The 144,179-nt window shown below is 38.7% G+C and overlaps 2 long non-coding RNA genes across 2 annotated transcripts; both read left to right on the top strand.

Annotated features, from left to right (window-relative positions):
* The first annotated feature begins 90,554 nt into the window (after positions 1-90,554).
* LOC132338888 (uncharacterized) lies at positions 90,555-127,301 on the top strand. The gene is made up of 3 exons (XR_009489605.1): positions 90,555-90,688; positions 126,489-126,586; positions 127,072-127,301. It is a non-coding gene; the product is annotated as an uncharacterized LOC132338888 (long non-coding RNA).
* A 3,471-nt stretch (positions 127,302-130,772) lies between these two features.
* On the top strand, positions 130,773-139,792 carry LOC132338459 (uncharacterized). Its single transcript, XR_009489504.1, has 3 exons — positions 130,773-131,355; positions 136,646-136,745; positions 137,185-139,792. It is a non-coding gene; the product is annotated as an uncharacterized LOC132338459 (long non-coding RNA).
* The last annotated feature ends 4,387 nt before the right edge of the window (positions 139,793-144,179 follow it).

The raw sequence follows: 144,179 nt of genomic DNA, 5'->3' as shown, positions 1-144,179 counted from the left end.
ACTTTTTGAATAGTATGTGTCATATATTTCATACTGAACTTAGCACATAAGTTTGAATTATCTCTGAGGAACTTTCCCTTTGGTTGTTTTGTTATTTTCTCTTTGTGGATTTTGGGGTTGGTTGGTTTTTTTTGAGCTTATTTATTCCATGGGAAATTAACAGTGAGGATGACAAAGGTTTGTCTCTAGCTGCTCCCACATTACAACCACATTGGCAGAATCCTCCTTGCAGTGCTACCACCCAGACAAAGGGAAGCAGACTGTACTAGCACAACTGTATGCCATTTATGACTGATGTAGTTTTACTAAATACTAACATTTTGCAGGTATTGCTTTACTGGTGGACATGTAGGGGTTGGTTTCGGTTTTTGTTTCTTCCTTTTTTCCCCCTGCAGGCTTGTAGCTCATAAACCTACCCAGCAAAAGTTTATAAAAAGGACCTGATAGAAATCTCCCCATATTGACTACAAAATTATTTTGAAGTTATTGCATCTTCTCTGTTTTTCTGGTTTGGGTTGGGTTTTTTTGGTGTTTTTTTGGTTTTGTTTTGGAAGAGAAGCAAAGTGTGACAGTGGAGAAATGGAGGGAGCTGCTTGTTCCTTTACCTATTTTGGTAGCAGTAAAACTACATAGGCATTACAATCTTGTCAAACTGCACCCTAAAATATGCTGATTTACATGTTACTTTTTCCAGTTGCTGGAAATAAGGATCTTCCAGGGAGTATTAAGCCACAGTGAACTTTAACCCAATTTATTTCTGAGTGAGAGCATTCCCATAGGTATGTATCAGGCTTTGGTTTCTCCATGCTAATTGCATGCCTTTAGCCTCCTTAACTTCTCAGTGGTCCCCCTCACAGAACTATACCAACTGCATTATTGTTTTCATTATTTTGAAATTTAAAGTAAAAGGAAATGTGAAAAAAAGCAAATAAGGCTAGAAAAAGTGCTTCAAATGTTTTCAGTTCTTACACATCTCATCTTCCTCAGTATCTAGGCACTGTGACTAAGCCAAATTCTTAACAGAGCAGTGGCAGATCTCTGCCATCACCCTTTTTCTAGACAATTGCAGGTTTCTGTTCAGCGCAGATGCACATTAAAGGAACTGCTTGGGCTATTTTGACTTGATGCCATGCACCCTCTTTTACATTGGCATTCCAAGGCAAGTTAATCCCAGCACAACATGACAAGAGCACTCCAAAGGCGGGGCACTCTAGAGGTCGGTGTTGGGCTCCTGCTCTGCTCCTCTTGCGCTGCACCGGAATGGAAAGGGGTGGGGGCGGTGGCAGCGGGTAGCGAACCATGGTGACAGATCTGACAGCTGCAGAAGCAAGAAGCTTAGGCTTTGAGGTAAAGCTCTGCATCCCAGCCATCTGGGAGGCAGCTCTTTTTCCTTGGCTTTGCTGGTGCGTGTTGCCACTCCAACTGCTGGGGCATGGTCTGCTGCCTGCGAGAGTGTGCGGGCTCTTCATCTGCAATTAGGTTGCGAGTGTCTGCTTGCTACCATATGGCTGCATTGAAAACATGCAGAGAGGAGAATAAGCTGTAAAGCAACAGTAAAAATTCTGTTCAATGGTCTTCCACCGTGAGAGAGCTACTGGCTCAGCCTCCTCTTCCCCCAAGTCCTTACAGCTACTGCTTTAAATAGTTACTCCTGCACCAATTAAGCCCCTGTTACTTCCCCACTGAACTGCTCCCAGCAAAGATATGCTTCCCTGCTTGACACTCTGAATCCTGTGTAATTCAGGGTGCTCTCATCCTCTGCTACTGGAAACAGGAGGTTAAAGGAGGAATTGGGAGAGGTGGGGTTTGCTTTGATGGAGGTATTTTGGAGAAGTTGCCAGGCTTGCTGGATTGATCTGGTGAAGAAGTGGAGGCTCTTCTGTCCTCTGAAAGAGGCTAATTCTCTCACACCACAATAGGAGAGTGTTGTGTTGGGTTGTTCTGTTCCCCTCTCAGTTTGTAGGTTGGATTGTTCTGTTTCCCCCCCCTTAGTTGCAATGGTTCAAGCCTGGTTCACTCTGCCCTCCTCTCCACTGCCTGTCATCCCTGCTCCCCCCCCACCCCAGCCCTATGTATCCTTCCTTTGATCCCTCCCTGGTGCCCTGTCTGTCACTTGGCAGTCCCTCCCTTCCCTCTAGAAACTTCTAGCTGGAGCGTCGAGTGATTGGATCAGGGACCAGGACCCCTCCCTCGATGTATTCCCGTTGGTCTGTCCCTAATGTCAATCCCCTGCATCCCGCTCCCCTATGGTTTCACATTCGTCCAGAGGTGGTTTGCTCCCTTGTTTCCCCTGCCCCCTTAAAAGCTCCTGCATTTCTGGGCTCTGGGCTTCAACCAGGAAATTTTATTAGAGCAATTAAAGCGTGATTGTACCCTCGGCTGGAGTCAGCTCTCTTTTTTCTGTTGGCTGTTGCTGCGAGCCCCGTCCGATGCAGGGAGCTGCCTTCACAATAGCATGGGGCTGTATCCCTAGGCGCTGTCTCGGGTGAGACCCGAGAGAGAGAGTGCCTCCCTGCTGCGAGCAGTGTGCTGGTCGCTTGCCGGGCGAAAGGGGAAGAACAAGCCTCCCCTCGACAGCTTGCTGCTTCAGGAGAGAATCATGTAGCAGAATCACCAACAACAGAAAGAGGTTATTTTGCAGTATAGTTGTCTGTATGGCTGAAGAAGAACAAGTGCTTTCCTTGTTCCCCATGGAGCTAATAAAGGCAAATTGAGGAGTCTAGGATAATTATTTAGTAATCTTAAATATTTATGAGCTACAGAATGTGTTACATGCAATTTAACAGGGACTTGACAGTTGCAACATGCATCATCTTGTTTCACAGGGGCTAAAAATACTTCATCTTACTACTTTAAAATAAAAGCATTAATCCTAAATATGTCTTAAGCCAAGAATGAAGCCGTAAACTGCACACATGCCGGTTGAGGAAAACACTACAGGAATAAAAGTTTTGTTGAGAAGATTTTATGTGAGCTTTCTGAGAATGGTAATGGTGGTAGGGGGTGTATAATGCTTGATATTAAACAGTTTGCCATTGGCTTCACCACAATCTGGGTAATTTTGTTGTGTTCAGTAGGCTGGAAAAGGGATAGACTTTCCAGCTTTGTTTTGGTGACAGTAAAATCATTATTGCAAATTCAAAGATTCAATTACAATGGGATAACTCTCCCAGTGCTATCTCTTTACAGGCCTCCTGAGCCCCAAATCCATAGCACAAAGACTCTTTCACTTTTTCTGGCTTTCACATGGTTTTCTGTTCCATGTGTGACTTGTTGATGCACAGCTCGGAGTGGAGAAGTTCACACTGAAGAACAGCTTCCACTGGCCATAGAATCAGACATAGTAATTTTACTAGAACAGGTTGCTTTATTTTGGGCATTAAAAATTCTAGAACAGACTTCCTGAATTTTGGATTTCATAATTTCTGTCTGCATCATAATCTCCAAATTAGCAGCAGTAGTAATAATAAAGCCTTGGTTACTTGGGCTTATAGTAGGTAGTTGTTAGTTTATTTTGATGAGAGCAGCACTGATGTGGAAGAGACCTAAAATGTCTCTGTTTCTTATTTCCTCACAAGTTACACAGTAGACAACTTTGTAAGCATGAACAGATTTGGTCTTATGTATTTTTCTCCATTTGCAACTCTGTGCAATCATTGTACTTGAAAATGTTTCAGTACTGCTGAATTTGGTAGCCTATTTAAATTTTGGCTCTTAAAATTGGCAATTGTCTTCATCCATTGTGATAGCTCAAGAGTGGCCAGGATTAGAGCTACCAGGCATTTGGGTTTCCCCAGACGTATCTTACTTTTCTGCCAGGAAATTTTGTCTAGAAGTAATTTGAATGCCTTGGTTTTAGGATAGAATGCATCTCTATGTGTGGACCTAGAGTAAATTTGCTTGCTTTGTGATACCTGGGATTCAGTGTGCACACACGTGATTAATGCACAGAGGCATGTCCAAAAAACCAGGTGTTCTGAGAGCATTTTTGCTGAGCAGATGTACCTTTGTTGCTCAGTGTCACAGGACACACGTGAGCTGTGTGTGTAGCATGAGTGCTGAGAAGCTGCCCGGTACTAGAATTCCCTGTCTGACTGCACACAGTTAGCACATGCACTCATTTATGCTCAGAAATCCATGGTCATGCTCTGAAGACAGTCGGTGCTTTGCACCAGTTATAACTTAGGCATATTGAACAATCTGCATTGGAAATTATCAAGGAGAAGAAATGTTCTCCACCCTGGCATCTTAAATACTTGATCTCTTTTGTGCCAAATGCAAAGTGTTATATGCTTTCACAGAAATGTGAGAGTTTTAATTTGTTGGAATGAAAATGTAGACAGTGTAAAGGGAATGACATTGTTTTTGATCCAGGGTAAATTGTGTAGGTCGGCTGAATGTACTGTATATTGAACATCTCAGAGCAGGGAACCCAGGAGGTTGCTTATCTTGCAGCTCACTTTCCATTGCTGAAAAGTGGAGGGTTTTAAACAGAACCTTTGCTTGAACTAATGCCTGCTGCATACCATGATACATGCTTGCATCTTTCTGGCTCAGCGACAGCAGCAATAGTGGAATCTAGAGCTTGCTGCAAAAAAAGAAAGACAGAAAAGATGAGGGAAAGCTCAAAATGTGCTTTCCAATTAGATAATGGCAAATATCATACTTGTACTTGTGGAGGGTCAGAAAGGTAACAGATGAAGGAGTCAAATGATAGACAAGTTGATGATGGTAACTAAGAAAATACAAAAGAGACTCAATCTCTCTCTCACTGATAAAGCTGTTTGAGGTGCAGTAGATCAATTTACCCATGGCTGTTGTTAGGAAATTGCTCTTGTTTGATGTTCCACAAGCAGATCATGCAGTTTCCTAGGAAACATCTTTTTCCACTTAAAATCTAATTTTCTTACATTGCTAGAACTGATGAGTCACCCTGCCTGGCTTTTACTTACTTCCCCTTACCTATTAAAATGTATTCACCAGATGGAAATCCAGGGATTTATTAGTCTTTATCACTCGGCTGTTCAATTAACTCTTCTGGTTCCTCTGTGTTATCAGACAGTGTACTTGATGTGGCAAGTTAAAAGTCATCATAGGTTTGAAGACAACCAAAGTCTGAAATAAATCATGGATCTCTTAATGGGACATGCCTCCTAAACTGTGAATAATTCCCATACTGACTAATGTTTCCATTATGACCCACAATGAAATTCTCCATGTTCCTTTGCCAATAACATACCATCATATTTTCATTACTTTTTTGTTACTTATTCCCTTTTTTAGCTGATTTATAAGTGGACTTCAACTTAGCAATGACAATTGCAGCCAGTTACTGCCAGAAAATGGATAGTTGGCAAAATTTAATGGAACTTATGGTTAAAGTCTAAAAGCCTTACTTGTTGGTTGAGATGCTGAATTTTAGTTGTAATGAATGGCACTTAGGTTGAATGGAAAGTTGCCAGAGAAAGAGGCAGGGCTTATTCATGGCTGTGGTCAAAGGAACAGAGGTCAAACAGCTGGTTGGCAGTCTGCGTTTTCTGAGACTTGTGGAATTAGTTCCAGTTTCCCAATATAAAGGTATATGCTACAATTTACCTGTTGTTTGGGCTATATATAAAATCCTTGTATTTTGCAGATTGCTAATGAACCCCTCTGGCTGCATCATTAATTAAAGGTTGGTCCAGCAGAATACAACTTCCATAAAATTCATCACGGGCTAGAACTCTTACCCTTTTTCCATGTGCGGGTGTGCCATAATCAGTATTCCTTCTGTTTCCCGGTGCCTCTGATGCCTCAGTTTTCAGTATCCTACTGATGTGCCAAACACTAGATAGTAATGCTGTGAAGCTTCAGCTGCTGATAAATGGCTTTCTATTCAAAGGGTGATCTCTCTGCAAAAGTAAGACTCAATGTGACTCTACATCCCAAGAAGAGGACGGCTAAAATAATTCTCCACCCTTTAAAACTTTGTTTTAAAGCTTATGAAACTTCTTGGCTTAAGATTTTTGGTGTAGTTGTATATTACTGGATGACATACTTGTATCTTATTGTGTATCTCTTTGTCTCTGCTAGCACATGGTTTGTTCAGCTGCAGCTGGTGAGTGGGTGGCCTTATCATATAAAGCTGTGCATAATGCTTAAAAAATTTGGTAGGCTTATCACTTGCATTGGCTCACACTGGGTTTTACTTGTATTTCCTAAATATTAAAAATTAGAAGGAATGACCATGGCTTTCCAGCAGCCTTGTCAAAGTATAGTTTCAAAGCAGTTTCTCTAAACTAACACTACATTATGAAGTCTGTGGAAATGGTTGTTACACACTTGTGATCTTACATACTTTTAAAATCTATTTGTCCTTTTCTTAATTAAAAGCTTTGACTTCTTCTGATGAATTCAATTAAAATAGGCCTTTCAAGCTAAATTTCAAGTTACTGATTATGGTTTTGAGGATTTTAGGGACTAGAAGACTGAATTTCAGCAGGACATATGCTAAAAATGTTCACCTGGCTCAAAGAGCAGCAAGGTTCAAGTTTCCATACACTTCTAGTTTGATGGCTGTGTTTGTACTCAAAGGGCACATATAATATTGACAGAAAGATGCTGTGTGACTTAAATTTCAGTGAGTGTAAGTTTTTCTGGTATAAAAGAACTGTATAGTTTGAACATTTGCTTTGAAACCTTGCAAATCAAATGTGAAAGATGACCTTCGTTCAGAGTCTGGACTCCTGGAAAATTTTGTGTGGAAATGTGTTGGTGGCTTTGTTTTTTTTTTTTTTTTTTTTTTTAATGTGTTACAGGAAAGGAGAGACCGTAGAGGCAAGGGAATAGTAAAAAGGACATTTAATGTTGTCATTGCTAAATGAAGTATTTTCCAAATATAAGTATTCACCTGGGCTCTGGGCCTCACCCTTGATGGAGGAAAATACATTGAGCCATACTCAAGCCATTGATTGCAGGCACTTGCTGAGGCCATTTGCCATAAATTAACTTTCTGTGCTATGCCACAATAAACTCAGTATAACTTTCCCACTCTTTTAAACAAGAAAACAGGTTGGATCAAAACTCTGGCAGCAGAATCCACTCCTTCCAAGTAAAATGATGAAATTACTGGTAATTTAGAAGTGGCTGCTGCACTCCCCTTTTATTCTGCTGGTGATGTATAAGTGCAGTTAGGTCTTTTCATTCCTGTCTTTAGCTCTCTGTCTCCTCCTTGATTAACAGTTGTGGTATACCACTATGTGCTGCTTATGTGGCATCTGGTTCAGGTGTCTGTAACTTCAGGGGCTGCTTGCATGCCAACCTGATGTCTTTTATCCTGGTCAGTGGCTCTTCATGGTCTAAGGTGAAGGCAGTTGAATTATAGCTTTATTTACTTGTTTCTTGGAAATGTGCTGAATGTCTCAGTAGAACATTCCTAATAGAGAACAAAGGTTTTTTTGCTGGCCTGTGGGTCAGCAGAGTAGTTCACAGTCCAAACCACTGAGCCACTGCAGAAGCTGTCCCTAGACCGTAATTTGTTATCAAGGAGCACGAAAGGGAGGCTAATTTATAAAATTTATGCAAAATATCAGCACTTCTTGGTTCTCCAGTTCATGTAAACTTTTTCCCTAGCTTTGATTCACATGGGTCATGCTTTTGTGTTAAGATCGAAATGAAACAAAACTTTGTCTTGGCCCCCAAGAGAGAAATAATTGTATGTTTATTTCATTTCTTATGCAGCCATTTAATAAACTGCACATTTATCATAGCAAGACATGCAGAAGGCCCCAGCTCTGCTGAGAATAGTCATGCAATTGTTGACTGGTAACATATCATGAATAAGTGGGTATAATTTATATGTATAGAGTATCTAAATTCTGTTAAGCCAACAAAGTCTATTGCTGAAAATTCTCAGCATTTGTTCCTGTTTCTTTGTCTGCCCTCCTGGCAGGAAATCATCTAGCCTAACCTTGGTGTAGCTCACGCCATCTCTGTATAATCTTTACCTGACTTGCATTTGTGTAGTGAGGAGTCATTCTTGTCCAGAGACACTCTTGAGAGTCTGAAAGTAAAGCCAGACTTTTCTTTTATGGATGCAGTTTTTCTCTTGGAGAAAAATGGAACTATGCTCACTGTACTAATGGTATAATTATCGTGTCTCTCTTCCAAGAGTAGAAAGAAGATATTAGTTGTCATAATGTGCATGAACTTGGGCTTCAATGCAAAATTTATAAAGAAGACAAAAACAAATAATTTCTACTAAATAAGCTAGGTCTTGGTGAATAATAGCATGCAAAAATTTGCCCAATAAATGTAATCTTTACACTTACAGAAGTGCTTTTTTTGTTTTTTTTTTTGTTTGAGGCTGTGTGTTCAAAGTCTTTTGCTCTAATGCTGATTGCAAGTATTTGAAATGTAGTTATTGAAATATGATTTATCATTTAGGGGTAGCAACAAATCACATACTGTTGTTCCCATTTCCTGACTATATTATCAGAATACTTGTAATCAGTGCAATGTCTTAAGAATGCTATTGGGAATTTCAATCTGTCCTTCTGGATAACAGAAAAAAATAGAGGATTTGAAAAAATTGTCAACCACTCTGTCAGTCCTGAGTGTCCAGCCCTTTCCTGAAGCATTGCACATAGAACATTTTATTTCTTTCCCAATATATTGGTTTCACACAGAGTTTAAAATTTACCTTGTCACCATATTTGCACAAAAACATTACATAAGCAAGTATGCTGCTAATTGAGATAGATATTTTTCTACCTTTTAAATTAGTTCTAGAAAGGTCTTTGAAGGGGTTTAAAAACTTAGATTATGCAGTGTCCCAATTGCATAAAATCTATTGCTTGTCTTTTATTCATGTGCATGCTTAAGATTACTTGTCTTTTTGTGCATATGAGAATAGGTATTGATTCCTTGACAGTCTATGTTAAGCAAACAAAAACCCAAAGGAAGTAAGTTTTCAAGTCTTTGTGACGGGTTTTGCTGTGTTTGCTGTGTTTAGAGATGAATAGATGAATGATTTGAGATTAAACGGAGTAACCTCAAAGAATTAGTGAGATATAAGTTTTAGCCAAGGTTGAAAAGTTTCAGTATCTTTCTAGGTTTGTCCTGGAAGTAAACATTCTGAGCCTATACAACTGAATGAACAGTTTTCTAATTTACAGTGGGTATGTTCAAAACTTCCTATTTTCGGGGTACATAGACATCAGCATTATTCTTCAAAATTTTGCTGGTTTTTTTGTTCCCCACCATGTTTCTTCCTACTCTAGGGGGTGAAAACTAGTATGCAATATAAAATATGGTTGCACAGGAGCAACATGCACAGCTACCATACTCAGATAGTACTACCATAATGATACATCAAAACAAGAATTCAGGATTGAACATTTCACAATTGGAAATTACTAAATTTAGGATTTTCTAAGTTATGAGAAGTGAATTTTTTAACCTCAATAATGTTATTTTAGTGGAGTCCTTGTTATTTAAGAGGTGTTTTTAAGCTGCTTAGAACAGCAATCTCTTCTCTTCCCTCATTTTGTTTTTGTACTATATCATCATACAGACAGCTGTAAAAGCCATTAAGAGAAATAGGCTCTTCATGCTGATGACTCCAAAGCCTGGTACCAGAACATAGATGGTGCAGTGTCAGATCTTTTCTACGTTGTGGAGGTTTGTGGATGACTTGGAGTGGTGATCTTCAAGACTCTTTTTCTCTGATCCAGGCTGGGGAGGAATGTGTCACCTGCCCTTTTGCTCATTTCCTCTAGACAATACCTCCACAATCCCTTATGCTTCTGGGTTGTCTGAGTCCTTTTTATTCTTTATTATAGACTGATTTGCATGGGAAGGAACCTTCAAGATCACCTAGTTCCAAACCCTTGTTCTGGGCAGGAGCAACTTCTTACTCCCTAGCAGAGTAGAAGGTGCTCAATACTCCATCCAATCTGGCCTTGAATGCTTCCAGGGATAGGGCATGCACAACTACTCTAGGCAGCCTCTACCAATGCTTTACCACCCTTTCAGGAAAGAATTTATTCCTAATGTTTTATCTAAACCCACCCTCTTTCAATTTAAAGATATTCCCCTTTTCACAGTATGCCCTTGTTAAAAGTGTCTCTCCAGCCTTCTTCTAGACCCCTGTTTGGTACTGGAATATGCTCCCTGAAGCCTTTTCTTCTCCGTGCTGAGCAATCCCAGCTCTCTTAGCCTGTTTTCACAGAAAAGGTATTCCATCCTTCTGACCGTCTTTGTGGGTTGCTTCAATGAGTCAATGCTTGGTGTTACCTCGGGGTCCCAGAGCTGGATGCAGCACTCCAGGTGGGGTCTCATGAGAGGGAAGTAGAAGGTGAAAATCTCCTTTGACCTGCTGTCCCACACTTCCTCTGGTGCATCCTTTTGGCCTAGCTATATACAAGGGACCCATTTTCAACTCTTCAGTGGGTGGTTTTCACTGCTAAATACCTTTCTTTTTAATCTTTTGCTCCTATGAGCCTGGAGGTTTCACTTCTGATAATCCATTTGTTGCTCCTCTTGCCCTTCACCAAGTTCCTGCTCCCACTGGTCTCCCCTCCTTCCTCTTGTGAGATGTGTCCCTTCCTTGCCACTTCCACGTATCACACTAACCATGTTTCTGATTCCCAGTTCTCTTGTCAGCCTCCTTCTCTGCTCCTATTCTATTACTTCCACTAGGGAGATCTCCTACATATGATCACGAGCTCTGTGTGTGATAAATATTTATTCATCTACCACCTTACATAGCTGGGTCTGATTTTAGTGAACTTGAAGGTGATCAAAATAAGAGGCAAAACTTGAATGAATTATACAAAGCTATTTGATGCTTCTCAGAAGCTGGTTGCTTGGTTGTTTTGTGGGGTGTTTTTTGGGGTTTTTTGATACTGTTTTCATTTTTTCAATTTGGTTGGTTGCTATTGGTTTCTTTTTCCCCCAGAGTATTTCTCTATTTGTATCATTTTCTGATATAAATATTATGTGGAGGCTGCTCTTGGTGCCCCCATTTTTCTTGCAAATAGTTTTGTTTTCCAGCCCAAGATGGGATGTCTGGCAAATGACCTTCCCCTAAGGGTCTTTTCATTTCTGCTGAAAAAGGCAGAGCTGGAATTAGAGTCAATGTAACTGTCAAGGCAATGCTGCACCCAAGTTAACAATGAACCTACTAAGTAATGTGGCTATAATGTTATTTTTTTCCTCCATATAGCATTGGAGTGAGGGGATAGTCTCAGCTATAATGTGTTGCAAAGTGTGGACCATGGAAATTTGCTTCACCATAACTATTCAGCAGCTTTAGGGTGAGTGCAGTAGCTGTGTACTATGTCCACTGTTAACAAATAATTTATAGCCCAGATGAATCTCCAACAAAACATCACCAGTCTTGTGCTAACTGTGTGACAGAGACAAATATAGTCAAAATCTCCAGAGCTTTCTTACTTCCTGCCTGCCAACTTCATAATGTGGAGACCTTATCACATATAGTCTGACAATGTGTGTCTTTCCCCTGAGCTTCCTTCCAGCCATTGGGACTTTGGTCATCCTTTTGTCCAGGAGACTTTATAAGCTTGACACCTTTGTTGAAGGCAGAGCATATGGAAATGAACTGCAATGCAGCATGTGGTATGAAAATTATTTTAAATTCTGTCATTATCACAGCTTAGCACTCTGGCCAGAGCTTTCCCTTAATTACTCCCTAGAGGGAAAAACTGCTGATACTATAACTAGACTGAGGCCATCTACTAAACCCAAAGCCCTTTTTAAATTCTGAAAATTAAATATTGTTCACAGGAGCATTTTGTTAAAAAGAGAGACAGAGGAAGAAACAAGTTCGTGGGGTTTAGTTCATGGCCTCATGGGTGTGGGTTGGCAGATATGTATGTGCAGTGCTTCAAGAGGTCAGACTCCCTGTTGGGAAAAGCAATCGGATATCTGACTCCAGACAGGTTGAAAAGGTGAATTTTAGTTATGTATATTACAAGACTGCATGGCTTTGAAAGTTGAATTTCAGGAGCCCAGCAGCAGTCATTTGATCTATACCCTCTCACTTTAAAGAGATTGTGATTTTTTAAACCTCATCTATAGAGGACATTTCATGTGAGCTCCATAGACTTCAGAGCATTAAATTTGCTCTGAATGTCTTTGTGATAACTTAGGCCAGCATATTCTAGCCTTGATTTTGTGTATCATCCTATATGATGATGAAACTTTTTCCTGACTTTCCTATGCTGCTCTATTCATAACTTCCATTTCTCCATATTTCCATGTACTCTCTTTCTCCACCTTCTTTAAATAGTTTTGCAATGAATACCTGTCTTAACAAGGTGCATGTACTTTCCAAGTGAAAGCTGTCCTGCAGTCATTAGCTCTTAGTCTAGCAGATGACATTCTAGCAGTTGTAAGATCTTGGTATTACTCTTAATCTTGCTTCTAATTGGGGAGATTATAATTGGCAGTGGTAACTTGACTAAGGAACTATCTGGCACACAGGGCAAGAAGGCCTAACTACAAGAAGGGGTTAAATTGGCTGAAAGCAGGATTGCCAGAGGCAGAACAGATTCCTTGCAAGGGTGGAAAATTTCCCCTGATGGTGAGAGAAAAAACAGCATCAGCATTGTATTGTGGCCATTGTGGATTGCAAGTGCTCAGGGGCCACCTTTGGGCAGTAGAGCCAGGGCTGGGATGAGGTGCCCAGTGCAAAAGCTCTCAGGATGGTGCTGGTCCAAGAGTGTATAAGGAATCTGCTTGTGACATAGTGTGGTAGGACTCTGCCCAATGCATCATTTATCACATTTTTCTTTGATGTTCAAGTACAAATGTTTCCTTAATTCATCTCGAGGGATACCATAAAAATTTCCTAACACTTTCTTAGTGTTTGTCTCCTCCATGTATGGTTTTGCTTTTTCAGTATGAGGGAGTCTCTTACCATGTGATTTTGATGTGGTTTTACCCAGGAAAACACAAACTTTTCTGAGGCTTAGTGCTGATGGTAAAGGACAACTGAGCAGAACACACTGAAATAAGATTCACAAGATGAACTCAGCTTTTCACAAATTAAAATAAATTCTCAGTTCAGCTGGCAACATTTTTCTGGAATTCAAATGTTCCTGCAGATCTTTTTAAGCAATGTATATACTTAGCAGGCCCTTGCATGGGGAACAGACTTGTCTCTTCTCTCTGTAGACTTTGCCTATTCATCCTTTTTTGGTTTTAGCTTTGCTGCCTGAATAACAAGTCCTGTGTAGACAAACCAGTTTTATTCAAGTTTGGAAAGATTAGAGTTTGGGGATTAACCATAAGGGTAGGAAGGGTCAGGGAAAGTGAAATTCTAAGAGACTTTGAAGAAGTAGTGCAAAAGGGAATGAGTGCAATGAAAGTAGGGATATCAGCCTTGCCTCAACAAGAGCCTGTAATTTTTGTAGCTGTAGTTGCCTATTGCAAGATGCAATCCTAAGGAAGATGAAAGTATAAAGAATTTTTTTTTTATGTTAAGCTGTTTCTCTAAGGCCTTCCTTCAGGGTTTACCTTGATCTAAGAGGTATACAAAGCACCTTGTCCATATCAAGGCCTTTCTATAAAAAAGCTTTGTTTTAACTAACCCTAGACTGTCTGATCCTGACACTTACAACAACCAGAGCTTGTGTGCTGGACTTAATAGGCCTTTCTATATGAATAGATAGGAAAGCTAAGCTAAATTGCTTCATTTAATTTTCATAAAGCTTGGTAATTTTCAGTGAGTGTCTTTATGCCAGCTCTCAAGCCAATTTTTAATTATTTAGCAAAACATTTAAGCACATACTTTGATCCATGCTATTCATCAAAGCACTTTAGAACCTGCTTATGTGCCACTTGAACAGCTAGAAAGAGATGCTTAAGTGTCTGCTGAATGGGGAAAGTTTATAAAGTCAGGACCTTAAGAGGGAGCTGCTTGAATACAATGATCAGAGATACCAATAAGTGTCCACCTCTGTCAGCATTGCAAAGATTTGAGACCAGAGTTGAGTACATAGCAGTGTAAATGCCCCCCTCCACTTCCCCCCATATGCTTTGGGCATATTTCACACACAGTCTTCAGCTGGTTTTGCTCACAAATTGATTTTTGTGTGTGTGTCTGTGTAATTTCAGTGTCACCAGCCCAGCATGCCTGACACTGCAGTCTTTTTCAGAAGCAATAAGCCATGCAGTCTGATGTGGAAACAAGTCTCCATGGAGCTAATCGGCTTTGGTTTTTTGCTCTGAGCACTTGCTCGTTTTTTCCCCTTGCAGTGGTATTGGAGCACTGTGTTAACTCTAACAGAACTACCGATTGACAAATGAATGCCATGGAGTTGGCTCATAAGCTAAACTATGAGAGTAACTTAAATCTTACTGCGTCAGATGGGCAAAAGACAAACAAGCTCACTTGAGGTTACAGTAATTTTTAGATTAATCATGCTTTCACTTTTCACTGTTTTAAACAGTAAATTGTTTTAGGAGTTCTGGACCAAGGACTTGGCTGAGGGCACATCTCTGCTTTCATGTTATGCTGTTTATTGTCAGCTCAGGCCTAATTTTTTAGGCTGCTCTGGAATATAACATGTTTTTTTATCAAGCCATTGACATGGTCATAGCAAGTCAAAATAAGCCAGGCTAAGGTACTGATCTTACCTATGCAGGTTTTCTGTCTGCAATCCCTGTAGCTAAAGCATATCTCCAGTGAGGAGCACGAAACAAAACCATATATGCTTTTTACTCTTTTAGTATTTTCTTTTGTTCTTGTGATTTCCTTTGGAGAACCAGAGTGTTGTCCCTTAATAATGTCTTTAAAATTCCAGAGAAATGAAGAACCTTTATTGACCAAAACTGCAATGACAAAATTCATTTCACAATGAAAGTCAAGATGTCCTTGAGGTTTTGAACATGTGTAGAGCATCATGTATGTTCAGGCAGGAGATGTGGGGTATTTTATGAGGAGGCACAGATATTTTAAAGCACACTGGACTGCCCATACAGAGTTGCTGAAGAATTAATAATGAAACTTGAATTTCAACAGTTTTGCTTACAATAGGAGTACAATCCCTCAAAAAAAAAAAAAAAAAAAAGGAAAATAAAAAGATAGGTTTCCAGGATAACAAAGGAGACCTGGCAGTCTATTAGTGGGATGACTACAGCTGCTTACAGGCTGATAGACTGCTCTACAGTCCCAGCACACCTGTGTGGTGCCTCCTGTCGTAGGAGTGAAAAATGTATTTTGAGTTACAGAACTGCAAATTCAGCAAAAATTCAGCAAGGGATCAGAGGAGTGAAATGAAATGGCCCTCATGCTAAGGTTTTGTTGCCAGAAGATTTCTCACCTAAGGAAAATAAAAAACCAAAACCATGAACAACTCACTCAGAAAGTAGTTTTGTCATTTTTACAGTATTAAGACTACTAGAAAATATATTACCATAGTAATGAAAAATGTCCACATCTAAATTATCATGTATAGTCTATGTAAGTTGATTTAATTTGGTAAAAATACTCTATATACTGCTTTGCCTTAAAAAAAAAAAAAAGCCTCAGGAAAATGGTGATCTGGAGAGTGGAGAGAACACAGGACAGGTAAATCAAGGCTTGCAGAGGGTCTAAGGAGGAATCACCCTGTACTCACTGGACAGTAAATGTTCCTAGCTCTCAAACTAACACCACAAATGGGATATGCTGCAGAAGAGATCAAGCCTATGGTTACGGGCTATAATTACATAAAAAACCTACTGGGTAAAATTCTCAGATGATTTTAGGAAACTGAGGGTACACCAATGGACAGGAAAAAAGTCCTTATGTATAGAATCATGGAATGGTTTGAGTTGTAAGAGATATTTAAGTCCAACCCCCTCCACTATGGGTGTTTAATTGATCCAAATAATCTGACTGTAGGGAAAATTCTTACATAAACTGATTTCTTCCTCTTTCTTACACTTATGAATGCCACTCTTTGTCTTAAAGAACTTTGTGGCTTTGGCAAACAAGTTTACATAGCCCAGTGTTTTCTGTCTAGCCGTGGCATGCTCCACTGGTACAGTGGAAAGTGAAATAAAAACAGCAGAAACTAGTTGTCGAAGGGTTTTTTTCCTGGTAATTGGTAGAAGGTCCAAGCATAATTGCTTGTAAAAATGATACAAACAAAAGATGATTGAATCTCCTCTGAGGCACTTAAGTTATCAGCACATCAGGTACCAAGGACTCAAATTATAAATTTAATTTCTCATTGCTGGGATTTTGTTAACAGTCCCTTTCATAAATTTAGAAAACTCACATCTTCAAATGGCATTGATCCCTTCTCCTGACAACTCTTCTTAATAATTTCATCACTCTTCATATGATTAGAAGTTTCCTGTATTCATTTACCTCCAGCATAGTCTAGTTATTGTCTTTTGGTTTACACTTTGCTGCTGTTTTCATATTTACCCCTACAGCACGTTATTAAGGAATTAGCAAATAACATGTCCGCCTTTGGATAAATTTGACAATCAGCTCCTGTAACTCCATGTTAGATTTTTTTTGTATCGTGACTATTCCCATAACCAGGCATTATACATTTTCTTTACCTGCTGTAGCGTAAATTTACTTTTGTAACCATAACTATCCCAAGCAAGTGTTCCCAAAGAGGGCAACATCTTATTTCAGACACTGTTACTGTATGAAACAGCTTTGATTCTTATAAATATTTTGCTTTATGAAAACATCCTAAACCCTTGTTAATATTCTCACAGCTGTAGTAAATGATGGGCATTTCCTTAAAGCCTCCTGCTGATGAGCCCAGTCCCAGATTTATGTCTTGAAGTATTCACATTCAAAGTACATTTACATTTATTCATTTTTGAATGGATAAATTTGTACTTTTGGCTGTTCAGTACTACTGCTTCATTCTTTTGGTTGTATTGTAAGCCAGAAAGGAAAGGTTCTGGACCCTGTTCCCTTTCTACTGGTGGTTCACAGAAGGGACTTCTCCCATAACTCTGTATGCAAGGCATGGAGGCAAAATATTGGAATGAAAAAGACACAGGAATGGGGCACATTTTATTGTTAAATGTTTTATTTGTTGAAAAGTACAGATCAGGGTTAACTTCATCTATTTATAAAACCAAATAAACTTTGATTCCCTGTCCAACATTCCCCCAGAAAAAAAAGAAGAAAAAAAGAATTTGAATGTTTCATTGAAATAAAAAAAATCCTTAAATCTATACTTTGATTTTACATACAATTGGTTTTGTTTTGAAAAGAGCAGTGCTTCTCTAATTCAGAAACATAATGGGGTGGTTTGAGAATATTGACATAACTGCAGATGTTTGTTTAACAGTGCTTTCATTTTCACAAGAATCCACACATTTTTTCCTTTTGATTATCCTGAAATCAAACTCAGGAAGCAAGTGAAAAACAATCATATTTGTACAGCTTTACTTGATATTAAACTGCTCCTGTTTCTTGTGGTGATAGCTGTGCAGAGGGTTCATAGAACTCTCACCCCTTGTGCCATATGTTTCTTTTTGTAACTCATTCTTTGCTAAGCAGAAATAAATTTCATTCTTTCTAAGAAATGTCCTGATTAGTAGTTTTCCATGGAAATCCAAACATTTGTCAGAAACTGTGGAGCTGCTGAATATAAAATGTCTCCTTCAACTTCTCTTCATTTTTAATCAGCTCCAGCCACAGCTAAGGCTGCTTTCTGCAGGAGCAGCCCTTGTGTTGCTGCAGTTGCTAAATATTCTAGGACATCATTCCTAATCAGAAAGTCTCGCTCAGGGCTGAGATGAAAGCCGTGACCAGCTGCAAGCTTTTTTTCCTCATTATTTATTTATTACCTTGCCCTTAAGAGAAAAATGGAGAATATTCCCATATTTATAAATTCAAAACCTAGGTATCTTGATAGTTATAAAAAATAAAAAGTGTGCGGTAAACATTTTTGTCTGGAAAAAAGCAAAACTGTTTTCAGTTCTTGTCTGTAACACTACTTTCCAGTGTGGCTTTGGTCAGCTCAGTAAATCATTCTGAGCTTAGTTCCAGCCAGCTGTAATGCCAAGAGAATAGTGTTTCTTTTCTTCCACCTGTTCTGTAATTTATTACAGACTCTTTGAGGCAGCAACTGATTTTTCTTGTTTGGCACTTTCTGTGGACACTTAGCTCAGCTTTCTGGAAGTAATTAATTTTTCAGTTCACAATCATTCTAAGTACTATAAAAAACTGTATGTGGGCGAAATGAACTACTTTCCTATTTACTGCATTAACAAGGTAAAAAGTAAATTTTGATTGAGTGCATTACAAACCATTATTTTTGAAATTTAAAATAAATGTTCAAATAAACTGTAAGGAAATAAAAATGTAAATAATAGCTTAAAATATGTAGTATTATATGCTTGAAAACTGAGTTTGAATTAAAATTAGGAGAAAATTTTATGACTAGAGGGATATTTTCAGGTTTTTTATATTTTTCAATGAATGAATGTCTGAAACATTAGCACTTAATTTCTTCTAGAAGAACATTTTTTTCAGGGTAAGATCCAAAATTTGATCCAGCTGTGTCCATCATGGTAAAAAATCTTTTTTTTTTTTTTTTTTTTTAGGGGAACTGGTGGGGTTCTGTAGCAGTATTGACCTCACCACATTTTAAACTCCGCCCTTCCCTGTAGGATTGTAATGAGGACTCAGAATCTGACCTGCTGATCAGGTAAGGGAGTTCACAAGCCATTTCTTCAGCCTTTTGGAAAATTGCCCTTAAATTTGCTAGTGATTTCCTGTGTGTATTCACGTGCATGTCCTGACATGACTCAAACACTGAAATAATGAGGAAGTATTGCCTTCCACCCAGATGTCTGTTTCACTGAGCAAGTGTTGGTCAATGGATTGATGCACTATTTGCAAGTATCTGATTCCCTGCTAGGGGAGAATTTCCTGCAAGCAAGCAGGCATTTCTCTGCAGAAATGTCTTTGGAGTAAAGTAAGGGAGCATATGTGATTACTGCATATCAGAAAGATTTCTGTTCAGCTATCTGAAAGACATTTTTAAAAATACATCAGTTTTAGCATTTTAATTAACTCTGGACAATTTCATGCATGCTCAGATTAGGATGTGGGGACTTTTAACCCATTAATGTATCCCTTAAAGTCAGAAATATGACAAACTAGTTGCAGTATTAACACCAAAACTATTCAAGGGATACAAAAGCTGATACTGCAGTAGTAATGTTATCTCCACAGGGCTACACTAGTCAGTGTGGACTACATTCAGCCAAAGGCATGACCAAGACACTCAAAGAGTAATTATAAGCTCCAATTAAAGTCAAGGGACCCCAGCTCCATCTGCTCTGAATCAGTGAAATTCCACAAAAAAAAAAAAAAAAAAAAAGAGGAAAAAAAGGTTGGCATAATGTCAGTTTGTACATGTTGATCCCACAGGCTTGGCTCAGTTTAAATCTCCTTTAAATATGGATGTGGATGCTTTCAGAGAATGGCCTGCAGCATACTTGGCAAGTGGGTAGATAGGTAATACCCTAATACAGAAATACTTCTTGGACATGTGCTTAAATGCTGTTGCTAATGAAGCTAATGGAATGTTTCCATCCACAGGAGGCAATCGCTGTCTGAGCCCCTACATTCACTCCTGAGCATGGATCATGGCTTTATTTGACTTAGATTTTGGTGCTCTTTTGTGGGAAGTGCAATTCAAAATGTGGATTTTCTCTGTGCATGTGGTGTAGTCCTTGCTCTGAGATGGAATTTCATGGGCTTTGTGACTCCTCCAGTGACTCCTTGTGTGACTCCTCCAGTGCATCTGTTAATGGTTGCTGATGTACCACAGCCTTGCACTCTTAACTGCTGACAAAATTGCTCAGGGTTTATGTGCAGACATGTTAGAAAGCAGTGGCTGGCTTCCTATGTGTCAAAAAAAAATTTTTTTCAGATACAGTTCAGTGGTAAGTCAGAAGTTAGAATTGTTTAACATCATCTACAGGCTGAACTAATTGCATTTGTCATGAGAAACATTGAGATTAAATAGGAGTGTAGGGGAGGAAAAGCTTTTATCTTTGGGAGTACTTGTATGCATAGTGTGTTAAATAGCATATCTTTTTACATGGTATGACACCCAGGTATGAGGAATACCTAAAGGACTTGCTAACATCACTGGTCAGCAGTCTGCAGGAGTTAGTACAGTTGGAAAGGAACACAGACCTTGCTAAAACACAGCATGATCTAAACTTCTTCAGGTTGTTTTAAAAGCAGGGCTCTGATGACAGGAATCAGTAAAAATTTCAGTTCACCTCCTGTAGAAAGAGAGTGTGTTAGATCATCAGTTGTGGAGAAATCTCAACTGGGTCATTGCATTTCTCAAGCTTTTCAAAATTCTTCCTACTTTTTCATGGGGAAAATCTTGTTTCAGTTGTATATGGGATTTTTCAGGATAATTTTTAGTCTGTCACATTATGTGCCAGTGTTCAGTGTTTTCTTTTGCCATGGACAAGGTTATATAGCTGTGACACATGTAAATTGTTTATTATGCGGGTGCGACATGAGAGAAAAAGTGTACCTGAGAAGAAATAGATCTATTGTAATCCTGTGACTGCATCATTTATCTTTTGCTATTGACTCTAGACTCTACCTTTTCCTGGATTTATTTCAATATTTTCTGTTCAACTTTCAGGACCAGCCAGTAATACACTTCATTAAATTTACCTTCTAGGAGTTATATGTGTGTGTGTGTATGCATATAAAAAAATATATATGTGCATGGATATATATGTACATATGTATGTATGCAAGCATATGTATACATCCTTTGTTTAAAATCTTCCGAAGTACATTTTTGCTGCTAAGCATGTGCTCCACAGAGTTTGCAAGGTGACAGAGCACAGGGCCTGTGGTCAGACCAACTCCACTGTTTGACAACAGTGTGGCAAACTACAGCACACACAAATTAATAAGCTGCTCAGGAGGTAACAGCCTGGATTCTTTCACTTTGTTTTTTCCTCTGTGCTGGGGTGGGGCTCAAGCATGCCTACACTGTGTCTCCAGCAGAAGTTTAACAGTGTGCTGTGGGATCCAGTTTGGCTTCTCTCAGTGAGGGGAGAGGTCTGAGGGAAGTCTAGGAGAAGTGACTGGGTTTTTTCATCTTCAGCTAAAATATCCCATGATTTTGCTATGATGTATGGGCAGTCAGGAGGAACTCAACTCCTGTCAGTGCCCTGAGGAAAATCTTGCTGGAGTATCTTTTTCTTTTTCAAAGTGATCATGTACTTTTTGTCGCTTTGTTGATGGTTAGAGTTTTTAAAAGGCCTTATTTGTAGGGGGGGTAGAATATAAGAAAATAAAGATAGTGTAGAAAGTAATCTTGCCCCTAAGGAGTTGCAGCTGGGCCAGTTATCAAAGATTAGGCAGGCCTGACTTTAACAGGCCACAGCTGTAACCAATGAGAAGAAGAGTGTTATAAAAGAGTGGGTTGGCTGGTTGAGAGGGCAACTTGAGTCAGCTGGCTACTTTGTGAAGAAGAAGGAGTTAGTGCTCTGAGGAGCTGCCCATGAGAAAAGACCAAGAAGGTATGAAACTTTTGTGATAAGGAGACAGCAGTATGGAATCCCTGCAATAAGATGACAACACTTACTGTTTTTTGTTTATACTTGAGCCTCTTACCAGTAAAAGAGATGGGTCTGTGGACAAAAGCCAAGTGTATTTTCAACCTGAAGGAGGAGGGAAGACTAGTGGTGCTTAAACAGTGATTATTCTAGATTCAGAAACATAAATTTGTGACGTTGAACTGCTGCTGACACTTCCTTCTAGTGGTGGTTGTCAGATCAAGAGGAACTCTATTAATACTTTGTGTCCTAGTAGACTATGAGGTTTTTTCCCCCTCTCTAGAACAGACAGTTGTCAATGTTACGTTGAGTCCTACATAGATGAATTTGCTTCTGGAAGACAATGAAATGTTTTGCTTTGAGGCCTCTCTCCTCTTTCTGCCTTACTCCCCCCACGCTGGCATCCTTCAGAAACTTGTATAGCCTCTGATACAACCTGTAGTGCAACTTCAATGGTTACAATGGTGTGGACTCATTTGGGAGCATATAAGCAGGTTCCAAAGTCACACTGGCTTCAGACCAAAAATGTTATTACTGGATGCAGGTTCTTATTATCTTCATGAATATAAGGAATAACTAATGGGTTCAAAAATTTGATATGCCAGCTGAAACTACTAGAAACCAGGATAAAAACATTCCTGCACGTATCATGACATAGTAAGTTTGATATGGTTTTGAAAAAAAAAAAAACCCAGCACAGTTGCATCTTGTAGCAGAACATTTATGCTGTTACTATTTTTTCCATGGGATCCTATTGTAATTACTTTTTTTCCTTCCACCTGAGGAAAGCCAAAAGAATGTCTTTGTTGGAAATCCTGTTCATTACTGCCAGCCAAATTGTCCCTCCAGACTTTTGTTCATAGAGCAATTACGATTCTTTCCATAAGCAGAGAAAAATTCTGAGTTTATCTTGTTGTGAAACAATTGAAAGAGAAGCTGGGCCCTGTGGTGGGACCTTGATACTTAGCACAGCCCCCATCCAACTGTGCTCAATGCATCCTTTGGCCAAGTACACACGGATGTTCCAACTTTACATGCCCATAAATATTTATGCTTTCAGGCATAAATATCAAAAGCAAAGTGAACAAACAGAGTGAATTTTAAATATGAAGTAATATTGTTGCTACATCTTTTTAGAGACTAAGGCATATTCAGCACAGTTAATGAGAATAAAGTGATTCTGCCAGATTATTTAAGTCCAAATTGGATTTACTCAAAGGCTATGTAAAGGATGACTGTGGATTTTGTATTTAGCTATGTTTGTTTCATTGAAGCTTTGTCACTGAAATCACAGGTACTCCGTATTTTGATGCTAGATCAGGACAGAATAGCCGGCAGAGGGAGCAAAGGCTTATTTAACAGTGAGCTGAGCAATAACTATGTGACCCTATAGGGGGATCAGGAAGGAAGCAGACTTTCTCTGTGCTACTTTCTTTTCATAAGCAATGGAAGAAGAGGTGAAAGAGAAAGATTTGCAGGCTTAGAAAAGAAATAGTGTTTTGTGTTACTTTCAAACTTGAATTTAAAGCAGACCATGTTAATAAAAATTGGAAATTCAGCCCCATAAATAAAATGCTACCTTACTGTGGGGGGAGGAGGAGGGAGGAACTAAAACCAAAAACAACCAACCAAAACGTACAAAAATATTAAGAATCAATTGCTATTTTTTTTCTTTCTATTTGTTCATGTTTTCAATGCCAAAACCATTTTCATCGAATGGGCACGATCATTATGAAATGTATCCTGTGGTTTTGGTCACTTTACACAAAGTTCTGTCACAGAGGGCTCTGTAATAACAATTTGCTGTTAATTGCTATCTAAAAGGGCCAACCATTGTCATTTCAGCACTGTCTTATTCATAGATCACCATCAGTTACTGTGGCCAATCCCAAACACTTTGGGAAAAACATCAAATGAAAAAATGAAGGAGAAAACACTGGGGTTTTTAATGCCACTTCTTCCCTGCTTTTTAAATTTTTTAACTCTTCCACCTGTAGTTCTTTGGGATTGCATGTAGATGATTAAGGCCCTGTATATTAAGATGACAACAATTTCAGATCTGGCTAGTCGCTGCCCTAAGCCTGCCTTATCATCTCTGGAACAGCTGCAGATTTTTGTGCTGAGAGGCTGGACCAAACACATTGAAGAGTGCATTTGGTATGCTTTCAAATGGGTAGGCACACTCATCCCCAGCCCAGAGAGCTGTAGAAGAGGGAAGGGGCAGAAACATCTCAAAGAAGGAGAGGGTCTGCTGATGTGAATAATGATTTAATGAGCTGACCACCTGCTCTTGAAATCCTCATCTGTAAGACATTTGAGCCTATGAACTCAGACATGATACCTACAGCCTTTTCAGCTAATCTTGTTGTCTGACAGCACAGTCAAAAAGAATGTGACCTCAGGAATAGAGAAGATACCTGCTTGATATCCTGGCAGAGCACGTTAATAAACATTTTAGTATCAGCAGTGCCTGCTCAGCAGTCTGTAGGTTAGGGGGCACGTAAGGTTATTTCTTCGCTCTAACATTCGTTCTGTTTTGTAAACTCCTAAATTTCAGGTTTTGGACTCATTTGAGTCAGTCTTAGCTGGTAATACGCAGTGTAAGGCAGAGAGGGAGGTGTGTACCACAACAACATCTGCAGACTTGTGCATGCAAGTACAAGACTAACTTTTGGAAACAAAGAGGAAAGACCCGCAAAGGTTGTTTCCCACTGCTCTGCTTTAACCTTTCTGTATCTGTCTTCCTCTGAATGTGCCAAAAATGAAAACTGTGTGGCACAGGCCCCCCTCTGCTCTGTTATCAGCAGAGCTTGTGATGTTGTCATCCTTATGTAACATTCAAATATCTGAAGGGAAGCTCCAGCTTAAAATGAATGGCTGTTGTACTTTTGTAGCAACACACCAATTAAACCATGCTATAGAATAGCCCTGGGCCTTAAGCCATGCTATAGAACGTTCCAGGGCTTCCTTGTCCCAGCAGGAGAGGTGTTGCTTCGTGCTTGCAGAGGGATTCCCCTGAGGGCCTTCTGCCCAATGTTTTCTTGGTAAAACCCATTGCTGTGGAAAGCCTGACTCCATCTGCTCCTTTCTTCTGAGGAAAATGTTTCTTTTAAGGTCAGGAGAAATGTGAAGTCTTTATAAAGATGGCTGGAATGCAGCATTCAGAGCAAGGCTTGTGGTTTTTTTCTCCACAGTGTGCCTCTGCAGAGAAGTTTAGGCATAATTTCCCTTGTTCAGGAACATTAGTCCTTGTTATTTTTCTTCTTACTCAAACTTAACAAATTGAGCTAGAAATATATCCATTGTCTGATTGAATTGGAACAATAGCAGTATGATTTCCTTCCAGAGGCTGATGGCTTTGATCCATTCTTGAATTCTCAGTGTTGCAGTGTCAGCAAGCTTTCTTTGTCTATGATTTCTGACTATCTTTTGCATTTCCATCTTCACCTGTTCTTGTGTTGTTCTTGATTCAAGAGCACACAAATACAGGTGTGCTACTAATATGTAACTTTGTCTATTTCTTGCAAGTTAGGGACAAAAAGCAATCTGAGAAAAAAAAGAGGAAGAGATCTCCAAGGTGAGTGAGGAAAAGAAGTTGAATTTTCAGCTACCTCCAGACACCTGTGACTGTGAGCAATCCCATTTAGGTGCCAGAGTAGTGATTTTCAGAGCCCCACAGTCTGCTCTGTAGCCTAACATTACACAGAAACCTCTCAAGCTCCAATTTATAAAATAGGTAATTATTCTGCCTTTGTTACTATTTAAAAATCTCATAGCTCAGGAGGCTGGACAAATTATTATATTCTTCAGTCTAAACCTATTTTGGCAATTTTATACCTATTAGTTCTTGTACAAATATACTTATTTTGATTAATTCTTTAATTCCTTACTATTCCTTCTCACCCCCTGATTTATTTATAGGTAGCAATCATATGCCCCTTAGCCTTTCTCTGACTAGGTTAGCCAAATTTTTTAGTTTTCTTATGGAAAGAAAGGGTTCCTTGTTTCTCTGATTGTACTAGAAGACTTTCACTGCACCTCTTCTGGTAACAAGCTCATCTTTGAGTTTCGGTGATTAAGGAAATGTGCAATTTTTAAGGTTTCATTGGTTCTCTGTGCAATCATGTTCACCATTTCTGTTGGAAAGCTCTCTCATGATCACATTTCATCAGTTTCCTTATAACAATGTACATAGTTTTTGTATTAGAAATGATCATTAGAGCTGTTCCTCCTGCATATGATCATTTGGTGCAGAACAGTTGCCCTAGGCATATCCAGCTTCTGAATAAAACAAGTTAGGGACCCTATTAGTCATGTGTGTTTTCCCTTAATGATTTCTCTACCATGCTTTCTGAGTGAAGAGTTTCAGGGGAGGGGAATCAGGCAAATAAAAGCTATGTCACAGCACATGCACACTAGGGAGCTCAGTTAAATCCTGCATATTTGATTGCTGTGTTTTGCAGACACAACATATTTCTTTTGGCATCATGTAAAGTACTGTAGGCTGAGGCGGTGCTGTGCAAATGCAGGCATGCAGTTGGAACATTTGCTTTGCTTGTGAGAGATGAGCCTATTTGCAAAATTAGGCAGATCACCCCAGTGGATATCAATGGGATCTTTCATACTCACTGCCATACCTTTAAACACCCCTCTCTGATGGATGCCACTCATTTTGTCAGTCTCACTGAAACACTTTAGTACTGAAATCTCAGTTTTACCATGATGGGTTTGTGGAAGACTAAACTCTGACTTGTTGATGGTAGAAAAGGGAAGAAATTCCGCATGGAGGGAAGAACAAACTTTCACTTGGCTCAAAAGGAAAGGTGTTTTGGCTTTTTTATATAATTTGTCTTGGTTTATTTATTACAGTCGTTTTAAAAGGAAGGTCATTCATACTGCTGAAGGGCACCCAGTGGTTAAAGCAGTCTTGAAACTGTCGAGAAGGACTTGGAGGTGCTGGTGGATGAGAGCCTGGACAGGAGCTGGCACTGATAGCACAGAAAGCCAAATTTATCCTTGGCTGCATCAAAAGCAGCATGGCCAGCTTTGCCACCTGCATCCAGCTCTGGGGTCTCCAGCCTAGAAGGAACTTTGGCCTGTTGGAATGAGTCTGGAGTTGAGCTACCAAGACTATTACAGGGGTGGAGAGCTCTCTCCTATGAGGAAAGGCTGAGGGGATTTGGTTTGTTCTGCCTGGAAAAAAATAAAAAGTCTAAGGGGTGACCTAATTGCAGCCTTTCAGCACCTGAAGGGAGCCTGCAGGAAAGATGAAGAGGGACTTTTTGCAATGGTAGGTAGGGACAGGACAAGGGAGAATGGATTCAAACTGAGAGTAGGTTTAGATCACATATTAGAAAATAGACTGGGGGGGATGAGAAGTAGACCTTTAAGGTCCTTTTCAATTCAAGCTATGTTATGATTCTAATAAAATCTGCTCATTAAGAAGGTAAGGCCTTTCAAACTCCTTTTCAACTTTGAGACAAATATGCAGAAGACTGAAGTAAAGCCCTCCTATTCTTATTTTGCATTGCTAGTATGCACCCTAATTAATAGCGTGCTTTTTTTTTTTTTTTTGGCATTGCTAGTATGCACCCTAATTGATAGTTCATTTCAGCAGTCCCTGAGGTGAACGTCTCCCCTTCTGCATGTTTGTTAAGCTCAGCTGGTGTCAGTGAAACAGTGGTCCACATGAGCTGAGGATGTGGCCTCTGGAGTTCAGAGGAGCTACTGTAGAGTATCAGGCTGAAAAGTGATTTCTGAAGGATTTTAGTTAAGCTAATGCCTAAAGCAAATAAAGAGGAGGTTTCCTTATGTGTTTAAGTGCTTTTCTTTGAGGTACTCAATAAGCAGTGTGTGTCTTGACATAAACAGAAATGTACAAATATGATAGGTCAGTGTTTACCGATTCATTTACTGTTTATAGCAGAGTAGACATATTGCCTTTGCTAATCTATGAGTTTGGCTGATGTGATCCAGAGAGGAGAAAAATGTTTTAATAGAAGTAAAGTATTATTTATTTACTACTAAATACTAGAAGTATTTATTACAGATCTCAAGTTTATTGAAGTGTGATGCAAAGTTTGGGATGTTAACCATATATCCACAAAGCATGAAATAAAGCCAGGAACAAAATAAGGGTGTTTTCAGCCTTCTTTCTTTGTCAGATCAGCTAAAACACCAGATTTTATTTCCAAGAAGAAAGGATACAGAAAGAATAATGGCTTCTTTCATCAAGCATGGTTAAATTTAGGACATCTATTTGGATAAAATACATTTGAAATGGTGGCTGGTTATTTCTTTTCTTTGTTGTTGTGTTTGGGTGTCTTTTTTTTCTGTTCATAAGCAAAACATTTTAGTTTTTTTTGCATATTTGATTTTGTTGCGATACAGAAAACCTACTGACTTTTGAAGCAAGGGATGACATTTCTAGTTTAACCCACAGTTTTAACTGCAGCTAGCCACTTAGGTTTGGATTTGGATCCCAAACTCCATGATTACTTCCAGAGCTTTTTTTCCAATTAATATTTACAAGTGTTCTATAGTTTAGCAAATGCAGTAAGTATAATGTAAAGAATGGGTTAGGGGTAATATTTTTGCAGAGTCTCTTAGCATGTTAGGATGTCTGTCCTGCTTGTTATCCTTGGAACAATTAAGAAGGATATTTTGGCAATGAGTTAATTTATCTGGAATGTAAAATGATTTTTTTTTTTCAATTTCAGAGGAAGAAGCTAGGCTTTATACTGGTAATCTCAAAAAATGTCTGAGCTGCCGATCCCAAGGTGTGCTGTGATTGTATGGGGTGGTTTAATTGGATATGTGGATCTGAGTTCACTGTATACATGCACACAGCTATTTGAAAAGGGAGCTTGTTAATGAAAGTAGAAGAAAATCTTGAAGGAAAAAGCACGTTTGGCATTTAACTAGCAAAAGATTTGCTTTCTTCATTGAAGTCATTATAACTGAGCTCAAAAATTGCACATGCACAAGGGAATTACTTGAACTAAGTTAATGAAGTTGTACTTTATTAGGTGTGAGGGGCCTGATTATTCCATTAGTAGTGCGACGCAGCCTGAGTTTAGATCTGTGGATTGGAGCAAGCAGGTTATGAGGGTGAAGCTCCTGTCCTGTGCACCTCTTCACCTGGGTAAGAGGAAGGCTTTTGTTTCCTATTTTATGAAACGGGATAAAGTAAATTGGTGCTGTGATGGCTAAGCCAGTAATCAATAGAGTTTGTTCTTTGGAAATTTTGAGGAAAGCCATTCAATTACTTGTTAGAAATTCTACGTGTCTTTCAGCTGTCTCTGAACATGTCAGGCCTGGGGAGTATACAGCAGGGTTTGAGAGTTATAGCATGTTCTTTTCAGTGCAATTGGCTTTTATTTTTTTTTTTCTTATACAGTTCTTGAAACAAGATTAAAAAAATAGTATTATCTATGTCGTTGCAGAGCACAATGGGTGCTGGTAATAAGCTGCTTTCAAGCATAGAGTGTTATCTGTAAGGTGAAATGCTAAAGAGTACTTGTTATCTAAATATTTTGCTAAAAGGTCAGGTGAATGCTCTTTTTGGTCTGGGAAATGCTCTTAAAATTTTGCCACTTTGGGCTAAAGTAGATTTGATCAGTTTGAAGCCTGGTAAACTTTAGTGTCATAAAACAGTGAAGAAATTACCTGAAGTGTTGTTGAGTCTGAATGATGAAACTGGAGTTCTCCAAACCCTCTTCACGAAAAATATTGAGAACAGACATATAAGTGGTGCTTCCCAGCTCAGTGGCAATAGCAAAGACATGCAAAGTAGAATTATTAATAATTAATTAATAACAAAGTGAACAGTTTTTTGGGTGTTTTTTAAATCACAGATAATATGAGAATGTTATGGGTAGTAATGTACTTTGCATAATGGGCCCTACTTCTGACCGTACCTTAGTATCATCCTGATCTTAAGTGCCTCCCCTGTCATTTGTCACTAAGCATGGAACCCACCCTGAGTTGAGTGGATGAGTGTGGGCAGAGCACTGCTTTTGTCTGCTGAGGGCTGAGTTGTGCTATCAAACATTCTGTTGGCTTTCCATCAGATTCATGCTTCCTGAACCACTTTTTGAAGCACGTGAGTTGGAGAGGGTCTTTCCAGCTGTGTTCACATGATCAATAAAATGGAAGAAAATGTAATTTTATTACTACCAATATATTTTAATTTAGCAATTAGTTTTCCTAGTGAAGACAAAATCCACTTGCAACAAAATCCGCTTTCACTGCAAAATCATCACATTATAAAACATATTGCTCATGGTAAATGTGATGGGCATTTTGCCACAGCTTTGACCCTTTGTTCACTACTGAATGCACAAAAATGGTTTAGCCTGATGAGTTAAGGAGTCAGCTAAGAAGTTAGCTTATTAAGCAGACTGTCTATTCTATAATACACCATTCTTTACCAAATACTCACATCTCTAGGCCAGCAAAGGGTTAATAATCAATTGCTACTTAGTGAACCTATAACCACCTTATTAAATCTGCATTGAATGTGTAGTTAAGTGTACTCAGAGTATTTTAATTTAAATATTACCATAAAATCTGCAAGTGGAATTAGTGTTGTGCTTTTGAGATTACATTAGTAGCAAAACAGGGTGGATGGTTATTGTTAATTAAGCCATACAGGCAACATCCAGTAGAGTCCTAACGGAGTGTAGGATGCATCTATTTGTTTAACATATTACAGTTTCAAGACTTTGTCTTCAACTTCTTCCCTCCCCCCCCCTTGCCCCCCCGCCACCATCCTTTTAAAATAACCAGTGGAAGTTTTTGAACTGATTTTGTTATTCTGAAAGACTCATGAAATGTTGAAGTGAACCTTTCTGTTGCCCCTGGAATGGGCTTGACATTAATACACTCCATAGAGGAATGGAACAATATAATTTCATTATGAGTTTGTTTATTAAAGTATTTTATGACAATTTTTTTCTTCCATCTAAGCAGTCTCTGAGGAAAACTCTAGATTTGATTTCCTCTAATGAAAGTGTCCCCCTTATAACATTCATGGCCATGTGAGTCATGATGTCCTATATTTTTTTGCACTTCTGTGCTTAGGTCAGATACTGCAAAAAAGCTACCTTACTCCCCAGTCATTGTCCTTTCTTTTCTTTATTTTTACATATGTATGTGTGCAGGACATAAGACTAAGAATACAAAATTCCTGTGGTATTTCTTTGTTTGAGGGGATTTTCTGTCAGACTCAGTGTTTACTCTGTGCCATAGTTCCTCTGCCTTTTGAAGGAACAAAATTTCTCTTCTCTGTGATTACCCTCAGTGTAACACTCCCTTCTTAATCTTTTTTTCAATACCAGTTGGGCACTCAGAAAAGGAATAGTGCTGCATACCTGTCCTCTTTTAGCTGATATATTCCCTTATTATGTTAAGTCTTTGGGAGTTTTCCAGACCTGCCTCCCTGGTTGTTGCCTCTGCTGACTGTCACGGGATAGCACAGTCCCTGTGCTGTGTAAGCCTTTTTTTGTCTAAAAGGAAGAGTCTTGTGCAACAAACCTTTAGTTAAATCATGAACTCTGGTAGAGATAAGGTTTCTGCAAGTTTTACATCTTGTTCCCCTGGTCTTTCAGAGCTGTTAGCTGGTCTTTAGTATCTCCCCTTTCCCTCCAGCCCTGACACTTTTGTAATACCTTGCTAAAACTCCCTTGTTGGTAGTTCCTACTTTGACCTTTCTCCTAGTTGAGGAATACACTGAGTGCAGGCAGCCAGGTGTACAAGCTGCAGATTGAGCTGCTGTCTCTTTGCACAGCAAAGGGAGACCTGTGTCACCAGCCAGGAGACATGACAGCAGCTCCAGAGACATGGCAGGAGCTGCTGACTCAGCAGGAAGACCCTAGACTTTGCATGGATGAACAACTTGAGCTGTTATTGTGTTATTACGCCATGAATAAATTGCTTTATAGATCCAGAGGTTTTAGGCTCTGCTGTGGGAAGCCTGGGGTCAAATCAGTAAGGAAGCCTGGTCTGACTGTGAGAGTGGGGTGTGTAGGGAGTCAGGTGGGACACCCATCAGCTCACTGGAGCCACCCACTGCAAAGAAGCTTCAGTCTTTGCATGGAAAGTATCCAGTTGTGGGAGTGTGAGTTTCAGAGTGCTACCTAAATGGTCAGACAGGGAAGTTTCATTAACATTCCTTACATGCGAATGCTTCATCAAAAGACTTACTATAGAGTCATAGAATGGTTTGGGTTGAAAGTGACCTTGAAGGTCATGAAGTTTCAACCCCACTACTGTGGGCAAGGACACTCCTATGCTGCTACTATATATTATCTGTCATGAATTGCTCCTTTTCCCCCAGGTCTTTTTTGCACAGACAGTTCCTTGCCTATTTCTTGTACAGACATCCCTGGCAAGCAGGTCAGGACAGTGCTCATTCCCTTTATTGCTTTTGGAATAAGCACACAAACCTGCCTAAATAACAGTATTTGCAATAGGAGTTTTTGTGCTGCTATCCACTGTGGAAGTTTAATTTAGACCCTCTGCATCTTTCAAAATTGTTTTCACTTTTCTGTGAAGGGCCAAACACCTTCTAGGCACCAGAAGAATATGATACAATAATAATGAACATGAGACTACGCTTCGGCTGTCGAATGGGTCTTTTTACCCCTGTACAAGCTGTACAAACCACGTGGTTGCTCTTCATTTTCAAAAAAAACAGTGAGTCAACTCTTCTAAGGAAATCCATTGTACAGTGTGAAGTGTTCTTTCCTAAACACTCTTAAGACCGCATTACAATTTGACTCATCGGTTGCTTTATTTTGGTTATAAAGATCCAATTCTAGGTGTTTTCCTTCTGCTTGCTGAAGATCATAGCCTGGAAACCTGAAAGTTAAGTCAAGTGCTTGACCCCTGTGAAGTCAGCAGGACCGCATGCATTATTTGGTAATTCTTTCCATTCATCCTCCTTGTGCAGTAGTGCATGCGTGTACAGACCACAAACAAGGATTTGCAAAATGGAGCCCTTTTTTTGTAATTGAAAACCATTGTTGAAGAAACAATGGTTCAATAACCTTTTCTGAGCTGGCCTAATGTCTCTCTCCAGAGACCATGGTGAGCACAGTGGTAAATTGATTTTAAAAAGAGTACAGCATTTCTAACTCTTTATGCAAGACTGACTACAATTTCAGGCTTCTACTTAATAGCTTTGGATAATGCAGGATGTCAGGCATTGATGTGAAGAGTATGTGTGCAGGAGCACATGGTATTATCATCTTATTTCTTCAGATTTTTCCTACTAAAAAAAAATCAATAGTAAGATGAATGAACATATCATTTAAATGAAGAAATAAGTGGTAGTTGTTTGGTTCCCTGTTGTACACAGGGGTGATGTATGTTTGGAAGCAGCCACCCTTTTTACATTTCTTGAGGGAGTTTTTCTTTCCATTTTCACCTTTCTACTGAACTGGTCAAAAAGGAAGCTGAACAAGCACAGAGAAAATCAAGGAGGTCTAATAGGAGTGGGCAGGTGGAAGAGCTTTCCTTAACGACGTATGAAAAATAAAGAAAACCTTTCCTTTCTTGAACTAATAGAACTTAATCATTGATTCAAAGATACATGCATGCTCATGTGTCATCTCAAAATAAAAACCCACCCGAATGTACTCTGATGGAATAAGATTTGCTGGAGATTAAACTAGCAAGTATTGTGAAGGCTGACAAAAAATTCCCCAGTACTTCTGTACCAAAATGAAAACTAAGGAAGGTGTGAACCTGCTATGCCATGGACCAGGACACATAATGACAACAGACAGGGAAATGATGCTCAGTCCTTGACTTGATTTTTTTTTTTTCATTTGCATGTTCTGCCACTGGCCATGAAGTTCCTGGTTTTATTAGCAGGGCTGAAGTGAAGCCTTATCCACACTATGAGAAGGTAATGTAAGGAGTGCTTCAGCTTATTGACTGTAAGCAAGTCTGTGGGACCAGATAAAATGCATTTCGAGAGTTCATCAATATAATTTTAAGACCACTCTCTAACACATTTAAAAGATGATGGCAACTAAGAAGGGTCCAATAAAAAAAAAAAGGCATCGCGCTCATCTTCAATAAGGGCAAGAGGCAAGAAACTAAAGGCAAGCCAAGTCAGCTTTACCTTAGTCCTGTGGTGATCATGGAGCAAATCCTTATTGGAAGCCAATTCCAGCTGTATGAAAGGGAGAAATCTGACTAAGGTTGGGAAGAATGGATTTATAAGTACAAATTATGCAGGAGCAAACTGACAGCCTTCTGTGATGAAGGAATGCTCTGCAGATAAGATGAGATCCATGGATGCTGTGCATACCTTGATTTTAGAAGGTCTTTTAATATGGTCTGCTAATCTCCAAACAGCCAAACTGATGATATGTAGAGTAGATAAACAGATAATGAGGTGGCTGGAAAATTGGCTGAACTATCAGCAACACAAAGCCCCAGCTGCCAGCTCATTGCCAGTGCTGTCCCTCAAAGATCAGTATTGGGTCCAATGTTATTGAGTGTTTTTATTAATTTAGCTGGATGATGGGGGAGAGCGGGCTCCCATCAGGTTTGGGGAGAATTCTAGTTTGGTGAGAGCAGTCAGTATTTTGGCAGGGAGAGTTGCTCTTCAGGGGGAAATGGACAGGTTGGAGAAATGAGATGATAGAAGCCCTGTGAATTTCAAAGCAACAAAATCCAGACCTGAGACAAAATAATCTCATGCTACAGCAGAGGCCATGAGCCAGCTGCAACAGCAAGAAGGTTTGAAGGAAAATGTGTTTCTGGTGGGAAAGTTGAACAAGAGCCAGCAGTGCATCCCTTGCAGACAACAAGGGATATGGCACATAACAAGCTGCACTGGCAAGGGTGCAGCCAGCAGCTCTGGGGGAAGAGATTCTGCTCAGTACAGGTGCAAGTTAGGTACCCTAATAGAAGTGGTGTAAACCTCATCCACAAGGACTAGCTGAGTCAATTTGGCTATCAACATAGACCAGTGTAGTTCAAAATCACAAGCTGTATAAACAAACATACAATACAAACAAATATAGACAAATTTTTGGGTGCTTAGGTTTTTTGTCCAATTTATCCAACAGCTGGTACAGCAAAATAGTTTACTGCTCTTTGCAAATCTGACTGCTTTGAATAATTACAGAGAAGATGGGTCAGTTATCAGCTTGCATTGAAAATGTTTTAGTTCCATTAACTTTGTGAGGTTAAAGCAGCTCATTCCAGCTGTAGATCTTTTGACCACCACGTATGTTAAAAGTGCCAGTCATGAGGCTGGGCTTGCTCCTCCCATGTGGCAAACTTCAGTTCAGGCAGAGGATGAGTGACAGAGTGAGGAGGGTGAGGACATCTGTCATGTTTAGTGCTTGCTATTAAAAGAAAAACACAACCTGTCAGGGAAGTAGGAAGAAGTATGAATGAGTTCAACCCTACAGGAATTGGTGGGCAGGTGATGGCATCTCTTTGCATTATGTGACTAACAGGGGTCATTTTTAATAGCTTGCAAATCAGCCCATGGCAGTTTTCTCTGATATGCACTTTTCTCTTCCTTAGAGTTATTTGGAAAGTAAGTTGATACACTCTTTTTTCTCTCTTTTCTTATGTAGATATACATGGCCTGTTATACTTAAACTTTTGTAACTATTTGAATCATACTCACTACTGCATTTTCAACTCCTGGACTAAATTGTGATGTGGAAGATGTAAATTACAAAGGATTATCCTGTATTTTTTTCCTATAGCCTGCATTCTGTAACAGTTTTGTTTGTGTTTGAAAAAAGTCTTCTGCAACAGATATAGTCTGGTTCAATGAGTCCATTCAGAAGTGCTTTCCACTCTGCAAGGGTGATGATCTTTATTAGCTTTGTACCTTGATAGTGTTTCAACAGAGCATTTAGGAGTGTCAAATTCTATTAAACATAGACTAGCTCACAAAGGAAATAAATTGGGACTGTGTGTCAATGGTGATACCTTAAGAGGTTTAAGTGAGTGTTCTGCTAGGTGGTTTTGTCATTTGATAGCAAAAAAAAAAAAAAAACCTCTAATTTTTGTTTATTTGAGGGGAGGGAGCTTTGTATCTTTTGGAATGACTACCTCCATCTCATGAATAAATGTGGAAAATTTAAAGCTTCTACATGCAAGCAATCGATCGCTAAGACTCCTGAAATTTTTCATCATCTTTATTCAAAAGTGTAATTTTGTTGGTATACTAAAGTTTGAGTCACAAAGGAATGCTACATAAACCACAATGCTTTTCTGAAGTTTCTCCTTTTCCCAAGAGCTGAACTGCAGAGGTCAGGCAGGACTAAACTACAGCCCATATTTCCATGGCTTAGCAAGACACTAAAAGATGCTTCTAACTTCTCTTCTATCATGTAATGTTTGTGAAAATTGAAGTAACTGTGGTTTCTGTGGAGCTACACCCATATTCAGTAAGCAGGTTCCTGGATTTGTCTCACCTAAGCTGCAGGACTGTGAGAAAACCAAAGGAAAGTGCTGAGACCTGAGAAGGGATTTTGTTAGTGATAAACATGAAAATTGAACTCTAGAGGAAGGCTGTGGTGTTGCAAATTGTGCCCTGCTTGATTTCCCTAGACAGCTCAATTTCATTGCATGCCTTTAGTGCTTGCATTCAAGACCATGCATGTATTAATCATGTTGGAACTGCTGTTCTCAGCTTTCAGGAGTTTGTCTTTCCTCCCTCCACAGACTCTTTAGCATCTTCAGCTTGATCTTTCTCTCATTTTGTCATTGGTTCATATTTGCCTTGTGGTTGAAGGGGACTGATATGGAAAAGACAAATCCTTTGTACTAGCAGAAACCTGTCAAGTATTACAAGCTGGAAGGATGTTTCCCTTTGCTTAAAGTGCTGCCCTTCTCACTGCTTATCTTATTCTGAAGTTGCTGTTATGTGGAAAAACCCAGAAAGAACTGACTTTAGCTAGTACTGGTGCTATTTGCCTTAGAGTCAGGCCAAGTGAAATGGTGAGGGGACAAAAAGGCAGGTGTTTTTTGGCCACCAGAGAAACAGATAGCAGAAGCTCTTGCCCACACTGTGGGGAACAAAAAGGGCAAAAGGAGAGAAGCAATTGGAAGCAGCAGGTCTGTCTGTCTAGGTTCACTAAAACGTACATCTTTCTGCACTATATCTTTCTAAATAGGCTTTATGTTACATGTTTGTTCAAAATCAGGTAGTTTCTGTGCTTGTTTCTTGGAGAAACCAGAAACACTTGTGCAACCCTTTGTCTGATTTTTATGTCAATTTCTGGCTTACCCTTGCTTGGCTAGGCTGTGGTCTGGCATCCTGTTTCACTGGCACTGGCCAAGTGAAGACATTATTCCTTCCAGACTCTACTGATTAACCACCAGTTACTGCTGAGTTCTCTTGGTGTAATTTGATTCAGTCAGGACGACCTGGACTGGAAAAGGCTATTATGCCATAGACTGGTAGGTCTGGCAAAATTTTCTGTTCTCTGAGAAGGTCAGTGATAAGGAAGTCCAATAGTGGGAGGGAGCTGTGATCTTTCTGAGCACAGCCAGGATGAGACACATCAAAATAATGTCAGCATCTTTCTTGACTTGCTACTTCTTGCCCTTTATGATCCACTGTTTCAGGAGCCTCCATTCTGGTTTTCATTCCATACACTTGAGTAGCCCTGTCTGTGTGGTTTTCTGGGTCCCATGGGGATTGTAGAAAAGTTTCTGCCCAAACATTCTTTTATCTCTTCCCTAGTAGATTTGTGGAAATGTGCCCTAATCTGCTTTTGGACAAAATGACTTGCACTAGCTGTGTGATTTAAGTGTTTCAGGTAGAGGCCAAATCTGCCTCAAGCAAACTATGCACTGTTAAAGCAGACACCCCTCAATTTCTGTCAGATGTCCCATGCTCCCTGGGAGAAGGTCACCTCCAACTGGCACAAGTACTTCTCTGACCACCCAGCTTGGGTGTGAAAGGGAACATCTGCACATGAGTTGACAGATGATGCAGATTGAAGCAATGTGGATCAGTTTGAAAAGGGCGTATAAGTTCCACTGGTTTGACTGTTTCTATTTAAACAGTGTAATGTTATGAAAACCTATTCATATGTTAATGGAACAGATCCATCTTACCATAAAGAAACACTTTACAAAGCAATATTGATATTTTATTTGTCTGATGGCAATTCTATTTTATGCTCCTTTAAGACTACCCATTTTGAAAATCCTTTTTTTAATCCCCTCGTGCTTTTGCTTTATTGTAAGCACTTAAAACTTCTGTCTTTCTTCAGGTATGGGAACAGTCATAATGAATGTTACTGGGTTTACTATCATAGTCTAAATGCTTAAAATCAACTACTTTTATTGTGCTAATACAAATGCTGATTCAGTGAAATCTGAATTTTGTTCTTGTCTTCTCTGGGAAATTAATCCAGGCTAGTTGATGTAAATTGGATTAGTTAAACCACATTTAAGTAATGCAATGCCTTTCTCATTTTGAGGAAAATAAAAAAAGAAGAAAACCACCCTAATTTACTTTTGTTTGATTCTCTTCCAAATCAGAGAAACCATTCTGATCTAATATCACTTTATATTCATGTTCAGTATGGTCTCTGTGTAGACAACCCACAGTCTTTATGTGAGAGAAGGAGGGAGAGGGTATGCTACTGTTGAGGAATATCAGTTTGTCTAGAATTACATGAGGATCAGGTTTTTTTTTGATTTTTGCAGTTGAGGTACTACCTCATTTAACCTCCCTTTCATTGGAAGTTAACTTAGCTTTCATTCCCTTTCCTTCAACCCATATGGCTGAAGCTTTCTTGTTGGTACCAGCTTTGGAAGTGGAAAGCAAGGCAGATTACTGTTCAGGAAATTAGCCCTGAGTCAAAGTCAAACATTTTACTGGTCTGGCAGTTGCTGAGTGTTCTTTAGTCTGGATCCACCAAACACAATAGAGTCCTCATGTTCTCACAATCCTTTCCATTGCACAAGATCACAAAGAAAAACCCAGCTGTCCCAAACAGGGCTGAATGCAGAAGGTAGTAGTGAAATGGGTAGTTTGATGCAAATCTAATTTGATGTGTAAGTACTGCTGAATGGGAAGGACACTTTAAATATGTAGGGGATCGTGTGGTGATTTGGTTCTTCAGAGTTTCTAAAATACTCAGCACTGAAGTGCTCTGAAAATGCTAGAAAATTGTTTAGGGGAATTGCACAGGTATTGTTTGACCCTACCATGGTATAATCCCACCTTTCTGTGATTCATCAGCATTATTTTATTAAAAGTAAATTTTTCAGTTAAAATGAGAAAAATATTTTAAATTTTTCAAGTGACTCAGTTTATTTACTCACACTACTTTTGCCCTGGTAACAGCAGGAATTGATGGAGAAAAAGTGGTTCACTTACAGTTTTTGTAACAGAATAAATTCTAAATATTGAAGGAAACTTTAGGAGATGTAAAAGTCTATCCTAAATTCTTTATGAACTTTTTGTGTTGAGAAGGTTCAAAATAGTTTGAGTAAGATGGCAATAAATATCCAGAAGTACAAAAATTCAGAGGTTAAGTGCAAAATTTTCTCTGGTGTCTGCTGTCCTGATTCAGCCAGTGCAGTTGGAAAGCTATACTACTGTAAGTGATTGAAAAAAAATATGATTTGACAATGGTTTCCATCTCATAGGGACTGGAATAATACACAATCTGCAGACAAGTAAGAGGACTATCTTCTGACTTAAGCCAGCCTCAAAGTATATGCTCAAATCTTCAGAAGTTGAGAGGCATGAAATTTTATTAAGTGAAAAGGTGGGTATATATAAGAATTTTTGATCTGTGAGTGAGTTTCATTGGTGGTTTTTTATTTTTTAGAGTTTGTTAACATTCTTAATAAGTTTTTAAGAAACTCAGTACTGAAATAAATGTTGCACAGAATGTTTAGAAATGTTTCATTTAACACATTAACATTCAACACTGAATTCAGCCTGGAAACTTGTGTGGTGAGTTATCATCCTGCCTCCTGCAAATGCTGTTTCCCATCTCAGGATAAGGTTCCATTGCTAGATTACATCTCTCTTATCTGTGCTTGGAGACTTTTTGTGGAACACCTCATTATCTTAGCTGGAGCAAAGAGATCTGACCAGTGAGTCTGGACTATAGATAAGGAGAGAACCTTGAGACTCTTGCTGCCTCATGTTAATATGCTTTGATATTTAAATATTTGATTCATAAATCAAAATATTTGTCAAAGAAAATATTTCCTGGAGAAAATAGAAATAAAAAATTGCAAAAATATTTTTCCTTTTTTTTTTTTAATTGAAAGTTTGTCTAGTTAAGCTTATCTTAAGCATCTGCTTCAGGTGCTTAACTGAATCAGTCTGCATCAGATTTTAAACTGTGGGCAAATGTTGTGATTTCCAAGAGAGGTACCATGAACAGGATAGATCTCTTTAAATGTCTCTGCTACATTAGATGTTAGACAATTTTCTTGTCACCTGAGAGAGGTAGAAACTTTAGCTGTTGCACATTTCCCCTTTTCAGTGCTGCCCTATTGGAGTGCCAGCCTATTATCCCTCTTATCCACCCTCTTTTGCTTTGGCTCCTGCCTTGAGGAGTCTTGCAAGTATAATGTGCCTAGCCTGAATAAGTGTTATAAAGCAGCCCTACTCGCCTCCTGATGTTACACTGGTGGGGTCCAGTTACTGAAGCAAGGAGATACATTGCCTAAAATAATTGAAAGCAAATTTCTGTAGATTTTCTTTCAACTGATTTTGAATGCAGAGTTTGGTGAGGGGATTGAGGGGTGGAATTTTGTTCTTTCTATTTTTGTCAGCTTCATAGAAAAATAAATATTAATGTCTTGTCATGAAGAGCCTTGACAAATTCTCTCTGGAAAAAAAAAAAGGCACAGAGCTTTGGGTATCAGAGCTCTCTGAAATGGCAGAGGGGAATAGAGCATTAAGATGAGACAAATGCATAACTACCATATATGTAAATAGTAGGAAACACCCTTTTCCTTGAGTGCTTTGTCATCAAATACCAGCCTAAAAGCAGAAAAAGGAAAGATTACTAACCCCATTTCACAGATGCAGACCCTGGTCTATTATCAGCCATCACTGTACTAGAAGATGCATCACAAAAAAGTGAAAAGCTTGAGTGAATTAGATAAAAACTGTTAGAGAAGTAGCAAAGGCTAGAACTCAGAAAAGGCACTGATGAAACAAGTGATTTGTTTCTTCTTCTTTTTTTTTTATTTCCTGAGAAGTTTCTACTATGTGCTTATTAATGCAGTTTGCAAAAAAATTAATAGAAATGTGAGCTATTGAAGCACGTGTATTTGAACATGAAAGCTGAGTGATAAAGAGCAAATTATCCCGGTTTTTTGGAGAGCCCCCTCTCAGGCTTTACATGCCTGTAGGTGATGAGAAGGTGCTTTTCCCCCACAGCTACAGCAAGGCATTCAGAACATTTCTCAGATGCCTTTTGTTTTACTTGTCTTCTCTGATACCATTCAACCTGCTTTCCCAATAATAAAGTTAGCTGTGTTTTAACATTAAAAATAAAAAAGCCATAATAGGGATAATTTATAACATCTGAGAGGAAAAAGACTGATCTTTTCACAGAATTTAGGAAATGATTGCTTTCAAAAGTGGATTATAAAACTTCTTTGAGTGACAGTGGTGCATTGTACAGATGAATCTTTCTGAGCCTCATAGATGGAAAAGCTGTTCAGCAGTTAGAATAATCAGTCTCTATCAGAATTTTAAGCAGTTTTTTTCAGCTCAACATACAAGCAATTTACTTTTAAAAATTTTAGTGTATTGCTCTATACAAAGCCATTTATAAAGAATAAGGAAAGAATTGAAGGTGGAGTTCTCTCTCTATACTCTTTGCCCTCTACCCAAATGCAGTTGTCAGGTCATTTCTGTGAAAAATTATTCTGGAGATTTTTTAAAATTTTTTTCAACATGTTGGTTATATTAAGGGCAAAATTGACTTAACTTATGAAGGTTATGGAAGATACAATGAGTAAAGGACCTCTGTATTTCTATTTTATTCTTTCAAAATGCATTTTTAGATTAAGCTGACAACCAAGAATGGTGAATAATTAATGGACAGATCTTTCTTATGGACAGATCTTTCTTATGATGACACAAAATGACCTTTCTGAACAGGAGGGTTACTGCTACATTCCTTTTTAACCTTTACCATCCAACTCAGTTGTCTAGTTCAGGACGTCCCCTGGTCTGTCCTAAAATAGAAAGGGAACAGTCCCTTCAAAGTAGGAGCCAAACTGAAACAGGCTCCTGTAAATAGAAAAATGTCCCACTGGTGCTTGTAGCTGTCTTTCTTATCTGCAGTGTTGCTGTGCATAGGTGCTTCTCTTGCAATTTCTTTTAAACAGCCAATTATGCCGAAGAGTCTGAAATGAAGGCTCCAGCATCCCTGGTACATCCCTGATACTAATTCCCTGATGATGCACCTTGCCAATCCTCTGTGGCTTTAGCTTAATAAATGAAGGGTTGTCTCAGAGCTGCAGATCTCTCACAAGAAAAAAAAATCACTTTGGGCCAGGGCTTCTGAGAATTTTGTAAATAATCACTATCTCCTAAATCAAGTATCTCCTGGAGCAATTATTTGCCCTAGAATTGGTCCTGCTGAGCTGTTATTGTTGCTCAGTGTGGAATGGTCTCATGATAAACTGTCTCAGTTGCTCCTTTTAGAAATCTACATTGCTTTGAAATGGGGGGAGGAAGAGAATGAGAATTTTGAGGGATTTAGAGAAACTGCACCATTTCATGGCTTCCTCCTCAGAATTTCTTTGTTGTTATACAGAGCTCCTAATAATGTGTTACTGATCTCCTTTTTGGGCAAAGAAAACAGCTGCATGTACTTTCACCTTAAAGACTAATAAAGAAATGTGTATGCTTATCCAATGCCTTTTCACTGCCTTTTTTGGATTACTCTTATATTCTACTGTGGCAAGCATAATGCAGATATAATAAAAAGCCTAACCCAAACAGACAGAGAAATGAAAAATCAGGATTTCAGACAATATCTGTCTTTCAAATGCCATAATAATAAAAGCGTGTTCCAATAGAATAAACCTCCAAAGAGTTACCAGTGCATTACCTCCCTATCACTTATGAGAAAGAGATTCAACTGGCTCATGAGTTATCTGTGTTTTATGCTCATGACAGAAAGATAATCATCCTCAGGGGTGAAATAAGCTAAATACTGCATAACTATGCTGAACTGGAAGCAGCTGCTCCATTCTATATGGGAATGCCATTTGCTCCCACCCACACCGTACAGTCTCTGGACAACTATTGCTTTCCCTTCTGAAACCTATTTCACTGTATTTAAAACTGTTGTTAAAAGTTCAGCTCCCTGAAGAACTCTGTAAACTGGGCCACTGTTTGTAAACATGGTGATTTAAAATTAGTTCCTTAATTTCCCTGAAGTCTGCTGGAATGTGGGCCGACGTTATTTTATTCGCCCATCGATGTGCTGAGTGGATTGCGCTACAAAAGCAGCAGCAAAGGGTCAAGTGAGCGGGTCACCAAACTGGGTCAAATATGCCAAAGTCCCTCTGATTCCTGCCACTGTCATTCCTGAAGTGCAATTTTGGATCTCAGCCTAGAGCCTTAAGGGTGTGCTAGAAAGGTCCCTGAGGGTCTGTGCTTTCCTTTATTTGTGTTGTTGGGCTGTATTCAGTTTCTGGAGATAAGTGTCATTTTATTTCTGTTTTGGTGTTTATTTCCTGGTTGTCTGGGTTGGAGAATGACACTCTGTCATCTTCCTGATTGTCTAATTAGCAATTATATGGTTTTTAAAGCATGTTCTAGTGGAATTTAACCGGAAGTAATCCCACACAGAGATGAGTATTTGCTTTTACTTGCCTATTGTGAACGGGCATATGATTGTTTAGGTTTCTTTTTGACAGCTGCCATTTGAGAGGCTGTTAGATTATAAATAGTAAAGCAAAGGTACAACATGAATGAGGTATATTGCTGAGGCTGATTCCTCTCGGGCCATTCTTTGGGTTAACCGGGTTCTTAAACTATATTGAACATATTCACTTATTTCAGCACAAAATCCAACAAGATCTACCAGTGTCAGAAAACACAGAAGTTTTTTAGTTTTGTGTCTTTGTCAACCTTAAAGATTAAGTAAAACCTTAAGCATTAAAATTTGATTTTCTGATCTTGATACCTTTTTAATAATCCTGACTAGATTTACAAGTAGCAGCTGGAGGTAATGGACAGGAGGGGGAATAGCTGGAGAGAGAATAGATTTCTGAATAGAAACCTCATAATGAAGCAGCTGCAGAGGTGGTTTAGTGCTTAGGTGGACTCTTGTAGGAGAGTAGAAAATTGTCTGTCACTCCAAAAGCATGATATTCTTTCTCACTTTGAGAGAAGCTTCTCCTTCCTTACAAACACCTGATAATCTGTGCTGGGAATCCAAAGGTAATCAAACAGATGACAGACCCTGTGCTGTCTGATAACAGAGACTGTATTAATCATGCCAGCCTTACCAGCTACCCATCTGTGCCTGTGACAACTTTATGCAACTTGCATTTTTCCTCATTTCCTGTACTTGCCCCACCACAGTGTAAGATATGTTACACTGAATGAGCCAAATTGTTTCCCTTTCTTTTCAGAAGTGAAAGTTTTCATTCTAATGATGACCTTTCTAGTCACTCTTCCTCATGCACGTTCCAGTTTGAATTGACTTTGTATGTGTGTGTGGCCAGAGATGTGTTTCATGTGATGTTTCAGCCCAACTGTTATTATTTCCTTAACTCCCAAGGAAGTGCCTTGTGTCAGGCATCTTACTTAAGATTGCATTTCTCCCAACAACAGTACATTGGTGGCTTGTAGTTGATCCTGAAATAAATGGCTAGTTTTCTTTTTCTTTTCATCTTATAGGATGAAGTCCTAATCCTTAGCTGAAATTACTGATATTTGTCCTGAAAGCTGTGACTTTGCACTTAAAAGTAGTTATCTTCAACCCTTAGTTACATCTATATCTCAGTCTTCCAGCTCTTCCAAGACAATGCTAGAGTCCTTGCCACTTTGATTTTCTTCTCAGCATTACATAATTCTGAGATTTCACCAGCATGCTCCTACCTATTATGGCTGAGTTGTTAATGAGAATGTGAAATATGGTTGCCAAAGATCCATTCTCCCCTACTGGTATTCTTGTCTTGTCTATAAACTATTTTTATAGGCATTATAATATTTTTACTAATACAAATTTTCTCTAGTTTAATAATTTTCCCTTAGTCCCTGCAAGATTTTTTAATTAAGTCCAGATAAATGAGACCTATAGCATTTCCTTCATTTAAAAAATCAGATTCATTAGCAAAAGTGATAATAGTTGGATGCAGCCTACACCATATACTGCTACATTTTCTTTTTCATTTAGCTTATATTTTAATACTTTTTTACCTTACCAATTTGTTTCAGTCTTTTCTATCTTTGCAGGCAGACTGGAGGGCCAAAACAACTTTTCACTTATTCACTTAAAAAGTCTAAATATGTTGGTTTTCATCTACTGTCACGAACTCAAAAGACACAAAATATTTGCTGCTAGATCTACAATTTAGGTTATTAATTTCTAGGCAATTATCTGGCCTGTCCAATTTTAACTGCACTTTCTAAAATGCTGTCTGAATAATTTCCATGCCTAGAGAGATTTCATGTCCCTTAATTTTCCTCTTTTTCCTGTCTGCTGGTCTTGTGTTTCTGTAGCCTTGTTTATCTTACTCCTTTTCCATACACTTAGACTAGCCACAAAGATTATAAATCAAATGTCTATTGTTCTTGTCACCTTTCCTCTAAGCCTCACGTCTTATCAGTCACACCAGGCTTGAGTCCTAAAGGTCAGATATGCCACATACTCATGGAATTATCCATCTGTCAAGAAGGGTCCTGTGCCTTTGGATACTTTCTGGGGATTGGATATCTGAAATCTTTCTCTTAGTTCCAGTTCTTGAGCCTCATGTTGATCTTCAGTGTCTTGTCCTATTTCATCCTCTTTCTCTAGGGAGGAGTTGTAACTACTCTTGTTAGAAGCTGTTTACCATGAGTGTGATTCTTGTAATACAAATGTGCCACTAAGTGGAAGGGATTGTGGCTTCACATTTTTTATTTCCTTTGAAATAGGTAGTCTGGGAATATAGGAGTACTTTCTTGAGAGATGGCCCTTTTTTACTCAGAAAAGAAGATTGCTACTGAATGGATTTCTTCAACATGCTTCTCTAAGTATGCCTGAGCATATGAAGTAACAGCAGCTGTAATAGTCAAGAGATAGCTTTCTAATTTGAGTCTGACAGACACACAGGAATTGAAAATTTTCATTTTCCTTATATAATAATTGATAGATATAACCTTGCCTCAGTAGTAGAAAAAACCCACAGTAGTTTGTAAAGTTCCCCAAAAGTTATTTATTTACAATAAATGCATAATTTAGTAGGGAAATAGTTGAAAGCAGTGCTTTTCTTGGCTTTTAGAACTGCATGGTCTGTGATGTATTAAAAACCTGGAGGGCAACTTGCCTTACAACAGCAGGATCTTGTGGCAGCTAGATAAATTAGAACAACTTACTCAACAAAGTGAGGAGAACCTTGAAATTAGTAGTCTTGCATACTAAAAACTCAGCATTGCTTATTTTCTCTGGACAGAAAAATAAAGTCCAGAGTCCTTTTGATAGGAAAGTTATCTTCAGCCCAGTTATGTTTTATGTTGTCTTAAGGAGGAAAGAATGGTCTTATTTACCTGTTTCTTTCTTATGATAGTAGGAAGAGCCTGTCTGACTAAACTTGAGTAGCTCCCTAACCCTTGGATGGTCAAAGGACATAATTTGCAGCATGTGAATACCAGGGTGTTTTTTGTGGTTTATTTTTTTTCATTTCTGGTAGTCCAGAAAGAAGGGCAGAGTCAAGTGAATTACAATATTTTATTGTAAAAGTGCCAAAAACGAGATGTGGCATTTCTTGAGCTGCAGAACTCAGTTTGGTTACGAGTAAAAGCCTACACAGGTGCAAGAGACAATTGGTATTTACATGAAACAGAGGGATAAACATCACCTGTGGCCAAAAATTGTCACTTTGAAAATGTCTACAAAACCATGAGCTGCTCTAGCTTAGCATATAATCTCCGACAGCTAGGCTTTCATTTTGGAAGAAACCTTCTTAATATTTCCTGGGAAAAGTGTTCTAGATTTACTGATAGGATGAACATGTGTGGCTCAGGTACGCATTCTAGCAAATACAGCCTGACCCCAAATCTTGGTATTTACTGATCTTGTGTCATGCCACTCAGTTCCTCAACCTGTTGTCTCTTAGAGCAACTGTTCCTCTGTGTTTACTGGAATTTAATGTAGGTCATCCTCTACTACCCAATAGAAAAAATTCACCCTGAATTGCTATTATGAGAATCCTTGCTTGCTTCAATGGCATTTAGAAAATAAAAGATGCTTTAAATAATGGCTACTTGAGATTCCGTCTCATGAGATATTTCTGAGGCCTCTTGAGTATGGTTACAGAGTTAGAATTCACAATTGCCTGTCATATACTATTTCTTTTGCTGTACAATTTGTCAGCAAAGTTATCTAATTTCCAGTTCTTGAAGCCACTAGATTATAACTTTGAAACTGGGAGGAGAATGAGGTGATATTTTTTGGTGGTTAATAATTTCAGATAATGGCCCGTTAAATGCTTCACCTCTAGAAAAAGCTTTCCTTGTTTGGAGGAACCAAGGCATTCTCAGCTTGGAAACATTGAACTGAGCACCTGTCTTTTTCTGAGTGTTACTTACACTACAGTTACCAACCCAGACAAGTAAAATGACAAATTTAACTGCCAGAAATAATGGATCTTAAAAAAAAAAACCAAACCAAAAAACCCCCTAAAATCCTTATGAACAAAAGATGCCCCCAAAACAGGAGAAAGATGTTTGGAAAGATTAAATTGCTAAAACTGAAGCAGATATGAAAAGACAGTAGGATGGAGACCTTGAGATTAATTTTTAAGTGGAGAGACTGTGTGTGCTGCAGCTGAAAATGGGACTGTGATTCTTGGCTCAGACAGCTTTAAATAAGTATAATAATATCAAAATACCAAATTCTTTTAAATACCAAAAGAGTTGATGTCAGTGTAGCTGCAGCAGTGCAGAGTAGGATGCAGACATAACCATTTCAGTATTTTCCAAGCTTTTGAGTGGTTTCTATAGTCCGTGGTGGACTTGCTTATGTTGCAGCATGGGTACAGCTGAGTTTGTTGTATCAGCTTCTTACCCACAGTATAATTCTCTGAGGAGTTGTGGCTGTGGCCAGGGCTTTTCAGTTCTTATTTCTTGGTGACAGTTTAGCAACTGTTGCTGTTCATTGGCAAGATGGAAAGGTTACTGTGAAGGGATTCTTGAAAACTTGGGTTTCGCTTCCTTCTTCTCCCCAAGACAAAATGACAGGGGTACTCAGGTGGAGAACCTTCAGAAGTCTATTCATTAAAAATTTACATTTTAATGGAATTTGAGCTACTGGGATAAACAGGTGCCACCAGTTGTGGGGGTCCATCACCTCGACACCCCTTATGACTTTCAAATGGCAAAATGCTTTCGTGTCATCTCTTAGTTTGAAATGTTGTCCTTAATGGGCTTTTTGGGTGTTTTAGACTTCTAAGAATTGTTAAAAATATGGTTAATATTTCAGACCTTTCCATCAGTGAAGCTTATGGAAAGGTCTGAAAGGGATTTTATAAATGATCCTTTCTCTCTTGGGTCTTGTTTGGTTATTGATTTCCTTTTCCTAGATGGACAGAGAGCAGCAGCGACTGACAGGGTGGTGGACTGCTTCAGGTGCTGGGCCTGTGGCCTCCTTCACCAGCTCCTTACTCTTTTACATGCCAAACAAGATGCCAAGGCGGGCATGTGACATCTTCCCTTCATGAAGAAAGTCAGAGCAGTCAAGGAAGCACTATTCCATATGGTGCTGGCAACACACAGCCTAGCACTGACCGCTGTATCTCTCATCAATTGCATAAAGCGCTTCTACCCAAGCAGGGACTCCTGGCTCCTGCAGTGTCTTAGCTGTGATGAAATTACCACTGGGCAAATGGCTTTCTTCACTGCCCTGTCAGGATTTCAGCCAGTGCTGAGAGCAGCTGTCCTGCATGAGGTACTGCCCTGCTTGCCAGTGCATCAACATGATAGGGAGGGCAGGTTGATCTTAGATTAAGGCAGCAAAAGAAATAATCCTTTGTGTTTTGCCTTCTCAACATAACTGGAACCACTTAATCCATTACTCAAGAATTGCTCTAGACCAGAGCTTTAGCTGTTTCAACTTAATCCAGCGACATCTATAAAAAAACCACAGCTTTCCTACTGAATAAAACAGCTCTGACATGTTGCATTATTAAATTATTATTTTCCCCTCCCAGTTCCTATCAAATACATCAAACAAACTGTTAAGAACAGTTTGTTGGAGGCAAATGACTTGTAGCAGGTTGGCGTCAATCACAAGCAGCTCACGCAGATCGCTCTGTCAGATGCTTGGCGGGAAGTGTGCCGACGTCCATCAGAGATGATTCAAGTCCTCCATGACACATTGCAGAGGTGGTGGGGTGGCAATGTGTAGCACATGCAGGTACTATTGATAGGATTCAGAGATGCAGAAAGATAAATAAACTTTCTGAGGTTTTCTTCCTTTTTTTTTTGAGGGTATGTGTGCCTGTCAGTTGTTTGTCTCTGCTTACTATTAGTTGTTTGAGAAGATCCAGAGTCCACATTTCTCAGAAGTCAGGGCTGGGCAGAGCTGAGATTTTGGCTGATGCTGATGATTCTCTCCTGGGAGAATTGTAACTAGTCATCTGGGGACCATTTTTATAGATGGTAAAGATTTTTCTGACAACATGGGCTTCTTGTGGAAAACCAGATCATTAAATTGATTTTTTTTTTTTTAATGGGAATGTCCTTACAATTGCTTCTAAGGAGCTTCTTCCAGATAAAAGCGAGGAGATGGGAAAGTTTTGACTGAAGGAGGGTAGATAGGAAAGAAAGGAGAGGTCATAAGCAAATGTAAAATAGTCTGCAAACTTTTCTACTTCATGCAAAGAACTATAGTGTCACTGGGACAGGAAATTAGAAACACTTTACTATGTCCCAGGCCAGAACCATCACCACTGGACTGTGGAATAATCTGTTCCACTGGGTCTAAATATTCAATGTTTTCTACATAGCCAAGACTGACAGATCAATCACAGAACTGTCAACAGCGTGGTGTTTGGTTTTGTGATGGATTTTGAAGTCCAGACTTCCAGCTGATGACTAGAAAAGCAGAGCTCAGGTGTATGCCTACATTTGTCTCTGGTTTTCAAGACAAACTGTGTAAGATTTTTAGTATTTCTCTGAGGCACTGTGAGAACATTTTTTTAAATTATTATTTTGAAAATGTCAGTTGTACTTTTTATTTTAATAAAATTCATGGTAACTTTGTCTAAAAAGAGGAGTTTAGAGTTGGTCCTGACATCAAAAAGGAAGGTCACAGAGTAGGAAAAGAACATTTTATTGGTCTGCCTATAGAGAAAACTGTTCTTACATTCCAGTGCTTCTGAATTGAAAATACACATGGAAATACTATACAATACTTTATTATTGTTTTTATGTCTTTAAAAGATCATACAGCTGGCGTCGATTACAACTGTGCACAATAACATTAAGATCTTGGTTTTCTGATCAGATTGCACACGATGTAGTTCCTGTGGAAGAAATGCTTCACGTAAGTTCATCTTACCTCTTTAGCACAACTTACAGGTTTGAGATTTTTTTTTTCATATGACTGAGAAGTAAGAATAGCTTTCCTCTGATGGAAGCCTAATTTATAAATAATTATAATATATATTTGATTATGTGTTATTCAATAATTTGAATTTAGAGCAAGCTGAATGAATAGCTGTCAGAGGGGTCAGTGCAGACCTTGTAAGGCTTCTGAAGCCTATTTCTCACTCTTCTACGCTATATTCTCTGGTTGTCTGCATCTCCAAGTGATATTGTTACCTTCTGTGCTCATTTTGAATTATTAGTACCTTCTAGATAGATACTGATGGCTTATAGACACCTGCCTGGGATTGTTCTCAGACTGCTCTTAATATAGCCAACATGTTTTTCAGATTGTCAGAACTAATCTTATTATGGAGTGACTTTTCACTTACAGAGGCATTTCTAATTATTATGAACCAAATTTTGCTTCCAGATATGTCCCTGAGTTTGCATCCTTGAGGGCTGTTCTGCCTAGGCTTTCATTTTTCAGGGTCATTCCCAATCTTCCTTCCAACCCCGCGTTTGCATTGGTGAGTCAGCAATATTTACTTCCCTCTCCCAGGAAGATCAGTACTTGATTAACACAGTGAGTTCCCAGGCAAAACCAGCCATTTGTGTCATTATGGATTAACCTCAGAAACAGATTCAATTGTGTTGTGCCATAAGTAATTTATTTCCAAGGATAGCTTTCTGTGCAAGCATGGTGCTGTCTCCAGCTCCTGGCCAGAAGCAGGCTGTGGGCAGATTTCTGAGCGGCAGAAGTGACAGTGCTGGCTGTGGGATATTGGAAAACCATCTCTTCCATGGAGACATTCAGAGTCCAGTGTATGTTCCTTAACACATACACATACAAAAATGGGAGCAGGTCAGAACTGGGCAATAAACTCGGGGGTTTCTCATATATCCTGGAAAATGCTTTGAGTAAAGCCCAGGTTTTCTGATACTTGCATGACTGTGAATATTGATCCTGTAGTGTTTTGTATTCAAGAATCACTACAGTTTGATTTGGCTCTAGCAAACAATACAAGAGCCCTCTTCAGAGTGGAACTGTTATTACTCTGATGATTAAATAACCTTTATTTTTTTGGCATTTCAGTCCAGCTGGGTAAGTCTCATGATCTAATTATAATTTGGTATTTTATAACTGAAGAGGCAATCAAGAACCTCTAAATTAAATATTTCAGAAACAAAATGTCTTGTCTGAGAGTTAAATAAAAATGGTAAAAACAAAACAGTCTTTCTTTTATTCATCACTGTTTATATTCTAGTTTATTCGTTAATGTTTAATACGCAGAGTGAAAACTTAATGACCCCAGCATGCAGAATTTCACTTTGTCCTGTGTCTTTTTTTCTCTTTCATTTCTTGGGCAAAAAATGTCCCCCATTTGCCATTGTCTAAAAGTATTGGGAATAGCTGAGCAGTAATCCCTGGCAGCAAATCATTTTCTGTCTTAATGAATGTCACCACAGAGATGATGACCATTGCTCACATATTAGTGGATTGCCAGAATAAGTTGCTATCTCATGCAATTGTTTTCTATTAGTGTAGGTTAATCAATAGGATTCATGTATGTGAATAAAGCTGATCACCCCCTTTATAGTGTCATTTGAAAATTTGGCCTTCATCTGACTAATAAGTCAAAGTGGATGGCTACTTGAAGATGTTTTACCTGTCATTTCATAGCAATCATTATTTTTTTTAACAATTTAACACTGGGCCTCAGTCAGCAGATGAAAAACTATAGTGAGCTCTGGTTATACAAGTCTGAGGTTATAATTTAAAACCATTCTATGTTTTACTTTTCACATGTAGTGAGAAAAAAATTGGTAATACTCCAGGTAACAAGAAGCATCTTTTGCGTTAGCTTTAGGAGAACAGAAAGGAACCAAAAAAATTAGTTATTCTTATATCTCTACTTCTCTCTTCCTTTTTGGTGGTAGGGCTTAATTCTCTGTACTCAGGTTGAGGGACTTTTGTCCTATGGCTGGTTACTTGAGTGAAAGTGGTTTGTCAATCTATGATAAAGAGAATGTATTCTGCGCAGCTAAGCAGAAGAATCTGAATTATATACTAGAAAGGGAAGGATGGCTGGTGTTTATAAATTCATACATAAGAACAAATTCTTCACCCTCCTGGTGCCTCAGTGGTGACTAGGGAGATGGTGCAAGAAGTATATTGTGTATGAAGAAAGGAATATGAAGGCACTTTTTGAGGAGTAGCTATTGCTGAGAGGTCACATTGCTAACAGAATTTTACTTTGAGGCTCTCAAGACTGCTAGATAAAATGTGTCTTTTAGCTGTTTTGAATGCATCTCTTCTCTTCAATACAGTAGATCGTGCAGTATTCCACCGAGTAACATCTGGTAATTCCCTTTGTCCCTGTTCTTCTCTGAAGAGGCTAGACATTCTTCTATTCTAGCAAATCTGGCTGGTTTTGACCTTCTTTTGCCTAGGATAACTTTTGAAGACATTGTTGTACACCTTGTTTAGGGATTTCAGTTTGCAAGTAGCATGTTGATTTATGTTTACTTTCCTGCAAAAACAAAGGGCATAATTTTCCTGTTGAGACAGTATAGGAGTAATAAGCTTTTGATAAGGCAGAAATGGAAATGGATATTAGAGGGACAGAACTCAATCTTATTGGTGTTTAAACTCAGCATCCATCACTGTTGTGTCTGACTGCCCCTCAAAATAAGTGCAGTATCATCTCTTCCGTCAGGAGGGAATTTGAAGTTGTTTGATGATTTTTATTTTTCAGAGAGAGTATAATGAAAAGGTTAGGTGAGGAATTGGACTCACACTTTTCTGGGGGTACCTATGTGATCTTTTCTAGTGATAAATTCCACTTTTATCACGTAGCTTTTTTTTTTCCTCATCAACATTTCTTTCTTGAGCTTGACATTCAATTCTATCACTTAAGTCAGTGCAACTGACTCCAAATGAGACTCAGCCACACATATAAAATAAAAAGGAGCTATTTTTACCTCCCCTTACTTTAGATAACATTAAAAATAATTTTTCATTCTCTTATGTTTCCAGCATCCACTCTCAAGAAAATATATGGAAATGATGCCTCTGATGTTTCCTTGGCTTGAGTGGAAAGGAGAAGCTTGAAAAAGGCTTTTCATATGACTGTTTTTATAGACAGCTATGTGCCCACACAGAATTGTTCATTGCTGGCTTTTACTGCTATGGGTCCCAGCCTTCTAAGATAATTTTTTAACGTTGTGCAAATTATCTGCCCATTTTTCTAGGGTGCCATGCAAACTAAGTAGTGTGCTTTTCTATTTCCCTGCAGACACATGCACACATATTCCATCAATAGCATTGGGGTGTTTTTTTTCAGCTTGGTGAATACAGATAATTTGAACTTAATTCCAAGAAAATAGTAGAGAAGTTTGGTGAACAATAGTACCTGGAAGTGCAGCTGAAACAATGCCTGAATTTTTCTAGGTCACAGATATTTTTTTGCATCCACACCACTGTCTGAGAAGCAAAAACATAAACCACAGAAAGAAAGGTTGGTACACAGGTGCAGTAGTTGCTACTGAACTGAAAACACAGTGTGGTTTTTCTGGCAGTTGCTATAGAAACAAGATCATTTACAGAACATAATCCCATTAGGAGAAAACATTTTTAAACTGAGCTAATTGTACATGAGTTTATATTGCTTCACAACCTGTTTTTGGAAGATTTCATTTTTAGGATACTAATAAAAGACTGATTAAAAGCATTACACATTGTCCTAAATTGCCTGCAGAAAGAGAGGAGATGGGAATTATGTAAATTATTGCAGGTTTCCTTAGATTGAAACAGTATGATCAAGGAAATTAATTCATGTTCTCATTTCTGTATTAAAAGTCACCAGCTAGCAGCTGTACCTATATTATATTATCAGCTTGGTCACATTCTGGTCCTTCTAAAAGCATTCCTCAAATGGCTCTTTTCCTTAGAGAATCTGTTAATTCCTTTAGATGTCTCCCTGTTGTAGAAATTTTGGTGACATTTCCTCTGCACCGATTTGTGCACTAAGAGATGTAAAAAGCCTGTTGATAATTGACAGAAAGCAAGCTAACGTATTGTAAAAATGCAGAATGAATAAAACTAAGATGAAATGTTTCACCTGTGCGAAGACAAAGTTGGATTTAGGAAAAAATCTGAAAGTAAAAAGGAATGCTGAGATCTGCAGGTGCCATAAGGAACGAGGGATTTCCTGCTAAATACCCTAAGAAGTCAAATGTTCAAAAGCCTGTCCTTTGTATTTGAGCCTTGCTCCAGAGAAATGTTGCTGCCAAATGCCTGTATAAAAGAAATAGAGATGTTAATGGTTAAGCAGCAGGACTGTACCTATTGAATTATAACTGATGGGAGTGTTCTACTTAGTAATGTTTCTGGCCACCAGTCACATTTTCATTCAAAATCAAGATGTGATCTGAAGAATTCATTGGCACTGCAAGTCAAGGAGGTCAAGAGCTCAGAAAGTTTCAAAAGGTATTTTGACATCTATGTAGCAGCTAAAAATACCTGGAGTTACGCAATATTGGTGATTATGTCTCTTTGTTTTCTCTCCCTTTGTATGTCTCTCTGCTCCATTTTGATCGTGTTACACCTGGAGCAGATGGGGTCGTTGCTGTGGGAGTCATGGTGTGATCTATATGGACACAAATTCTCATGCAATACAGCAACCCTATATAGCATGGGAGCAGCAAACACCACAGCTCTAGAGGCCAAACTGGATCTTGGTGTGTGGGTTTACAGCTTTATGTAAGCTTTCCCTGATTTCAATGGGATCTTTTCCAGCTTGCATAGATCCCTGGGAAACGATATATTAAAGACATAAGCAGGCTAAAACCATGCATTCACCTCCAGCATGAGGGGAGGCAGAGAGCTCAGAGCCCAAATAATTTTGGTCAGGGACACATCAGAGACTGTTTTATGGAATTGAAATGTCTATAAGAAGAGGTTATGGAACAAATAGTTGGAGTTGGTGGTGACCTAACACTGTAATTGAAGCCAGGGATAAACAGTGGAATTGAGAGAATTGTGAGCTGTGGTATGTTGGCTCTTATCGAAGACTGCTGTAAGCCTGGGAGATGGCAAATGTGATACCAGGCTTTTAAAAGTTTTTAAAGACTTTTAAAGGGCTCCAGAAGAGATCATGAGAACTATAGGATGTTAATCATGAGAGATAAATGCAAATCTGTCTGTAGTCAACAGAAAAGGAAATAGAATAGGAAACTTATAGAGGTAAGAGATGGGAGCCATGGAGCCATGAACTTGGCTTTAGTTTAGAATACAAATAATTAAAAAAAGGTCCGCCTCACAAACTCACATCAACAGCCATGGGGAAAAGCAGTTCCAGTTTATAAGCTCCACTACTCCACTTGTAACATAATGCTTATAATACTTGCATTTCTAAAGGGCAGTTTGTGAGGTTCATCATAAAAAAAAAAAAGGAAAAGGAAATTAATAAACTATAACAATGAATGTCTTTCTATAAATTGCCAGAAGGTAGAAAAGACAGTAGGTGTCAATCACTGCTTCCTGTCATAGAGAAGTTACTGATGATGTTCTGCAGGGGAATGGGCTACTGAGCACATATATTAATGACCCAGAAAAGGTACTGAACTAATTTTTCTAGTTAAACTTAAGTAAACAAGGCAACAACAACAAAAAAAAAAAAAAAAAAGAAAGCAAGCTTGTTGAGAAAATTGCAGGAGAGCCTTATGAGGCTGCGTGACTGGGTTAAAATGGCAGGTGAAATTCAATGTAAGTGTAAAGCAATGCATGGGGGAAACAGGATCCAAACTTTATATATAAATTACTTGTTCTGAGATGACCTTTAGAGATCAGAGTGAAATTTTAGGATGAGGGCTGTAAGGGTTAAAAAACTAAACAGAGAAAAACACGAAATTACAATCTTTAAGTGACTCAAATCTTAAAGAGTATTCAGGGAGTGTTTCATCTACAGATATGGACCTGTTGGAGCAATTTCAGAGGAGGGCTAGCAAGATGATTAGAGGAATGGAATACCTCTCGTATGAGGAAGGGTTGAGAGAGTTGGGATTGTTCAGTATGAAAAAGAGACAGCTCCAGGGTAACCTAATTGTGGCCTTTCCTTACCTGAAGGGAGCCCACAAGAAAGGTGATGAGAGACTTTTTACAAGGGCATGTAGTGACAGGACAAGGGGGAATGGATTCACGCTGGAAGAGAGAAGGTTCAGATCAGATACTAGGAAGAAATTTTTTACTGTGGAGGTGGTGAAACTGGAACAGATTGTCCAGAGAAGCTGTGAATGCCACATTCCTGGCAGTGTTCAAGGCCTGGCTGGAAGGGGCTCTGAGCAACCTGATCTAGTGCAAGGGGGAGGGTCTGTCACAGGGGTTTTGGAACTAGATGATCTTTAAGGTCCCCTCCAACCCAAACCATTCTAAGATTCTAGGTGTTCTCTGCTTTCTTGGGCATCTGCTTTTCAGCAGAACATGACTGAAGAGGCATCCTTGACCTGTTGCCTACAGCCATTGTTAATTTAGACACCCTTTTATCTTGAACTGGAAGTGCATACAAAGATATTTACAAAGTTCTTATTAGTCTTAAGTTCCTATTCAGAATGAAAATCCTCTTATGAATGGTTTTCAAATTAATGAAGTAACTTTACAAAGTTTGTTGTTCTTTTTTCCTCAAAAAATAACTGCTTTACTAATAGGTGGCAGTACACCCACAAATAACAAAGAGAATATTTGATGTACAGACAAGATTTAAATATTTTTCCTCTCTGAGTAGAAAGCATGGAATATATAAATTCCATCAGAAAAGCTTTCTTTCTGTTCTTCGCAAGAACTTTAGGGGAGAGGGAGAATAGGTAAAAAATAGTGTCGTGCATCTGGATTTGCAAAAGACTTCAATGAATCCAAATAATAAGTGGAAATATTTTTTTTAAATCAGCCGTTAAATGATACATTGAGGCACTAATAATGCTGTATTATTTAGAATGTTTTTATGTAGTCAATGTGATATTGGGATGGCATGTGCCTTGTTTTTGTCGTGATCTACTAAAAAGTTCCTCGAAAACTCTTCAGCTATAGTTTTTCCACTTAAATTATTTTCATGCAGCTCAACTTTAAAAAAGAGTAACTCTTCTGCAAAAATCTCTTGTCATTTTAAGAAAAAAACAAGTTGTCTTTAGATAGATGAAGTGTCTCACCTTATATTTTAAAAATTGAAATTGAAGTGACAGGTCTATGAAAAGGAAGTAGGAATCTCTAAAACCTTTTATTTTTAAAATTTCTATGCAATAAACCAAGCAGATTCTTATGTAAACATGTGAAAATAGCAAAATAAAATGGCTTAGTTAATCCAAAACAAAGGGGAAAAAAACCCATTGAAAATATTGGGTATTTTCACTCTCCATCCTGTTTGAAATGTTAAAAATTATCACACCTTTGCCTAACTCTGCTAGTTAGTAAGTAACTGCTTGGCCCAAACAGAATGTTTTCATTTCATTGTTCACTGCACTTCATTAATCTTGTTCTTTAAGGTCAAAGCATAAGTGATTCTCTCTTTCTGTCTTTATTCTTTTTGTTTTTCCTTTTCTAAATCATCTAAAATATTCAAACCCTAAGGATAGCTATTATGCCTTCAGTAAGAAAAATGCACTGCTTGCAAAACAACTTTGATTCTTGTTTCCATGGGATTTTTTTAGTCACATTTAACATTAATACTAAATCATGTAATGCTGACCTAAATGGTACCCAGTTGATTTTACTAGGTCATTAAAAAGAAATTTTAGACCAAAGCGTTTTAGTTTGCAGCCTTTTCAGATCATGATGCTCTGTCTTATTCTGGATAACAATAACATTTTATACAGAAATAAATCAACAGTTATGATGGCAGAGTAGCATTAACCCCTGCACTCTACATTGTTCAACTCTTAAGATGACATGTCAGTGACAAGACATGTTAGTGTCAGAACAATTTTTAAAGTGAGGTTAGGTCTGCTGCGTCACTACTTAAATCAGACACACAGAGACTTCTGCCCATCTTTCTCAGAAAGCTATGAATCCTGAGAAAGCTTTGTATGCCTGAGTCATCTAACACCTGGATGATTTTAGATTGCTTAGGGTGTTAGGCTATCCAGAGACAATGGCTCTCAAGAGGCAGTGTGGCCTCAAATGAATTTATTAAAACACTCCAATTTTAACCCTGAAAGCTATTTAGGTTACTGCTTTGGTTCCCCATCATGCTTAAAGTGGTAAACTTTCACCACTTCAAAATGTTAATGCTGTGAGCATGTAAGCTGATTATCTCGTCATGTAAATTGTTATTAAGCATGAGGGATCTTCATCTGTGCATTAAAGACTAGTCTAGACCACTAAATGCTAAACCAAAGGTAAGGTCTTTCTTCAAGGTTGTGGTAATTTGTGCCATTCACCCAGCCACTGCTCTATTGAGGTCTCATTCAAATGATAAAATAGAAAAAAAGAGGATATTTTCTGAATCTTAGATTTTTGTAATCCATGTCTTTCAGTTGAAGGATTTTTCAGATGGAGAATTACCTTGAATTCTCACCTTGAATATTGTGTGCAGTTTTGGTCACTGCCATATAAAAAAGATACTAAGTTACTGGAGAATGTCCAAAAGAGGGCAACTAAGATGGTGAAGGGCCTTGAGGGGAAGCCATATGAGGAGTGGCTGAGGTCACTTGGTCTGTTCAGCCTGGAGAAGAGGAGGCTGAGGCTGAGGAGATCTCATTGTGATCTTGAGCATCCTAAAGAGGAGAAGAAGAGGGGCAAACACTGATCTCTTCACTCTTGGGACCAGTGACAGAACCTGAATGAATGGCATGAAGCTGAGTCAGGGGAGGTTAAGTTGGGTTTGAGGAAAAGGTTTTTCACCCAGTGGGTGGCTGGGCACTGGAACAGACTCCCCCAGTCAGACATCACAGCACCAGCCTGACAGAGATCAAGAGCATTTGAACAATGCTCTTGAGCTCATGGTGCAGCTCTTGGGGATGTCCTGTGCAGGGATGAGGGTTCAACTCAATGATCCTTGGGGGTACCTTCCAACTCAGCATATTCTGTGATTCTGTAGTTAGTGCTGAGGTTCTCTCTCACTTACTTTTCACTTTTTCCTGCTCCATCCACAACTGAGTAAAGCACACTGATACCTTCAGATGCAGACCTCCATTGGCCCGAGTCAGAGTGTTGGTGAAAGAAGATACTGATTGGCAGGGTACCAGTCCTTTTCAGTGACTTCAGGGGTCACTTTCTAGGCTTCTGGTGTTGCTTTCCTTACTTCCAGAAGACTGCTTTAACTTCAGCATTGATGTGGGCATGAGCAGCCCATGTTATTTTACATGAACATGGTAACATGAGGTCCAGGGGACAGAGTCATAGATTGAAAAGAAACTGTGATGAACAACTGCATATATTATATATATATCGGGCAACAGTTAGTAAACACAGTTTTGTTACTTTAGGAAAACTGGTGACATCTTTTCTTTATTGCCTTGCAACTGGGCTGGAGCATCTACTCCTTCTTCAAGCAGATTCTAGTAGTTCTTCAATAATTTTCATATCATAGCTGTGGAATTTTTCTGTGTTAAAGCACTATGTATTGATTCTGATGCTCACTTATCAAAACATTATTGTTTTTGTTATTTGCAGGCAGTTTATGAATCTACAAATGGTCTGATTTTTTTTCCCATCAGGATTTTGTGTGGCTCAATAGTATCCTTTTGAAGGAATGTGTTGTCATTTTAAATTGTATTGCCCATGACTCATTCCTGTAGCTTGTTTATTTAAATAAAATATGATCTCTTCCTAAGTTGTCTCTCTTTAGTGCTAGAGCTGGGGAAAAAAATAGTTTACCTGTATGATGCCTGATTTATTTTATTTTTTCCTAAAGAAGCTTAGACCATATATTTTGCAGAGAGTGAAATGTTCTTTTTTGCATGTTTTCTCTTTGAGTATTTTTCCCTCAGCTTTCTTTTCCTTGTTTCAGTTGAGACTGCCAGTAGAAGCCTCATAAAGTCAAAAGCATCCCTTATAAGAATCCTAGTCCCTTCTCCATTTTGAAGCAAAAAGAGTAAGTCTTAAATCTGATCTTAAGAGTAAATCTTAAATCTGTCCAAACCAAACACCAAGACTTGTAAGTTTTCCACATCAGGCTGCTGTAATACATTCTACATTTGGGCAGGAAATTGTAAGCACGGAGCACCTTCAACTAGGAAGTAGAAATAGTTTTCATGTGTGTATCTGACATTTCTCTTTGCTGCCTCTAAAAGTCTGTCTTATGTCTGGTTTTTTTTTTTTAGTGTGGATTCTTCTCTATGCTGGATTATTTCAGAACGGTGTACTATGCGAAGTACTAGATGTGGGTTCTGAGAATACATTAAATTTCATCCTGTTGCCTTCCATTTTGGCACACTAGCAGTGAGCTAAGCAATCCAGAGAAAGGCAGCACTTGCATAAAGGCTGCACATGGAGCAATTGCTTGTGTGCAGTTTGGTTCTGGGCAATGCAGCAAAGGATCCAAACATCATCCTAGTTCTGGGTGTTTGTATATAGCCTGACCTAAAGACCATGGAGAAGAAGGATACTTAAACTCTAGCAAGAGTTTGAATACAGGGATCTTATGTTTTTCCTTTTCTCATGAGAAGAGACATCTCGATATCTTATATTTAGTTTTCAAAACAAGCAAACAAATGAAGAAAGACCCTTTTGTTTCACCAATTTTGATTAACTTTCATATAAGAGTATTTACTTTGTGTTGGTTCTGCTGGATTCTATTGTAGTATCTACCATATAAATTGATTTCCAGGGAAGGGTAGCCCACTAGGTAGGTACTATAGTATTCCAATTAAATAAAGCTTGTGGAATTAATTGTTTAATACCTTTAGGGAGAGAAAAAATGCTAAATTTTGAGGCTACACTTAATATACTCCACTTTTACAGGAAATGGCAAGTCTCCCTTTCCGTGCCAGAAATTAAATTTTCTCATTTATCCAAAAGAAGTCTACAAGACTTTAGTTATCCCTTGTTCTTTCAGGGGCAGAAGTTTCAAAGAAAATATAACTACTGAGTTCTAATATGACCTGTGTTACTCCTGCCAAATGCTGTTAGGACGCCTACCCCTCCCCCACCAGCATAAATGTATAGGATCTGATGAGACATAATTATCTAATCTCTCTATTGTAAATATGAAGCCTCAGCTTCTTTCGTTCTTTTTCCTAAATTATTAAAGTGATACAATTGACGGGAAAAAATCTTCTTGTTGCTTGAAGTTTTAGAATCACCATTCTGAGCCCCCAGAGCTCCCCTTAATGAGTCTTTTGAAAAATATATCAGGAAATAAATTTATCCCTTGAAAGAGATAAAAAGACTAGAAACTGTAACCTTTATTTTATAGAACAAATATCTTTCTAGAGAACCCACTCTATACAATAATAAGCTGTGCTATGGAAATCCCTAAAAAACAAAATTCCGCTATGTTTTCATCAAGGTCAAATCTTTCTGACTTTCTCCTAGTATTTTAAAAAGGTTCTTGTGGGAGGAATTGGTAATGATTTTGAAAATGCTTCAGGAAGTGAATGTAACAACTGAGAATATCTAGTCTAAAGGTAAATGTGGTATACTTTGACATTTGTATGTAGTTCAATGAGTAAACTATTATTGTAACAGGTCAAAGGTGTTCAGATTGAATAGGTCTTTTCCAAAAATCCAGCAACAGCCCTTCGTAACAACAATCTCTGGCCTTTTCTGTGTTGGAAAGGATGATGTTTTGGAAATCTCCATCCAAGTAAATATCTTCCTCTTTTTAGTGGTAACTGAGTATGTATTTTTACAATTGCCTTTATGAGTCTCAGGCACAGATCAGTTATACTGGAGTTGGTGAACTCTCTTAATTGTGATGGTCTCAGTCCAAAGAGGGAAAAAAGGAATCAAGTAACTTCTGTATCTAACTGCGTAACCCAAACACTGGAAATGGTAAAGATGGTGGTTAACCAGGAACCCAAATGTACTTGCTTATAGCAAACTAAATGAGAGGTTATGTGTCAAATAGTAATGCATTGGGACTCACAGGATTATCAGAGAGGATGAAAAATGCTGGGCCAAGGTATTCCTGGAAAAGAAATGACAGTGGCATTTGAGTGCAGTGTTGAAATAGTCCCCTCTTAGAATAATGAAAAGGAGTAGTGCTATGTGAGAGCTCAGTTAATCAAACTGTCCATCACTAAATATAAGGCTTACCTGCCTTTGATCTTTGCAATGTCTCCTCTGGGAATTTTCACTAAAGCTCTGGTTCAATAACTGCTGTGGTGATTATATCTTTTTTCTTTTTTTTTTTTTCTTTTTTTCTTTTCTTTTTTTTTTTTTTTTTTTTGAGAAAGAGAGAACTAAACCTTGCTTCTAAGTAAGTAGTCTTACTGGTAGCTGCTAACAAAAAAATCTGCGCATGTCTGGAGGGAAAACAGAGTGGCAAAGGAGAGATCTTTTTTGTCTTGCCAAGGGAAGGGAGCTTTTCGCATATTTTGGAATATGCCTGCGATCTTTGCAGTCTCTGAATTTTCCAGATTTAAAAAACTCACAAAGTCAACTGGCTTATTAAATTTTCTACTAATATTGCTGTGTTAGGGTATGTTGCTTTCAGATCCCTTCTCCAGAGGTTAAGATACTGAAGACAATTATTGTTTTCTGATTTTGCTAGAAAAATATCATTCCATAATTGTATTACTTTCTATATTTTCACTTGCTCGTGCCCTACTGTCCAATGTCAGAGAATGATTAAGATAGAATCTGACTGAGTATGGCTAGTCTCATGCTATAGTTTTGGTTGAAATCAAAACATGCTTCTGAGTTTTTATTTTTATTTTAACACGGACACCTCTATCATAACAAAAAGGAACAAAACAAGATGTTTTTAACATCCCACTGATAGAAAGTGTAAGAATAGAAAAAAGGAATAGGCAACTATATGTCCTTGGATCCTCCAATTTTCAGGTGGCTCTGACGATCTTTTACACTTAATTGGCATTTCTGTGGGTTTCTACTAGAGCACATAGCTTTGTAGATGCCATTTTTGTTTCACTTCTTTGGTAGTTGTTACAAAAATTTAAAAAGACTGAAAAAGAAGAGACTGACTCCATACATTTACCATAGTATAAAATAATAAAATCTAATTATTTCCTTTTCTCTCTTTCTTTTTTAAGTGGTAAGCAATATAAAAAGAATACTTACAAAATCACGTAAGTGATCCTGACTATCTTGCAGCACTTGCTGGGCATTTCTAATACAAAATAAATTTGTTAGCCGCTCCAGAATATTTCTTGAAAACAACTTAGGGGTTATGCTCTGAAAGTTTGATTCCATTCTGAAAAGTGACAATACTAAAGTGTCACCTTTTAGCTTATCAGGTCTGTTCCATATGTGTTCAGAGCTTTATCTGTTGACTTCTGTGGTGAATATGTTTCTAGTGCTTGTTTTACTCATGTTCATCCTCCAGATGCGGCACAGCTCCATGAAGAGATCTTGATTCTCCTCCTTTCTGTGTATATTTATCATTAGAAGTGCTTTCTGAGTTTTAATTAAAGGATACATCACATAGCCTCAAGAGACTGTATCCGACTCAGAGATGTTGTGCTAGTTCAATATGTACATAGATGGAAGTGGAATTACTGAGATGTGATTGCAGATCTAATTAGTTCTGCACATACATTATTTGCTGATGGTCATATAGCAGAGAGGGAAGATCCAGCCTGACTTCAAATGCACAGAAATTTTTTTAGAATTGCTACTGGGAGAGGAACTGGGAAGAAAATTGCCAACCTCTAAAACAGATTTGATCAGAAATTTCAGAGAGACATTAACTTCTGAACTCCATCCTGCCATTTTTACAGGACTGCTTTTCTTAGAATAATTCTTTGGATTCCCAAGCAGTGGAGTGTGTCCAAAGAAGGACAACAAAGAGGGTGGAGGGTCCAGAGGACAAGTCAGCTGAGGAGTGGCTGCAGCAGCTGACATTGTGCACTCAGGAGAAAAGGAGGCCCAGCTCCCTGCAATTTCCTGGAAGGAGGCTGTAGCCAGGCGAGAGTTGGTCTCTCCTCCCTAGTAACAAGTCACAGGACAAGAGGAAACAGCCTCTTGGCCAGTGGAAAATTGCACCAGGGGAAGTTTAGAAGTTTAGATTGAATGTTAGAAAAAATTTCTTTGTGTTGTCAAACTTTGGAACAGGCTGCTCAGGAAGTGACGGAGTCACAATCCCTGGAGGTATTTAAAAGTTATGTAGATTTGGCACTTGTGGACATGGTTTAGGGCTGGCAGTGCTGGGTTAATGATTGGACTAAATGACCTTAAAGTTCTTTTCCAACCTAAATGATTCTAGGATTCCATGACAGTGAGGTCATTTTAAAGTTTCTTGATTTGTGGTTTTTTGGCCTTGTGTACCTGAGAAATTTGAACAAAACTATCCTTTCATCAATTTCTGTTCAGAATTGTTGCAGAATGTTATTTTTAGCTTGCTAGTGAGACTTCTTTGTGTATATGACTCATGTATGCCATGCTGCTGAGCTTATATTTATTATTTATACAACCATGCATAGTCCATGAAATGAACATGTCTCTGTCACCTTCATTGATGTCTGACGTTTAATGGAGAAAAAAAACAGCTCTAAAAACCAGCTTTTTATTTAAGATGGACAGGAAGTGTTCAAAACACAAGCTTTATTTCCCTTTAGATCCAAGTTACATCAAAGCCCTCAAGTTTTCTCATGGGGATTAACTAAAATTCTGTAATTTACCATGGGCTAATATTTGGATGCTTGCTCTCTAATCAAATTTCCCAGATTCAACAGAGCATAAGTTCTTCACTAGGAAAAAAAAGAAAAACATTTAATCATAAAGACATTATTGTGATGCTCACAAGCTTGGAAACCATGGTAATTAATATTTTATAGAAGGGAAAACCTATAATGGGATTAAAATACGGGAAAAAAGAAAAAAATATTTCACCTCTTCTCCAAAGCTCTTCAACCTCCCAATGCAGTACATTTGGAATCTTTAGTAGATTAAACAAATAGCAATTACAATGGAAGGTTCATAGGACTAGACTTATGCCATATTATTCAGTTGAATGTAGTTTTAGAAATGAGTTATTACAGTATTTTCCTATTTTCTGCTTGCTTTGCCTTTATGCACCATTTAATTTACAAGTGTTATCTAACTGCTGTTAGTAAAGTTTTCACCTAGGAGAGATCTATAGGCTTTTGTGGGTAGCTCTTGTTCACTCCCTGGATGATCACTTATTTTAATGAGAGAAATAAACGTGGTGGGAAAGGCTCTTAGGTGAATTGTTTCTATCTCAAAATACTTTTCTACATTTGTATCATCCTCGATGCAGCAAAACAAAAAAAACCCTTTCATAATTGCTGTGATATGCTACTTTTAATAGCCTGGTAAAAGAGAAAGAATAAAACTGAAATGCTAGCTCTTGTGACTGAACAGGGAACAGAGCAACAAAGATGGGTGGAGGTGGAGAATCAGGTTAAGCCAGCTCAGTGACTTCTAAAGCCAGCACAATGTTGGGGCACAACACGTGTGTGACACCCACAAAAGAAGCTGTCCTGTAAGTCTTTTACTCTCAATGCATTCATCTCTCAGAGGACTGAATGCAATTGATGTGATGTTGGAATAAATAAATGAACTCTGTGTTATTCTTTGCTTAGTAGGCTATTATAGGGCTCATTGCTTCAGGCTGTTGACGACATTTTTGTCCATACATTAGGGAAAGGTGAATCAATATTGGTTATTAACACTCCTTTTGTTGCTGTGAGCCTCCCTTGCATATGGGATATGATCACAGGATCAGCTATGATGCTCCCAGCTCTAATATTGATTCTAGGCATGAAACAGAAATATAAACAGCAGAAGCCAGCTTCTGCCTTGCCCAAACAGTTTGCTGTCCCTTGCTATAAATTATGATGGATCATTTTTAAGGGTCTCTTTTCAGTTCATTGGGAAGAATTTTATTTTTCAGATTAAAAAAAATCAGCCATGGACATTGCCATTGATCTCAGTCAGTGGAAATGCTCCGTCATGAGCACCTTAAGACTTCTCTGTATTCTGCTTGGATGCTATCTCATCCATGAAGTATCCCTCTCTTGTCTCCTCAAGGTTGCATTCTGGATAACCTGGTCATTTTCTTTTCCCAGGAGCATGGGATTCATTTTGCCTAACTTTAGCATTGAAACCTTAAGTGTTCAGTCAAAAAATCTGGGCCTACTTTAGTCCGTGGAGGAGACCTCTCAATGGGCATTTGTAGATGTTTGTCTGAGATACAGAAGATAAATATTCCTCTTGAACATCACTTCCCACTGCCAACATAAGCAGTCTGCTCTGTGTAGGGGCTTACTTTTTAAACTAAAGAAAGATTAAACTCATCCTATTCAACACTGTCTTCTGAGATAGTACACAGGCCTAGGCAACATGCAAGGTGTAATAAATGGTAAATCAAAACAAAAAGGCTCAAAATTAAACCATGCACTTTAAAAAATGGTATGCCAAAACACACAGATTGTATTGACTCTGGCATGTAAAGAGAAACATATAAATAAAATATCTAACAGTCAGTCTGTCTGTCTATCTATCTATCTATCTATCTATCTAATCTATCTCTGGACTTAATATCTAGAAGAAAATTAATTCAAAGGAAATCTGAATTATTTGTTCTATTATTTCTCTCTACTTTCTAGAGTTTAACAAGTATTTTTTCTCTCTACTCCAAAAGCAATGTTGTCTCCTCTACTATGTTACTTAAGATGACACATATAATTAATATATATGATTTTAGTCTGAAGGAAGTAAAGGAATATGATTCCCATTTTGCAGGTGACGAAGTGTGACAGGCCAGCTAATGCCTGAATTTAGGCTCCTTTCTGATTCAATTTCACTATTTTTAGATGATGACAAATTGAATTAACTTAGAAGGACTTGAAGTAGAAACTTCAGATGATTTCCCACAATACAGCTTCACACACCAGATCCCTTTTTTTTTTCCCCTTCTATTTATTGTCTGTGAAAATCTGCTGGCTCATCAGCCTTAGTTTAGAAAAAGAGCATTTTTTCCTTGGGAAAATTGCACTATCCTATTGGACACAGCAGCAGCATTTATGTATCTCTTGAATGTAGCCTGAATAATCAGCCACTTCTGAGAAGAAAAGTGGATAGAAATTACTTCCTTACTTTTAAGAGATGAGACATACGGATGTTTTAAAAAATGTGTTGTTCTTTCCTCCTGGCTTCTTTTGGGTGAGAAGTTTCCTTCTCTTCTTATTTCTGTCCAAAATTTTCTTCTTTATGTCTTCTCTTTTCCCCTGAACATAGTATTTCAAGGATTTGGGCAGTGTATTTTTCCTTTGATTTTTTTCTTCCTGTTTTGGCACTGCCAAGTATTTGCATCACTAGTTTTTCAGTAAGAAACTTAGTGTGCTGAGTATTCTGGTTGTGATTTTTCTACCTGTTCATTCAGTAGTTCCAAGAAAAACTTTCTCATTTGCAGCATCCCATATTGATTTGTCTTTCTTTGCAGACCTGACATTATCACAATGACACACTTAACTAGTTTTAGGTGGTAGAGAATCATCTAAAGCTCTGGTAGTCAGTGGAGAGCAGAATACAGAGCTGTTAGAGGATCAGCCATGCTCTAAAGACTCTGCTCTCCTTCTCCCTCCCCATGGGAAGGAGACACGGCTTTGCTAACATGCCAGCAGCGAGATGTGATGAGTCTGGGCCAGTGAGTCTCTAGCCAATTAATTAGATACTAACAAAGAGTTAACTGCTGCAAAAGTAGAGTTTAACAAGTATTTCAGGTAAGGATTACTTTTTTTGAATAACTTGGGAGCGGGCAGCAGCAGGGAAGTGCCATGCAGAAAAACACTGGGAACACTCTGATTTCATTCAGAGACCAAGTAGGCACAGCTCTTCCTAAGTTTATGCTGCTGACATAAATGCCTGTATCCATTGTGCATGGAATTAATCATACTTCTAACAACATGATCAGAACTTTCCCATTAATTTCAGTGAAGCTTGGGTCAAGCCTGAGTCAATTTCTCCGTTCTCCTTTCTATGAAGTTGAATTTGTTAAGGATTTCATCTGGTTTAGCTTCTTCTTCTCTGCTACTGCAAGAATGATACGGTAAAAATGAGACTGTTTAGATAGTACAGCCCAAATTGCATAATACCCATGGCTGTATAGAAGCAACTTTGGGACTTCTTAATATTTTCTGCCATTTTCTGTTAATATTTTGGATTTAACGCAGTCATGGCTTGGGACTGACTGACAAGATTCATTCTGCAGTGCTGGCTGGGAAAGAGAAAAGAATCCCCTTTTCCTCTTCATTTTTTAACATTCAGCCTTTGGTAGGCTCCAACGAGGGACTTCCAGGTTCCCCTAAAAGGTTTGAAATGTGTCAGCTCCAGAGACTTCCAGCAAGACCTGCAATCCCCTAAGACATTGCTAAAAATCTCTCTTGGGTGTCTGTTTCTTTTCTGCCAGTGACGGCAGCAGGATGCTGATCTCTTCAAAGCAGGTCCTGTGGTCAGAAAGGTGCTTGCCTCCCCCTCCAAGGATGAATGTCTGTCAACAAGGTGGTTCTTTGGCATTCTGCTGTGAAGATGGAAGAAATCTGCCTGTAGCACCACTGGCAAGGTCGGTGAGACAGAGAGAGAAAGAAAAGAGTTTGCAAGGCTTTTGCTCTCAGTCGGGGAAATTAAAGGTGGCTTGTGTTATAAAATATTAAATAGTGATTTAATCAGCAGTGAGATATGTAAGTGAGCTTAATTAGAAATACATATTATTCTTTGACTTTAAAGCACAAAATGAAAAATTAAAGCAATCTTAGAGGATATGTAATCAGCGAGGAATAATATGTTGGAAAATGAGCCTGATGTTGTAATTGGTGTATGCAATTAAAATTAATTAATTTTAGTTAGCATACATGCATGCAAATATGAAATCAACGAATTTCAGATATTAAACTCATAATTATAGTGATACTATAGCCAGTGCTAGTGACAGAGGAATTGACTTTTCAACGGTAAATACTTGTTTTTTCCATTTTCTCTTTGCTATCATGTCAGGCTGAAACATAATGATTAAAGCTATTTGATCAGGCATGATTTTAAAAAAAAAAATGTTTTGATTCCCCCTCATTTTGACTTGTGCTTCCTAACTTCTCAGCTGTATCAGTTATACTCACCTCTGGGGTAACTGCAAGATATTTTTTGATCAAGTGCAATTTGAATTTAAGAAGTTCCCACCCACTCACTCACTGGTTGATAGACTCCCCCCCCCAGCCCCTGCCAGATTGCTCTCCCTATCTCTTTGCTAATATAGTGTTAAGGAGATGAGCTGTAAGCCAACTCATGGAATGATCTAACTTTGTGGAAAAAAAATCTTCTCTCTGCTTTCTCTGCAGATTCTCTAATAGCTGTTCACCAAAAAAAGTGATTTTCTTCATTTCACCTACAAATAAAACCTTCAATTCTTGCCACAAAATTATTCCAGTGTATTAAATCCAGTGTAAGGAAATTGTACAGAGTAGCAGCCCTCTCAGCTCTGGTCAAAATTTGCTTTAAGTCTTTTTATTTCCTCACTCTGGAGACTGAAACTTATTGTTATAAAAGCTCCTGCTTTTTCAAAAGTCACCCAAGGTAACATAGGAGGAATTGTAACACTGAATGATTATATTGCTACCAAAATTAATAAAGAGTCTAAAATGACAGGAGTACCAACGACTACAGCTATTATTAAGCATTAGAGAGGGTACATTATGCTTTAACATTTTTTGTTCCAGTTTAGCCTAGTAATCAGCACCACATAATTCCCCTTCAGATTATACATGCAACCAAAGCAGAAAGCAGACCGCTGTTGGTTCAAAGTGTCATTAAAATAAAAGCTTTTAAAACAGCTTTAAACTTCCTTGTTTTCCCATGGTACAAACGTACCTGTAAGAAGAATTCAAGGACATTTGCTAAGAGAGATGGAAAGGAAAGATGTGCTGATGAGTGAAAAGGAGGGCAGAGCTCCCCTGCTTCTGTCTCTGCATACCTGCATAACCAGCATGTTGTATTCCACCAGGCCTTTGTTTATCATTTTCTCCAATATTCTTTCCTGTTCTGGCAGCAGTCTTTTCACTGAAAATATCTTTCCTTACTAAAGTCTCCAGGTATTTAAAAGCAGCCATTTCTCATATGGGGTGTCTTGCTCGGGTTACAGGAGCAAGGTGCATGGAGAGGATGCAGTAATTCCTGAGGGGCAATTAGGCAGGTACCGCTGCCAGTACAGCTTTGTGCTCAGCCTGTCGATTTGGTGAGGAGAGATGAAGCTGCATTTACTCTGGCTTCCTTTGCCTATTTCAGGTACCTGTAGATTTTTCTTTTGACATCCCTTCCCTCTCATTTGCACTGTAGCCTGTTAATGTGCACACTGTATGCTAAATGCAAATTAATGTATTGACAGAATGATTATTAGGTGATGGTAGGTAGTCTGTGCAGAAAGATCATGTTTGTGTAAAAATGGAACCTGAGCAGAGTTATACAATCACCAGGAAAATGCCTGATTTGTCTAAGCATTGTCACTTTTATCCGCTGCATGCAATAGCAACAGGGATCAAAGCAGCTAACTTTCCATCGTCTCAGGACAAAGATGCCTGTTTGATTCAGCTTCAAGGGCTGCATGCACAATCAGACCCCTGGAGATACTGAAAGGCAAGAACCAGAGAGATGCTTCAACAAAGTTCATAGGGAGGAAGCTGCCTGCATGGAAAGAAAAAGATTGAGAAAAGAAATAAAAAATTGAATGGGACATGAATACATTCTGAGGTCACAGAAAGGTCTAAAAGGTGAAGAAGGTATTCAGAAAGACACTTAGAATGGAAATATAGTTGCTGTTAAAACTAAACAGAGACTTTACTTAGGTTTAATGAAGTTAAATTTAATCAAGAAGGAATTGAACAAACTGTTTGATGGTTGTGCATTGTAATGTAACAACACGGTGTGACAGCTTTGCTAAATGGTACAAATGCTGTCCCTGCCCCCACAGGGATGGAGGTGGAGCAGGCAGCCTGCACAGTGGCCCAGCTCCTTCCCGTGTGAGGAGGGATCAAGTCTCTAGGGCCCCCTTTTCCTGGCAAGTGTGGATCTCAGGTGCTGGAACGGCAGGGGAGAGGACTGCCTTGGGGCGCTGTGTAGCAGCCAGCTAAAAGTGAGAAAAGTCAAACTAGGAGCAGCTGGATGATTAAATCTCCTTTATTCACTGGGCCACTGCTTTCTCAAAGCATCTTCTGCATAATTTCTCCAAGATGTATGCCTCAGCTCTGCCAGCCACATGGCAAATGTCAAGCATGGTCGGCCCAAATTCTCTGTAGAGAACTGTGCTGCTGTGCATGCACTTGCACCGCACAGTCCCTGCTTCCAGAGATTTGGAGGAGCAGACATGCAGCAGGCTGTGTAACACCCTGGCCACCCTGCTGTCACCTCTCCCACCACAGAGTTGCTCTGAGTGAGTGCTCAAAAAGTAGGGTAATGCAAAAGTAAATACACAGCTACAGTTTTCTGGGGTCAGACCTCTGACTTTGGGGGCTGCTTTGTTTCCCAGTAGTGATTTTGCAGTTTACTTTATTTATACTTGCTTTAGCTGCTCCACTTCTAACAGTGTGGCTCCTGGCATGCTGATTATAAGGTGCTGGAAAAAAGTATGCATCTATGTGTTCCACACATCCTACTTGCTGCAAGGCTGCAGTGCAAAGAGAGCGATTTAAGGGCAGGGACAACAATTCAATCATGCTGGCCCTGTGGATCTGCTGCTCTGCTCTCTGAGGCTGGCTATCTGTCCAGTGCTCCATGCCAGCTGTGCTCAGGGCTGGCTTGCATGAAACCATTGTTTGCATTTGCCTTTTGGCAGAATAGTGAGTCTCAGAGAAAAAAGGGAGTGTCTGAGGAGATGTCTGCTTGCAGCATAATTGTGTGGCAGTAGCTTTTGCTGATGCAAACACAAAGAGAGACTGGTGAGACTCCACAGTGTGTGGCCACACAGTGGCCATGAAATAAGAAAGAAGAAAGAAAGAAAGAAAAAGAAAGAAAGGAAGGAAGGAAGAAAAAGAAAGAAAGAAAGAGAAAGAAAGAAGAGATAAAAGTTTAATTTACTGTCTTGCTATTTGGGCAACAGATATGAAGATGTTAGTGTTTTTGCTGCCCATGTGGCTATACAGTCATTCTGATCTACTGAAATTTCACTTTCACGTGGCAGAAGGTACCAGCACAGCTAAGATACAGGTTTTGTTTTCTTTTTTTCTGAGGGAGTGAAAACAAAGGGACTGAACTCTGCTGCTTTAGAATGCAGATGAATTACTCATCAAATTTTACTATCAAACTTGAAGGTAGAGTTTATGGCAGGCCATTATTTCAGTTTTATGCCCTGAGAACTTTTGAATGGTTCTTTAGGAAGGAATGCTTTTAAAGTCACCTTATTTTGCCCCCTTTCCATCAACAACAGTTGTTGGTAGTTCCAGTAAAAACAAATTCTGATGTGTGAAAATAGCATGCTCTCTTTGCTTTTCAACATGGAGAGATTAAAGGAAATAGTGTGATAATTATTGATTTTGCTCTTTTAAGTGAATCTACACATTTTTCATCTGTCCCCACTAATTTTTCTGAAAAAGACGCTTTTCTTTTTATCTCATTTTTGTCTGATAGCTATATCTTGAGGTTGGAAATCCCTGTCCTGTTCCTCCAACCAAAGCATAAAATAAATGCAAGCAACATAATCTTGAATTCATATGAATACCTCAGGAAGGAAGAGATGGTTCACTCTAACATCACAGTCTTTTATGAGAGCGGCACTATAATTTGATCAAAAGCTTTCAAGTTTTGCTTAAAATTTTTTGACTCACCGAATTTTTTGTTGGGTACTGAAATTAAAGCTATGAACAGAAACTACTTTATTGCTTGCATTACATTGTGTTGTGACCAGTCATCAGGGAATTTAATCATCACCTTCTAATTTTAGGAAAAAAAATATTTAAAGGCAGAATATGGTTACATCAGTTCAGTGGTATTTTAGGAACCTAGCTGCTTTGTCTTCTGCAGAAATTTTGTGTCTCAGCTTTGTGTTTGGACCCTCTTGCCATAAGTGGGGGTGAGGCTTTGGAATAATAGATGGCTCTTGGACCAAATGTGTGTGGCATGAAATAGTGAGGCATTGGCAGAACAACAGGAAGGAAAGTTACATGGCTGATTGTACACTTATTTTTTGGTTAGATGAGGAAGTCATATGAAATATGTAAGTAGAATACGGATTTTGTGTCAGTCAGGGATTAATCACACTATATTGTTGCTTCTGAGAACCTAAAACAGATGTAATGACACTTTTTAAACATATAGGTTGCAGGAAAAATAAGGTTCATTAAGTATTTTTAAATTTTCATTTTGACCCCAGGTAATAGTGTAGAACAATGGTGATCATGGATGTTGAAAAGTCAGGCTCCTGCCACTCGTAGGATTTTAAAAAATTGATTAGGTTAATGTGTTTAAATTCAAACTGAATGGATCATTTAATCTGATGCCTCCAGGAACAGAAAGAAAATGCCAAATCCGGTGTGATAAAATCTTTTGTCCTTAGAGTCTCTAGCCTGCATATGCTTAAATTCCTGGTGCTGAATTGCCTTTTGGAGGTTGAACATTCTGAAAGTGATGAGAAGTAAAAAGGCAGGTGAAGGTACGCTGGTGAAAAGTATATTGTAAAAGGAAACTGAGGATTAGCAGGAAATTACACTCTTAGTACTAGCTGGCTTTAAAGTGATTTGTGGGCAGGTTAAATAGTCTTGTGTCATATCTTGTGCCAAGGATCCTAAATATTTGTTAGCAGTTGTTCTGCTAATGCCAATATTGAGGAAAGGATGTATGGTTTCTTGACAGGTCTGCATGCCTAACTTGGAATACTTTATGGTCCATGCTGCTGGAAGCTATTCAGCTTCCCCAGGGCTGGACCGATATGAGCAAAGGACTACTGGAGTATGAGTGAGTATTCCTCCAGCTAAGGGTTTCCAGAGAACAAGGGCCTTTTCTCTGGAGTGCTCATTTTCACCAGATGGGCTTTAGGTCTGAGATGATGCCATACCTAGGCCAGCAGCTCAGTATGTTGCTGAGTGTCTCAGCAGGCAGGTCACAGGAGAGACTCAAAGAACACCTGTAAGCTTTTCATTTGGCACAGTGCATCTTAAATCAAAGCTGTAGATGTGTAGGGTATTTTCATCTGGCTAAAACAGTTGTAGACACCAGATCCTCAGCTGGGCATCTGCAGGCTGATCTGTCTGACGTAACTTCACTTCAATCCTTCAGGTTGAAACTCCAAACTGACCATCTCAAATCTCATTTAAGAGTCTTAAAAGCCTCGGGTTGACTTAACATGCACAAAACAGTAGCAATAAATTCCTGGATCAAAGTGTACAAAAAACTTCTACATATGACATGGTTTATTTTATATCTATCATTATCAAACGCAAAGGTGGCAATTCATCCCTTTTTTTCAGTTTCTTGTAATTTGCTTGTAATTTTACCAAGCTTCAGAAAGTTAGGCAAACATTTTTTGTGCTTGGTGTCTGCCTTAGACTGATGATTTGATGGTACTGTGCTGGTACTTTGTTTTCTGCCTTATGATATTTAAAGGAACTTTATATACCTTTTTTTTATTCTTGGGTTTTAAAACTTCTGGTTCTGCTTAAATCTCAGAATTTTTGGACGGTTACTATTTTGAGCTGAAAGAATCAAAAGAAAGCCTTTCACTGTCGTTTGAAGGTTAATTGTTGTGTTCTTTGGGGCATTCATCTTGGTACAGCAATTCCCAGATGACAAAAAAAAAAAAAAAAAAAAGTGTTTCATCCAAGGCACTGACCTGGCAAAACAATGGCCTTTGACTGGGGTGAGAATTCAGTGTGATTTCTCTGCTTCCTTGAAACAAAGGGAGAAGCCTTCAACTGCAATGCAGATTCTTTCTCCTGTGTTAGATCCACCTCAAAGATCACATGCAACTTTGCTCATACCCTTGTGCCAGTTTATCACTGTGGATCTGATCACTGCCAGCAGTTGGGGTCTTTAATCTGATAAATCTGACAGGAGATGCTTATGCATACCATTAGGAAGGCAATATTCCATATGCTCTCTAATTGGTTTGAATTTATCCTATTATTTCAGCATTTAAATGTTGCTTAACGTAATTTAGATGTGTCAGGCTCATAAAGTGTAGGCTCTGGTGGGAGTTCATTATTGAAAAAAGATACATCCAGCAAGGCTTTTTCTGGCTCCAGGCCCAAGCCCTCAGCATTTTGCTTACCTCACATGTAGCTTTTGTCCACTAGCTATACTCCTACAACCATGCTGAAGTAGTCTCTGACATATTCTTTTTATTGATTTCATTCCTGTATTTAATTTTTCCATCTCTCAGGGTGTGTATATAATGTGTTGATTTTAGAGAGTGATAGCTCATTCAGAATGTGTGGTTGGCAAAACCAGGGTAAACAAAACATGCTTTTGTGAGGATGCTGAATGATGTGAACGTCATCCTCCATAATTAGTGACTGCTTGGCTAATGCAATGAAACCTGACAGTCAGTATCTTCTAATCTGGGTGCTGTGGCCAGTGCTACCATCCACTTCTTGAAACTGGTGAAAAATGAGCTTGTTATTCTCCATACAGGAGAGCTCAGCCAGTGAACACAGAAAACACTGAGAGCTTTTCTTATTTTTTAATCTCACTTGATCTCTAATGGGGCAATTTGGAAGGCAGTATGAAAGTTTGGGTCTGCACAGCTTTGTGACGTATTTCTGTAACTGTAAAAGCCTCTCTGAAGAACATCTTCAGCTCCATGGCAGAACAGGTGTGAAAGCATGCTAAATACCTCCAACACATGTGCACTTGCATGGCACAGTGGTTAATGAATGAGTCAGACTCCAAAGAATTTAGTTTTTGCCATTGATCTCAGTAAGAAAAGTTTTTATATGGGTGTCTTACATATATTAGTCAGCAGAATTCAATCCACTGCTGCACTTTAGGGAGCAAAAATCTTTATACCCACCCACTTTGTATAGCCTTCTCCTTTTTTAAGGTGCAGGCATTCTGTAATGGCTTGTGCTCCTGCTATAATGACAGCCTTAGTCTCTCAAAGAGGAATAATTTTCACTCTAGGCAGATTGCCTCTTTCCAACAGCTTTGTGCATATTCTTTACGACATCATGACAAAGCAGGAAGGCCAAGAATGCCTTTTAACCATAAAGAAATAAGGAAAGGCTTACAGGTGAGGTATGACTTTATTATTAGACCTGCACCTAAATTAAAAAAATAGGCAAGCACCTGCAGACAGCCTGCCTTGCTTGTGTTGGCCATCTGATTCTATGAGAAGATGCCTACAAGAGATTTGTTGTAGACACCTACAAAACAGTGACCTCAGACAGACGCATGAATTAGGATGACTAGAGCTTGCAAGCATGTTGTGGGCCTCATGCCTCATACACTTTTCTCACATTTTTCATTGAGTTAGGCTTGTGATGTGGGCAGGAAAGAACTCTCTCTTGATGTTGAGAGGCAGTGTCTAACATACTTCCTGCCTTAACACATACTGTCTTGGTGTCACATTCACAAATCAAACTGCTGATATTACATCCCTTTTAAATATTCCTGAATATGCACTTTGGAGATTACCCTGAATTTCTTTTCATCACTCTTGGTAAAGCCCCTGGTTCAAGTACACTAGGCTGGATTTTTTGGGAGTGAGGCAGATGGTGGTGTCCTCCATCCTCTAATATGTCTCCCTGCAGCAGTTATACATGCATATGGACTCTGAAAATCCTTGTTCTCTGGGCAAAGTGGGGTTAGCAGTTAGAGAGACTAGGTACAAAACAGGCTTGTTAGAATTAACATAGTGTATTTTCATTTCTCTTGAGTTAGGAAGCATATATATTATGAAGTTACAATGATAAAATCCTTTCTATATATTTATTCTTATCCTCAAAGGTTTGGTGCAATATATAGCCTGCTGACCTCTATCTCTAGGATGAATTGAGTAGAATTCCTTGCTGAACCTTCTTTTTCTCTCTTTTTACCATCTCTTACAGCATGACTCACTGTTGTCAAATGACATTTTTGTTGGTAACTTACTCTCTTCTCTGTCTTGAGGCTCTGTAACTGTTAAATAACTTCTCATACTGTGCTTAATAATAGAAAACCATTTTCATATCTAGGTAGACAGATTTTTCCAAACTGCTGGCCCAGACAAATCCTTTGAAGATAAATCTTTGAAGTTGTTCACCTGAGGTGTTTTACCCTTGCCTTTTTATTCTAATTTGTAATTTTTTTTCCAGAGAATTTAACTACTCCCGTCCTTTAGTTTAAGTCTGGCCACAGAGGTGAAAAACACATGATGAAATTTTCCACACTACAGTACTGCACTACTTCCAGTGTGGGAAGATTTTCTATCAGTCTGCAGTTTACTGGACACTTTCTACTAGTCTCCAGGATCGATAAATGTCTTTTCTTTACATAGAATCATGGAACCATTCATATTCAACTCTAAACTATATCTCTAAGTGTCACATCTACACATTTTTTGACTACTTCCACTCTTGGTGATTCTACCATTTTCCTAGGAAGCTTGTTCCAATGCTTAATAACCCTTTAAATGAAGACATTTTTCCTAATATCTAATCTAAACCTCCTCTGTTGCAACTTGAAGCCATTTCCGCTTTTGTTACTTGTTACCTGATAGAAGAGACTGGCACTTGCCTCGCTACAGCCCTCTTTTAGGTTGTTGTTCAGCATGATAAAGTCCTTCCTGAGCGTCCTCCTCACCACTCCTTCCGTCACTCCTCCTAAGACTTGTGCTCCAAACCCTTAACCAGCTTTGTTGCCCTTCTCTGGACACAGTCCAGCACCCCAAGGTCTTTCTTGTGGGGAAGGGCTCAAACTGAACACAGCACTTGAGGTGTGGCCTCAGCAGTGCTGAGTACAGCAGGATGATCCCTGCCCTAGCACTGCTGGCCACTATTTCTGATACCAGCCAGGATGCCACTGGACTTCTTGTCTGCCTGGGGAATGTAACCAAAAGCATAATCTGATCTCGATTTGAAAATAACTTTTGTTTCACATCTTTTATCCTTATATAATCTTCTTGTCTTTGACTGGTCAATTTAATCTGCCTCATGAAAACTACTGTTTTTTCAATATATTAGAATGAAGTCCATTGCTTTTGAAATTCATATTACAGAACAACACCACCATCAGCATGTGAACAAGTATTTATAAAAGCTTTTCTTTCTTGTAGTCCACTTGGACATATAATCAGGTGTGGTTTTTTATTATTTTTACTTCTAAGAGATAGATACATTGAACAATGTGCAGATGTCATCAACCTGGCAAGTGGTGTCAGAAATCACAAGGAGATAGATGCTGGAACAACTCATGCTTTCTTCTCCCTGGATAAAAATTCATCCTTCCAGTGGCCTCTCTATGTGAGTATATGCAAGTAGGACATATACCTGCTACTAAATGGTTCTGATGCGTGGGAAGTGAGTAGGAATAATGACTGATTTTTAAATAGTTATATGTAGCAGAATTTGAAAACCTATTGACCTCTGAGATATGTTGACTGCTGAAGAATGAAAGGAGTTTTTCCTTGGCCAGGGGGCATGGTCTGTGCTGCAATCTGTGTGAGCTGAGTTTGACACAAGGAAATGGCTGGGAAAACAGACAGATTCTCTCAATAGCAACAGGTTGATCATAATAGTCCAGCCTCAGTAAGGAATTCAAAAGTCACTAAGATAGTTAATGGCTTTAAATTGGAGAAAGGAACATTTGGATTTACGAGGAACCACAATGTATTTTTAGTTTAAATTGATCACTGCTATTGTTTAAATGTCTCAGGGACATTAGGGGAAAAAGATGAACTTTGTTTTTGGAATTTTAATAGCAATTGCAAATCTCTATGACAGCTATAAACAGTGCACTGTCTTGTCTATCAAACTGATAATGAGATCAGCAAAAGAGTGGATAGCCAGGGAACAATACCCACTTGACTGACAGGTGACTACAAACTCTTTTGAGTATACAGGCAGAACAAGGAAAAATATTTCCTAATTCTTTAGGGCAAGGACAGTAGGAAATTTGGAGATTTTATTCATAGTAGGATGATGCGAATGAAGCTCATCTGGAACAGTGAAAGATGAGGGAGATTTTTTTTCCCAAGCACCTCTAGGCAGCTTGACCTCTTACATATTCTGAGTATGTATTTGTGCACACTTAATCCAGATTCACCCATGGCAGAAGGGACAACCTTCTAAAGAGCACTTTGTTTTGTCATCAGCTTTTACTTGTGAGGTTTGGTGGCAGTCTGGTTTGTGGAGCATGAGTACAGACATGAGATACAAAGGACCACCTAATCTTTTTGAGTGTACTGACATTCCCAACACACTGCATGTGTGGCAAAATGCTTTTTCTAAATGTCATGAAATGGGTGTTGGAGCTCTGAGGTCCCATAAGTGGCTGCACAGCTCTCAGGCAATGCTGTATATTGTGGTGCTTGTATCTCTTTTCAGCTATACTGTTAAACTCATTTAAGTCTGCAATGCAGCACAGGAGAGAATTTAACCAAAATGGATATATTCAGGCAGCTTCATCTTCGAATAGTTTTAAATAAAAAATGAGGCTCTAAGTATTTTGATTTTGCTTGGTCCCAAAGCTAATAATTTGTACAATCACTAGTATTGCAAACTTTCCATAACCAGCAAAATTCAAGTAGGAGCTGATTGAAGTTTTTCTCAATATTAGTCCCACTTCCCAAAACCCACAAAAGCTGTCAAATCTGGTATAACCTCTAGGCTTGTAACAGGCAGGTTCACAGTGTTTGAAGGGTTTAGCTATATGACATAAACATGAAAATCTAGAATACTTGAGTCATGTGTTCCAATCAAATACTGTGTTTTATAATGCAGCCAGCTGAACAACCACAAAGTTAGGAATGAATACATGTACACCATATGCACTGAACCAAATTTGTGAAATGCATGTCTCTGACTGGGTGCAGAAAGATTGTATTTAATAATGGTTTGGGTGGTCTGTGATAATGCCTCTCATAACATGTACATGCTAGCGACACACCATTCTGCCCCAAATATTCAGTCTATGTGTAAAACATGTGTACAGTCCTTTATCTGCTGAGAAATGGAGTCATGGACAGGATTATGGAGGTGATATTCCCTTTGTTATATAGCAACTGTGAAATTGTTCCTGTTGTTCAAAGACAGGTTAAAAAGTGCAACTCAAATTTCCTTCTATTCCCATCTACAAAAGGAGCACCAAAAATGCAGTTGCAAGTAAAGCAAGAAAAAAGACAAGACCAAAGATGATTTTTCAGGGGTACAGATTACCAAGAAATTCATACTTTAGAAAAAGTTTCATCAAAGGTACAGACCCTTATTATTTTTCTGCTATAACCATGAAGCTTTGGGCTTGATTTCAAGAAGTACAGGGTGAAAATCAGTGTGATGCAGGAGGTCATACAAGTGGCTCTCTGAAGTCCCATCTAGCCTTAAAACCTCAGAGCTCAAGGATTTTCCACAGCTGCAGTGTGTGCAAACAGATGTAATGTTATTGATATTGCTTCCTGCATTCCTTTCTGCTGTCATGAATAAACACCTCCCTCACTGAGGATTTCTCAATGCAACTGAATAAGAGTTTGTTTTGTGAATAACTTCAGATGTGACAGCTACTGTTTTGATTCCCATTGGGAAGCTGCAGTCACCCCCATTCTGCCTGAACAGTGGGCAGAGGGTCCAGCTATCAGCCCGGTGCATGGCTAGATTTGTATTTTTGTGGGAGTAGAATATGGAGTTTCACATAGGGGGAGGAAAACTGTCTTGGGGAAGTTGTTTCATAGCATATCTTGGTCTCCTGGGAAGTGTGGGTTGGGAAGTGAGCATTAGTCCCGCAGCATATGAATTTATAGCCTGTCAAAGATAAAAGAATGATGCAATATATAACAGCCTTAAGCTGGCTAATTATACGTCAGTGTGATTATTGTACCTCTCTCTCTCTAAGCAGCCTTTGACACACTTTGGTATGTGTGTCACTGTGCAGGTGCTGAGTTTTGAATGTGCACTGCTGCTTGGCAGGCAAAAGAGGGACATGAGTGTCCTCGGGTCACTTTTTTGCGTTGTACAATTTTCACCTGGGCACACCTAAGGACGTAACATGGCACCCAAATTAGGAGCATAATCCTGTAAGGATTATAAAGTATACAGCGAAGTTAAGTGTGAAGTTAATTACCTGGCGGGGGCTTACACCAGACTTAATGCTGGCCAGCTAAACTAGGCCAAGATGAGCAAGGGATGGGATCATGAAGGGATCACAACTGCTGTTTTGCTCAGCAGTAGAACTAATAAGAGTCAAACAGCTGACAAAACTGTCAGTATCCTATTTTCTGAACCACACTGGAGGAGGAAGAAATAGAGAATGAGATGGCTATAAATGGACTGATGAATTAAATATGGTCCTGGATTGAAATGCAGGTTTTCCTTTTCTGCAGGGGTAGTTCTTGTTAACAATTTGCTGCTTCAAAACTGTCAGAGTTTTGATGAAGGTGGGCATACATATTAAGCAGATTTCCAAAGAGTGTTTACTCTGCTTAGCAAAACTTACTGTTTTGCTGCCAGGCCTGAGGTCAATTGGAGAGCTGTGAAGGAAAGAATTTTGGAGGACTGTTTTGAAGGATTCAATTTCCTATCTCCTAGAATAATTATTAAATACACACACACACACACACGCACACACACGTGTACACACACACATTTATATGTGCCTATATGTATGTGTATATATATATATATATATATATATATATATATATTTCCCTTGTGTGCAAGCTCTTACATTTCTGAAGTGTAGTTTCAAATGATACAACAGTATTTTTGGAAATAAGTGTTTTCCCTCAAGCTACAGTTTCCAATTCTTGCCCAGCTCTAGATTTGCAAGATGTCTGTGGGTGAAAGTGAGAACTAGGAGTTGAGGGAAGAGTTTCTGAGAAGTAGGTTGTCTAGGGAGAACCATATTGGACTAACTGAAGTGTGGACAAAGACTTCAGCAATAAGGATATTTTTGCATGGTGATAGAAGATGCCTCTAAATTCAATGAGATCTTAACTTAGAGAAGCCTTTTTCTCTGAAGGGACAAAATGTTTCTCTTCACTCCTCCCACTCTGTCAAGCAATACACTTCAGCTCCTCCTTCAAACAATGGATTCAGGTTCCTGTCTTTCATGTGCTCACCCACCAATTAAGAACAGTTTCACTGCCTTACAGAATTCTCAATGTCTTCAATGATATGACGTTATGTCCTTGCACTGTGGTGTTGCTTTGTCTCCTGCACGAATATCACTTTTTAAGGCACAAATATACAACTGCTTACAGAGTAATAACCATAATAACTGATATTGTGAGCTGATTCCTAGAGAACTCTGCATTGGTTTCTGCATGTCAGGAAAGGAGGATGAATAGACACCTTTTTGCTTACAAACACTTGTTAAATTGCAAAAATAAATAAGATGCGGTCCTTCAAAATTGAATGTTCGCTTGGATTACTCTATCATAGAATTAGTTAATGCATAGATATGCCACACCTAAAATAGAAAATAATTAAATTTTAGTTCGGAAATGCTTAGTTTTTATTTGATACTTATACATACATTGAAGCCAATGCAGCCTTTTCTGTGTCCCCTCTTAATCTGAACATTGCTCCTACCCTGTGAAGAGTTCTATGTTGTCACTGGAAAAATCACTACATCCTCTTTCTTAAGCTTTGTAAACAAAGGCAATATGTGTAGTTTTTGCTCCAGGATGCCCCATCCTTGGAAGAGTTCAAAGTCAGGCTAAATGGAGCTTCAAGCAACCTGATGTACTGAAAGGTGTCCCCATGGGGGGGGACTGGGAACTAAAAGACCTTTAAGATTCCTTCCTACACAAATCATTCTATCAATGGTTCTATGGTTAATTCTGTGAAATCCTGGTGTCTCCTTAGACTGCACTGGGTCTAGTGATGTGTGGAGGAAAACTGCTTGCAACATAAACACTCAGTACTGAGGTCCCCTACATGACATGAAAAATCTTAATGCTGGTTTGGTTAACAGTAGAAAACTTAAAAGTAATTTACTTTGCCAAACCTATGTTCAAAGCATTTTTTTTAAATAAAAAGCTGTGTTTCTACTCAGCCAGGCCCATTATTAATTATGTGGATTTGAAGAAATGTGTTCATTGTATAACACTTGAAAACACGGCTCTTCCTGTATTTCTATATAATACTGCAAAATAATACAGCTATAGTAGTTTTTCACTTGCATGGCTGTCAACAAAGGAAAGTTGCCATTGCCCAGTATTTCATGAGATTTGAAAATAAGGTCCTTTAAAAAAAGAAGAGGTGGGGAAGAGTAAGAAAAAAAAAACCTGCTGCTCTTCTGAGAAAAAATTTCCTTTGTGTCTAATGCATTTTCCCAGAACAGTGCAGGCTTGCTCTGCAGTCACCAGAGCTGTGCTCATGGTTCTGAAAGATAGTCCTCTGCATTTGGGATTAATCCTCTCCTCTCACTCTTTTGCTTGGCAATGTTGGAATTTTTCTAACTCTGTAAAACTTGAGCCAGCAATCTCTCTCCCCACCCAGTTTTGTCTCTGTGCATCAAATTATTATTTTTTAAAAGGCACTTTGACACAAGAAAGCATTTGCTTTAGAATACCATTATATATGGCATTACCAAGATAGAGTTTAGTGTAAGCTAAAGATTTAAAAGCAAAATTAGGATTCATCCTGGGATAGGAAGATACATAGTTTAGGGATTTTTATTTTTTTAAAAGAAATTTAAGTGTATGTTTCTGCCTGTGAAAGAAGTATGAAGTAAATGTCTCTGTTTTTAGTCAAAATCTTTTTTGGTGCAAATTGCACATATGGTGTCGAAGAAATACCAACTGAATAAGTGCTGCTTTCATCAAGTTACAGGGCAAAATGTAGGGGAAGAGAAGAAGGTGCAGAAGGAGGGTTTTTAGGCCATGCAAGCAACAGAGCCAAGAGAGGTGCAAATTGTGTCAATGGAATTTATTTTCCACAAGCATAAGCAGAGGCATATATTGCTTTCACTCCTGCTATTACAGGAATCTTCAGTTTTTCTATGCAGTCATTTGTGTTGCTGTTTATTGTGCATGAAACTAGTGGTGTTCCACAAGGGAGCAAGAAGATATGTTCATCTCACACAGTGCAATCTCAGCCTCAGTGTGTGCTTCCCAAGCTGAGCACTTTGGCTTTGCCTAAATAAGCATAATTAGAATAAAAAAGCCTCATAACCATAAAATTAACCATAATAAACAACTTGGTGTGTGTGACTAGATGGCTCCATGTTGCATTCTGTTGGCGTCTGTAGCTTGCACCCTGAATGTGCTTTCACAAAGATGGCTTTGTCAGCAGACACCCATGGGAGTGGATATTTGTGCCAATGTGGCTTCTTCTCCCTCAGAGTTTGAGAATGAACATTTCTTTATGCAGTGTGGAAGTGTGCAGGTAGGAAGGAGTTGAAAAGAATGCAGTTATCTGGCTAAAGAAATAACACCACCCATGTTTTCAGTATTCATTCAGTGTGCATTGCAAGATTTCTCACCAGCGCTGGAAAACTTACTTTATCTTCTAAAAGGAATGAGTGTGTGTTATTTTTTGCAGTCAGAACCAACAACAACAGAAAAACCTGCAGTACCAGTGTTTGTATCTCCATGGCTCAGCCTGTGTCACTGACACACAGAGAGGCATATTTCAGCCAGAAAGACAGAAGCACATGCAGAGAAGCAGTCCTTTCCTGATGACATTGGCTACCTGGAGGCTGGCCGGCATATGAGGTGAGTGGGAGGTCATGTTGGCTCCCTTCAGGCTGGCTGGGGACAGCTTGGCAGGGATTAACTGGCTGCAGCTCTTCTGCCACTTCTGGCATGAGTGACAATTTGGCAGGGCACTCAGGTGCAAGAAGCAGAGCAGCAATCTGTTCCCTTCCCCAGCCCTCCTGCCCACAGCAGCCTTATTTCTTCTCACTTCAGGCTGCTGCTCCCTCCCTCCCTTGTGTGTGTGAGTGCATGCACGCCTTTCCCTGTGGTAGTGGCATTTGAAAGACACCAGTGTTTGCTCCATCTGGCTCCTGTATCTGTACTCCTCATGGCAGCACGAATCCAGGATAGATTTCAACAAAAGAATGATGGTCACCATGTTTTCCTTCTGTTTCATACTCTGATGTGTGGGTGGCACCAGGGTCACCCTTTCAGCTCTTTGCCTTGAAATGTGCTTGCAAGGATGCAGCAGCCCACTGAAAACTGATAAGAAGCCTTATCAAAATGTTCCTTGGTTAGGCTCCCTGCGCCCTTCCACCCATCCTCCCAGCCCCTGACAGGGTGTCGAACAAAAAGCGTCATGGGTGCTCACTGCTGTCAGAAAATGCCAGTTTGCTAAAACCGTAAGGTTTTGCAGAAGTGCAGTTTGGCCCTTCATGTGCAAGGTGTTTTAAGATGCAGAGGGCAGGGAAAGGAGCATGGTGAGGGGGCAGACAGAGAGATTAAAGGGTGACAGACTAACAGGGGCTGGTATCCCAAGATCACATTCCTTCACCTTGGAGTAGCCAGCATGTGATTTTTTTCAGGCGTGGGAGTATTTCCTTCAAATCCTTTGTCTGTCAGATTTTCAGTAAAATCTAGGCATATGTGCATTTGGACTGGGGGTGTGGGGGAGGGAGGAATGGGAAACAATTTTGTTCACAAATAATTTTGAAAGATGTCTACTTTTCGCTTCATCGCAGTAAAAAAACTCTGAAGACTTTCTGTATTCCACAGCTTATTTCACATCTTAGCCCAGTGGACTATTCTATACCCTAATAGTAAAAATGACCATTTACACAAACAGGTATTGTGAAGGAAGATCTAGCAGAGAGCAGATAAAACCCATGATAAATAATCAGGAAACGAACATCATTAGTCAAACACTTGGAACTACACGTTTTTGGCATGCAGGTTTTAGCCATTGATATGAATGTAAGAAATAACTGGTTGGTGCCGTACTCTTTGATGAGATATTATGCTGAGGTTATGTTTTCCATTATAATTTTTATCATGGAAGAACATTTGAATTGGTAGGTGGGGGAGAGTAAATAATTTTGATTTTTTAGCCCTGAGACTATTACATTCCCAGTACTGCTTGATTTCACTCTTGATTTCACAAGCCCTTTGTGTCACACCATTTTCAGAATTAAATTATTCAGGAATGTGTCTGAATTAGATTGTAAAAGTGCATTATGTTACTCGTTATGTAATTAATAGTTGAAATTTAAGTCTCATTAATATTTTCTGACTTGCATTGCAAAGTTAAAATATAATTAACATATTTCCAATCAATCCTATCTTCTTATTTTGTGCAAGTCATCAGAAGCATAGTGACAGTTCCATTCGAATGACATATCCAGTGAAAAAATAGGCTTATACCATTCCAAAAGGACAGACTCTGTAGGTATTAAATGGCTGAGATAATTGGTGAATGCCATTTTATAGGTTGCCTTATGCTGGAGAAATGTGCATTTGAATGGGATTTGCAATCAGGCAGAAAAGATGAGAAGTGGGAAAAAAACACATATAACATAGAATCCTATGTATTAGAGGTTAAAACCTTTTTAGGTCATCTGGCCCATCTGTGAGATTAAGATATTTTTCTGCTGCACCTCTGTTAATGCATTCCCTGTTACACCTTAGATGTTCCAGTGAGAGACCTGTAATATTCTCCAAGGGAATTTATATATTTATACTACATCTTCTGTCTGTTATTTCATTCAGTGTACTAAAGAAATGGGGAGGTATGCTCCTGGAGATGTAAATAATATTTGACATGGTGGTCTTCTTGAGAAGTAATTCATGCTTTTATTGAAACAGTGGACCAATAAGTAACATGTTCTTGCCTTGTGCTCCTCTCTCAAAATTTGCTTACAGTCTCAGTGTACTGAAGGCCTGGGAAAAAAAGCCATGTGAAATAAAGGAAAGAGAAACATTATCAACATACCATAATTTCCTAAAGAGATTTGGTAGGGTTTTGTTGTATACTGTTGATGTTGGATAAAGTTTCAGGAAAAAGGACTTCAGTTCTAGGTTTTGCCATAGGTTTTATGTTCTCCTTTGGAGACATTGTTGGAATATAAAAGGAAATTTAACATTCCCTCAAGATCAGCCTTGTTTTTCTATGCCATAAACTGAAAAGGAAAAATAGTTAATTTCACGTGTTCTGGGCCAAGAAAGAAATATATTCCTCATAAAAGTACTACAGCTAGCTTCAGAAATAATTGGCAGTTAATTTACTCCCTGCTTTTTTGTCTTCAGTGGAGTTCAGGCAGCTGAGATCAAACCATAGGTAAGAAATTATCCACGTGGATTGAAAATGGCAATGCTATTCTGATGGAGGCTGTATGAGAAACCAGCCATGGATACCCTGTCCAGGACTTGCTTTATGCTAAATAAATTCCACATAGAGTAGTTATATGTCTGCCCTGGAAATAAAATGACAGTTGACCTGGAGTGTCAGAAATATGCTTTTAAATGCCTTAGAAACTGCTTTTATTCCTGTCTCACTTCAAATACCACCTAAATGGCAAAGAAGGTCTATAGCTAGACCCAGATGGACTCACTTTAGCAGCCTGCGTGCGCATCTTCCTAGTAACTGCAGCCACTTTGTCAGATCAATATTCAGAGGAAGCCTTTACCTTATTTAATAGCTCATTAAACAAGTCCCTCTTTCTTATACCAGCTCCTTAGGTGATTTCAAGAATCTTCTACACGACCTCTGTATTGATATTCAATTACATCTGCACGGAGGGACTAAGTAGGGACCTCCCAGCCATTTTCAGCCCAGTCTTTTACCTTGTTATACAGAATGCCACACACCTTGTATCTCCCCATCTACTTTCCCATAGAGCTTTGCTCAGTAAAAAAAAAATCATCACACGGGTACTACACCAATAATATGCAAAATTAACTTTGACCACTTTTAGAGTCATCAGTTATTATTCACTTTTTCAGTAAAGAAATCATCTTGTCCAGCAACATGCTTCAGGTTTTGCCAGAACTGCCATTCATCATGTCTCACCCTATTTGACATACCTGCTAAGGCTAAGAGTTAAATGAGACATGCCTGGTTCTATAAATAAGCAAGCTAAACATTGCATCTGATTACCCATTTATTTTCATAGCTGGCCATTTTAGGAAAGGAAGTTGATAAGAAGCATGGTCAGTTCCTTCATTTAGCCTATGGATGAATGGGCAAAGGTGACTGAGTGGCCTGTGCTTCTCAGTTTATTTCTTCTCCTCTGATGTGTCGTAAGTGGGCACATTCAGTTAATGACCAGTTGCAGAGTAAAGCCGGTTTCTTAAACTGATTGCATGCATGCGTTTCATCCAAGCTGTGGAGCAGAATGTCTTCTCTCTTGATGTTGTTCACAGCATACTCATTATTGTGGCTTATGTGTCTCAGCTGGTAGGCAAGGTCTCAACTACTTTCATTCGCGTGCAGGCTCTTCCATCTTCCACAGAAAAACTCTGATCTCTCCCAGTCGCAGGTAATATTACTTCTTATATTGTGCTGTTTCTTTTGGAAGAAATATATTCATATATACCTACACATATATGCATGCATCATTCATATGTAAATATATACATTTAAATATGTGTATGGTGGTAAGTGAATGTGGTATGTGAAAAAAACTCATTCTGGGTCAGGGGTTGGAATACTGTAGTTTCTGTGTACACTATTCTGAGTCTCCCCTGACTAGTCTTTCACACTGCTTTTTTTCCTTTTTTTTTTTTTTTTATGTTGTGTGAATAAAAGCTTAGTTCTCCTGAATTTGATGGATATATGGAAATTTAACTCTTTTATTTGTAGAAGACATGATGTACAGACAGTAGCAAAGCAGGGATCCTTACAGCCCCAGTGCCACACCAAATCAAAAAAGCCTGGGGAGCCTTCCCAGGGTTTTTTGATTTGGTGTGGCACTGGGGCTGTAAGGGGTTTGAATTTAAGTTTGCCATTATGGACAAGGAGTTCTGATTTCCTCCCCTGACTGCTGAACTTCTTGTGGCTACCTAGCTGTTAAGGAGAAAAGCAGTTTCCAAACAAGTTAATTCCTTGGTTTGTTATTGCCAGCAAAACATGCTGGAGACTAAATTGATAGAGGCACTTTTAAAGACTGTAGGATGATGAGAAATGATGGCATGTTGGGCACCCATTTGGGATTAGAATGCATGATTGCACAGAGCCCAAAAGCAGAGTTCCTACATCTGTTTGTGCAGGTAGGAATGCTGTCTGACAAGGGCACAGGATGATGTTTGTGTCACAGAATTGTTGAGTACAGCTTGAACATACTTGGCAGCATCCCATGACCTTCTCTCCTACTCCAGCTTCTCTGCGATAGCAGAACTGTCTCTGGCCAAAGGTTAATTTTTTCTGATGGCTCCTAAACTTTCTAGATAGAGAATATTGGTGAAGTGTCAAAAAAAAAAACTAAAATAAATAAAATGCAAGCCCTGAATCACAGCCAGAAAGTTTCATTTTTCTTCTGTGCTCCTGTGTGGAGCACATTTCAACAGAAGCCCAGAGGATTGCTCAAATGTCCTCTTAAGCTGTAAAAATGTAAAGCTGTTTTCTCATTGACTAGCATATTATGCGGTCACTCACACCAGGATAAAGCAGTTGGAAAGGTGTGGCATTCTAAATCAGTCCAATTTTTATTTGGTTTCTGCTGGTTTTAATGAAATTATCTAAGGTTTGAGACCATGCACAGTATGAACACTTTCAAAAGTCACTGTGTCTAACTTACTTCACTGTGAATCAACTTCAGGTTCACATGTGGAGGTAGGAATATTAAGAATAAACTTTGAAATTTAGAAGACCACCATTAACTATTGTACATTGTCACTAATTGCTTAGCTAGATAAAAATGTTAAAATACAAGAAATTTAAGTGAAAAGCATAATTCTGATGTGATTTAGTTTGCCAAGCTAACAGGAGGTGAGCAGAAGCAGTAAGTTTTTTGAGCTTCCACAGAGCTGAAATCTCCAGAGATCACAAGAAGGAGAATATCTGGCTCAATATGTGCATCTATATGGATTTTAAAAATATCTGGAGGAGGCAACCACAGTTGAAATGAGAGCTGCAAAAGCTGGAAAGTCATCACTGGTAGGCAATTTTTTTTTTCCTAGCTGTTGTTGCTTTTGTTTATTTTATTCATTTATTTAAATGTCAACAACAATGCTTTATTTAGTCCATTCCTTGATCATTTGATTAGTCAAAACTACCAGCAAATTTTCAACATAGGAAGTGGAGGAGCTCTTGTCAAAGAGGCTATATGTTGCTATATGTATCTTCACAATACTCGGATAGAAATAGTCCAAGAAGATCAAATGACACCTGTACAAAAATAGCTTCTGCCCTCCTTAAACTCCTACGCTAGATTCTGATACCCTTGTCATAAAAGCTCCACTGTAAACTCTGTGACTGTTAATGTAGCAGTCTGTAGAAAAGGAAAAGGTCAGAAAAATACAGCCTTTACTTTGGCCTTATCAGCTGTAAAAACCTCACCTTATTTTGTAGGATAATGGCAGGTTAGTATCTATTATTTAAATTCCCTCTTTTCAGATCTAATCTTGTTTCCATTTTTAAATCAACTCTTTGTAGGGATTTATGAACACAGAAATTCCATGAAACCTGGGATTCAGAGAGTCAGGGAGGAGAATTAAAATCCTGGAAAGCCTGTGAATACATAGGCAAGTCACATAAATGGAAGAGAAATAAGTATTTTTAAAGAGGATTTCTGTCAGTGAGGGTGCCATGGGGAATAATTTTCATCAGATGCATTGGGCAATAAGTGAAGGAATGGTCTCTTTGTTTCAGCTCCAACTCAAGTCAGCAATTGTTGCTATTCTGATAGCAGCTAAGTGGTCTGTAGGAAATGATGTGGAGGTCTCACTCTAGTCTTATGAATAGTTTTTCATTACATGAAACCAGTAATGAACTGAGCAAAAAAGGAAATGGTGGAGGTAATTGTGAAGACTTAACCTCCTCTTACCCTGCATTTCAGGGCTAAGAGGTACAGGCAGAGTCAGGAGGAGTGTAAGAGCTGGATGGATCAGTACTACAGCTCTTATGTGGGTGACTTGGGTATTTTAACCAAGAGGGCTGACAATTTGGAACATCCCACAAACATCAAAATCATGGGATGACAGGTGATGATAGCAAATCCTGCTTCAACCTGATAGTACCTCTGGTTCTGGGTATGACCAACTCTGTGCAAGGCACGATGGTGCTGCCTTGGCCCTTGAGTCACAACTCTGCCCATGGCAGGCCAGCAAGCTGGCAGTGGGACACCAGCGGTGTGGGAGTAATGGGGAGGGGCCAGGCATTTCAAACTGGCAGGAAATGCAGAGATGGGGGAAGATGATGTGATCCACGCTCCCTCTTTCACCTCATGCTGGCAGCAAGCTAACAGGGCTTATGCTTCTGCTGGGATTTTCAGACACATCAGTGCTGGGGTCAGCTCTGAGGGCACACTTTCCCCAGCTCATTACAGAGCTTTGGTTTCTGTGTTTTCAGCTCCTTGTGTGCCTGAAAAGGGAAAAGGATGAGGGGTGCCTTGCAGTTGAGAGCTGTGGTCCTCCTGGGGTGGCGGCACAGGGGCTGCTCCCACCTCTGCTCCCCCCATATGAAATCTTTGCAGAACTGTCTGTGTGTGGTGCCAGTTTCCCTTTCTATAGGGACTCGTTTGTGTTGCTTACATCATATGCTGGATTTAGACGACCTCCAGTGTTACCATGGCAACGGTTTCTGCTTAAGTATAGGTGAGAATGTAAGTTAATTTTAAATAAGGTGAAATGAAGGAGGGGGTGAGTAAAGCTCTCAAAAGCATTTGAAGCCACACAGATCTATCTGCCTAATCTCTTCTTCTAAAGAAAATTTTGCATCCCTGAGGTTACATCCTTCTCATAACAAAAAAACCCAAAAAACAAAAGTTCTGGGCATATTTCTTCAGACTGTCACCACTCAAGGTGGTGGCAGACCTGGGAAGCCTCCATCTCTGTCTCCTCTCCATGTTCCCCACTTACACAGTGCCAAATACTCTGCATGTGGTGGGGTCAGAAGATGAATAAGACTTAGAAACAGCACATCTAGTCAGATGCTTTGAAGCTTCATGGAGTATGGGATTAATGCATTTTTGCTGCTGCTGCTGGTTGTTATGAGGAGAGGCCAACATGTCCTTTATATTGTGGCCTGAACCCTGCCCTCTGTGGTATCCTTAAAATCTTAAGCCAATACTTAAAAATATCTTGTGTGTATAAATCTCTGTATGTTTATATGTATCATATTTATTGTGTTCTATCATTGGAAACTTAAACAAACAAACAAACAAAAACCAGCAAAACCAAAACAAACAAAGGTGCCAAAATAAAAATATTCTTTTTGTAGTAAAATTACCTGGAGGAAAAAAAAAAACAACGAATAATTTGTACTTAATAAAGCAGCAGCATGAGGGGCACTGCTTAATCAAAAGCATTATAGGATTGCCCCTGTTTGCTTCCTACCAGCCCAGTTGGAGCACTATTTCTCTCTCATCTCCATAAACGCCACTTATCACTGTTGTGTGAGAGTACCTTATCCATTAAATAAGCATCAAGGTAATGGGAAGAGATCCAGAAGCCCCCTTAAACATTCACCTAGTTAGTTAATGCACTGTGATCCATATTTTCTAAGAGTTGCCTTCTTAATATACACAATTTACAGCTGAAGAGCGGGCAACTTCAGGAAAAGCAGAGGGTGGCTGCTGCAAACCTGTTTGTGGCAGCATCCATGCTCTCCCAAGTGGCCTGACACCAGCAGTGCAGGTTGACTCTTCTCAGATCTGACTAGCAAGAGGCCGCTATTTAAATTATTGTCATAAATACTTGCCTGGTAACCACTTGTAAAGCTTTTGGTGGCACTATTAGCATGAGTACCTGTGCCCACATGTTTGTCCCTTTCACCTGCCTGGAGGTGACAGCCCCACAAGCAGAAATAAGAGTGCTACTGCTCCCTGGCTTGTTCATGTAAAAAGCAGTAAGACACAAGACACTGAGGTCTTGTGATATGATACTCGTTAATAAACTGCATAACCTTTTAACACTTTCCCTTCTTTGTCCTGATTTTCAGAATTTCTTTTTTCACTTCTTATCTCCATTTCATTTGTTTGTTTTACCACTTTCCTGCTGATGCTCAGCCCATGAAAAAAAGGGAAACTCCTCTTTTCTGGACTTTGAAAGAGCAAATTTCTAACGCATAAGGTCTATAGTGATACAGAGTGTCATGTTATGGATCACTTGTAAAGACGTTTCTAACTTTCTACTTCACATTTCTTCAGTTGTGTTTGGTGAACTGATTTATGGTAGCATTTGTTTTGGTGATCTTATATCTCTGTGCAGAAGGTTTAATTTATTAGAGTAATGTGTGATGTTAGCCAGCCACAGTTAAAATCACAAGATAAGAAAGGAGGTGGCTGTGGACATAATGATTATAAGATTTCTAGAACCATCTAGATTAGAGGGAATGGTCATGTGGGTTGGGTTGCCCTGACCTTGCAGCCTGAATCTGGACTGCTGATCTGTGGGGAGCAGGCAGCTTATTGCATGCCCTATAAAGAGAGAGGCTACTCAGCATTGTGTTCATGTGGTATATGTTGTAGCAGGCATTTTGCCAGCCTAAGCAGTCAGGCAACTGGAATAGCAGAAATCTTAGTGGAAAGAGGTTCTTTGTGTAGCTAATATCTTATAAAATAGTACCTGAAGGAAGGAAAGTAAAGCAGTGGTGGGACAAATCAAGTGAAGGCCCCAAACACCAAGAGTGATGGGAATGAGTAACTCTGAATGTCAAACAGAAGCCATGAAGTAATTTCCATGGAAATACAGAGAGGTCTGTTATGTGACACTGACAATGTGAAAGACATTGGTGATGCTGCCTCAAATGTGTCCTGCCCGGGAAGGACAATATGAGGATTATTTTGTGTGGTGTCCAGCATATTTCCTTCTGCTTAATGTGTGGGTTCAGGTGCAGGGCTGGAGCTACACTGCTGTCCTCCTAATCATAGGAAGAGAAGGGGAACTCAGCAATGTGTGATGGAGGCCATCTGAGATTGGCCAATCAGACAATTCCCTAAAGGACATAATTTGGAGTTTCTTCTTCACCTGTGCTAAGTATGTGTCAGGTAAGAGAGGCAGCAGTGAGGAGTTTCAAAAGTGTGAGTAGGGATCTCTGGTGACATCTGCCAATTACTTCCAACTCCTTGGCAAAAGGGGACTAAGAAAAGCATGCCAGGCTGTAGACTAAAACATGATATCCATCAGTCTACAGCTACGACAGAAAATCTGAGTCTACTGATAGCTGCTAACATCTGCTGTATTTATTGCTAACTCCCCCAAAAGGCCCCAAGGGGACATTTTATTACATTCATGATTGCTTACATTTAACAGTGCTTCCAATGTTAGTCACCCTTGCCACTTCTTATACACAAAATCTAGTACTTACAGGATATGTAAGGGCCTTAGGCAATTTCTCTCACTGTGTGGGAGTATACCTCTCTTCTAAGCAAAGGCTACATAAGACGGAAAGAAGTCAAAGTCCTTGATTTTTGCTTGCATTTGTTGGTAAGTCATATATATAGCATAAACTGAAACTGTATCTTTCCCTCCAAAGATGGCCATCTCAGACTACAGAAATTACTTTGCCTATGGATTGTATTTGAGGGAGGATAAAATTAATTGGAAAACTGAGTCTGCTGGGTGAGCCTGATGGCCTTGATGGCCTCCAGCTCAGGAAACGAACACAGAAAAGAATGGCACCTGGGAAGAAGCAAAGAGCAGCAGTCCTTTGGGGTGAGGGATGAATATCTGGATTAGGAAGGAACAGGAGTCATAACTGCCATTTTAGTTAATGAAGGGAGAATTGAATGGTTTTGGAAAGAAGACCCCATAGAGAAAGGCTTTAGCAAAATTTAGAGACGTATTTTAGTGTAGGAAGCAATAGAAAAAACCTAAAGAGGAACACCAAACCTTTCAGAAAGAGAGAGAAAAAAGCACCCAATTTAAAATTTGTGTTTCTAATGCTTGCCTGCTTATTGCAAGGGAAGGGAAGATTTCCTCTGCTAATGTATGTTTTGCTCTTTGCTGGAATGAGCTATTCAAAAGCATTGTTATAGTGTCAGACTATAGATAGTCTTTGGCCATGTGGTATCTTTCCTCTGCAGTAATTTATTCCATGTGTAGGATTTTGGACGGATAGAGGAGTTTATTGAATAAGTTCCACACCACCCCTTTCATTACAGTGTGAAGAGATGGAGGGCAGAGATCATCTCAAATATGTAGGAAGTGTCTGTGTCTTAAAACTAGTCACAGAATAGGAAGTGAAACGTCTACCGAAATATTAATAAATTGGGCAAGGTGTAGTTTGCCAAGAAAGCAAATCAGCAGGGGCATGTGAATCCAGGAACTGCAGTTCTCCTAATCAGTATTGTGACTCTCATGGATGTAAAGGGAAATACTGATCCAAAGCGATAGATTTTGTTCCAGTAATTCCCAGAATGTAATGGTACAGAAAAACACAAGTAAATTCTCATTTGGTTTTTGAAGTAGGACGACGTTAGTGTTTATACCAAATTATGCAATGGAGGATTTTCACAACAGAAAATCCACCTAGAGAAAGTGTTTTGCTGAGAAAGAGATCTGTTTATTTTTTTGACACTACTTCTTCCCTTTATTCTTGTTGAGCAGTCACAGTGTCCAGCTTCATTACAGCTTTGTGCTATGCAGAAGTCTGGTGCCTCAAACAACCATTTTTATATCATTTTATTATACCATTTTTATACCATTTTATTTCCCTACCATTACCCAGGAACACTAATTTGTATCCAGAATTGGAATGTACTTTTGCCTTTAATTCTTGAATGATAATAGCCTTTTAAGTGTATTATATATTTTCTTTCCTGTGGAAGGATTACATGTCATACCAAAGAGGCAAAACACCTCTCAGACTGTTGGAAAAGGTAGTTTGGGAATAGTGTCTGGAGTCTACCCTACTGGTGAGTCCCTATTGCACTGGACAGAGGGGAATTCCTTTGTCTCTGAATGTTTCTGCTCTTATTGGCTCTGAGTCCATGAAGAAATTCAAACAAACTACTCCAATATTGAGCTAATTTCCATGGATTAATGCAACACTCCCTTGCACATTTTAGATGTCCTTCCTATTAAAGAACCTGCAGCAATAATGTGTGTTTCCTGAGGGACTGCTGATAGCCTGGACTGATACTAAGCTTCCTTTGCAATATTTAGGTCAGGAGCTCACCTTTCATGCCAGTGGAATTAGGAAGTGTCTCCTTATGGATCAGCAGAAATTATTTGCCAGCTTTAAGTGAGATTATAATTCTTTTGGATAGATAGACAGAGGCACTTGCCCCATTGTACAAGGTCAGAGATCTTGCCCACCCTATTCTGTGTTGCTGAACTGTTCTTCTCAGTGGGGTTAACAGTGACTGATCTTTACTTTTGTGGAGGAATTTAACTTCATTCCATTCTCTCTGATTGTTTAGATCATGCATCCCCTTTTAAATAGCCTTTCAATTTGCAGAGTACTGCCAGGTCCATTACTACATGCTTTCACTATGTTTGTCTCTCTGTATCCAAGGTGCAGGGAAAAAGGTTTTGATTTTTTGTGTGTTATTTGCTGGAGCAGTTCAGATTGTGTGAATTGCACACTTACTCCCCATGACTCATCTCTGGTTTGCAGTGGTCTGTCAGAGCCAGCAGTGCTGCTAGCATCATTCTAGCTTTCCTTTAGTATTTGCTGCACACTTCCTTACTCAGGCCCCTGAAAATACTTGACTTTCCATCTTGCAATCTTTTATTGTAAATATTCCTTTGTCCAAGACCCTTCCTGCCTTCAAGGAATATACCTATATGACCTGAAAAGCAAGAAGGGAGTTGAAGAATAGCTCACCAAATAGAAAAAACTGGGGAGGTATTTAATCTCTGTCCCTGCTTGCTGACATTTGAGTCCTGCAAGACTTGGGGCAGGTGTCTTGAAGAAGCTCAAATTACTGTCTGAATGATATGGTAGACTGGATACTAAATAAAGCTGTCTCCTTACACCACAGGCACCAGTCCTGCCACTTCATCTGCAACAACAGAGCAAAGTATCTAGTGAAGCAGGTCAGCTTTCTTTTCTCTTGGCCTGTTCCCTCCTTACCAGAGACCAAAAAATCAGAGAGGGATTTAAATACCAAAGATCTGACAATAAAATAAAACCCTGAATAAAACTGCATATGTTCTTTTGAAAATTACAGCCATGAGTTGATCAAAGGCTGGCTTCAATCTGAAACCAAAATCAGTTGAGTCTGGACAAGCCTTCAATGACTCCTTACTCCAGTGTGGTCTCAGCTGCTTTTCATATTCCACTCTGGCCTCTCCTGTCACCATCAGCAAGGATTGCTAGGATGTCAAAAAGAAGTGAAACCTACAGCATTGCAAAGCCTGTCAAACCTCAGGTTTTACAATGTGCAACATGTTTCAGTCAGGGAACTCAAAAACGCACAGAAAAAAAGCCCCCACACTGAAAATGGAGTTAGAGAAAATTAAAAAATTGTGTGAGGGTCTCTTATGCAATAATGTATCTTCAGTCACTTTTTAAGAAGGGATAGGTGGGAACTGCTTGTTTTTATATTCAAATGTATATGAATCCAATTTTGTGAACTTATTTTTTGTCTTTTCCCTTTAAAAATCCTAGGGAGAATGGATGCAAAAAGTGGTGAGAAGCAAAAGAAATGAAATTTTAGAAGGAGAGCTGGGTAGAGGGGAGCTTGTGCACAGTGTTGTTTCCTGATTTATTTTTTTCATGTGATATATTAAAGGAAATGGAAATTAAGATGAAAATTTGGTTTGAAAATGGATAATCAAAACTATGCATTCCCAGAATGCACCAAAAAAAAAGGTCCTCAAAATCAAAATGGTTCTGTCCTACATTTAGTTGTCCACAAACTAGCAATTCCTGGGGAAAAAAAAAAAAGGCAGCTGGTTTTGTGATTCTGTAAGGTTCCCAAAGCTGCTGGGTGAATTATCCAGCTGTCAGGCTCATGTTTGTGCTCCATCTGCATCAATATTTTGTGCTAGTATGGCACCTTGAGCAGAACACAAGCATTTTCCCTCCCTGGTGCTCTTTCTCCCCAGATTCCATGGGAGGCGACTAAGACAGATGGATCAGAAGACAGCTAAGGCATGGCAACTGCCAGATCCCTGATGTGATCTGGGGTGCATCTAGACTGCAGCGTAAAAGACGTGGCAGCAAGTTCCATACTTCACTGCTTTGATTAACAGAAGCTGCAGATTTAAAATTACAGTGCTGAGCTGAACAATTACAACTAACGAGGGAACACAAATTTTGGTTGTAAATGAACACTGTAGCTCATGATATCAAATTGAAGGAGAAGTATCTTTATGCCTTGAGATGGAAGGCAGCAGAGGTGGGCTGGGATGTCTTCTGGACCCGAGTGAGACATAAGAGGAAGAAGTATCTCCAATCCCCAGTCTCACGGAGGGAAGAGCCCAGACATACCTTTGTTTTGTCATCATGGGCAAATAATGTATGGGATCAGTGAGCTTAAAGCATATAACTCAAGTTATAACTCAAGCACTGTCACTCACTAAAGACCATTCATATCAGTAATCCACACAAATACCCCTTCAGCTGTGAGCTGAGGATTTTTTAATACAAGTCTAGGCTAAAGCTCAGCAGATCCTGACATATTTATACTCCCCACACAAATCTGATCTTTTTGTGTGGTCATCTGGTTGCCTTGTGCTGCTCAAGATTTATGTCACATGTATCTGCCTTCACCTTGATCTACACTAACTGGTGTGAATTAACTCAGCAATGAAGACATATCCTTGGAGTTAAAAATTGTGGTAAGGAAAGATCTAACCAGGCTACAAAAAATACTAGGAGCTAAAACTAACCATTGTGTATTTATTCCAGATGCTCTGAGGTAAAGGTTAAGAATTAAAAGAAATAATGGCAGTTATGCCTGGACATGCAGGAAACTGCTCTGAGAATGAAGCCAGAACACGTCTGCCACAGTCTCTGTGGTTTTTCAGGTTTTTTTTCAGATTCTCTCACGGGATCACCTAAGTCCGCAGTCTCAGGCTTCAACTTGGTAGTAAAGCTAAAAAAAGGTTAGCAAATAGCTTATAATTGATGAAAAAAAGGGAAACAGAAGTGTCAGTCATTTATTACACAAACAAAATGAAGAATTAACTGCTATATCATTTTATTGTCCCATTTACATTTTAGATTCTAGGTATCAGAGAGGAGTTGGAACAGGGGCAAGAGCTTAGAAGTTTTCATAAATGGTAGTTGCTGTGTTTCCTTTGTTAATAATGGGTGAAATTCTGATACTATGAAAGTTAATGAAAATTTTGCTACTGACCTGAGTGGAGCCAAAAAATTCAGTTCTAAAAACCTGGTGATCTGTTACTCTTTGATTTAACTCTTTCATTGTTGCTATTGTTTCTAATTGAAACCTGTGTATTGTCATAGATCTATCAAATTCTGCTTTTTATTTTTCTGTAGTCCTCATCCTGATGTCCCATATATCAATTTGCTTGGTATATCTCATTCAAAAATAAACATTTTCTTTTAATTCCATGCTTTCTGACACTGAGACTGATCACATCAGCTGCACCCATAGTACAACTTCTTGTCTTTTTTAGCAGAATAGATCTTCCAGTAGGATCTTCCATGATGATTCAGCTCATTGTTCTGCACTGTCTAAAATACAGTTGATATTTCAATTAAAATGTTGCAGCTAGGAAGCTTTGTGACCTCACTTTTGAGTAATTCATGTCAGATTTGTTTGACAGAACCAATTTGACATTGCATTCATTCTAGAGTGGATGGAAATGCAATTATGTCAAACTTTCTGAAATCTTCAGGGACCTCAGGGCAATCAGTATTAGGCACTATACTATTTTGTCCTCCGGATTTTTATCTAGACAGGCAAATCTAGCATTTTCTCAGTTTTCTCTCTGTCAATTAAATGTAGTTAAAAATTTTTGATGAGAATTTTTTTGTATAGCTTACTATTCAGAGAAGATATGCTTGAAAACATTTGCCTCTCATAGTAGAATCTAAAATAAAGGATGCAAAATTACTTGTTAAAAAGATATTGGAAATAATCTTTACATCTCCCACAAATACAACTGAGTTATATCAGGGAATATGTTACATATAGTGTTATAAGTCCATTATCCTTTTCAAAAACCGAATCTGTTGGGTGAGAGAAACTGTCAGTATATATTTTAAGGGGAATCTAGATGTTCATTTTACTTGTCTATTTGAAAAATCATAAAACTGTTACAGAAAATGGAGTGGTTTTCTCTCCTTAAAATCCAATGGTCCCCCAGTCTCCAAAATTCTTTTAGCAACCAGATCTTTACTTTCACACATTCTCCCAATTAACATTTCACATACTTGTTGAAAACAGATTATTAATCTTTCGATAATGGAAGTATAAATGTAATTTCTAAATATATTTTTATTTCCTATTTAATATACAAATGCAATAATTAATTATATGTTGAATGATTTTAAAACCAGGGCCTGATAATTTTTCTTTTTTTTTTGATTGGCACTTTACTGTATCTCTCTGTCATTATGCTATAGAAAAGCAGAAAATATATCTGAAAATATATCTAGGCATTACCACTCCTCACCCTCAGTGATCTTATTTTCTAAACTGTTTGCCAAAGGACTTCAAGACTAGAGAGTGGAGGCAGAGGTTTCAAGCAACTTTTCTGGGCATAAGAGTTGAATCTTGAAAGCTACAGTGCATATGGATAAAAACTAATTTTCTGCACCTAGTACTCTTGCAAGGGAAGGTGTTACCAATCTGGTTGGTATTGCAAATAATTAACATATTGGAATTGCAGATAGATTTTTTTTTCCTTTCTTTTTTTTTTTTTTCCCCTGATTTACTAACTTCACATCTTTGTATTAGTTTTGTTCAGAGAAAAGGATGCGGTACAGTATATTAGAGGGATCCTGAATGATTTAGGTATCACTTGTCTAAGCTTAATTAATCATTTGAAACTATAAAGGCATTTGTAGCTTCTGAGTGTTGTAGGTAGACACTCTGTGGTGCCCTACTGGTAAAAGAACATTGAAATTGCAGATAATAACAAGAAAATATTTCGTTGTTATTTGCAATCCTCAGTAGTTTTTAAGACCATTACAACATGCAGACTTGTATTTTAGTCAGTGAAGAAGGCACGGAAACATCTGTTATCTCAGGATATCCATTGAACCATCATTGGGTTGTTTTTTTTCCCCCTTCATCCTGCTCTGGCCCTTTCAAGTGCTGCAAACCAGCAAGAATGCTCTGGTTTAAAAGAAGCTATACTAAGCAGCAGTGAAGGAAGGCTTCACCTTGCTCTTTATGCTTCCTTTCCCTTTCTGTTCATCATTTAATTTCTTCTTTCAAGAGATGAGAAGCTTGTGTCTGACAGATGGATGCCTTTTCTTCCTTTAATCTTTTTTGAAAATTCCCTTTTCTAAGAAGTAAATTACGGTCACGACACTTGTTTTGCATTGCTGGTTTTGAGGCCTAATGTAAGTGGTAAGAGGCCATCTTCTGCCTACATGCAATCAAAGTCAGCACAAATTCCTAAATTCAAATGTGGATTAGCATGTTCAGATCTACGCCTGCTCTCAGTGTAATCCATAAAATGTGTTGTTAGCTTCAGTAAGTCTGTTCATTTTTAAGGAAAGTGGTTTATTTCAGGGAGATGAGAATCTGGTCCTGAGTGTTTGCTTCCTGTGAGCTGCAGTTTACAGAGAGGCGTGTTATATCACTTCTGCTTATACCAGAACCCTCTCAGCTCTCTGTGCTGACCAAGAAATGTCTCCACCTGCCATTTGAAATGTGCTGATATTATGGACTGTTGCAAACCCACTCTGCAGCTCGGTGTGATTGGCAGGCACTGCTCGTAGGTTGCGAGAATGGGGATGTGAGAGGTCAAATGGAGCCGTGCTAGCAGAAAGCTGGGACACTCCCTCCGTGCTCAGGGCAGGAACCTCCTCCCTTCCCTGCGCTGGGAAATGCTGCTGAGCAGTGAGCAAACAGATGGAGCATGTTCCTAAGCTCTGTGCTGCTCCACCAGACTCATAAAAGACATTCGCCCTCCCACTAAATGAGTAAATGAGAGGTTGATTGATGACTCAGAAATTTATTTATTCAAACTTCTATTTAGCTGCAGCTACACAACAGCTTTCTGAACTTGGAGAAAATCAAACAAATCAATTCCCTCTGGGTTCAAAAGTACAAGATGGCAACAGACAGGTTGCAATATGCTTTTCTCTTTTAAAAGTAGTAGAAGAGCAGCTTCAGGGTCAAAATTTCCTTGTTGGTGGAATCTGGAATGATTTCCCTCTGGATTTTTGCTTTTCGTTACCAGGGCGTGCTGTAGCATGATGTCTCCAACTTGATGCATGTGTTTTACTCAATTTCTTAATTATTTTTGTTTTTGAAGCAAGCAGAGTCAGTTTACTCCAACATCTGTGTCTATGTAGATTTGAAGTTTGTATGCAGCTTGAAAGAATACATGGTTCTGTTCAGGTGTTTATTGGGGAAATATGTACCCACTCACAAATATGTATTTGTCTTAAATTGAGAACAGTACTTCCTGTTACTTTGTTGCATTAACTGTGACATCAACCCTGATAGATCATTTTAGTTTAAATAAAAGCTTTGCTGTAAATAGTGCTGAAACACAGCTGTTTATATGTTACACAGGGCTATGTCTTACATAGAATCTATAATAAACTCTGAGATGGAAGCTTGAGAGGTAGGCATGTTCATGTGTGTGCCTATATGATATGCATTTCTGTTGCCAGTTACAGCTAAAGTAAGTATCAGATAGCATTTACTGCCTAATTTCGTGTCATATAAATGCCTTTTTTAGGTATTTCAGAAATCGGGATTATTTGGCAATTTCATATAATTTGTATTTACCGAGATTTCTGATATGACTCACAATAGGATCACACATTAAAAAAAAAAGGAAACAAAAGTACTTGTGATTTTGTAGTTCTGATAAGCATTTTAATATATGCAATTTGGAGTGGTGGATAGAAATTATTTGCAGTTTTTACAAAACAGCCCATCTACCTGTACTTTGGAGGGCACTCTTTTTGCAGTTCTAGAAGGACCAAGAAGGTCCTTAGTGAAAAAAGAGTTCATTCTCTTTTGCTCAGTGTTTCCTTTCTGGTGAGTGTCTGTGGTATTGACTGCTGTAATTTTGATTCAGCAGCATTATTACAGACGTGTAGAAATCTATTAATGCTTCTTGCTCTCATGTGCCTTGACAAGAGTGAGGTCAGGTGGCTCACCCTCTTCTAGAGCTAAGTCTGCACCACCATATTTCTCACAGACCTCCAAAATGGGACCTTCCTCACACAGATCTGACTTTGTTGCTAGTTGGCCTGAGATAAGGTGGTCTTGGTACTCTTCTGTTTGTTGTGCAACCCAGAATAAATAATTTTCAAATTTATCAGCACTTTTGTAAACATTCTCCCCATATATCTCTTCATGCCATCATGTGGGATCTCTGCAGGAAAGGATGTCTCTATTTGCTCTTATTATCCAGTCACAGGAGAAAGTCACTGTGAAATTTTCTTCCTTTCCTCTGTCCCTTCCTCTGTGCTAATAATTGATTTGCTTCATGGGTCTGGACTGCAACTGCACCTTCCCACCAAAAACAAAGTCATAGCATTGAAACCTGAAATATCTGAACATGGAAAAAGAGATGCTGATTCAAGATTATTTATACCCATTAGTGCAATCAAATTCTCCTTCGATAGTCTAGGAGAAGATTCATGGGGTAGCTCATGTCACTGTGGCACCAGTTCCATCATATCTGCCCCAAAAATCCCAGCACACAGCTCAGTGAAATCAGTGCAGTCAGTTCCTATGGATGGCATTGCAGACTGATCTCCTTGAAACTAGATTGTCCCAACTTAGTACTGAATCTGTGAGAAAAAGTGGAGTCAAAATAATAGCTGAGCTAGCTATTTCATAGGTAACATTTACTCATTCTTGTTTTAATGACACTTGTAATATTACCTTCAGATTTGTTGCCTACAGGAGCTGTGGGTAAGTAGAAGAGACTTTTTTTCTCCTCAGAGGAAAGATAAGGGCAGGTCAAAAAGTGCTGTGTCATTTCAGTTTGATAGTGGAAACTTGATCCAATGAGCCAACAGGAGTTTTGTTATGAAATTTAGTGGGATGAGAGCTTCAGCACTTGGGAGACCAGTGCTTGGCTCATCAACCTGCGCGTGAAAGGTGAATGAAACATTGAGAATGAGAAATCCAAGTGCCTAAGAATCTTTGGCTTCTCCTGGCATACGTTGGTTGATTGCACAATTAGGTCAATGTCTTCATCACTCTATTAATAAGTATAGGTTGTTGTTCTTTGGTTATGTGAACTAGTTGTTCTTTAATGGATTCTCACTAACAGCTGTGGCTGGAAAGCTGCCTGGTTGGAAAAGGATTGGACCTGCTGGTTGACAGCTGGCTGGACATCAGCCAGTGTGTGCCCAGGTGGCCGCAAAGGTCAATGGCATCCTGGCTTGTGTCAGCAATAGTGTGGCCAGCAGGACCAGGGCAGTGATCATCCATCTATGCTTTGTACTGGTGAGACTGCACCTTAAACATTGTGTTCGGTTTTGGGCCCCTCTCTACAAGAGAGACATTGAGGGGTTGGAGCATGTCCAGAGAAAGGCAAGAGAGCTGGGGAAGGGTCTGGAGCTCAAGTGTAATGAGAAGAGGCTGAGGGAGTTGGGAGTGTTTAGCCTGGAGAAAAGGGGGTTCAGGAGGCATCTTACTGCTCTCTACAACCCCCTGAAGTAAGGCTGTAGCCAGGTGGGGGTCAGTCTCTTCTCCCAGGTGACATGATGAGAAGACAGAATTGTGCCACGGGAGCTTTATATTGGCTACTAGAAAAAAAGTCTTCCCTGAAAGGGTTGCCAAGCATTGGAACAGGCTGCCAGGGAAGGGGTTGGGTCACCATACCTGATGATATTCAACAGATGTGTAGATGTGGCACCTGGGGACATGGTTTTGTGGTGGAATAGGCACTGTTAAATTTAGAGCTGAATTCAATAACCTTAGAGATCTTTTTCAACCTAAGCAATTCTATGACTCTATGAAATCACTGTAGGCAGGCTGTGTATCAACCTTATTTCTCAGTCCATCTATGAGCATTCAAGGTCATCCTCAGGTTTCAGTGGCAATGGCATCTTGGAGTCCAGGATCTAAAAGCATCCCCAAGGTTCCTCTGAACTCCTGAAGTCCTGGAATCCCGTAATGAACCTTTTCATAAGGCTGAATCCCTAATACTCAGAAACTATATCCTCAACAGCTTAAGAGTCCTCAATTCACACAGCTTGCTTCTTCACTCACTCTTCCTTTCTCTTATTTCTTTTTAGTTTTTAAAGTAAGAGGGAGGGAAAATGGGGTAATCTTGAATGTTTCTTAAAATACATTGCTGCAATTGTCAGCTGTTCAACTATAGGAATACTTCCTATTAGTTTCCAGGATTTTAACTTCACTTTTGCTCCTTGGAAAAATGATTTTTTGGGAAAAATATGAATATGTTGAGGTCCTAAATCTCCATGGTTTTGATTTTTAAAAGCATTTTCCATGTAGGAGCCCTTTTCTGTAGTTCTGTTTGTTGTTATTCTGTCTGTCTTCTCTACATGGGTGCTTTAGACTTTGAGTTAATACCAGCTGTCTAGCAGAGAATACATTTGATGTCAAAGTAATATCAATGGTTTGAAGGTAAACTCCCTGACACCTGCAGGTCAGGGAGTTTAGGTATTTAATAGTGGGCCATGAAGCCTGAACATGCTATGATGTGATCTGCCCACAGCTTCATGGAGAGTCCTCTTCAAACTACACTGACTTGTTGCTCCAGCTCTTTGAAGAAATGATGTCAGCCTCTAAACACAGAGCCAAGTTGGCATTGGGCTGTAGGTGCATAGCCAATCTGCTTTCCATACTGTTCTCTTGGCTTTCATACAATCATGAATAATCTGTTCAAGACAGTCTGAAAACCTCAGAGTAAGCAGGATGCACTTTGTATCCCTAAAGTAATTTTTTGCATTTGCATAGGTCTCATGCCCAGTGAGGAATCTGTAAACATGAGAGGGAGAAAAGAGAGAGATCTCACAGAAAATAGTTACGTGAATTCATTTATTTCTGTTATACTGCTAGAAACCGTGACTGAAGACTCTGATTTGTCCACTGACATATGCATGCAATTTTTCCTGAGATGCAGGAAACAAATCTGTCAGCCTTCTGATGAGCATTACAGAGAGAAAGACACTCAGGATAATTTAATTAGACCCCAAGAAATAACCCAAACTGAAGGACGTTTTCTGGTTGTCAGAAACTAAATCCATCTTTAAAACAGGCAAAACCACCACCCTGGTTCAGAGACTTCCCTGTTCTCTGATCACCTCTGAACTGCTTTTCCTCTATGATGCTTGGAGTTCCTTGACCCTTCCTGGAGATTTTCTTCAGGGTCCTCAGGTGTATTAGACCCATAGTACCCCCAAATGATTGAAGAAAAAAGTGACCTCTTGCTATAGTCCTAAGTGCTATAAAGAATGATCCAGGTCCAAAGAATTTTGAGCAGCTCCAACATGTCTAGATTACCCTGACCTGCACTAAGCAGTGAGGAACTGATGCAACAATGGGTGATGAACAGCTGATTCTTTCTCCTTTTCCATGTAGTTCACAGCTCTGGAATAAAGTGTAATGATGCTTTGGTAAGTTACGGATTATTTGCAGATTTTTACTTTGTTGTTTTGGTTCCTCCCTCTGCCCCCCTTCCTCTTCCTCTTCCTCCTGGAGGTGACTTTAGTAGAGGGGGAAAACCCCAGCAGTCTGTCTTGGACAAAGTAGAGTTGAAGGAAGGAAAAGAGAGAGGAAGAAATGGATAAGTAGAAAGATATATCTTCATCCCTTATCATGCCTGAACAGTTATTGTTGTGAGCCAGGGCTGATGGCCTGTGACCTCGAAGGTTTCTTATTATGGCTTGATCCTGCAGCATGCTGCTTGAGAGACCTGGGCTGGGCTGAGCTCAGGCATACAGGGTCTGCTCTTAGTTCTGCTAATGATTCCTAACCTTTGACAGCTTTCTGCTCCATTTAAAGCAGGCCTTTCTGATCTGAGAATGACAGAATAAGAGTCTCTTTTTTAATATTTTTCCATCTTGAAATACAAAGCTGTATTAGAAGGAACAAACTGGCATTTGCTACACGTAGGTGATTCTTTCTCTACTGAATAAAGCAAGAGCTTTTCATGACTAGAGCTGTATGTACCCCTTTGCTGAGTACATGAGTTATGCAACTTGCCTACTCAGAATAATGCCATTACAATTATTAATAATTAGATGTAAATTAGTTCATTAGGCCTCTATTTTTCAAGATCTAATATATGAACTAACTAAAAATTATTTTCAATGACCCATCTACTAATTACCAAAATCAGAATTCACCCTCCATCTGCTCAGAAACATGTGCAAAACAAGGCACTTAAGTCACCAAAATATAGCAGATCCAAACAATTGTGAGAGATACAGCATTATAAACTGCACTGGTTTATCATCAGTAATAGAATACTATCAAATAAATGTTGTTAATTTCTGCCAGGTAAACCTGATTACTGTTTCAGACATTGTTCTTCTCCTTGTAAGCATTTTATTAATCCCTGCTACAATTGGTTTGAATTTTTTGTTGTGTTTGTTCTGTATTATAAAAAATGAAGCGATCTTAATTTAAAATATAGTCCTGTATTTAAAGGATTGCGCTGATGGGGCTGGAATTTAGTATCTCAGAAATTGAGATGAGAGTTTTAACATGTTTGGTATAAATGCAGTGTATGGAATAAGTCAACCTGTGCACTGTAAATATCAATGGTGCCAAAAATGTAGCATATTCTCAATCCTCCATGTGTAGATTTAGAATTTTGTAGAATAGCTTTGACTATTTTCTATGTATAAATTTACATTAAAGTGTTAAACTTGAATTTATGAAGGCTAGGAAATAGCTTTGAAAGTGAATTTACTGACAAATTTAGCAGTGAATATTTTTAAAAAAGTTTATTAGTCAATGTAAAAGGAAATCTTAGATCTAATTCACTGATGTTTTGTGAAGAAACTGGGCAGTGGTTGAGGAGGATGGAGTGAAATTCATTATAGGTCAAAGATAACAATATTTAGCACTATTTTTTAGCTGGATGCCTTTTATACTTCTTTTATTTAAAAAAAGAGCCTAAAACTAAATTTCTAGTTTGTATCACTAAAGAAAAAAAACCACTTTTGTTTATACAAGAAATATTCTTAGACATGGAAATAGGAGAGTTTTCCATCTTTTTATATATGTTACTTTTTCAGACCCTTTTCAGGAATGTACACTTTCTGTGACCATGAATGTTTCTTTAGAGTAAGCAGAAGTCTGTTGTGTGCTGAATGTACCATGTAGTAGCTGCAAGCTGATTTCTCAGCAGCTTGCAGGCATTGATGGACCATGGTTTTAACTTCTTGAGTCAAAATTTTGAAAGTGATTGGCATGTGTGAAATTAAATCAGCAAAAGCTTACAAGCTTATTGAATCACAGCACAAGCAACAGGAAAAAGATCTTCTGCAACTCTGATGTTTTGACAACAATTAATATCTATTCATATTCTACTGAAACCAGGGAAAAGAAGGCTTTCTTTCAAAACAAAGAGAGTCCAGCTATATGTTAAGATCTGAATTAGGTTTAGCTCACAGAGCAATCATCAATAAGAAAGAAATTAATGTCCTCAAAGTGTAGACACATTTCCTAATTTCTTTCCCCTTGAGAATTATCTGTACTTAAACTTTGCTATTGGTGATATTGTAGCTTATATGATACAAAGGACTTCAGCCCTGTCTGTGCATACCAGTCATACCAGTGCTTGGCACTGATGTATTTCTGAGTCTTAGGCATTATTTGGACCCGTGAAAGAAATACATTGGCTGAGAGTGAAGGGGATAAATATGACAGAAGTTGGAGACAACTACATGAGGACTTCAAGTAATATATGACTTTAATTTTTAGTCATATAAAATGGCAGTTTTATTATGGCCGTTAAACTGCCATTAATCAGTAATGAACTGTCTAGTTGATTCTTTAAACTTTAAACAACATTTTTTTGGTAATAATCTCACAAGGATGAATGTCAATGAACAAAAGAAAAAAAAGATGGCAAACCCTGAAGAAGATTTTTTATAATTTATTATTTCTGCATGGCTCATGCTGTACATGCATGTTTATAATGTATAAGATGCCCAGAACATCTGTTAAAAATGTTTCTAAATGAAACTTGCAGTCTCGTGGGTATTTCAGGAGAACATAAAAATGATTTTATTTTTAAGAGTTTATTAATGAGTAAAGATTAAGAATACTTTTACCATGGTAATTTCTAGTTATTTTTTATATGAACTTGGATATATCTAAGGCAGAGGCCTTATTTTAGCATGAAAATTTCAGGACAGGACCTCTCCATATAGACAGAAAAGGGGTAAAAATTGATCTTACTCTCCTGTAATGTGGTCTTTCAAAAAATTAGGTTAAAACAATGACATTTAAAGGCTGTTTTAATGAGAGCCAAACTAAACTAACTACTGTTTATTTTAATGACCAATTCTTGAAATATTTGGTGCTTTTGAAATTGTTCAGCTAAAATCAAACCCTTTTCCTCCAATTAGCCTTCATCACAAGGAGTTTCCTTGTCTTCGACCCAGCTCTGTCTATTAATAACATCAAACTTTAAACATAAAATGCATGCTTAATAATAATAGTTTGAGAAATATCCCTTCTGCCAGAAAGAAAAAAAACTCATTATTTTAAATTGAGGTAGTGCTGAAAGGAAACAAAAAATGCAACCTTGTACAGGACAGGTCTTGCTTAAATACAAGTCTCAGGTTTCGAAGACTATGTGGAATGAAATCAAAAATGTGTGGTTCACTTGAGAGAAAAAAATTTCACGTGTACTCTACAGTAGGTGACTTTTTCCTGTCCTACTTCAATAAGCCAAGCATACTCGGACTTGCACCCAGGGCAAATCTAACCTGGTGATTTAAATGCAACTACTTCATCTAATGTGTCTGTCCTTCTGTTTCTGGGATCCACTTGCCTATGACAAATTTTGCTGTCCTCTCTGTGCTACCTGGGCCAGTCACTGTACAGATTTAGGGGTGATTCCATACCCCCACCATTAAACTTCTGTGGTTTTGTCTTAACCTTAAAATGTTGTCATGGGGCTGTAAGAAGTTTTTCTTCTAAATTTGTGTAGGCACCTTCTTGCAGTAAAAGTGAAACAGAAAACATGTTTATTCTCATACAGAGGAGTCTATTTTCATTCATTCTCTTCTTATCCTTATATGAGAATATTTTATCCTATATCTTAATTGAGAGCTGACCTTTTCTCCATCTGCTCTAAATCAAGGAAGTACAGGGTTTCTATTTTAATTACATTTCTGCCACAAGGTATTTTTCTTCTTTTAGGAGATCAAAACCATTATTGACAGCAGGATGCAGTCTTTTCAATATTTTAATAAAGAAGCCCACTGCGTTTGCCTGATGCTGTAGCCTGCCAACAGGAGTTTAATAGTCTAGTGGAGCATTAACAGCAAGTGATCATTGTTCAGAACATCTAACTACCCCTAGGTTATATCAACCTGACAGACAGGACATTAGCTGAGGGCAGCAACTCTTCATTAATTGTTTATGCAGATGACCCTCTGGTGGGAAGGTGGGCATTTTCTCATTTGCTTTGGGCAGTGTAAACCAGCCTGAAACAATCACTGCAATTAGAGGATGTTAATGAGGAAGCAGAGAGAGAGCGGGTGGCATGGAGAGCACTGCAGCAAGCACAGCAGCACTAAGGGTTTATTCTTGTTCCCACTGCAGCCAGTGGCCAGATCCCTGTCGATTTAAAGAGGGGAAGGAAATGTACTTCTGGCTGAGATCCAGACTGGCAGCTTGCCCTGTGTTATATAAGCTGCTGTTGGAGCATGTTGGAATGATATTCTGTCCAGACATTGTGAATGATTGTTCTTTCTCTAATTAGTCTTGCTTCAGACATTTGGGTTGATAAACATGCAAGGAGAAGATGAATGTAAAGACCCTGTGGTCTTTACTCAGAGACTTGAGGACTGATAATACCAGCTGTGCAGGCTGAGATCAGTCCTGGGTGGGTTTGTTCGCCTGGTGGAGAGATGACACTTACCATTGAAATCATCTAGCATCCACAGTCACAATGTCTAGACAGCATGAAGGGACTGCCTCAGCCTGAATGGACTGAAACATCATGGAGTTCCTTCAGGAAGGGATGAGGAGAACTGTTGGAAAAAAAAACCAAACAGAGACAAACAAGAAAACAAGACTAAAAGGACCATGGGATCAGAATGACATCCATATTGGCAGAACTGAAAGCAGTGTAAAAAGTGCCTTCCATGTTGTAAAAATGACTCCTTGGTAGCTTTTGTTTCATTTCATCAGATCAGAAAGGCAAAGACCTACTACTTAAGTCTGAGCTATCTTTGGGTAAAAGACAGCTGTCTGTTGAGTAGTGTAAGTCTAATGGCATTCCTTTCTGAAAGCAAAATCTAGTTTGCTTATGTCAGAGTCTGTTTTGGCACTGGAAAAGCTGATACCATGCAGTTCTGATAAGTAGTTATCAAGAAGCAAATAACTGTGGTCAATTAAAACTCATGCCAGGAGAAATCAGGAGAAGGATAATGCTTACAAAGTATTGTTTATTTTCAATGTGTAGAGTTATAAATCTTCCAGGTAGCTTCAGTTTTTCTTTTTTTTTCTGTTACTGAAATATTTCAGTTTATAGTCATGACAATTATAGTTTCCTTAAGAAAATCATTGTCATCTCCCTGATGTAGTCTTGTCTCAATGCACATTGTACTATATCCAAAACAGGCACCCATGCAAGAGATTTTTGTGCCCTTGCAGTTTCCTCCTTCTTTGCAGGACTTGGATCTGTGATGATCTTTATCTGTTTATATAGGCAGTTCCTTTCCTGAATCCAAACAGGTAGTTTTGAGCTCTTGCATTCCTTCAGTGTGTCTCACATGTCTTGGGTACAAGCAGCACCTGAATCTTCAGTCGGGAGGAGGTAATTTCATTTTAGTGATATAATGGTGATTTTGCTATGGACAATTTGATTGTGCTTGGATGAACTGACAGCTAAAATCAAAATTGGGGTTAAAGTAGCTGCTAAATGTCACCTCCAGCAAATGATTTGGTTTTCTCAGGAGCCTTTTTATTTTGTGCTGTCTGTAAATGATGAATACTTGCTTTGTCAGAGGGCAATCTGTCTTGGCCTGTCCCCTGATCCTGCCCTCTGCTCCCTGGCATTGCCACTGGAACCCAGCTGGCATTCAATGGACAGCGCACTGACAGGTAAAAGATTTGTATTAACAGAAAACATAGATAACCAGTAAGACAGGTACTGAACGCTTGTACAAAGGCTGAAACTGGAGCAAGACAAAGCATTTAATGGGTAAACAAAACCATTCTGAGTATGTAATGGAGTTCTTTTCATCCTTTAGAAAAGGACGTTTTCCTGCTGCAAAACATATCTCCCCCATTTGCCTTCAAAAGCATCTATTTGTATGATACGTTCCATTAATTAAACCCAAACATTTGTCTTACACCCGCCTAACAAGACCAGATATTTACATTACTGAGGTGAGGATAAGACTTGCCTTTTGTTTGCTTTTTGTGATTCTGCACTGAACTTATGAAGTGGCAGCTAGCCATCTTTTGTTTTGAGTTGCATATCCAAAAAACAGGCTCAGAGGGAAGGAAAATTCCCCTGTGTGTAATCCAGAAATATTGACGTGAATTGTTCAACATGTTCAGATCATTCCCTTTGCCAGCACTCAGTTGGAAGAACAGCTAATCTTCTACAGGGTAAGCAAAGGGGATGCCTAATAATTGTACCATCCATAAACTACTGTCAGGCAAGAGCAATGAGGAAGCACAGGAGAATGGTGACTCAGCCATGAGTGTCTGAATCACAACGCCTCCTGAATCCGCTTTGCCAATGCCATTAGGGAGCAGGGGTTTAGGGGTTTGTTTTTCCTAGCACTTTTTTAGAGCTGTGACTAAAATCATAGAATGATTTGGGTTGGAAGGGACCTTATAGATTTAGTTCCAAGCCCCCTGCTGTGAGCACCTTACACTAGATCAGGTTGCTCAAAGCCTCATCCAGCCTGGCACTGAACACTTCCATGGATGGGACATTCTCAGCTTCTCTGGTCAACCTGTTTCAGTGTCTCATTACCCTCATAGTAAAGAATTTCTTCCTAATGTCTAATCTAAACCTATCCTCTTTCAGTTTCAAATCATTGCCACTTTTCCTGTCACTACATGTCCTTGTGAAAAGTCCCTGCCCAACTTTCTTGTAGGCCCCCATTAGGTACCAGAAGGCTGCTCTAAAGTCTTCCTAGGGCCTTCTTTTCTCTAGGCTCTTGTCAACGCAAACTCCCTCAAGCCTGTTTCCATAGGAAATGTGCTCCAGTCTTCTAAAAATCTTCATAGGCCTCCTTTGGACTCACTCCAGCTGGTCTACATCCTGCTCATGTTGGGGACCCCAGAACTGGATGCAGTGCACCAGGTGGGGTTTCATGAGAGCAGAGAAGAATCCCTTCTTTTGAAGCGACCCAGGATACAGTTAGCCCTCTGGTCTGTGAGCACACTTTGCTGAGCCATGTCAATCTTCTTGTCCACAAACACCCCCCAGTTCTTCTCCTTAGGGGTCCTCTCCATCCATTCTCCATGCAACCTGTGTTTTTGCTTGGGACTGACCCAAGTCAGTCACTAACTTTAATGCATATTTGCCTCCTAATGCTTCCTTTTATCTGCTTCACAAATGAGTGGGCTGTGTAAGGCAAGGTTAAAGTTTTCCTTAACATGGCAGTAGTAACCAGTAGTTCAACCAGTTTAGATATGACTGCTTTTAATTGTAGACTAAGGTTAAGTGCAATTGACTGATTCAGTTGAACAGAAATGCAGGAATTAATACAAATAGGCATCATAAATTAGGGCCTAAACTGTGGCTCTTTAGAGAGCTGGGAAACGGGTTCAGATTCACCAGAGCAAAATTCCAGGTAAGTTCCTGAGCCAAATGTTTGTTATTTCCTGTGTCTTGAAGAGCTTGAATGAGACAGAGGGAAACTGTGCATAGGGTATGAGTAGGATGCATCAGCGGTATTTCTAGTCCAAAGGGTTCTTTCTATTCAAGAAAATACCCAGATAGTTCTAAGAAACATTTGGATACAGGAAGGTTACTACTTATCTTTATTCAGCTATGGCAATTGCAGAAAAGGGAGAAGCTATAGATCCTGCTAGTGAAACAGTTAAAAATACCTGCAAAACTCTTACATTTTCTCTGTCTGCACTGGTAACAGAATCCTGTGCGATTCTGTGAGTGGACAGAGTGTCTTTCGTCATGTAATGAGGAAAGGTGTTATGGCCCATTGTGTTAAAGTTGCCACATTCTTTGACTTTTTGCACGTGCCACTGCCTTCATCTTCAGTAGCAGTGTCCTTGGACCATGCAGCCGGTGACTGGCACATGACTGTATGGGACATGAAATATGGATTTGAGGATACTAAGAGGGACTGTTTTACACTATTCCTACATACTTCAAATTTCAGTCAGAACACATAGATATAGAACTCTGTAATATGTCTTGAAGGCTTGGGCAGGGTAAAGAGAATATGATTGTTCTTGTCCATGTCCTCAGTTCCCATATCTGGCAGTTTTGAATAGGTTCCTCTGTTGGGATGGGATGGGATCATAGGATAATGCTATGATGTTGACAAGGCAGGAATCTAAAACAAACTCCTGATCTCCTAATTTTGTTTAATGATGTCATTAGGAATTCTTTGTATTTCTACTGTCTGGGCTAAGGCAACAGCTTCTGCTGTTGCTTTTTATGTGGGCTTGACTCACATGACTAAACAGGCTGTAAAGCTGGCAACTGTCAGAATAATCTTTCCATTAAACTGATGGTCCTTTTTAATGGGGTCTGCTTTCTTTTAATGGTAGATGGTATAGCAGTGCAATGGAAAGCAAATTATTTTTTCTTCTGAGTTTAATCTTCTTAGGGAAAACGGTAATCCTCTGCTAATTTCCTCCATCAGAGCAAGCATATGTCTCAATCACATTTGTATCTGGAGCAGAACAGCACTCAGCACTCAAATTATGCTAATAACCATTTAGATTACTTCTTCTTTGGCATTTATTCATATTGGAGAACCTGCAAGTAAGCCTTTCCACTATGTGAATTTATGTGTTTAATCCACACTATTTTCATTAATACCTCTGCAAGCTTTGGCATGAGACTGTCTCGCTCCTTGCCTTGTTGTCAGGTAAATGTGAAGCAATGGTGTGGTCCTTCCAATGCATCCAAATGCTGAACTCTTGCTTCTTAGTCTGTCTTACTTTGACCTGGTAGAGACAGGTGTGGGAGGGATTGCCAAGTAGTGCTACCTCAAGCAGGGAGTATATCTTATTAAAAATGTTGTGCAGGTAGATGAGGTTCAGGTCATGTGATTATGGCATTCGTGTTATGTCATCCAAACTGTTAAAATGATCCTGAAGATGGACAGCACCATGTATATAAATGCATACAGAAAGCCAGAAGAAACATTGTAAAACAAGAGTTATAATCTGCAGTCTGTGGTATTGATTGCCATATGTATGGCAACATATGCTGAAGTTTTGTAGTACTGTGGTCTTACACAATACAAACTCTTGCAATATAATTTATTTTGTGTCTAAACCGAAATGTATTGGTCCTGGCTGTTTTCTCATTGTATTGAAGTGCAAACACTGTTCCAGGCATATATATATATATATATATATATATATATATATATATATGCACACACATATATGCATACACAAAATAAAGTGTGTTAAGAGTGATTGAGGCTAAGCCAATAGGATTGTCACTCATGTTTTGATATACCTTTTCCTTTCTTGTCAGCTTTTCCCTCTGAGCAATTCTTGATGGACTTGTTTTGCAGTTGATAAGCAGAGATGAGTAGTAGCTGTGAGAGTGACACCAAATACAAATTTCACTGCAGCATCTCCTTAACAATGCAGAAGAAGAGGTATCAGTCATTTGTAACTGTGTTCTTTGACTGAAAGATCTCCTTTTGCGTCAAGGTGTACATGAATTCCTTAACTTATTTAAGATTATTACAAGGAGCAGTTTTCATAATCCAGATATTTTATTTTTAAAAAAATTATGGATGTTGGAAAAACTGACCTGAGAGTGTATTGTGCCCCTGTGTACAGGTTAGAAAGGGATGACTGGAATTTGGGAAGGATTTTCCTTTATTCAGAATAGGCTCTCAAAAGATATGTGGAAGCCTGTTACAATCACTCTGTGGAGTCAAAAGTTCCTCAGTGTACATCTTGCTTAGAGCTAAATTAGGTCTATATTTGTCCAAATTCAGTCCTTTAGCATTTATGCTTTGCAAGATAAACTGGGTATTTTTTTTGACCAGAAGCCTGAAACTAGCTCTAACCAGAAAAAACATACAACAATGAAATAACACCACACAAGTTAATAAGAGGGTTGCCCGTGAAAGCAAGATAAGGACAAGTCTTTACAAATGTGTTTTTCTTACCTCTGTTTACACTTTATTACTTTTCATTTTTTTAAGTTAGAATCAACAATTTGAAATCTCAGTTTAATCATTGCCTTTTTTTCATGCTTAAATTTAAAGTTAATTGAAACAGCTTTAAATAGTTGAGTTGCTATTCTGATAATAATTATTGTTTAGCCTTCTGTTTGCCACATAATTTTCAAAGTCAAACCTTCAGGAGCATTAGGAAGTATCTTCTTAATTATGCTGTGAAGAAGGCATTTGATATATTTTGTTAGTGTGGCTAAGTTGTGAAACCATTTTGTATTTCCTACCATTGGAGAAAACCTTCCTCTAAGACTCAAGATCAACAAAACATTTAAGCAGCTGCTTATGAGATGAAAACCCATCCCAAGGCATTTTTTTAAATACTGCTTTTGACCATCTTTGGAATTGTCATTTACTGTTTTATTTAGGGTGCTTGGGAATGAAGGAAACAGAGATAACTTTGTAACAATGTTGTTCACAGATGGAAAAAAATCCCTGAGGAGAAGCACAATAGTTTTCAGTTTCATTCCTGTACTGTTTTCATGTACAGGTTTTAGATAAATGGATGTTGAAATACAGACATCATTTACTCTACCAATTACCCTGTTAAAATTTTTTTTTTTCAAAATGTGCCATTGAGCCAGACCACTAATAGTTTCATCAATGAAGTTCTCTGTCTCTCAGTCACTAACCTAATTGTTCAAATATTTGTTTTCACAATAGAAGAGTTGGATGCATTGTCAGTTGATTTATTTGTTTTGGTACAGATTCCAAGTGCAAGATATTCAGCAAAAATCATCTTTCTCTCTTGCACAGCACTCAAGTAATCATCTTCTTGTATTCTTGTGTGCTAACAAATCATACCCACTATTTGCTTTAATGTCATCATCAAGGTAGTGGAAAGTTCTGTCTAATGGGAGGAATAGTGACAATTGACCCTGGGTTCTGAGGAATTTTTAAGATCTACTGGCAAGAAATGGATAGGAAAGCAAATTAGAGAAATGGTTTGTATAAAATCAGGGATAAATGGCAGAATTCAGGTTCCTGACTCACACATAGTGTCTTCTCAGGGTACCATTTGTTTTGGACAGATATATATTTGCATCTGCATACACACTCAGTCTTTGCTAATGTGCAGCCCTGTCCTTATAAAATGTTCTCTTTCTGAATATCATGAAGATTATCACATCCTTAAGAGGATGACTGAAATACCCAATGATCAGTTAGGAGGTGCCAATTAAAGTTTTAATGCTGTAACAGCTGTTGTCTGCTTGTAAATGATTTCTCCTAATTTTGGGATTTTCTGTTAGCACATAAAATGCTTTGTTAATAAATGTGAAAGTCCCTGAGGATTTCTGTGCATTAAACTTTAATAATTGAAGAGTGCAGAGGAATAGCTGAAATGAAAATGACTGCATTATGGAACAACTTTTAATATGTACCAAGTCTACTAATGATAATAAACTCCCATGATAGAGCATCTATTTTGAGTTGAGTTTTTTTTCTTTTTTTTTTTTTTTTCTTTTCCTGCTTCTGAAGTCTCTCAAATACTTCTCTCAGGTCTCAAATCCCCAAAACAAGTTAACTAGGATAGATTATTTGGAAAATCAAAGTTCCCCTTAAATACTCTTTCTGACTAATAAGATATTCTGTTACCCTCCAGTACAGGTCTGCTAGTTTTGGCTATTGACTATTGACTATTTACATCATCTGAAATCTTGGCTCACTGTATCATACACCATTCAGCTGGTGTCCTTAGCTCCTTCCTTTCAAGTCCTCTTTCCCCATTTCCTTGAAATCCTCACATCAAGTCAAATTTGACACAGTGCTGGAAAATGCAGCCTAGGCAATTGAGTAGTCTGTTGATGATATGAAATATCCAACAATCATGATTACTGATAAAAAAATTTCCATATTGTAAGTTTCATTTAAGAAAGACTAAAAGGCCAAAACTTACCAATGATTCAGATGAACAACTTTTTCTGAAAGTGTTTCTGAAAGTAGGCATTTTATCAACTTCAGTATTTGCAGAGGCTCTAGAGGTATATGATAATCCTAACGATAATTATAATAACAGTAGTTGAAATAATAATAATAATAATAATAATAATAAAAAATACCACCATAAGTAACATAGCCAAAACAACAACAAAAATTAAAATATATTAAAAGAAATAATGTAACCAGATGTAATAAACAAAATTCTGTGTATTCCAGACAACCAGTATAGGACTTTTGTGGGGCTGATCACTGCATTAGCAGACATCAACCTCATCTGATAATATTGCTGCTCTCTTTGGGTTGTGCTAGCCAGGCTGACCACAGTATTTTTATCCTCACAAGTTTGGTCACTTTGTATTTCAGACAGTTAGCTGCACTAGCTGTTGCCCTAGATCATGCATCTCTGAGCTGCTGCCGAGGGAGCTCAGTATATTGTGTGTTCAGTGGTGGCTCCGGCGTGTTTTTAATTTTGACGAGTCAAACTGATGCATATATTTTCCACTACAGCACTTGTTTAGTGCATCCTCCCTGTCTCTGTGCTAGTCATATACATTATGCATATTGTACATGCTGTCAAATCACTGTAAGGCCGAGGGGTAACCTCCCTCAGATTTACTAGCAGGTTTAAAACTGTCCAAGGCTGCACATGAGCGGTTTCCCTGTCAGGATCAGCTCCTGCTTGGATCTCTACCTGTAGTCCCTGAAAGCTTTGCTCCCAGCAGGGCACTTGTGAGGAGAAGCAGTCTGCGATTCCTCACAAGTCAGCTGGGGCCATCAATATTTTGCCCTTCTGCTCCTTTAGCAGGAAGCAGCTAAACAGATCTCCTGCTGCATTGTCCAGAGTGATTGTGCTGAGGTGGGCTGGAGCCTCACACTTCTCACTTCTTACACTGGAGGAGCGGCACTGGCAGAGGTCATCCAGAGTAGAGGCTTTCCATGATCACACACTGGAAATGTCAGCCCTTCGGGAGCAGTGTTTTTTAGCTTTGGGAAATTCAGATGCATGCCATGTTTCCAGTTTTGCACCAGAAACACTTTTAGGAGAGCACTTTCTTGTAGGGGCTATGAGAGGAAAGTGAGGTGTCCCTTACCGTGCAATGCCTTGCATAGAATGCATTCCAAAATGAGCAGACTTTCATAATTTCTTAGCATGATATAAAATATATATTTTTTGCTGATCGCTTCAGTTTGAGTACAATACTCCTGTATTTTTCAAAAGGTATTTAATTGCACACTTCAAAAGCTTTTACTTTGAAAAATAGGAACTTTATTGGTTTTGAAATAATACAACTTTTTGAAGTAGGATCCATTTGGCTTCTTTTTTCATAATTAGAACAAAGCCAAATCAGTACAACATCATAATTATGTCTTAATTATTCTAATAACTTTCATTTTTGTTTTTAATCTTGATTTCTTTTTCTGTGCTGAAGAATAGAAGACAATCTAAACAATGAATTAATTAATTACTCTAAGCTCCTTATTCTCTTTCTTGTTCTTTCCAACCCTGCTTCGCAGATCATTAGAAGTATGAGATAATTAGGGCAAGATTTCATTTGCTAACTCCTTCCTTACTTCCAACCCCACTTTTTTTCCTCCTCCAAATCCCACTTTTTTCCTCTCTCACTTTTATGCACACATTCTTATCTGTATGTGAGTTACTTAAGAGCAGGTAGAATAGGAAGTAGAGTAAAAGGAACCCTCTCCATTATTAGTTTCTCAGTGGGTGAACTTCTGCAGGTCTTTCTGTAGCATATTGAAATCAATGGAGCTCTACTGAAATGTTCTTGGGGATCTCCTGTCTCCAATAGAGTCACCAGAGACATCACTGTGCTTTGCCATTTGGATCTGCTTCTAGAAAATATGGTGTTGTGTCATACTGAGAGCAAGAAAATCTGTGCCCCCACACAGTTCATATTCGCAGCACTCCTTCTTCCTACCTGCTGTGGCTTTCACCCTCAACTGCCACTCCCTGGAAACTGGGAATTAAATCTGCTGATGGAGAGGGAATTACCTGCTGCATGCAACTTTGCAGTGCAGGCTTATTCAAACACATCTAATTAAAACTTCTTTCACTAGAGCGAACAGTGGAAAACTCTTGCTGGTACTCTGCTGAACTGAGGGATTCAAAAAAGATCTGGAGTAAGAGAATGTTGCTCTGAGAAGATCTACCACTGCAAATAAACCAGATCAATGATGAGTGACAGAAGACAGAGAGAGGACTATGTTTGCAATGCCTTTTGCAGGCAGACATAAGCATGCTCCACCTGTGTTACAAGTGGATTGGGAGCTAATATATTTTATGTTTGGATGTAAATTTGGTGCTTGCAAGGCTAGAGGTACCTATGTGCTTCTGCTTCATAAATATCTACAGTCAGAAACTTGGGAGTTGCTTGGGCAGAGCAAACTTATGTCTGCCTTGACAGTGAGGGCCTGAACATCATAGAGGCTAGAAGAGACCTGTCCCTCAGGACAGCAGCAGATATTAATTCCTGACTCTGTTTTTCTCCCTCTCTCTCATCTCTCTCCTTTCTCTTCATGATAAGCTTACTCAGCAAGTTGATTTAGAGAACAAATTCACATTAAAAACTGTCCACTATAAGTGGTTAGGTTGACTTCTTCTGGGCAGCAGAACCTGCACCATCTCAAAAGTGTACATGAAAATATGGTATAGTTTTGTTAATAGGATAATTATAAGAGATAAAAAAGTCTTGTGTTTTCTTTGACCCTGTGCTCTTTTACTGTGACCACTGAAAATATGTCTCCAGTGTAATAAGTTATACGTCTGTACAACTTATTATCTATAATATATATAATATATTGTATATATTGATATATAAGCTACTTAATGCATGTAGTAATACCTAATGATGAAGAAATGCTGAGTCCATTAGAGTAAAAGAGAGTTTTGACATTAATGTCAATGAAACTAGGATTTCATATGGAATTTCAGTGTCAATGAAAACAGAAGAGAATAATAACTATAAATTCTTCTAGGAAATGGTGAAATCTGAAAATCCTACTCAGTATTTAAGGTAATATACTTTTTTGCCTTAGTATGATTTATAAGATTTGGCTTAAAAAAGAAGCATGTTAGCTTGCAGTGTTGTTGTTGGTATATATTCATGGTCTTACAAAGCTGTCATTATATGATTATATTCTTTTCTCTTTATCTTCTTCTTCTTTGCATCTTCTGCATATTTTCTATTTGAGCCCATGAGAATATTCTTTCACTCTTCTTTCTCTTTCTTCTCCTTTTTCCTCATCTTCCTTAACCTCATCTTCTCCTTATTCTTCTCTTTTCCACTCTTGTGCTGCTAGAACATGCCCACTTGTATGCTAAACCCAGAGCCATTTCTGTAATCTGAACAGCTGCATTAACTCAGAGTGCTGAGATTCTGTACAGCTCTGACATGTTTTGAGAACACCTATACAAATCACACTGAGGAATGTATTTTTTAGACACTGGCTTATCAGTGTCCGCAAAGTCTCAAAGTCTGCAAAGTGCTGAGCATCTCCTCCAAGTTGCTAGCATTACCTAATCCCATCAGTGTTGAAGAAGACCCACATAGTATTGGGAAGTCACCCAAAACCCCCTTCCAGTCCCAGTCAGGGTGATGTATGAAATGACACTCTTATCAGCTCCAGTAGATCTGTCACATTTAAATCATAATGCATCTGTAGGTGGTTTTGTATTTGTTTGTTTTTTAAAAAAGCCTTTGAACTTTGGTGTACTCTTTGTAGGAAATAAAAAAGGCAGGTGATTTTTGGATGTGTTTGACTTTCGTTTAAAAGAATGTATTTAATAATAAGATGCATGTTTTCTTCTCTACTTCTGTTTTACATTCTTCCAACATACTTTCCTGGCATTCTTCTGTTTCTCAATCTGGCTCCACAGTGAGTCGACAGCCAGCCGTAAACACTGAAAGAAGGCTGTAATCACTGCTTGAACAACTACATCCAACCAAAGATGGATTTTAAAGTAAGAAAGAGGCTGCTGAGATGACAGATAACTACAGCTTGGCTTCTGAACTCTTTGAGTGCTTCCCAGTATTTTGTGTCAGATTTAGAAGTGAACCAAGGCCATGAAATGGTATCAATAGCATCATGGGGACAAGAGGTGAAGGGACTGAGGGTTTCACTTTGTGGGTGGGAAAGGAGAAGTGTCGACATTGGAATTTCACAGCCAGATTAAAATCTTGGAAGGCAAGTCTTAGGATCGGAAACTTTTGTCCACTGCTTGGGCAAAGCAACAAATTGTCTTAGCAGTCTAGTAAAAAAGACTCTTTTTAGAGAGTTGCAGACAATGACTGAGTATGTTTCTGGTCTTGAATCAGAAAATTATACAATAATACTGAAATTAAACTATTTCATCTGTGTCCTGTCAAAATAAACTGAAGGTAATATTTTTCATCTTTGAATCTTGACAAATTAGTATTTTTGTGGAACAAAGAATACCTAGCATAATAAATATTTTTCTAGAGTCTTTGAACTTATTAAAATAAATGGATATCTAAATTTTGGATGATGGTAGGCAAATTAAGTCAATATTTGTTTCTGAAATGCTGATTATATTAGAGTGTAGATTTTCTACTAAGGTTAGATTTGAAGCATAGATTTTATGTTGGGGATCCCAGAAGACACCAAATTAAACATGAGCCAGAAAAGTTGCATCACAAAAAATAAGGGAAATGATGTCTGGGGCTGCTTAGGAGTGTTGGAGTGTTGCCAGCAGGTTAGAGGCGATGATCATTCCCCTTTATTCAGCCCTGGTGAGGTCACTCCTGGAAAACTGTGTCCAGTTTTGGACTCCCCAGTACAAGAGAGAGATGGATGCATTGAGGTCCAGCAAATGCTCACAAAGATGTTTAAGGGTCTGGACAACCTTTCCTGTGAGGAAAGACTGAGAGAGATGGGTCTCTGCAGCCTGGAGAAGTCTCATGGGGGCCTCATTAATGTGTGGGAGGATGCACAAGGGATGGAGCCAGGCTCTTGCCAGTGCTACCAATGACAGCACCAGAGGTGATGGACATACACTGAAACACAGGCAGGTGCCTCTGAACATTAGGATACATATTTTTACTCTGAGGGTATCTCTATCTCATATTCAAAAGAGTCCATCTGACTCGCTCAGATGGAGCCACTTGGTCAAATTTGGAGCCACCAAATTCTAGGTGATCCTGCTATGGCTAGTTGTTGGACAAGGTGACCTCGAGAGTTCCCATCCAACCTCAGCCATTTTGTGCTTTTGTGTGGATTTTCCATAGAGCTATAATAATTGCATTGGACCTTTACCAATGGGTCTAGTGGGAGAAGAGCAGAATCTAGTTGGAATATTAATATTCACTTACTTGTATCTCGTGCCATGTTTGTATTTGTAAGTTTTTGGAGAGAGTTAACTAAAACTTCAGACTCACTGATGCTAAAGGAAAACATTATAGAGTATTAGAAGCACTAAGTTGCTCTGCCTTCTTTTCCCTTCTTATTTTTTAAATAATTTTATTGTTGCTGTCTGTATTCTCCCATTACATCCTATTTACAGAAGAATTGTGAAAACCTAAGGGCCTATAATGCAAAAATACTTTTTGCTGGTGGCTAGCAGGAACTTTGGAAAGGGGTCCACCACATCACACTGCACTTGCAGAAAACTGTGAGCAGTGGAGAAGCAGCAGCCATATTTGATGGGTGCCACCAATTTTGGTTGAATCTTCTGTTTGAAGAGAAATTATGCTCTTGTCAAAGCCAAGGGTTGGCTGAGTATCTACAGTAGGGAAAGATCTGTCCTATCCTTTACTTCTTACTTTCTGTATGACTACAGAGAAGTCATATGGTTTCTATTCTGCAGATGACAAATGAGCTAAACATCTCTGCCCCACAGGTGGGTCATGAAGACCCTTAGTGAAACACATTGTGTAAAAACATTCAATTTAATATTTTGTTTATCTGTATCATGGAAATGCCTGTGACATGCAGCTGAGATCAGAATCCTATCCTTCTGAATACAATGATCAAGGGAATCAATCCCGAGGAAATGAAATCACAAATCTTGATGCTTGGTTTTGACCTCTGGCAATACTGTATTCTGCCTTGTCAAGATTAAAATAAAAATTGCAAGTGCTTGGACATCGAGCAGTTCCTACTGGGCTGCCTCTTATTGAAAACTTCTTCATATATATCATCAAAAAGGTAAACCAAATGAACCAGCTAAATCTTCAGACAAAGGACAGAAAACATCTTTCTCCTGTCATTTGTATGCTTGCATTGCTTCCTTATAATGATGCCACCTGCTTCCTTTAGGTGAATAACAGTCTTTTTTTTGCAAGGGTTTTTCTTGAATATATTCCAGTTCAAGAAGAACATGTTCTTATGCTTCTGGTAAAAAAACTCTCAAGCCCAAGACTTTAGTGTTGGGACAATCTGTCTGTCAATATGCACCAGATGTGTTGAGCATAAAGTTGATTTAGTATTCTGTACCCATATTTTCTCATGAGGCAGACTAATGAGAAATGAAAATAGATAAGGGAAATGTCAAGGAGAATTGCAGCGAAAATTTAGATTGTTTTGCAGATAGGTAAATAGAAATGGGGATGAAAAGCAGGAACTTTCATTCTGCCACAATTGCTTCTGCTGTACAGTACAAGACAGTTTGAAAAATAGGGTTTCAGAACTAAAAACCCGCTTGGTTATAGAAGCCTGGCTGCTTACATCAAATCTGTAGCTAAACATATTCTTACACTATGCCTGACAGGAGAGGTAATCACAGACATGACTTGTAGCCAATAAATATTATTACCAAGTATATTGTAGTTCACTTATGATGGGCATCTGTGAGAACTTGCAAAGTTTTAAAGAATATATTACTGAAGCCAAATTCTGTCTTTTTGAAACACTAAACCGTGGGAAATAATGCCATCTTCAATGATGGAAAAAAGAAATGTAACAGGTGCAGGGTTCTGTATGTTGACTGATGTCCAAATTTCTTTATCAATCATCATTCAAAAGAACTCATCTACTTAGGTTGTACTGATAAAAGTATTTATTGCCCCAAGGATATCCAATATAATTTATCCCACTGTGAATAACCCCTTCTTATTTTTTCTACTTGTTTCTAACTATTTATATGAAAAAAATTGTTTCACGCCCTTATTACAAGAAGATGATGTACAGCAAAAGAGAGAGACATGAGCTAGGATACAGGAGAACTGGTGCTTATGTTAAGATCCTCCACTGATCTGGTGACCTCCGCCAAGTCAGGTATCCTTTCTTTGTCTTTTTTTTTCCTGTTTCCAAGTTGGTGATAATGATACTGGCCTCCTTCACTGAAGTGCCTTGATATTTACTTGCTGAGGATATGAGTTATGTGAAAGTCATGCATTTCAGCAATTATGCAAGGCAGAGGTTCTCCTGCTTTATTCCATCCCTACTCCCTCTGGCTTATAAAGTTAGATAAAAATGAGTGACACTAGCAGATAAGCAGTTGCCTTCTTCATGCATAGATACATAGATAATCTCAACCAGATGGGAACAAAGAACAGATGTTCTCTAAACATATGTGCAAACAAAAAATTACAAGTGTGAATGTTCATAAGCAATGACTAAAAGAGGAGAAAGGAACAAAGTATGATTTCAGGACTCAAGTATTTGTGAGACCTGACCTGGAAATTTTCAGCTAGCTCTAGAAACAGCAAAAGAAAATTAAAGCATTTAGGGATATTAATTCTTTCTGACTTTTCTTTCAGACATGAAGACAGTCATCTAAGTGTCCTCAGTCTTTTCTGAAGAAGAATATGATGGCTAATGGTGTTCTGCCAGGACATACATCTGTTTGTATTTAGGCTTCTCTCCACATGGTTGGATTTGTAATGTGGACAAAGAATTACCTTTTCTTTCCATATTCTGTATGGGCTTAAGCTAATTTTCTCATTATTCAGTTTCAGTCACCTTACAACATCCCAGGACTTCTATTCTTGTCAAAGTGAGCATTAAAATGACTTACTGAAAACTGAATTGTTCTGCTACTGCTGTATTTCCCTTACTTCTAACAATCTGGCTACATTTCACCTCAACTTTCTCTTACCCAAATTCTACCCATAATGCCATTAATTTCAGTGCAGATCTACAACATATTACAGATGGAAGATAACTTGAAGTCAAGCCTCTAATTGTAAAGATATTTTTCCACTACCTGACAAGCAACTATTAGCAATATTACAAATACCAGATAAGTTGTTAAGCTCAGATTAAATATCTTAAATCACTATGTGATACCTCCTTTTGTCATTGAGTGGGATAAAAAAACAACTCTGAGCTTCCCAAAGATGCAAAGGAGACATGATGCAAAAAAGACAGTAAGGGTAATTTTTTTTTTTCTGTAAGCCTAGTTCTGTGTTCAGTGTTAGGATGTTGATCTCATCCAAGCTTCTGGAAATTCAGAGATATTTTTGTTGTTTTTTTCTAGAAATGTAAAACCAAATAGGAAATATGTCACTTTTTCTCAGTAGATACACTTATAAAATGTCACGAAAATATGACTCTTACTTCTTAAAAGCTTTTGGAGGTATGGGTGAGAAGTCTGTTAAAATACATATAGTTCTTCAAATCTTTTCACGCTATTATATTTTTTCCATTTGGTTGTAGAAGCCCAAGATTCCATGCCAAACAGGAAGATCTACAAGTGTTTTTCTTTGATGCACGCTGTTTAAAAATATATTTCACCCTTGAGGAAATACCCACATGATGAATTTATTATACCATCAGTAGCAAATTCATCTTAGTGAAGATTATTTTCTCTGCTTAGAAATCTTCACATTTATGGATGAAAGCTGCTTCAGAAGGTCAAAGATATGAGTTCTCTTTTTCACACTAACTTGAGCAAAGCAAAAGTGAAAGCTGTAAAATATCTTCAAGCTCGCTTGGCACCTGATCAGCTCTGATTTACAAGGATGTTCATATTGCTGCTATTGAATCAATACATTTGCACTAGCCATCTATAATTTAGATGTGTTTCCTGACCACTTATCTGGAAGAAGCTAATAGGTGTTTAGCATTTAATAGATATTATTATAATTTTTATTTAACTTTTTAGTAAAGCAGGTTAGCAAATGGTTGCCTCAGCCTCTGAAGTTTGGAATTTAAGAAGAGAATTCCTATGCCACACAAGGAAAATATCAGATATTCTCAGGGTTTTCCTGTCTGTGTGTGTCTGCGCACACATACAGACCCCGTAAGAAAAGACAGTGGCAAAATTCCTGCTGTGTAGTCTGCTGGTGAGAGTATTTAATAAGAAATATAAGCCCAGGGCAAATGAGCTGAACTTAAGTAATTTTTCAGCCTGCAATACTAAGTTGTGTGCAATGAGTCTTTCTCTTGTCAGCTCAGGAGGTCTGCACTGTGCCCGTGGGCCTCTGCCTGAGAAATTATTAGAAACAGTCTGCTGTGAAAAGTTTCATTTCTGTGAATCAGTGAATCACAGAGAAACCATTTAGCTGAAAAATTCTCAGTCTTTCTGTTTAGGCATTTTGGTGTTTTCTTCTTGTTTCTTTCATTCGTTATCCCCTCTCTTTTCAGAGCAAATTTTTCAAAAACTGTTGCTTTCAGATAAATCTGTTGAAATTTTAACAACAGTGATTCTTCAGACATCTGTTATAACATCTGGACTTGGAGTCCTGAGAATAACTAGCATACTCACTCCTGTCTTCCTCATTCACACTTAAAAATCAGAATGGGTATGCAATGTTTTTTCTGTTACCTCTGTTAGTATGTAACATATGAGAGTCTCCACAGGAAAAGAGATCTCTTAGAGAAGGTGAGTACACAGCTCTCAAGGTTGTAAAGTCTGGTGAGCAAGCAGAACCTGGGATATTGGATCCTGCCTCTTCCTTTTCAGCAGCCCTTGCTCGGCTTCCCTCTTGCAGTCTTATTCCAGCTGCTTTTTCCTGTCTCTGCAATTGCAGCTGGCTCTTGTGCTCATATACAGATGCTTTTTTAGCACTGAGTTGCCTCTGATCCCTTAAAGTTGCTTCAGGCTCCTGTTTCTCTGTGTTTTCTTCCAGCTTCTCATGCTGTGCGGCTAAAGAATATGGACAGAAAGGTCCAGGTTTCCAGATGTGCCCAAAGCAGATTTTGTCCCAACAGACATTTTTTTTTCTGGTCCACCTGAACTAGCCATTGGTTTGTTGTTTTTTTTTTTTTTTTTTTTTCCAGCCATATCAGCTCTTCTGGCTAGGCTGGCTTTTGCATGGTGTGCTGACGTGAACTCACTGAAAGCTTCAGGCTGGTTGATCATATATAATTAGCTAACTTTGCAGTCTTTACTCTGCAGTAGACAGTGCCCCCCTGTTCTAAATTGATGATTGCTGCTTTTCTAATCTAAACATTCAAAACTACTTGGATAGACCAAGCAAAATACTTTTCTAAATATCTTTATTATTCTGATTTTGTCTTCAAAATAAGACACATTATAAGCTGAAAGAATACTGTTCATAATGTCTGCAACTTAATTTCTTTATCTGAAATAATAAGAATTTCCAATATGTTTTCAAAGTTTTTGTGGGTAAATTCAGAAATGGAATATGAGTTTGGTGAGGAGGCAAAGAACAGCACAAATAGAGCAAACTGCATCTCTCTCACAAACTTGAGTGTTAGCCCTTCAGGTTCCAGGCACACTCTTCTTCCTAACCTAACCAAGCTCTGAACCAGCAAATGTTACCAGGAAAAATTGCATACAACTTGTGCATGACCAGCTTGTGCATCTTCATGGAGGAACACACTTTTCTGTGTGTGTTTTTTGCTCTAATATACACTGGTTATATCTTGAGAGAGATATTTGGATGCTGAGCATCCAGTAAAAGTTTTACCTTAGTTTTACAGATCATGCTACTATGTAGAGGCCAATGCCCATTCTGTCCACTAGCTACCTTGAAACCACCCTTAAATCACATTGAGACAAAGCTGGAAGAAGTTTGTACCTAATTAGCGAGTAAAATAGGCTCCAAAGTTACTGAGGTTTATAAAGTTACAAGATGTTCAAACAGTTTGGCTTTTTGTTTGTGTTTGATTTGCTTAGTTTTTAAAAGAGCTCTAACATTTCATCCCACACTCAAGTGACAAAATATTATATCTTTACAAGCTCCTCATCAAGGATTTATTTTAGAGAATCTTTACTACATTGATGGGAGAGGAGTTTGAGTTGGGGACACAGTGTCTTGTTTCTCACCTTTTTAATTGTTTCCACAGCTGATCCTTCCTACACCGTTTTCAGAGTCTTTAAGGAAAAAATAACAGTCAAAGCATTGCCTGTTGCTAATGTTGCTCGTTTAGGCATGTGTTCCTTTAGTGGTCTCTAATAGTAATCAATACGTGCTAGCTATTCCTAAGAGAGAAGCAGCATGAAGAAAGGGGTGAAAATATCATTGTTTGCTGGCACAGAATTGCTCATCACTGGAACTCTAAACATGGATAAATTATTTCTCCTTCTGTTTAATGTGAGGCTACTTCAGGCTTTCTAGAAAATAGGTTGCACTTGCTTTCCTCTTGGCTGCATAACATGTGTGCTGGTCTTAAGCATACTTAAGAAAAACATAATTTTCTTTAGCCTGTTATATCTATCTCATGAGGATATACTCACAATGCATGTAAATTATAATGCATTACCAGTTAAAAGGCATACCCAGAGAAATCCCAGAGTCTAGACATCCCATATCTTAACCCATTTCCACTAATATTCTTCTCAGAACACTTTTTTCATAGTTTTGAAAGATACAAGTTTTCTAAAAATAGGAGTCCATCAGAATCAGTAGAAGCAACTAATGGATTAGGTCACATTTTTCTCTTGTCTAGCAAAGTCGCCTTATCAGGATTACACTTGTGCTGAAACACTCTCCCAAACTGGAGCTGAGATCAGTGACCCTGTACTTTTCCTGTGCTTTGGCCACTCATTGCCATCCTATTGGAAGTTCTGCAAGTCTGAAGAGGAGAAGCTGAGGTGGCTGTAAAGGATAAACAGCAACAAAAAGCAGAACAAGGTGAGGAGACAAGGTGAGGTGAGCAGAATAAGGTGAGGTCTCGATGTTGGAGGTAGCCTTTCACACCCTGATCTACAGGGGTCTTCAGGCAGCTAAACATAAGCCAGTGGCTAAAGGCGCTGCCAAAATATTTTCAAGCCAGGTTAAGCCAGACTGAAGCATTTCCATACACATTAATTATGACTGAGGTGACGAGTCCTCTGATTCACATAACCCATAAAAAGGTAAGTCAGTTTCCATATTATTATTATTATTGTATCTTTTAAAAACCAGTATTGACAATATTGAGTCCCACATTTGCAACCATAAGGACACCATGCCTCCTGTGTACCATTAAATATTGCATTCCATAAGAGCCAGACGAAACTTATATGCATGCACAGATACGCAGTTGTTTTCACAGTAAAACTGCTATTTATCTGGAAGTGCTGGAGAAATTCAAAGTTTAGGCATTATTAGTGCTGGGTTTATCCATTTTTTTCCCTTCAGTAGGATTATAGTTTGATGCTCATAGGGCATTTTTTATTCAAATCTGTGAGAAACATCAGTCCAGATAGTCTCCTGAATTGTGTTTCCCTTGAGTATTTCTACTTCTGTCTAATGTGGCATTTCATTTCTCACAGACAACATAACATATATTAACGGGGCATAGCACTAAATGTGCAAAAAATCGGTTCTATCAGTTCTTATTTTAGTTAGAAATTCCTCTGGACATTTAGATGAGCTATTAACAGAGACTGTGTCTTTTGGGGCCTTTGATGTCAAGTCCATTCCATTCTTTCATGATATTTTCACCTACGGAGAGGAAATCATCCTGGTTCAAACATTGCCAGTATGTCAGAGGTATTTCCAAGGAAACATTTTGAGAAAGTCAGATCTGTTGAAAAGAAATCTAAAGAAAATGGGTAGCAAAACAAAAGAAAATAAGTTGAAAGGAGCAGAGTCTAAAAATGATCTAGGAGTAGGATAAAAGGCCATTTGAAAGATGACTGAAATACTCTGAAAGACTGAAAAAAAAACAAGGAACAAAAATGTAGAGGGGAAACAGTGCAAAGCATTCAACAATAAAGAGAAATTAGCAAAATTTAAAAAAAAAAGAAACATTGAAAATAGAAAAGAGTAAATAATTAAAAGTATGAGAGAAAGCATGTGAATGGATTGACAGTGAGGGAAAAGATGATAACCTGAAGTGGATGGTTATGGAAATTTATTTGGAGAGACGTTATGTCCTTAACATTATCAACTGGGCATCATCTGAGTTTTGCTGACAACTTCAAAGTGAGCGAGGGGTAAAAATGGAAGACAGGTTCTTTACTTGGGACGTCAAATATCTACGAATATTCGTGAGTAATAAGCTGTAGGTAAACCTGGGTGGTTCCAAACTGACAACGTCAGGTTTTGGGCTTGTGAGATATTGTTTGTGTCAAGTAGAAAAGAAACATACTGGCTTTTAGTTTAGATGGAGTGAATCCATATTTCCTGCTGCTCTTAGTCAATGGTAATAGTCTTAGTCTGGCCTTTCTTTATTAAATTCTTTAAAGGGAATGAGATATTAAATCAGTACTGCTTTTGAGTTTGAGAAGATTTGTACTTCTTCAAAGGTGCACCTCAAGTAATCCAGGTCTTTCCCAGACTCACTGAACCCTGAAAATTAAGCTGGAAAAATTCTTTGAAGACTGAGATCAGTGTACTTAGAAAATGTCCTAGCCAATATTAGGGGAGCAAATCTGATATGCAAGATCAGTATTGTCTCAAGGTGTTTGCATCTTCCATACCATTCCTCAGGTTATCTGAATGCCAGTTTGGAATGTCCCTGTGAGAGTGAACTTCCTTTCATCACAGGACATTCATATTGAGCCAGAAAGTTCCGGCACAACTCTAACAGTGAGTCTAAGAAAGATATGCCACTCCTTGAAAAGAATATTCTTTCTTGAGGAAGGAAACTCTGACGTTTTAGACATCAGAGCTCAGTGTTAAACATTTGAAGGTATCTTAAATTAGAAATGGTGCTGAGTTATTCCTAAATGACTCAGCTCATTTACCTGCTTTAATATATGTCTAATATCTGAATTTTGATCTTCTGCAGTTTAAAATTTAGGCCAAAGTTTATCACCACTTCTCCATACTTTTAAAAAGGTATCTAAAATCATGTAAAAAACTTTAAAGTACTTATTTTTACAAAGTTTATGACATAAACAAACCATGCTTGTCTAGTAAACGGGAACCATTGTCCCCTTTTAGAAAAGTCAGATTTGAGGTTCTGCTAAATGGTGGAAAACTAAAGATGAAAAAAAAAAAAAAATCTTTATTTAAAAAAAATGAAAAAAAATCCCATTTTCCTAAACCCTCAAGAAATGGAATAGGGCGTATTTCATTGCCAACATCTTTTAGACATAATTCTGCCAGATGGTTCTCTTTCTAGCTATTCTTCAGAGCTGCATTCCTTTTTCAGTCCATTACCATCACTTTATCTCTAGTTTGTGCTTGTCTGTGGCTTCTGCTGCTCATGTAAGCTCCTCTACTAAAAGTATGTGTTCTAGAACTTTTTGTCTAGGTGCCTGGTATGCTTTTCTCTGTAGGCCTGAACCTCATGTTTTGGAAGCTGCAAATTTTTCCCATCTTCTTCCGCCATAAAAGAATTTTTTTTTCTTTTTTTTTTTTTCCTTTTTAAATGAAGAAAACTTGTTCTTTCAGTAGGATTTTAGCAAATTGTTGCAGTACAGTGAAGATCACTGTCATGGATAAATTGGTCTTTTTTAAATGGGTTCTCAATGATTTTTTGTTGCAAATTTTCCAATAGCTTCTCTCAATGCTTTCTAGTGAAAGAATGAGAAAGAAAAGACTGAGCTTCACATGGAAGTTGTGAGTTAACACTGATTAAAGCACTGGTGGCAAGTAGCATCAGATCAAGAATCAGGTCTCTAAGCAATTTGCTGAATTCTTTCATGATTTATCTCACAAGAAAAAAATGTAAACTATAATTTCCTCCTGTTATTTACGTTGGCCTTTTAAAGTGTTTGCTCTTTCCCATAAATATTTGGGCAGGGTAAACCCTGCTATATCTTTGGTTATCTTTTGCTCATATCTGAAAGCAATCTTATCACATACATGCAAAGTCCTTTCTCCTTGTGCTGCTGTAATATTATGATGTAATACAAAGTTTGGAAGCTACTGCAGTAGAGTGAAGCATGGAGAAGTTCAGGAACAGAGTTGAGTCTCCTGAATATCTTATCTACTTAGGAACAGGCTTCTCCATGAGGTAATCTCTCCTGCTAGAGACCTAGGTGGAAATGCCACAAACCAGCCTGTCTCTGACATGTGAGGATTTCAATTATTCACGCAGGTTGGAATTCAGTGGGAATAAAATGCAATGTACCTGTAAAAGAAATAAATCATTAGTGTAACTTAATTCAGTGTTCTACCTCTACCTACCTTAGAATAGGTTTAATATTTTTACAGTCAATACATTTCAATTAATATGGTGCATATTTGTGCAGAGACTGTGTTCTCCACGGCCACCATAACTTTAATGTTTTTGTGCTTTTATTTCTATTACAAAGTCATTGTTCTTGTTGAGAAATGGAAAAGAGCTTTTTAATGTGTCTGTGCAAGGTACTTAGCTGGTAAGGACTTCAGAATTGTTTTCTCTACGTGTCTACAGCTTTTTCAAGGACTCCACATGTTTCTGTAGAGGCAAAGTAACACTTTTTTTCCTTTAAACTGACCTTAACAATTCAACATACTTTTGAAAAACAAGTGGTTGATCATGTACCTTAATTACAGAAGCAAATTGAGGACAATTGTCCTATTCATCAAAATAAATCACACATTAGTTAACTAATGAAAAAGTTAACATACAGAAGAAAAATACCAGAGCAGTGTTAGCAAGCATGGGATCAAAATCCTTAGCTGGTATAAATCAGCATGGCCCTAATTTCTTAACTGGACTGTGCCAGAAAATATCAGGTAATGATCTGGCCTTTTTTGGGTAAATGTGTGAAGAATTATGTGCACTGATTTTCTTTTGAGAAATTAGGGGGCAATATTAATTGGTGTCAGATTTTTAATGTTGCTTTGTATCTGTCCTTTTAGATAAAACAAACATGTTGCTCACATAAAGTGAGAATTTTACGTCTCTTCTGGAGAATGTGATTTGCAATTCTCATTTTCTTAGCCAGCTTGTCATGCTTACACACAGAGATTAAATGTCTGCAATCAGAAAGTTTAGTCATTAGGTGAAGTAAAGAGCTGTGGTGCCACAGATACAGCATTTTCAGATCTAGACTAAAGATTAAAGACCAAGGTTATTCAGTGTACAAGAGGAAACACATTTCACACATGAGGGTAAAAATTTTCTCTTAGAGAAGGAGTGAAATTGCTGTTGAAGATGCAGTGCTGGCTCACAGAAACCAGAATATTTTCTTGAAACACTATTCAGGTCTCTTGTTTTTTGTGGAGATTTTATTGCTGAGAATCTCTGCTGTAGGTGCTTTCCAGATGTACAAAGTTCCCATCCATCAAAATAGTCTCAATAAACAGGGGTCCGAGGGAGGAAGTAACAACATGGATTTTCCATTCGAATCAATATACTTTCCTATAAAGGCAGCAGAGCATAAAAATTATTTTGAAGCAGGGAAAAAGAGCAAAGGAAGCTTCAAGACAAATTAGTAAGGGCCAGCTGATGCAGAGAGGGACTGCAGAAGGGTGCGATGAGGTGACTTTTTGGGTTTGTGATAAAAGGGCAGGAAGAGTTCAAAAAGGGGGCATAACAGAGGTATTAGGATGGGCAAGTCTCCTGCTGAATGCCAGTATCCACATGTCTTTAAGGGGACCTTCAGTACATTTGACTATAAGAGTATTATATCAGCACTTCCTATGAGATCAATATTTGGAGGAGAAAAAAAGGGCTAAATGATAGAAGATTGGGAAATGCCAGATTTCTGGGAGCTGTGTTGTTTGAGACTGTTCCCCTGTGCTGTCATGTTGGCTGTAGTATAATGTAAGGGCTTTGTATAAAGAGATGGGTGTAGTATTTAAAGAATCATGTGTAGTATTTAAAGAAAGAAAAGCTGTGAAAGGAAAATACCCTAAATCACCATTACAGAGGAAAACACAGAGTGAACCAAAATAATTACTTTATAGAGCATGCTAAGGGTTTGTCCAACCCAGGATTTTATCTCTATACATAAAAATGTAGAGAACACTCCCTTCCCTCATGAATTCTTTCTTTTTCTATTGGTCTCTATGATAAAATGGGCTTTAGGTGCTTTTTCTTTTTTTTTTTTTACAGAAGACCTACACAAGTGCAGCAAGTTTGTAAGGCTTAAGAAGAGGGAACAGTGAGGAAGAGCAGGCTGAAGTACCTCTCATCCAGCTTTCAGATCCCTTAGGTATGATCTTAAGCAGCGGATTTCACAAAAGATATACTTGGTTGTGCTGACCACTTTTTCTCAAGAGCTTCTGATTTCAGTGCATGCCACTGTCAGTGTCTAGCTGTCAGTACCAGGTGAACAATACCATATTCACTTGTTTATAAAAAAAATCACCTACAAAAGAACATGAATTTATGGTAGCTTAGCTTATCAGCTGAGCAAAACCACTAACCAAGTCTTAAAGACATTTCCTCTGAAGATCTCCTATATGACAAATTATTTTTATGTATTTGGAAATGATTGTGAAATAATTTCAAAGATTGTTCCTGGGTGAGTGTCATATAATTACAGAAATTTCTGCAGGGGAGAAGTAGCAGGCTCATTAAATTATCCTTTCCCTTTTGCTTTGCATGTCAAAAGCTTTGAATTTTTTTATATATAAATTTTTCTTTTGCAGAAAGGGGAAATATTTTAGACACTGGTAATAACTGATGTTTTTATGAAGAACAGCCCTGATGGTGTTTGGCCATCTTGAAATCTCCTCTTGATCGTAGGACTTCTCCACTCCTGGAATAGAAACAATACCCTGAGACTTCAACAATCAGTCACACAGCATGAATAATGAGAAATATTTCAAAGCAACAGTCAAATTTGCATAAAACATTCATTTGGTTTATTTGAATATCCACCAAATAAATGCAAATCAAAAGGAATCCATGGATCATTTACAATCAGGAAGGAGGGCTGAAACCATTGAATAGATGACTTGATGAAAAAATGTTCATGGGTCTGTCTTTCTAGAACAAAAAAGGGGAGATACGTTGGAGCAAAAGCTACTAGGAAATGAGCTTCTTGCCCAGCCTGACAAGGTTTATTTCCATATAGGTCCTCCATATAGGTGACTCTGTTTCTTCCTCTGGATGTTGTTTTCAAGAAGGTTTGGAGGGAGAGAGAGGAAATCTGGGAACCCCAGTTTGCAACAATGAGGGGGGAAGTAGTTAAAAACATGGGTTTAATTGATTTTTGTAAGAGGAGAACCAGAGGTAAGCATTTTCAGGAAATATTAGTTTCCAGAAATGCACGTACTAATAATTTTTTTTAATGGTACACTACATGCCTGGGAAAATCAGTTACAGGAGGGTCTCTTTAGATTCAAAACAGGACAGTTTCAGATGAAACTCAGAAATATGAGTGCTTCAATTCTGTCTGCTCCATTTCACTTACTTTTCTCCTCCTCCTTGTAGAAGGTGCTGACAATCCTCTGCTGTGAGTCTATATTCAGTTTCAAGACAGTAAACTCTTCCAGCTGTCATACCTAAGGATGAAACCTAAAATCAACTGATAGCTTATCAGGAGGTGCTTTTCATTTATGTGCTCCTGCCACTGCTCAGGCTTCTCATTTCTTGGAAAACTGTTGGTCAGAAAATAAAAAAAAAAAAAAACCCAAACATGTGCATCATTCAAATGTGGATGCAATTAATTTAATTAGGAAATTCCGTAATCCTGATGTAAGAACAATTTTATATAGGATGGAAGATCAAATAATGTGTCTCCTTCAATATTTAAACTAAAGAACCATGTCTCTGTCTAGTTACTGATTGCACTCTACTTTACAACAAAAAGCTTCCACCTGTTCTTCTTTCTTTGGCAATATGACATCAACAGAGATTTCCTGCGTGCCAAAATAATTACCCAAATGAAAAGATACATATTTATTGCTTTGATAACTCTCATGGGTGAGGAGAGAGCACAGTGTATTTTGGATAAGTCAATCCCTATCAGACATGACTCTACCAGACAGTCTATGTCTCTGTGCAGTTCTTCAGCCTGGGCTCTTTCAAAATGTCAATATTTGACACTCATCATTGCTTAAAGCACATGCTGATGCTCCTGCCAGATGACTCCCTTCTTGCAGGACAGGATTGATCAGTGGGCTGTTCAGAGTCCCCCAGAGAGACTCTTTAACTTAAGGCCTATGTCAGCAGGTTAAACAGATGGCTCTGTTCAACAGCCAACATCCTGCACAGCAGTCCCTGTGAAGATACTAAGCCTAACAGCTGACAAAATCTGGGGAGCTGCCAGTTCCACAGGGAATTCCATTTTGGGGGAGACAGGAAGGAAGATCCTCACTCAGAAAGTAGCTCACTCACTCCTAGAACAGTCCAATCTTTTTAGGTCTTCTTCATTGCTTCTAGGGTTCTTCTGGCATCTGTTTTGTTGAGTGTTTTTTTAAGGATTATGGATGGAAATACGGCACACCTGCTTCTCATGGAGCTTATCCTATAGAGTTTGGAGTATGGGTGGTGTGTTAGTTGAATGAAATGAGTCTGTCCCATTGCATGCTCACAGAAGGGACCTTATGCTCAGAGTTGTCATTACTCTCCCTCACTGGTTGCTCTTCTTTCTATACCTAAATCTCAGCAGAGTAAGCCCCTCAAACCATGAACTCCTCTTTCCAAAAGAAAACAAAAAAACCCAAACACCTTTTCATATATTCTGTGTATTAACTAGACATTTCATCTGATGAAATGTCTAGTTCCAGGAACACAGCAAGGAGATGGCATAAGATGTACAGATTTCTGATTTTCAGCTTGAAGAGCACAGACCACTTTTGCTTTCTCTGAAGGCAAATCAAAGGCCGAATGATCCAACTGTAACTTCTCTTTTCTTATTTCCTTATATTCAGAGAGCAAGAACTGTGCCATCCAAATACCAAACACAATTACTTTTTAGGGAAAAATTTAAATTAACCCCCATAAAATCAATTGAATAATATCTTAAAAATAACAGTCATATGAAACAAGCTATTTTTAGATAGAAAGCTGGTGAGTTTCCTGATTTGAGCTGCTAGAGACATTGTTACTGGCATCTGGAAATTTCATTGTTATTATACTTTTTATTTGTTAAACTAGATCACAAACGAGCTATTTATTTGTATTTCTTTGCTCTTTATTCTGCAAAAAAACCTGCTGAGATACACACGAGATGTCTGTCTCTGTTCTGTATGACTTTATTTCTCATACCTGCATTTGTCATGGCTTATTGCTCACCTGACTGCTACTTCCTGTTGATTAATTGTGTATTTTTACACAATAAATTTTTGTCTAATTCTTTGTTCTCCCAGCTGTTTCTCAGTAGTCATAAAGGATTTGACTTCTAAGTGGTTCCTTTCTTAATGTTCAGGTACTGTGCCTCCTATAGCAGAAAGACAGAGAGCCTTTGCCCACCATTTGCAGATATGCATGCACTTAGAAAACTTTGTTATCTTAAGTGTACCGTCATTTTCATGTATATTTCTTCTCCTTATGAAGCAGGGGGTCTCATCAATACATCTTCTTTTGTCCTCCCAGAACGCACAAGTGTTTAAATCAGCAAGGCTCAAATGAGAACATTGTGGTAGAAATCAACAGGAGAGCAAGAAAAGGAGTATCAGTAAAAGCAATAAATGTAAATGAGCGAGGGGAATGGCAGCTCCAGGGGAGATTCCAGCCACCTGAAGTCATACCCACTTGATGCTCATGAAATCTCTCTCCCTGTTGCAGAAGACTGGATTTACAGCTCTCGTCTGTCTTCTCTCCACCAGCTCAGTTTAGGTGTCCGTGGCCTCCTGACCACTCTCATCTTATTTCTGATGCCTATGCAACAGACCTTAATTAATGCTGGCTTTCTTGCCTGCTTTTTAAACTGCAGCCCCGCTGCTGTCTTTACCTTTTATGAACCAGAACTTTCCTGTCAAAATTTGTTTTCTTTTGCTAATATATCCATCCTCTGTGCTTTTTGTTTTTCCTGTTTAATGTGCCCTGACAGCCTAGTGCTTGTGAGCAGATCAGTTGGGTTTGGTGTACTTGAAAGTGAAGTGTCTTTCAAAGCTTCTGAAGGTCAGGCAAAGTCAGCCTCCAATTTCCCTATCAGACCTGTAAGTTAGCTTTTAGTGGCAATCCTTAGCTCTCATAACTTGTCTGATTTAATCTTATCAGATTCAATATTCATGCTAAAAGAAATAAAATGCTTCTGGTTTTAAAGCTAAAGTATTACAAAGTAATTTACACAGTAAAACACATTGCTATATCAACTATAGTCTTCAATTTTTAGCTTTCCATGTGCTCGTCACATTTTAAATTATGTCTTAAAGCTGTATGTTTCTCTAGGAAAGTTTGGTGTCTGCATTAAAATTCAAAGAACCCACACTGGTGATCAGGCTCTAAATGGCATGTAGAAGCAAAGCCCCTAGGGCACCAGTATCACCAAGAAAGGACTGTCCTACTAGTAAATCTAGAAAATAAATGGAGTCAGAAAGAAGAAATGTGAAGAAATTTTGAGAGGTCCAGAATAATGGGAGGAATTTCAACTGATCTCCAGGCTGCTTTCAAATGGACCTGCTCTACATCACGCCTGCCCTTGTTCCAACCTTCCAGCTTCTTTTTTTTAACTACTTCAGTGCATTTCTCTGTATTCTTGGAAGCTGCACAGATGCTAAAATCACCCAGCTGGATTTACTCTCTCCCTAGGAAGATACTTATCTGAATCTTTTACAACCATCTGCTACTTTCTCAGACAGGTAACGGAGCAGAACATCAGCAAAAAAACCAAAATAAAACAAAACACCCCCCAAAAAAACCACCAACAACAAAAAAAATTACTCCAAAACAACACAAAAGAAAAAGTGCCTAACTTAGAGATTTCAGTTTTATCCTAAGCTTAATGAATTGTTTTATAATCTACGATTTTTTTGGTTTAGCACCATGCAAGCTGAAGGGCATGCTATCATAGAGATTTCTTCCCCCTGCTAAAAGTGGTAGTACTTCTAAATATTCATGACATCGTTATGCAGTTTATCAAATCCAAAGCTTTTAATTTAGAGCACATCTCAGTCATGTATCACTTGTAGATAAAAGTGGTTTTTATTTCTTTTAACACTTGAATCCAAAGTATACAGAATGGATAGACTGTGAATTTTAAGCTCCTCTTGTCTCTCCTCCAATTATTTCATTTGCACTATTTTGTTTTGATTTTTTAATCAGGTTTTGCTTTTGAGCAACCAATCAGTGCAACTCAACAATATATAGTGGGAAGGCAGCTCCTGACTGTTACTTTCTATTTTTCACATCCATAGTGTAATTCATAAGAATAAAATCTCCAGGCTTGAATGATAGTCTATTTAGGGCACAAGATAGGTACTCACCAAGGAAAACTCAACTACTCTAGTTTAATCAAGAAAAACCGTTGTTTGCTTCAGGTAGACCATTGAAAGGAGAAAATGAAACTTAGCCAAAATATAAGGCTTTCTAGCTTATTGGCTTTCAAACTACTACATCTTCTTGCAACTCTTCAGTCCAGATCCAAAGATGCGATGTACTGCTGCTTCTTGTAGGGGTACACAATATAACAAATTAAAGGTAGTATAGAAAGCAATCTTACCCCTAAAGAGTTGCAGCTGAGCCAATTATTAGAGATTAGGAACAGGCCTGACTCTGACAGACCACAGCTATAGCCAATAAGAAGAAGAGTGTTATAAAAGAATGGATTGGGTTGTTAAGGGGGATCTGGAGTCAGTTGACTAATGTGAGAAGGAAGAGTCAGTGTTTAGAGGAGGTGCCTGCCAGAAACATCAAGGAGGAATGAAACTCTAGCAATATGGAACCTTTGCAATATAGTAACAACAGCTTCTCTTGAATGCCTTTCTCTTTACTTTCCAAGAAGGTGTGGTTTCATTGGGTACTTGGCAGAGATGGACAGCAGCTGCTGAATGTTATGTGAACATAGGCAGCTACAGGAACCTCATGACTGTTTTCCATGGAGCCACAACAGCAAAACTGTTATAAGAATATGGGGGATAGGACTACACTTTTTGTGTCTTGTGGACTCCAGCTACATTTGTCTCAGTTTATTTTTGACTAAATAGTCTGGGAATGTGAAAAGTAGAGACTTTCTAAGAAGAACAAATTGATGCAGTAAGTTGAGGAAGGGTATAACTGAATGGTATAATAATCTTGAGATTTATTCTCTATTTCACTTTGGGGCATAACAGGAACTCCACTTTCCAGGTGTGTTTTGGTAAGGAGACACAGGTTAAGAGAAGTGTTTAGAGGGGGTGTGTGGTTATGCTGTTATTTGTCTGCTCGCCTACTTTTACATCAGTATTACTTGAATGCCTTCATCCGAAATCAGGTGCTTAAATGACGGAATGTCCATTGTCTATTTGTCTGAACGGACAAGGCAGGAAAATGGCATTAGAAAAGATACATCTATTAAGCAGATAGGGAACTAAAGCATGGAAGTCGTTGAGTTGTGCTGACAAAAGGCCAGACATGGCTTCCAGTTGCTGAGAAACAGAAGCTAAGAGAGACTTTGCAAGTAAAACAAAATGTGGGGTAGAAGCTTATAACAGAACTGCTGACCAAGACTGAAATTACTGTAACACTATCGTGTCACAAGCATCAAATAAGAGTGTAAAATCAGCCAAACTGGGCCCACTGGAAAGTGCAAAGAGACACTGGCTGTTTATTAGGAAGGGAGTGAAGGTGGCAAGGGAGAAGAGCTTGGGAGGGAACAAAGGTATAAAAAGAGAATACAAGGGTGTTACGAGCCGTCCCTGTGGACGGGCTTTGTAGAGGTTCTTTAGATTGATTTCAAGGTGCAAAAAACTGACACGGTACAAGGGGGTTTGCAGATTAATCAACACAAATGGACTTTATTGAAACAACCACAGCAAAAATGCGTTGGGGAGGAATAAGGGGAAAAAAGGGAAGAGTAAGGAAAAAAAAGGAAAAGGGTATATAGCTACCAAACGTGAGAATGGTGGAGGTCCTTTGGTGTCCAGCCGAAGAGGTTCACCAGGTCACGTCCGGGGAGATCTCAGAGTTGCAGTCTATTCTGTACCCTTATTATACTTTTCTTGATGAGGGGGAAGGGGATTATTTTGAAACCGAATCTATTGTATCTTCTGGTAGAAAGAATGGTATTTGGAAAAGGGTGGACACACAGTCCACCTCGCAATGGGCGAGAGCCATTGTTTTTGTGGTCCAATGCCCGCACCTGCAATCATCCATCTTGCTTTGGTCAGCTCGCCTCCCCCCGTGCACCTGCCCCGGGCGGGGGGCTCTAGTCCCAGTCCTTGGAAAGTGTGAGGGAGGCTTTTCTCACATGGGGATTTCTCGGGGTTTTCTCTGGTGGAGAGGCTTCTGTCATCTCAGCTTGTCTGTTACGGTGGTTGTAGATCAACGAGAGGGGTCTTCTGTGGGAGACCACCCAAAAGCTCAGGAGAAGTCCAGCCAGGGGCCAAGAGGCGGGACAGCTTCCAAGGCTATTGTTGTTAAGAGGGAACAGTGACCCCTTCTTCTCATTGAGCTCAGTGTAGCGTGCAGGAGAGTGCACATGTGGAAACAACGACTTAGCAACGCTTTCAGGTCGTGAAGCCCCCTGGCTTGGTGGGTAACTTTCCACTGTGGTTAG

This window comes from Haemorhous mexicanus, chromosome 1 (assembly GCF_027477595.1).
Source record: "Haemorhous mexicanus isolate bHaeMex1 chromosome 1, bHaeMex1.pri, whole genome shotgun sequence".
NCBI lineage: Eukaryota > Metazoa > Chordata > Aves > Passeriformes > Fringillidae > Haemorhous > Haemorhous mexicanus.
Note: the sequence above shows the minus strand (reverse complement) of the source record. Positions and strands in the feature narration are given on the sequence as shown.